This window comes from Pleurodeles waltl, chromosome 4_1 (genome assembly GCF_031143425.1).
Source record: "Pleurodeles waltl isolate 20211129_DDA chromosome 4_1, aPleWal1.hap1.20221129, whole genome shotgun sequence".
In the NCBI taxonomy this organism is placed as follows: Eukaryota; Metazoa; Chordata; class Amphibia; order Caudata; family Salamandridae; genus Pleurodeles; species Pleurodeles waltl.
Genome location: NC_090442.1, coordinates 768,773,574 through 768,917,752, shown reverse-complemented (window position 1 = coordinate 768,917,752; position 144,179 = coordinate 768,773,574). Strand labels below are relative to the sequence as shown.

Sequence of the window (144,179 nt, the reverse complement as noted above, 5' to 3'; positions counted from 1 at the left end):
CAGGTGGGTGGGCCCCAAGACACAACCCAAAACAAAGGGGGGTACCAGGGTAAGAACTGGGATGCCACTAAGGAATGGTGGCAAAACTGTAGACAGACAGGGCACCACACCAAGGACACTTCTTGTCCCAAAAACAAACCCCCTAGCAAAATCCCAGGGGTGACCAGTGTAGACATTGGGGATGACTCCTCAGATGAGGAGGTCTTCATAGCCTTCAACTGGAAAAAGGGCCCAACAGGTGAGTTGGAGATTCCAGAGGAAAGTAGACACTTCCACCACCTACTGGTGAATGGAATCCCAGCCACTGCCCTGAGAGACACTTGTGCCAGTCACACTATTGTGCATGACAGGCTAGTGTTCTCCAACCAGTAAATCCCAGGTGAGACTGCCAGAGTAAGAGTTAGCCCAGACAGGGTCACTGATAGGCCTGTGGCTTTTGTGCCCATAGAAGTGGGTGGGCCTTTTAGTTTGAGAAGGGTGGTAGTCAGTACAGACCTCCCCCTTGATTGTCTCCTTGGAAATGACTACCCAGAGGTTAGTCAGTGCCCAAGAGAGGAACTGGTCCAGTGCCAGTCCTCTCCCAAGGAATCTGGAGGTGCTACCCCTGCAGTAACTGCAAGTAGTCCCCAAAAGAAAAAGAAAGGAAAACAGAGTAGGAAAGGTGGACAACCTTTAGCCAAGGTTCCAGCAAGCCAAGGAGATTCTGCTCCAGTAGGGGAGAACTCCAAAAATAGCACTGGTAACGTCCAACCTGACCCACAAGAAGTCCTGGCTAGTCAGGCAACTGTTAAGCCCGAGTGGTGGGTGGCTCCTCAGCTAACAGAAGAAAGAGTGGAAGAAGGGTGTTTACTACAAGATGTGGTAGCCCCCCACTCTAATACAGCAGACAGGCACCCTGAACCCAAAGAAGCCTGTAACTTAGCCCCTTCCCTTGTAGGTGAAGAGCTAAAGGTGTGGTTCTGGGCACTGACAGCTGTCACTGGCCTCTGCTGGGTGTTAGCCTTTATGGCTGCACTATCCTTGGAATTGTGGTCTGACCCCATGCCAAATAGCAAGTTAGGCCCCCTGAACCTGTTGGTCATGGTGGGGTTACTCCAGCTCTGGGTAACCTCTTTGGGTAAGCTAGGGGTGACCCTGGCTAAGATAAGATTAGTAGAGGTGGATACCTCTAACCCCAAAATAGAGAGAATGGGTGAAGACAAGAGGCAATTCAGACTAGGTCCTATCACTGTGGAAGTGGGTCAGTTCCCCAGAAGGAATGACCTGAACAGGAGGATGTAAGGCAGAGTAGGCCCTCTACTCTTCCTCGCCTGACAGACTAGGCAGACTTTCCCAGCTTTGGCTGAGTCTCCTGGCCTGTGTGCTGGGGGGGGGCTTGTGTAAAGAAGTGGCTCCCTGTTGCAGTTACCCCCCACTTTTTGCCTGATACTGATGCTGACTTGACTGAGAAGTGTGCTGGGACCCTGCTAACCAGGCCCCAGCACCAGTGTTCTTTCACCTAAAATATACCATTGTCTCCACAATTGGCACAACCCTGGCACCCAGGTAAGTCCCTTGTAACTGGTACCCCTGGTACCAAGGGCCCTGATGCCAGGTAAGGTCTCTAAGGGCTGCAGCATGTCTTATGCCACCCTAGGGACCCCTCACTCAGCACAGACACACTGCTTGCCAACTTGTGTGTGCTGGTGGGGAGAAAATGACTAAGTCGACATGGCACTCCCCTCAGGGTGCCATGCCAACCTCACACTGCCTGTGGCATAGGTAAGTCACCCCTCTAGCAGGCCTTACAGCCCTAAGGCAGGGTGCACTATACCACAGGTGAGGGCATAGGTGCATGAGCACTATGCCCCTACAGTGTCTAAGCAAAACCTTAGACATTGTAAGTGCAGGGTAGCCATAAGAGTATATGGTCTGGGGAGTCTGTCAAAAACGAACTCCACAGCTCCATAATGGCTACACTGAATACTGGGAAGTTTGGTATCAAACTTCTCAGAATAATAAACCCACACTGTGCACACAGAGGGCAATCTTAGAGATGCCCCCTGTATTTTACCCAATTGTTCAGTGCAGGACTGACTGGTCTGTGCCAGCCTTCTGCTGAGAGATGAGTTTCTGACCCCATGTGGTGAGGGCCTTTGTGCTTTCTGAGGACAGAAACAAAAGCCTGCTCTGGGTGGAGGTGCTTCACACCTCCCCCCTGCAGGAACTGTAACACCTAGCAGTGAGCCTCAAAGGCTCATGCTTCGTGTTACAATGCCCCAGGGCACTCCAGCTAGTGAAGTTGCCTGCCCCCTGGACACTGCCCCCACTTTTGGCGGCAAGACCCGAGGAGATAATGAGAAAAACAAGGAGGAGTCACTGGCCAGTCAGGACAGCCCCTAAGGTGTCCTCAGCTGAGGTGACTCTGACTTTTAGAAATCCTCCATCTTGCAGATGGAGGATTCCCCCAATAGGATTAGGGATGTGCCCCCTCCCCTCAGGGAGGAGGCACAAAGAGGGTGTAGCCACCCTCAGGGCTAGTAGCCATTGGCTACTAACCCCCCAGACCTAAACACACCCCTAAAACTGAGTATTTAGGGGCTCCCAGAACACAGCAAGCTAGATTCCTGCAACCTAAGAAGAAGAGGACTGCTGAACTGAAAAACCTGCAGAGAAGGGGAGACACTAACTGCTTTGGCCCCAGCTCTACCGGCCTGTCTCCCCACTTCTAAAGACACTGCTCCAGCGATGCGTTCCCAGGGTCCAGCAACCTCTGAAGCCTCAGAGGACTACCCTGCATCTAGAAGGACCAAGAACTCCAGAGGACAGCGGCTCTGTTCCCCAAAGACTGCAACTTTGCAACAAAGAAGCAACTTTGAAACAACACACGTTTCCTACCGGAAGCGTGAGACTTTGCACTCTGCACCCGACGCCCCCGGCTCGACTTGTGGAGAACAAACACCACAGGGAGGACTCCCCGGCGACTACGAGACCGTGAGTAGCCAGAGTTGACCCCCCTGAGCCCCCACAGTGACGCCTGCAGAGGGAATCCCGAGGCTCCTCCTGACCGCGACTGCCTGCTTCAAAGACCTGATGCCTGGTAAAGACTCTGCACCCGCAGCCCCCAGGACCTGAAGGATCCGACCTCCAGTGCAGGAGCGACCCCCAGGTGGCCCTCTCCCTTGCCCAGGTGTTGGCTACCCCGAGGAGCCCCCCCCTTGCCTGCCTGCATCGCTGAAGAGACCCCTTGGTCTCCCATTGATTTCTATTGCAAACCTGACGCTTGTTTGCACACTGCACCCGGCCGCCCCCGTGCTGCTGAGGGTGTACTTTCTGTGTGGACTTGTGTCCCCCCCCGGTGCCCTACAAAACCCCCCTGGTCTGCCCTCCGAAGACGCGGGTACTTACCTGCTGGCAGACTGGAACCGGGGCACCCCCTTCTCCATTGAAGCCTATGCGTTTTGGGCACCACTTTGACCTCTGCACCTGACCGGCCCTGAGCTGCTGGTGTGGTAACTTTGGGGTTGCCCTGAACCCCCAACGGTGGGCTACCTTGGACCCAAACGTGTACCTGGTAGGTGGTTTACTTACCTGCAAAAACTAACAAACACTTACCTCCCCCATGGAACTGTTGAAAATTGCACTGTCTAGTTTTAAAATAGCTATATGTCATTTATGTCAAAACTGTATATGCTATTTTGCTAATTCAAAGTTGCTAAAGTCCCTACATGAAATACCTTTCATTTGAAGTCTTACTTGTAAATCTTGAACCTGTGGTTCTTAAAATAAACTAAGAAAATATATTTTTCTATACAAAAACCTATTGGCCTGGAATTGTCTCTGAGTGTGTGTTCCTCAGTTATTGCTTGTGTATGTACAACAAATGCTTAACACTACTCCTCTGATAAGCCTACTGCACGACCACACTACCACAAAATAGAGCATTAGAATTATCTCTTTTTGCCACTATCTTAACTCTAAGGGGAACCCTTGGACTCTGTGCATACTATTCCTTACTTTGAAATAGTGCATACAGAGCCAACTTTCTACAAGTATCCTTCACGGTAGGCTTACGCCACAACTGGGTGGGAAGCACCACAGCAAGACAATGAGGTTCCAGAGATAAAGGGAAATGAGAGAGAGAGAAAAAGAGACAACTAAACTGGAGTAAACAAATGTAGCTAAGCTGCATTTTGTAATGACCCTCTGTTGTACTCCGAAGGTTTGAGGCAGTTGTGGTCAGCTTGCCCCCTAAGATGTTTATGCAGTAGCCACCGTTTAGTTATGATAAGGTTGGTGTTTCCATTCAAAAGCCATTTTTTAATGTGCTGATAACCTTGGCACCGTCTACACAAAAAGAGTTGAATCAATTTGGGATCAGCATATCAAGTTTCTTGTCGGTCCGCCTAGACAGATTGAAAAATAAAGAAGTGATGGGTTAAGGGGCAAAAAAGCAGCATCTCTCATATAAATCTTTGCAGTATGGTACAACAAAAAAGCTCAATGATATTATACCAAACCTGGTATAAAATCCGGACTTTACTCGATAAACTCCCTTTGCTGGGTTTGGTGTAAATCCTTTTAGGAGTTTTTTAGATACTAGTACTACAAAAATGTGTCAGGGGGACCCTGAAAGATTCGAAGATAGTGATATGTTGTTAGTTAAAAACATGATTTTGGATTTGCATATAAGTCCAGTGTTTGACAAATTTCCAAAAATCTTTTTTTTAATATACATTCTTTATTTTCAGTTCAGGTATCGATATATACAAAAAAATAAACAGAAACTATACCAAAGTAGCATTAAGCAATAATGAACATTTCCACCTCCCCCCCACCCCCTTTTTGGCTGGAGACATCGCAATGTCCTCCTCTAATCCCTCCTTATTGGTGAATTGATTATATTAGTCCATAATATTTACTATGGTTGCCTTGATAATAGAATCAGCAAAGCATTAAAAAAAAAAACATCCCATAATCACTTCCCGATATATAAACACATCTGAGTTTCAATCTTTTTGTGTAATGTTAACACATTATTATCAAACATTTCTTGGTTATGCCTCCAGACTTCCCTTTTACTTGGTTTACTAATCCACTAAATGCTGCCATGTAGCTGTAAACCTTTTTATACTCCCAACGCATTTCTTGGTCCTTAACATTTTATTCCACCAGTTCTGGATTGTAGGAATCATTTGAGTCCGCCAAAACTGGAGTATCAATGATCAAGCTACTGCGAAAACTATCACTATAAAATATTGTGGATATTTAGCTAGCTGGCGCGTTTTCTCAGATACATCAAACAAAACTATACTCGGTTCTAGGTCAATCTGTACGTTAGATCTGTGATTTATTACCTTCTTTATTTCTAACCAAAAAATAGTTAACTTGGGACAATCTAGAAAAATATGGTGGCCATTCCCCTACCCCTCCTGATGGCAGTGAAAGCATTGATCAGGAATTGATGGGAACATTTTGTGTACTGCCTCAGGAGTGTAATAGGCCATCCATCTGGAAAGAAAAGATATTCTCTTATAGTTAGCTGCCCTCAACAATGTGTACCCAGCTTCCGAAATAATTCTCCAATGCTCATTAGATATTTCACATTGTGTTGTTCTGAAGATTTTATCCTAAAGTCAATAATTATTTCAGAGACGGATTTATCAGCTAGCAATCTGTACCAGTTCCCTGTACCTGGTAATTTACTCCTGATTAGAGCCCTGATTAGAACCCACCATACCGGGTGTTCTTGCCCGGGGTAAATTAGCACTAAGAAAGTGAGTGATCTGAAAAAAACTCCAAAAGAGTCTGGTTGCCATGTTCTCCAGCCTAGTTTCGACCTCGTCACAAATGATATATCTACCTGTTAGAAGAAAATCACCCATCTCTTTAAACCCTTTGCTATTCCATTGAGTTATCACCGTTTCTGGAAGGTATAGACCAAAGTATTTACACTCCTGTAATTGTAGATAAATATAGCCTGATGGTATTTGATGTGTTTTACTTAAAATCTCTGCTCTTTTACGAAGATCGCAAATATATTTGTATCGTTTTTTTTTTGTGGAAGTTTAGTGGTTTTGACAAATGCTGGGAGACTTATTGCTGATTCTATGATCATCCTATGACCAAGAATATTTCCAGGGTTTCTCTGTTGTCCAAGTATCATGCCAACATATCCTGCAATGTAGCCTGGTAATAAACTTGAAAATTAGGGAGTGCCATGCCCCCTTGGTTTTTATTGAGCTGTATGACTGACAGCCTCACCCTTGGGGCTTTTTTCCTTCAAATAAAACTTTGTATCATGGAATCCAGTTCATGAAAATAAGAGCCATTTATTCTTATTGGTACATTATTGAATAAAAAAAGATAAAGCAGAAGAACTGACATCTTAATTAGGGAGACTTTCCCTATCAGAGTCAACAGGAGAACCATCCATCTATCCAAAAGTGTTTCTACTTCTGCAAGCATCCTAGCATAGTTGAGGTTAAACAATTGCCCATAATGCTTTGTGACGTAGATTCCCAAATACCTAATGGGTTCAGATGAGTTATATTGCTGTTGGAAGACAAGAGGAAGATTTTCTATTCCTGCATTAAATAGGAGGACCTCTGTTTTGCTTTTGTTAATCTTGAAGCCCCCTATTTGCGTAAACTCGTTAATTTTATCGAGCACTCTTAGCATGCTGTCAATCTCTGGTTTAAATATAAAATGACGTCATCAGCGAAGAGCTTAATTTTTGGCATTGCTGCTAAAGGTGACATAATTTCGTTCATGCTACGCATTATATGGGCCAAAGGTTCAATAAAAAAGACATAGGGTATAGAAGAGAGAGGACACCCCTGTCTGGTGCCTCGTTTAATTTGAATTGTGCCCCTGACCTTTGAGTTGATAACAATTCTGGCATAAGCACCCTGATACAGCTGGCTTATCATTGACGTAAATTGCGGGGGTGGACAAATTTGGTAAGACTATATAACAAGGCTTCCCAGTTTACTAGATCGAAAGCTTTCTCTGTGTCTAGCAATATCATTACCGCAGGGATTATATTGACCGAAAAATACTGGATTGCCTGTATTAGGAAATTTGTATTGGATTACATCAGTCTGCTGGCTACAAAACCGCTTTGGTCTTTATGTATTAATTGTTGCCCGACTGGTGTGCTCCTAATGGTCCAGACCTTTTTATTTTATAATCTGCATTCAGCAGGCTGATTGGACGGTATGCATCTGGTTTCAGTGGATTTTTATATTTTTTCAGAAAACTGACTATGGTTGACTCTTTAAAAGTTAGCGGTATTTCTACACCCTCCAGTATTGCTTTATATAATTTAGTTAGAAACTGTACTAGCTCTTCGCAAAAGGTTTTGTGGAATTCTATTGGGAATCCATCCCTGCCACAAGCTTTTGCACTTGGCATTTTCTCGATAGCTCCTTTAATCTCAGAGGGCGTAATCTTTGCGCTATCTCGTTTTGAACATTTAACGGAACAGCATTTTTGGTAGCGTAATTGGCTTATAATACTGGTTAAACTGTGTACATGAATCTGCATAATCAATCTCATAAATTCTAGAGTAATATGACATAAATACCCGAGCAATATCCTTCTGATGATTAGCAATTGTAGTAGTCTCAGGGTCCTGAATTTGATGAATTGTCTGCTGTTCATGTTTTATGCGAGTGGCCCAAGCCAAGTATTTTCCTATTTGCTGACTTTCTTCATAAACCTGCTGCTGGTAGGCCCTCAAGCTAGTTAATTCCTCGAGAATAAAAACATCTTTTAACTTTGCTTTCGTTTGATTAAGATCGCACCTTGCCGCTTCCTGCCCCCCTGCTTTCATATAATTGTCTGTCGCCTTGTCTATTGCCATCTGAAGTTTTTTAATTTCAATTTCTCGCTGTCGATGCTTTAAAAGAGATAATTAGACCCCTAGTTGTAGCTTTAAAGGCCTCCCAGACATTGAACAGTGATGCAGAATTCAGATTGCGCTGAAAGAACTCCTGTATGAATTTTTGAATTTTCTCATATCTAAGACCCTCTGCTGACTACTAAGGAAAGATCTTTTGAATTCCCATCTGGGTTTCTCTTTGCTAGCTGCATCTAGTTCTATCGTCGCCGTGACCACTGAATGGTCAGGAAAAGCGTTAGCCTATATATGCGAACCAGCCCTCTTCAGTATACGAGATATTAGAAAAAAGTCTATCCGTGAGGTAGTTTTATAACGGTGTGAAAATATTAAGTAGCTGCTGGGTATTCTTCACGCTAAGGGTCCACTGCCTGAAGATCACTTTTTATTATATTCAAGATTCTCTTAGTTTTCGGTTTTATTTGTCTTTTCATCCGATTAGAGGTATCTAATCTAGTATCTTAAACATAATTGAAATCCCCTCCAATAATAAAGGGACCAGTGGCACTCATTGCTATGTTATAGAGTTGCACTACTGGCTCTACCTCATCCGTGGTTGGCCCATGGTAATTGACCAAATAGATTTGAACTTCTGATTTTTTAACTTTGAGCCAGATCCACCTCCCCTTGGGATCTCTAATGGCCTCGTTTATAGTCCAATCAACTCTGTTACTCAAGTATATTGCCACCCCTCCCACTGCCAACCCAGATGAAGTGAATAAAGCTACTGATTACTGTTTTGGGATATATATTTTGGGGGCTATTACTTTTTAGATGGGTTTCCTGAAGATAAATAACTTGGGGTTGAATGATATCAACCATTTTAACATTGCCTTATATTTCTGCCTATTTAAAAACCCTTTTGCATTGCAGGAAATAATCTTAGGTTTCACCATATCTTTTAATTAGATTGAAAGTACCACTTTGCCCCAGCTATACCTAGTGGTTGCTACTTTGTGGGAAAACCTGAATTTTCTCAACCTTTTAGTCCCCCTCACATGCAGCCCCTCACCCCAACCCTGCCATCCCATCCCTCCCTCCTTGGGTGCTCTGAGCTTGAGGCCCTCCCGTCTAGGGACTCTAAGGACTCTCAGGGTACTCCCCTACCCTGATCCCATCCAGTGATCTTGCCTTAACTCTACAAATCCGCTGTACTTCCCCATCCCTTTACCCCTACTTTGGTGCCTTGACATAGCACTGTTGACGCCAAAACATCCTGGAGTCATCTTAGTCTTTTACCTTTCGGACGCTTAGCAAGCTGCAAACATTTCTCAGACGGATTTCTCTTAGCCTCACAGTCCCATACTAGCAGGCAATATTTTTACAATCCCCTCCCCCCTGAATTCTATTGAATTCAGAAAGGTTTTTGACACTTCCACCATATGAAATATATTAGCCCGTCCTTTATATAAAACTTTCAGTTTTGATAGCTGGACTCGAATCTGAAGATCAGTTAATTCAGCTTGGTATCTGACGACTGATGCTTCCATCTGTGATCCACCATCCTCCAGGTCTGATACTCGTTGTTCGACTTCTTTAACACAAGTGCTCAATTGCTGTATGTTATTTTTTATGAGGCTGAGTTGAGTTTCCGACTTATGATTTGCCTTCTCTTGTGAAAGCTTTAAAGCCTTAAGTTCAATAAGGATCTGGAGAAGCGTAGACTCTGTAGCTGAAGAGCCGTCACCCACTTGTCCCCCTTCTGCCTTATTATGAAAAGTCTACCCAGCATGCCCAGAACCTGAATATGGCGAAGAGCTCGTATATTCAGCTATTTTGCCAACTTCCTGGTGCCCCCCATCTGAATTGAGTCTGTCGTCAGCAAATACTTTCTTAATGCAGGAGAGATGTAGGGATCTGAGTGACGCTGAGTACTGAATGAATTATAGGAGGATGGAGACTGATGAATAGGTACTGAGTTGTGTCTGGCCTGCCCCCCTCCTTAACCATTCTGCTGGAAGTGCTAGTTTAGATGGTTCTTTGAGCTCCTTGGGTCCAGCCATGGTAAATAGTGAATATGTCTGTAGTTGCCCATTGCTATTCTGTTGGGTGGTAATCTGACCTTGCTCTGTTTGTTCGAAGGGGTGCAGGTCTTGTGGCCATTTCTGGATATCGCTGGTGTTCTGCAGATAACCCTCTATCTGGCTATTAATTCCCCGTTCCTTTCCCTCAGCTTCCATAATTGCACCTTTTGCTTCGGAAATGATCTGGGAATCGAAAGAGGGTAGTGCTGCTTAGGAGGAGGGTTGTGGTACTGGAGAGGTTCCTCCTGGGCTAGAGGTTTTCTCCCATGAAGCAGGACATTTAGTTTTTAGATTTTGCGCTACCTTTATGTTTTTGATAGATGGGCGTGCCTTTGACTGTAGATCCAGAGTAAACCTTTACATAATGTCACATAGTTGTTTCTTTTGAGATATAGCAGGTCCTCGCCCCCTTTTACTTATTTGCACCAGCTTGGTTGCCACAAACCGCACCCACGCCTATGCAGGCCGCTTCCGTAGTGCACCAGTCTGGTGGCACCCCTATAAAGAAGGCCTAGTGCGACTCTCTGGGGGGAGGGGGGATTATATGCTCCTTTTGACAAGCCCAAGGCCCCCCTCTTCCATGCTGTTGTACCACTTTCTATTCTGTGTGCTCATACACTATACAATGGCCAATGTCTGTGTATGTGATATGTTTACGTTGCATTCCCTAATACATTCCCTAATGCCTTCTTCTGCCTCCGTCTGCCAGCAGAACGTTGTACTCCATAGCTAGAAGTAATAGTAGCAAGGCACTGAGGATAGATGGTAGAACCAATGAGAACAGAACGTTATATTAGTCAAGTTATTTAGTAGGCTGAGCTTCTTCTGGAGCAAGCTGATATAAGGTGATGTGCTGAATATTACCAATGCAAGCACAATTTATTTCACGTGCCTAATTATAGTCAAATGAAAATCCAATGCAGTCTTTGAAAGCCTTATTTATTAATTTGTCCAATTTCACTGATAGCTAGGCACCACAAAGTTGAGAAGTGAGAGCGAACGTTTTTACTTCATTTCAACCATAATCCTATGAGCTAATTTATCTCTGAGAAGAAACTTCCTTGTGTGTACTAGCTTCTAACCCACACACAATTGTTTTTTGGTGTATGTGCTTCAGTGCATCTGTGTCCCTTCTCAAACGTACATGCCACTAAATGGAATGCAGCAGGGGCCTTTTGGATTCCGACAGTCAACACACTCACTGGGATTGGTGTAAATGGCACAAGGTCTTTCACCGGACAGTGTCTTTGGTAGTGCCTCTCTAAAACAAGTTATTACTTTAGGCTTTGAATAGCCGTTCTGACCTCCCTTTTCCTTGTCCTGTTCCTGACTTGGAACCCAATTCCCTTTCTGCTTTTGTCCCTCTGTGTAACCTTGTGAAATGCTGTGGCCCTTGTCCTCTGGTAAGGTATTAGTCTGATGAGAGGTCCTCTCTCCCTTTGGCTTAGAGCCATGCTGCTCCAGCTAGTTGTCAAACCTGTTAGCTAACTATTTGTCAGGCAACACCACAGGTTACACTCAATCCTTTTCTGTATGATTTAACAGATACTACCTAAGTGATATAAAGCATTTCACTTTAAGTCCACCAGTCACCATTAACTGGTTAAAACATAGACAATTCTTGGTCTCCATCCCTGTCACCCACTCATTCCAAACATGCAACACACCATTTCTCCAGGTCTCACATGGAACACCATCTGCTCTCTTGCTATCCTTTAACCTTTGCAGGTACTGGGCTGACTGCTGCCTAAACTGTCTAACTAGAGCTTCCTTCATCCACTCAAAACTCATTTGTCAGGCACAGTCATCTTTCCAATGACTCCCATACCTTTCATGGGCAGGCAACTCATCTGAGTGGCTGCCTTACATTTTTTTTATTTTAAGTATGGGGTTCAGAATGCTGTAGCAGCACCTGCTTCTATACTCTATACTGTTTTATTAAAGTTAGCAAAGAAGCACGAGCAGTCAAAAAAAACAATAGAAAACAAGCAGAACAAGAAATAATTACTGGTAACAGGGAGGGGGAACACAGCCAAGATCTCGCGCCTGGTGGGATAATCCTCACCTCTGAGTCCCTAATCATATTGAAACTTTCCATTACGAAAGCTAGGACATTTTACGTTCTATGTCAGGACCAGCTTCTCACCACCAACTGAGCCACATCCACCACCACCTTAAAATAGAATCTCTTACAGGTAGAATGTGATGGCCAATCTACTTCATTCATAATGTCCTCTGAAATGGGCACCCAGACTGAACGCCTTTGAAGCCATCACTCCTCTTGCTGAGTGCACCCCAAACACAGTGTCTGTGCCAGCTTCCTGCATGACCCACCGCACCCAATGGGCTATTGTGGGTGAGGAAACTACTCTATGCTGCTTACGCAGCTCGATGAGGAGTTGCTCCTCACCCAGCGGATGCAAATCTTCAGTCATCTCCTCATAGGCCTTCAAGCACTGTACCCACACACAGCTTAAGGACATCAGTGAAAGCCGGATATGTGACAACCCTACTATTGGATGTATTCCATCTACTGACTGTAAAAGAGACCCCTTCTGGGGAAAAAACTCTACCTATAATATCAAGGGCTCTCACGTCCAAGACCCTCGTGCATGACATAAAAGCATGGCCAGGTTTGATGAGAGCTCTTTCGGTGACAAAAACCTGTTCGGCTGCCAGGACAGAACTAAGTTAAGGACTTGACTAACATCCCAAGGAGCTGAATAGCAAGGCTTCAAAGGAAAAGAAAGGTGAATTCCACACAGCAATCTATACTTCTATCGGGGCCTCGTAAATTGGGGCATGACCCGCAGATACAGCAGAATGGAAGGCGTCAATCAAACTGTAGGCTGGACTATCTGATGCCAGGCTGGACAAACAATTAAGCACCTGAACTAAATCAGCGACCACGGGATCTACATCCTGTCACACACACCAACCCATCTATCTTGTCCAGGCTGACTTATAACGTTTGACCGTGCTGTCTGCCCGTCTTAGACAGGAAAATCTCAGCCTGTCTTGAAAGTCCTGGGAATTTCCAGTGTTCCCTATAATCTGCCATGCAGTCAGGCGCAGGGATTCCTCCACCGCCATCCAGTGCGGAACATGATCCAGGTTCAGTAGAAGATTGTGGAATAGGGGAAGAAGGATTTGAGAATCCTAAGAAAGTTCCATCAGAACTGGAAACCAATCTTGAGACCTCCAAATGAGAGTTACAATGGCCATTTCTGCCTCCTTTCTCCTCACATGGGCTGATGCCCTCATGGTCATTGAGAACGGGGGCAATGCATAACCCCTTCTCTGATTCCAGTTCAGAAGCACTGCATCAGTCGCCACTGCCTGTGGGTCCAGACTCCAGCTGAAGAACCTGACCACCTAGTGGTCCAGACAGGAGACAAACAAGTCTACAGAGAATGGACCCCACCAGACTGAGACAATAGAGAAAACCTGAGGATGAAGCTTCCACAAGCTCAAATCCTAAAAGTGGCGAGAATGCCAGTCCGCCACTTGGTTCGCTTGACTGGGAAGATACTCTGCCATAACAGATATGTGATGGTCCAAACAGGACTACCAAAAGTTCTTTACCAGATTGGAAATGGCTTTGGACTTTATCTCTCCAAGGTGGTTGATCTTACGCACTGTGGACACATTGTCCATCTTGAGGAGGACACAGGATTGGATCCTATCTCTGGTCCAACATCGAACTGCAAAGGAGCTGGTGAGAAGTTCCAAACATGGAAGCATGGTGAATTTGAACGTCTGATGGTGCCAAACAAAATGGAGAAACTATTGGTGGGAGGAACGGGAAGGGATTAATATTGTTAGGTAAGTGTCTTTGAGGTCCAGACTTACCATGCAATCAAAGGTCGCAAGACATCCCAGAGGAGGTGAATACCCTTCATCTTAAAGTGGCGGTACACCAGACACTCTTTGAACTTCTGGAGATTGATTAGCAGGCGCTGTCTGCCATTGCTTTTGTACATAGGAACAGGTTGCTGATAAAACCATTGGGATGAGGGACGATCGGGCAGATGGCCCCTTTGACTAAGAGAGATGTAATCTCCATGTCTATGAGTCTAAAAGCCGGAAAAGAAAACTGAATGGGCGATGGTGGAGTTCCTGTTGGGGAGACCCATACAACTCAATTTGGAAGCCTCTGACTGTCTGTAGGATCCACGCATCTGTTGTGATGGATACCCATGTGTCGAGAAGATTTGCCAGCCAGCCACCTACTTTTTGTTGGGAAGAAGGCGAACAGCGAACACTCACTGTTGTTGTAGGAGTGGATGGTCTGTCCCTCAAAGCCTCCTCTGTCACAGACCTGCTGGCTTCTGGTGGGGTAAAACGTCCCGAAGCGAGACTGGTCTTGGCATTGGCCGCACTTGGAGCCTTGTCCCCTGGAGGGAAATTCAGAAAGGAAATGCCAGGCAACTGCCCCTGCCACAACCGGCCCTTTGGAAAACCTGAGCATTGGGGACCCTCTTAATGGACGTTTGGGCCTTATTTAGGGATGTGAACATCACCACACACTACCCAAAGACCTTAATGGTCACCAAAAAGACTGCCCTGGGCCACTGTCCATGCTTCGGAGGATGTGAGGTCTCCCAACTTCAGCGACACTTTGATAAGCAACGAGTGAGCACGGTCTGTGGATAGCATGCAGTTGGCATTCCCCAAAAAGATGACCGCCTGCCACGCCCAGCTGGAGAGAACCTCAGGAGAGGTTAAAGATCCAGACAACTTTGCTTCCTTAGTCATATCTAAAATTTTGATAAATGGAACTATAACTTCGAGTAGTTTGTCTTGGCAGGAGTGCCAAGATGTATTGATCCCCTTCTTGCTGTCTTTAATAACTTTTGCCAAGAAAGTGGCCATCCTGGGTTCGATCTCTGCAGTAAGGGCAACCTTTCCCTCCAAAGAAAGGCAAGGGCATTCTGCCCGGAGGTGGCTGCAAGCCTCCTTCTCCAGTGGCTTGCATAGGCGCTTTGCCACATATCTGGTAACCTTTGTGACGGTGCCCAATCAGAGGATGTAGGGTGTATGCTATCATCCGGGTCCAGCATATCTGCCACTGTGTTAGAGGACGACTGTCCCAGTGAAGGGACTAAGTCAGAGGATGGGAGCCAAGGCCAGAGGGATGTGGTGTCTATCTCCAGGCTACGAGATAAAGCTCAAACAGCTCCAGTGGCGTGCATCTCCAATCCTGATTCAGGGAAATTGAGAGATGCGTGTTGCAGAGCGCAAGAGCCACGCTGGTTGGGCCCTGCAGTACCACCTAGTGAGTGGGGGTCCTGCTGTATATCAAAGGGATTGTGGGATGCGTAAGGAGCTGCTGTAGAGTTTCCGCTGCCACCAACACAAAATGCAGTACAAGAAACCTTAAAATAAAGGCATGAAATAAACAACTGTTTCAGAACAAAATCAGGCAATACACAAGTAACGAGAGCAGAGAGCATGAGATTTATCTGTGGCTGCTGAGCAGCGAAGAAAGAGGGAGCTTCAACAGAGACAAAAGACTTTATATGGATTGTTTCTACGTAATTGGCTGTTGTTAGAAATGGGGTCTCTAGTTGGCAGGCAGTTTACACCCTGCCCAAGTAGGGACCCTCACTTTAGTCAGGGTAAGGGAGATACACAGCTCAGATAAACCCTGCTCACCTCCTTGATAGCTTGGCACAAGCAGTCAAGCTTATCTTGGAGGCAATATGTAAAGTATTTGTAGAACCAGACACAGTAACACAGTGAAAACTCAACAAAAGGACAGTTTAGAAAAATATCCAATATTTATCTGAACCAAACAAGACCGAAACAAAAAAAATCCAACATGTACAATACAGACATCAAATTTTAAAGTACAAAGAGTCTTAATCCATAACAATCAATTGATGCGTTGTTTTAGCACAAAGTACCTGGTATGTGTCAAAAATAAAGCTGCAGGGGCGAGCGTGCGTCAGAAAAGCAAGCATTGCTTTGAATCATTACTCGCAAGTGAGGCCATGCGTCTATTCTTTCTCTGCCAGGTAAGCACTGCGTCGATTCTTTCCTCACAGGGAAGGGATGCGTAGATTTCCAGATAAGCAGCCTTGGGTCTGTGTAGTGATGTTGAAGATCTGATGCCCAGGGACGATTCGTGGATAATCCGTATGCATGGCAATGATAAATCCGCGCTGAGACGATTTTTTTGCCGCTTGGCTCCGGTGCATTGATTTTCACTCCGGTTCTGCCAGCTTCTCTTTCAGGGGCCCAGGGACTGGATGTGGCACCGCTTGGCAAGTCAGGGGGTCTCAGCAAGAGAGCCTAGGCACTGGCAGAGGAAGTATTTGATGTCCCTGAGACTTCTTAACAGGAGGCAAGCTCAGTCCAAGCTCTTCGAGAAACTTCCCCAGCAGGATACACAGCAAAGTCCAGTCTTTGTCCTCTCTAAGGCAGAAGCAGCAACTGCAGGCCAACCCAGCAAAGGAGCAGTACTCCTTCTCACAGCTCTTCTCCTTGGCAGATGTTCCTCTTGATTTAGAAGTGTTCTAAAGTTGTGGGGTCTGCAGTCCAATACTTATATTCATTTCTGCCTTTGAAGTAGGCAAACTTTAAAGGAAAGTCTTTGTAGCGCACATGACTCTTCCTTGCCCTGCGCAAGCCACCCTCTAGGGGTTGGAAACTTTATAGTGAGTTGAGAGACGCAGCCCTTTAAAGTGCAGGTGGCAGCTCTCCCTTCCCACTCTAGCCCAGGAAGACTCATCAAGATATGCAGGACACACCTCAGCTCCCATTGTGTCACAGTCTAGAGTGAATTCACAAACAACCCAACAGTCAGACTGACACAAAGGTGGATTCCGCAGCCAAGCAGAGGCACAGAAGGGTTAAGCAAGAACATGCCCACTTTCTAAAAGTGGTGTTTTCAGACAATCTAAAAACCAACTTTACCAAAAGATGTAGTTTTAAATTGTGAGTTCAGAGACCCCGAACTCCAGATCACCATCTGCACCCAATGGGAAACTGTACTTAAAAGATATTTAAAGGCAATCCTCATGTTAACCTGTAGGAGAGATAGGCCTTGCAGGACATGCAAAACACACCAGTACATGTCTTACCTTTTAAATATACTGAACCCTGCCCATGGGCTACCTAGGGCCTACCTTGGGGTGACTTACATGTAGTAAAAGGGAAGATTTAAGCCTGGCAAGTCAGTACACTTGCCAGGTCGAATTGGCAGTTTAAAACTACACACACAGACACTGCAATTGGAGGTCTGAGACATGTTTACAGGGCTACACGTGTGGGTGGCACAATCAGTGCTGCAGGGCCAATAGTAGCATTTGATGTACAGGCTCGGGCACACATACTGCACTTTACTAGGGACTTACCAGTAAATCAAATATGCTAATCATGGATACTAATCAAAATCACAATTTACACAGGGTGCACTTGCACTTTAGCACTAGTCAGCAGTGGTAAAGTGCCCAGAGTACCAAATACCAGCAGAAATGAAATCCAGCGCACAATCAACAATACAGGAAACAGAGGCACAAAGAAAGAGGAAACCACACCAAGGATCCCAGGTCTAACAGCTGTTGATATTATTGTTGTTTCCCAAGTGTTTCTGGGAATGTTAGTTTTATTTGGTTTATCATAAATGGCTGCGGTTTGTGAGATGATGTAATAAAGCAAAGAAAATAAAGCATAATCGTTGCCTCCGGTCCTGACATAGAATTGGGAATATGTTCCTGTAATTTCTAAAATAACATTAATAGCTATAGGTAGTTGGGGCAAAATTAGAAAATCTGTATAAGATGCAATTTCAGATTCAAAGGACCCTACTCACAAAGGTATTTTGAGCCATACACATACTATTTACAGCTGGAAATACCTCAGTTTACATCTACTGAGAGCTCACAAAAGGATTCCTGGCAGACATAAGTAAAATGTTTTTACCTGTAACTATCAGTTTGCAGCTTGTTGTACAGCAAAGCATGCTTTGCACACTTCTGCCATTCATTTTTGGTTTTGAGGTGGTTTGTGATACCTCTCCCAAAACCTTCTACGCACCAGGCAAAGACTTCACCTTAGATTGTGTTTTTCCTGCATGGGTAAAAGTAAGTAAGTGAAGAGATGCAAAGCAGGAAGGCCTATATGTACTGGTGTACTGGTATGTAATTATGTGTTTAAAACATTATAGTATGTTAGAAACACTACTGGATGAGCTTGCAGTCAGGGAGGCGGGAGGGTGCAGGCAAATCAACAGCCCTACAAGCTTCACACAGATAGCTAAAGGTAAATAACGTTTTCCAGCTACAGCATAGGCTGTTGTAGACCCTGTGCTTTGCATAGAATGAAAAACAGTACCTTTCGTCCTGATGCAGGGGCTTGGAAGCAGGAGCCGAACACATTAGGAACAAAGTTGTAAGTACAGTTCCCCCAACCTCTACTTTTTTGTTGAGTAGGATTGTCCATGCTGGAATGTTTAGTGAAAGAATTTATTGTGAACCATGTTGCAGCTTTACATGTGTCTGCAAGTGGAATGCTGCTTTGGAAAGCTGCAGAGGCTCTCTTTTTGCACGTGTTATGGAATGTAGGCACAGAACATATTGAGCGTTTGGTTTTGGCATAGAATACATGAACATGTCTGTCAATCCATGTGGCGTGGCCAGCTTTGGAAATTGGTTTTGCAAGATGGGGCAGCCTAAAAACTACAAAAGCTACCTGATCCTCCTAAAGCTTTTTGTACGATCAGCGCAGTACAGAAAAGCTTTTTTTAAATCTAGATTTTATAAGACCCTTTCCGATACGCCTGGTAACACGTTCTTGTTCACCACTGGGCTGAACCTTGGACTCCCCCAACACTAAATCCTCCCACTGCCCAGTCTGTTGAGAAAAATATATTCCCATGTATGTACCTATAGATATGATACTTTAGTTCCAATTCCCGCCTCCATTATCTGAATCCCAGTAAGATATTTATTCTTTCCTCTTACCAAGACACTTGCGCCCATCATTCACTGGTTGACTCAGCTCATTCACATTCACTGCCCCATGACTTCCCTACTGACCTATCTGACACCTCTGTCAGCTGTGCAAACAAATTTCTCCAAACCACGTTGTTATGTTTAGCTCGGTCTCACACTTTAAGTTCAGCCAGTCAGCAACCCAGCCCCCTTTTCTTTAGGGAACACCTGTTGTCTGTTCACTTGTGCATGCTCACACTGCATTATGTATTTCTTTACTCTATGGACTTTAAGTTTTGTATATGCAGCATTTCCTTTGTATGTGCGTGCCCATGTTTGGACTATGTCCTCTTTTGGGGTTTTGCTGTGACAGCACTCATTGACATATATAAGTGCCTGACTTATATGCTTCAGGGCAGAAGATGCCAGCTTGTAAGAAGTAACATTGGGATGTGTGTCTGCCTTCTGCCTTGGCCTGCCAATAAACCTTGGTACCTCAAGACACAATTCATCTGTTCCAGAGTCTTGCCTGGTGTTTGTATTTTCTTTGCGTCTCTCTGAGGAGGGCTGAAAAGTAGTTTCCCAGTAAAGACATCAAATTTTTAAGTAAAAAGAGTCTTGGTCCATAACAATCAATTGATGCGTTGTTTTAGCACAAAGTACCTGGTATGTGTCAAAAATAAAGCTGCATGGACGAGCATGCATCAGAAAAGCAAGCAATGCATTGAATCATTACTTTCAAGTGAGGCCATGCGTCTATTCTTTCTCTGCCAGGTAAGCGATGTGTCAATTCTTTCCCCGCAGGGAAGGAATGCGTAGATTTCCAGATAAGTCCGTGAAGTGATTTTGAAGATCTGACGCCCAGGGACAATGCATGGCAATGATAAATCTGCGCTGAGACGATTTTTTTGCCTCTTGGCTCCGGTGCATGGATTTTCACTCCGGTTCTGCCAGCTTCTCTTTCCAGGGGCCCAGGGACTGGATGTGGCACCACTTGGCAAGTCAGGGGGTCTCCGAAAAAGAGCCTAGGTACTGGCAGAGGATGTATTTGATGTCCCTGAGACTTCCTAACAGGAGGCAAGCTCAGTCCAAGCACTTAGAGAAACTTCAACAGCAGGATACACAGCAAAGTCCAATCTTTGTCCTCTCTAAGGCAGAAGCAGCAACTACAGGCCAACCCAGCAATGGGGCAGTACTCCTTCTCACAGTTCTTCTCCTTGGCAGAGGTTCATCTTGATTTAGAAGTGTTCTAAGGTTGTGGGATCTGTAGTCCAATACTTATATTCATTTCTGCCTTTGAAGTAGGCAAACTTCAAAGGAAAGTCTTTGTAGGGCACATGACACATGACCCTGCCTCTTCCTTGCCCTGCCCCAGCCACCCTCTAGGGGGTTGGAGACTGTATTGTGAGGGGAGAGACGCAGCCCTTTCAAGTGCAGGTGGCAGCTCTTCCTTCCCACTCTAGCCCAGGAAGACTCATCAAGATATGCAGGATACACCTCAGCTCCCATTGTGTCATAGTCTAGAGTGAATTCACAAACAACCCAACTGTCAGTCTGACACAGACATGGATTCAGCAGCCAAGCAGGGGCACAGAAGGGTTAAGCAAGAAAATGCCCACTTTTTAAAAGTGGCGTTTTCAGACAATCTAAAAACCAACTTTACCAAAAGATGTAGTTTTAAATTGTGAGTTCAGAGACCCCAACCTCCATATCGCCATCTGCTCCCAATGGGAAACTGCACTTAAAAGATATTTAAAGGCAATCTTTATGTTACCCTGCAGGAGAGATAGGCCTTGAAGGACATGTAAAACACACCAGTACATGTCTTACCTTTTGAATATACTGCACCCTGCCCATGGGCTACCTAGGGCCTACCTTAGGGGTGACTTACATGTAGTAAAAAGGAAGGTTTGGGACTGGCAATTCAGTACACTTGCCAGGTCGAACTGGCAGTTTAAAACTGCACACACAAACTGCAATTGGAGGTCTGAGACAGGGCTACTCGTGGGTGGCACAATCAGTGCTGCAGGGTCACTAGTGGCATTTGATTTACAGGCTCAGGCACACATACTGCACTTTACTAAGGACTTACCAGTAAATCAAATATGCTAATCGTGGATACTAATCATAATCACAATTTACACAGGGTCCACTTGCACTTTAGCACTGGTCAGGAGTGGTAAAGTGCCCAGAGTACCAAAAACCAGCAGAAACTAAATCCAGCGCACAGTCAATAATACAGGGAACAGAGGCACAAAGACAGGGGAAACCACACCAAGGATCCCAGGTCTAACAGCTGTTGATATTATTGTTGTTTCCCAAGTGTTTCTGGGAATGTTAGTTTTATTTGGTTTATCATAAATGGCTGCGGTTTGTGAGATGATGTAATAAGGCAAAGATAATAAAGCATAATCCTTGCCTCCGGTTCTGACACAGAATTGGGAATATGTTCCTGTAATTTCTAAAATACCATTAATAGCTATAGGTAGTTGGGGCAAAATTAGAAAATCTGTATAAGATGCAAGTTCAGATTCAAAGTACCCTACTCACAAAGTATTTTGAGCCATACACATATTTACAGCTGAAAATACCTCAGTTTACATCTGCCGAGAGTTCACAAAAGGATTCCTGGCAGAAGTAAGTAAAATGTTTTTACCTGTAACAATCAGTTTACAGCTTGTGGTACAGTAAAGCATGCTTTGCACACTTCTGCCATTCATTTTTGGTTTTGAGGTGGTTTGTGATACCTCGCCCAAAACCTTCTACGCACCAGACAAAGACTCCACCTTAGATTGTGTTTTTCCTGCATGGGTGAAAGTAAGTAGGTAAAGAGATGCAAAGAAGGAAAGCCTATATGTACTGGTGTACTGGTATGTAATTATGTGTTTAAAACATTATAGTATGTTAGAAACACTACTGGATAAACTTGCAGTCAGGGAGGCCGAAGGGTGCAGGCAAATCAACAGCACTACAAGCTGCACGCAGATAGCTACAGGTAAATAACGTTTTCCAGCTACAGCATAGGCGGTTGTAGACCCCGTGCTTTGCATAGAAGGAAAAACAGTACCTTTCGTCCTGATGCAGGGGCTTGGAAGCAGGAGCCGAACACATTAGGAACTAAGTTGTAAGTACAGTTCCCCCAACTTCTGCTTTATGTTGGGTAGGATAGTCCATGCTGGAATGTTTGGTGAAAGAATTTATTGTGGACCATGTTGCAGATTTACATGTGTCTGCAAGTGGAATGCTGCTTTGGAAAGCTGCAGAGGCTCTCTTTTTGCATGTGTTATGGAATGTAGGAACAGAACATATTGAGCGTTTGGTTTTGGCATAGAAAACATGAACACGTCTGTCAATCCATGTGGCGTGGCCAGCTTCAGAAATTGGTTCAGCAAGATGGGGCAGCCTAAAAACTACAAAAAGTTACTTGATCCTCCTAAAGGTTTTTGTACGATCAGCGCAGTACAGAAGGGCTCTTTTAAAATCTAGATTTTATAAGACCCTTTCCGATCCGCCTAGTAACAAGTTCTTGTTCACCACTGGGCTGAAGCTTGGACTCACCCAACACTAAATCATTCCACTGCCCAGTCCCTTGTGACCTTTCTTGTAGACAGTACATGTACAGCCGTGCATCTGGTACTATCACAAGATGACATCATTCCCAACAGTTTCATTATCATTCTCAGTGTCAGAGGACACAATGTGTGATAAGAGAGAAGCATGCTTTGAAATGCCACCACACTCTCAATACTGGGGTAGGCATTGTCTGTCACTGTATTGAGTATGGCTCCCAAGAACTGTTGTGTTTGTTGTGGGCAAAGATAATATTTTATGGCATTGATTCTGAACCCCAATGTATGGAGGAGTTAGGTAGCTTGTTGAGTGTGAGTGATGCATTGCACTTGGTTGTTGCTGTTTATCAGACAGTTATCGAGGTATATCAAGGCATGATAACCTTTGTGGCAAAGATGCATTGCACCTACTGCCAAGCATTTGGTGAGCACCTGAGGGACTGCTGTGATCCCAAAGGGAAGTACTTTGAACTGATAATCCATTCCACTTACCACAAATGTTGGTAGTGTGCTGTGTGAATGGGCATGTGGCAGTAGGTATCTTTGAGACTGAAGGTTGCCCTATAGTCCTCAACACAGAACAGAATATTTTCCTGGAGAGTTGTCCTCATAAAGTGCTCTGATGTGATATACTGATTGAGCAGCTGGAGGTTGAGTATCTTATGCAACATCTCATCTTGCTTGTGGATGAGAAAGTAAATGAAATAAACTCCCTGTCCCCACTGATGTGGTGAGAAATTGTATAGTTCTCTGTTCAAGAAATACCTGCTTTTTTTCTTGTAGCAGCCTTTTGTGATCATGGCAGATGTGCTGGTATGGTGAATACTGACTGGGTGGCATGGTATGAAACTCCAGTGCAAAAGCATTAGGTGTCGAGTGATCAAGGGGAATGTATGGAAGGTCAGTGTTTGGAGATGGTGGGGTCCTTGCTTTGGGCGCTTCTTGCCTTACTGTGGGTGTTGCTTTGGAAGACATCTCTAGAGTATGCCTTGGATGATTGGCCCTCCAGAAAGTCTGTTGTGGTTGGTACAGTGGGCATTAGGAGGTGGCTCTTGACATGGCTCCAGCACGTGCTTGTTACCATGTAAACAGAGATTTTGTAGGCTGCGTTTGAAGTGCCTGCATGGCTTTCGCAACATTATATGTTTTTATCTTTTCCAACACGGAATCCACTTTAGGCTCAAAAAGGTGTTTCCCATCGAAAGGCACACAGAGAAGGACATCGGAAAATGCTGCTGTTGGTTTCTCTGGAGGCAATGTCAGCAACACCAAGGGTGTACCTTCTGTTTGCATTTGAGATGAGTTTGAGTATCGGAAAGGTGTTTCACTAACTTCATCAACACCTCCCAAACGTATGCCATACCAAAACAGCAACCCAGCAGAGTTATCGATAAATCATTGTGTGACAGCTATTCAGCTGCTCGCTGCAGTTCTGATTCACTTGGCTTTTTCAGGTGAAGAAATCTCCCACATACCCTGCGCAAAAGCCCTTTTGCATGCGATATGCACTACCAGCAAATCTGGTGGGACACGACCTCACATAACATGACCTCTCATACAGATGGGGCCTTGTGCCACCGTTTTATAATTCTCTTCAACCCTCAGCATGGCGACTCTAACTTGGACGGTGTCTTAGATGTTTTCTGTACAGCATTTGAGCATGGATTTTGAAACTGGACAGGCCACTCTGTCTTTTATAGGATCTGAATGAGGGAGTCATCTTCTTTCTACTACTTGAAGTTTGGCCTTTGGATTGTGTGCCACATGCTGGAATACCGCTTGCTATGCAGTGGTATTATCACAAGGTGATGGCCTGACAGAGTATAGCTCCAAAGACGGGTCAACTCGTGGATTACATGGTCATGACACTGGTAGTCTCCATCATCGTGGTTATGAGTCTGGTTGTTCTGCAGTCTAATCCTGATCTGAATTTGTGTGAGTCATCTGTACTGGGGATAAGTTCTGTGTAGGTAATGGGGCAGGTGGCGGTGTGGACTCCCTAGGCTTTGACAACTTGGGAATGGGAAACGCTATAAACTCTTCTTAGTTTGCACCGTAGAATGTGAGGCAACATTTGTGGTGTAAGGGTGAATAGTTGGAGGTGGTCGTGCTAGAATATGGTCAAACCCTGGGTCTATATAGGTCACCTTTGTCTCTTATTTACACCTTTAGCTTCTTCTGGTGTTGCTGGTTCACTTACCACCATGACCTGTACTGCGGGTTTGCTTCGCACCAAAACCTGTGATAGTCTCAAAGTCAACCATGACTTCAGATTCTACGTGGGTTCCAAGGTAGGCAATGCAGACTCTCAGGGCCGATGCAGGATTCATCAGAGCTGCGAAGTTGAGATGGCTCAGGAGCAGTGGCAGACACCTAGTGTCGAGGTGATTCGGGGATTAAGGCATGGACCTTTCAGGGCCATTTCCTCTGCTAGAGTCGAAGCTCAGTTCAAAGTCAAACAAAAGAGGGTGGATCCCATAAATGTTTTGGTTGGGAAACCAAAAGTATGGCCTTATTTTGGGTGTTTGTTTCATTAAAGGACATAAAGAAGGAGGCTCTTCATAATCAGTGGCTGAGTCATACTGGCTGGTCTTTGAAAAGTTAAAGCTGTATTTTTTCTATAGGTTCCAAGAAATGTCATGTTGTTGTTCTCATTCATTCCTTACCTCCAGACTGATATGTTAACACTGAAGCAGGACAGCTAGAGAAATTCAGACTGGAAAAACTCCAGGTTCAGGAGGAAAAACTGAGGGGAGAAAAAGTGCCAGAAAGTGCAGGCAAACAGACTAAGACAGACAACAGAAACAGCAGACATAGCAGGAACAAGAAGCACCAGTGGGATCTAGAGCGAGTAACCAAGATAAAGCAATGCTGTGACGCACTAAATCACATCTCAGAGTTAATTAAATAGGAAGAGACCTAAAGATGGCAATGGGAAGACATATCACAGGAATTAGTCATAGTCATGTTGAGTTGAGAAGGTTTCATTAAACTACTAAGCTGAAATGACTCTTACACAGCTGGTTAAACAGGACAAAGAATTTCAGGAATCAAACTCCCAAGATTGAGAGCCAGATCGTCAGTGTCCACTCAGAACTGCCAAACTAAGGCAAAGATGCTGCCATCCCATTGCTGTTATGTAAAAGCACACTTGTGGTCAGGTATTCACATAGGAACAAGCAGTGAGCACCTGAGGTGGGAAGGGAGCCCACGCAAACTGGACACTTACCGATAATACCTAGATACTGCCGTCAACTGTGGAACCAAACATCAGTTGACCATGGGGCCAGTTCAACTGCATCGGGTGTTGAACACATAGCTGCTCGGTGCATTGGCTGTCTGCCATCTTGATCCATCCACCACAGACAAGTGTGTGGTAAGCCAGAGAACTTTAAAATAGCGTGTGCTGAATAGCAACGTACCTAATATTTAACACCTATTCGGAACTCTGCTACCCTTCAATCCTCGCAGCACCGGAGGACCAATTCCTTTTACCATCTGAGTAAGTTTCCCTCAACATCTTCGAGGGTGCGTGCGGATGGCCAAACAGGTTGAACGCATCTATTCTTTGTCCCTTGGGAGAGAGAGGATGCTATTATTTTAAAGGTGTATTCTCTGTACCCCACAATCCACTTGCAATTTTCGTACGGCCTGTCTCCAAAGGTTCGGTTCAATAAGGTTTTTAAGCGGTCAAGGGTCGCACAATGACTTTGTTTGTTGGGGTTAGTAATTCTATGTCAGGACCGGAGGCTCCGATTATGCTTTCTCTTTCTTTTACTGTTCCAACAGCAGCCAATGAAATAACAGTAAACAAAAAAACTTGAATACCCAGGAGGCATAGCAGTAATCACATGGGCCAATCATATTCCATAACCTACCCCATAAAAGCCATGACCTCGACAGTCACTCCCTCTTTCTTTGCTGCTCCGCAGCAGATAAGTGCTCTTTTATTACTATTAAACTTTTAGGCTTTGTAAAGTGTGATCGCTTTTATTGGTGCTTGCAGTGCGCGATTATTCATTTTTTACTCGTGCCGCTTGGCCGAGTTTATGGTGCTTCGTGGAGCGGGAGTGGACTATGCTTGATTAGCATAGTCCTTATTCTATTTTTATCATCGCGTCATGCCGCATGCACGTTTTCGGCTTTCTCCTTTAGTTTTATTGAGAAAAGCTGGCGCGTTGTTGTGACACGACGCAGATTGATTGCCCCACGCGAATTGCCTTTCAATTTCTGTGCTCCCTAACGCCCTTAAGTCCTTCTTGGGGGTTGTACAAATTGAATAGGCACTGCCTAGAGTGCTTTTGCTTCAGGTCTGCTCCCTCCACTTTTTATGCACTCATTTCTTCGACCTGACAGAGGTTTTTGCACTCCCCCTTTACACTCCTGCATTCCTTTTACTCCTTTTTTATTGAAGTGTATTTACTTCATTAAGAAGCAGGAGCATGGCTCAGTGGCATGACGATGAATCAGGATATTATCCTGAGGAGAATTTTGGCCAGCTGGAAATGAATCTGGTGGAAGCCCTGGACTCCAGGGTACAGCAATCAGTTAATGACGCTCTGGTCAAAGCTTTGGGACCCTTCTCGGGTCAATTGATTGATTACACTCGTAATCAGGGGTGGATGCCAGGTCTTCCGGCTCCTAGTGAACCTACAAAGCCCATGGAGGCAGGAAAGTAGGGAAATCCTAATACCCCGTCTGACCAGGCTGCTGCCTTTGAAAAACTTTGACGAAAGCGGGCAGGTGAACATAATTACAGCAGTAATACTCCAGCTGATACACCTTCATCCTCCGATGACGACGATTCATCTGACTCAGATGACTCTGCGGTTCCAGGCCCTAGAAAAAACCCAAGAGACAAAAGTCCCCTCCGAAAGTCTTAGATTTTGATCCCACGGATATTATTCACCCTAGAGCGTCCAATTAGATTCCTCCGCCTGAGGTAGCTAATTTTGTTCAATCTCATTTACGCAGAGGGTTTGACAAAGAGGTACGTGCTCGTCTCCGAGCTGAATGTCCTAGACCTGGCTTGGAAGGGAAAGTAGCAGATACGCCTGAAGTAGATCCTACTATGGTAGTCTTTATGAAAAAAATCAAAAGACCCTAAGAAAGGTCTTGACAGAGCTTGGCGCTCTTGTCAGGATAAACTCCTAGACATGGCTGTACCCCTCACAAAAATTTTGGAGTTAGCGTTCCAATCTAAAGAATCTGGATTAGCGGGAGACACTGACATTTTAATTGGCTGGGCACAGAGGGCCATTTGCCAATTGGGCAACACTAACTGTGCGCTCTATACTGAACGCAGACATACTTTTTTGATGCGCATTGATACCAAGCTCAATGATTTGGCTTCTTCCGAAGCTGGCCTTGCCGTGGATGGCTTGTTGTTTGGCTCACCATTCGTGAAAGAACTGTCCAAATTTTGCTCTACTTTCTCATCACTGGACAAAGCCCAAATATCCCTTAAAAAAGTCTTCAAACGCAGCCTTTTTCTCAGGGCCGGTCGTTACGGAGGGCGCATGTCTGGCCAAGGATCCTTTTAAAGCCCTCAAGCCTATTACCCCAGGGGTAGGGGGAACTGGTATGGAGAATCTGCAGAGACCACCTTCTATCCCACCTGTTCTCGAGGCGGTCAGGGAAGATTTCGCAGAGGTCCCAGACGAGGACAGCAGTTCGCTATTCAAGACGCAGGATATTCCGGTAAGAATAATCCCCTTTTCACAAGTGACTTTGGGGGGCAGGGTCGATTCCTTCTTACACAATTGGAAACTGATTTCAAGGGATCCTTGGGTTCTTCAAACAGTGACAGATTTCAGACTAGAGTTCTACAGTACCCCGAGACAGACCCTGCATACCAATCCAATGTATTTTTCCCAATAAGAGCTCTCCATTATAGATCAAGAAGTACAAGCGCTTATAGACAAAGGAGCTGTAGTTTTTTCCTCTCCTCATCCAGAAGGGTTCATCAGCCCTATTTTCTTGTAGACAAGAAGGGCGGTGGTCACCGCCTTGTCTTGAACCTCAAAAAGTTCTGTGCCTGGACCTTGTACAGGCACTACAAAATGGAAGGTATTCATATGTGAAGGGACATCCTGTTGGAAGGCGACTGGATGGTCCGTTTGGATCTGAAGGACGCCTCCCTATATTTGCTCCACACAGATATTTCCTCCAATTCCTGTGGAGAGGTCGGTGTCTGGAGTTCAAAGCTCTCCCATTTGGCCTGTCCTCGGCCCCGTGGTGCTTCACAAAATTGCTGAGACCTGTAGTGGAGTCCCTGCGAGCCAAGGGTGTCCGTCTGATAATTTACCTGGACAATATTTTGCTGATGGCTCAGGACACTCAGACTCACCTGAGTCATTTAGAGTGGACTATCCAGCTATTACAGGATTTGGGATTCATCATCAATGCGCAGAAGTCTCTGTTGAATCCTTCCCAGGTCGTCGATTTTCTGGGTTTTCAGGTAGATCAGTGCAAGCCCTGCTCATTCTGCCTTCACCCAAAGTTCGCAATATCAAGAAGGAACTGAGATCAGCCTTGAGCAACCAGTCCATGTCATTGAGAGCCATTGCCAGGATAGTAAGTCTCCTATCCTCCTCCATTCAGGCAATTTTTCCAGCTCCACTCCATTATCGAGCCCTCCAATGGTTGAAAATTCAACATCTGCGCAAGGGTCTTTCCTACTCAGAACAGATTCCTCTAACCAAGGAAGTGAGGTCAGAAATTCGTTGGTGGCTAACTCATTTGGAAGCCTGGAACGGCAGAGCCATATTTGGTTCTCTCCCGGACGTGATAATAGAGTCGGACGCCAGCCAGTGGGGCTGGGGAGCTCGTTGTGGCTTGATTGCGATGGGAGGTCGTTGGGTTCAGACAGAGATGAATCTTCACATCAACTGTCTGGAACTGCTAGCGGGTTCATTTACCATCAAGAGTCTTTCTCCCCAGAAGGGGGACTGTTGTATCTTATTGAGGATGGACAATATCTCGGCAGTGAGATACATCAACAAAATGGGTGGGACTCAGTCCAGAATGTAGGCGGAGATAGCGAAGGAATTTTGGCATTATTGCCTCCTTCACCGTTTAAGTGTCACGGCAGTCTATCTACCGGGGGATCAGAACACCATAGCGGATTGGCACTCCAGGTACTTGAGGGATGCCAGCGACTGGAAATTGAGTCATCTTCTTTTTCAGCAGATCCTTCTGACTCTGGGCTCTTACGGCATAGATCTTTTTGCGTCTCGTCTCAATTGTCAAATTCCGGTATTTTTCAGTTGGTGTCCAGACCCGATGGCTCGGGCGACGGATGCATTTCTTCAGGATTGGAGTACGTTTCAGGGATATGCATTCCCACCATTTGTGATGATTCCCAGAGTTTTAGCGCAAGAGAGGAGGCAGAAAGTAGACATTGTGCTGATATCACCTCTGTGAAGGGCTCAACCATGGTTTCCGGTAGCACTGCAGTTGGCCTGCTCTCCTCCTCTTCTCATTCCTCCTCGTCGGAATCTTCTGATGAGTCCGGAAGGCCTTCAACATCCTTTGGTGCTGTCGAACCAGTTATGGTTGATGGCTTGGGAGGTTTCAGGCCGAATTGGAGTGCCCCAGGAATTTTGCAACAGGCTGCGGAGTTCATTAAACAATCCTGGTCATCAAGTACGCATAAGAGATATTCCTCAGCTTGGCGGAGATGGTCCAGTTGGTGTGATGGACAGAGTATCGATCCCATGGGGACGAGTGTTGACATGATTGTGAATTTTCTGGCCGAATTAGCCAGTTCGGGTCTGGCTTATCGTACAGTTAATAATTTCAGATCAGCTATTTCTGCGGGTCATGCACAGATAGAGGGTAAACCGATTGGTGAACACCCTTTAGTTTGTAAGGTAATGAAAGGAATTCATTTGGCAGTTCCTCCTCAACCTAAGTATTCTACCCTTTGGGATGTTGATGTAATGTTAACATTTTTAGTGAAATTGCCTTCTAACCGTTATCTCTCTAGGAAGCAACTATCAGCAAAATTGACTATGTTACTTTGTCTTATTTCTTGTAAACGTGTTTCAGATGTTAAGGCCTTAGATTTGGCAGGCAGGATTTACTCTCCAGAAGGAGTTACATTTAGCATCACCAGAAGAACTAAAACCAATACCAGGTTGGTAACTTATCCTAGTTTTACGGATAATCAACAATTGTGTGTAGTTCAATGTTTGAAAGATTAGGAAGCGGCTACTGCTGACATCAGACAAGATGATAAAGGTCAGCTTTTAATATCCTTACAAAAACCTTTTAAGCCAGTCTCTGCAGCTACTTTGGCTTGAAGGATGAGGTGGTTGATGAATGAGGCAGGTATTGACACCTCGAAATATGGAGCTCATTCTGCTAGAGGAGCTATGGCCTCCAAGACTTTTTCCCTTGGCTCTCGTCTGGAAGACATTATGAGAGCAGCTGATTGGTCTTCAGATTCCACATTTAAAATGTTTTATTATAAACCATTGGTTAATGTGACAACTATTGTGGTGGATCAGCTTTAAACGAGCATAATCGGAGCCTCCAGTCCTGACATAGAATAAAAAAAATTCTAGCTTACGCGTCAGGAATTTTCAATTCTATTAAGGACACGGAGGCGAGGATTATCCCACCCATATATTAAAATGCATATAGATGTTATTTAATTTAAATGATGTTATCACAGGATTTTGACAAATATTTTATTTCCCACTGGTTGTATTATGACAGTATGTAAAATGTTTTTGGATATTATCCATTAAAGATATTACTGGTAATCTTTTATCTATTTTAGGAGCGGATCAGAAAAATCTGTGATGTGTGCAGATGGTCCTTTGCTTGATCGTCAGGAGTTGAGTCCTTGATTTTCCCGGTTCTTGGAGGGTCAACTGAAGTCGCAATTCGTCTGGTTCATTGATGGTGTTGGAACCACATTGTTGGACTGTTCAGAGTTTTTCTGCATCTTCTCTTCTGTAAGGCGTTTCTTTTCCTTCAGTGTTCGATTCTTATCTGACTGTTACAAAGAAAGAGGGAGTGACTGTCGAGGTCATGGCTTTTATGGGGTAGGTTATGGGATATGATTGGCCCATGTGATTACTGCTATATCTCTTGGGTATTGAAGTTTTTTTGTTCACTGTTATTTCATTGGCTGCTGTTGGAACAGTAAAAGAAAGAGAAAGCATAATCCTCGCCTCCGTGTCCTTCATAGAATTGAAAATTCTTGACGTGTAAGCTAGAATTTTTTTTATTCCAGTGTCTCAATGTCGAAATTTCGCTTTTGTAGTGCGCCGGGCCTGGAGTGTGACAAAAAAAGATCCAGGGTGGACTCTATGTCCTGGTGCACTGTGGGATTTTGGGGGAGGTACTGAGTGTCACCTTGAAACCAAAATCTCGTTTCCGAAAGAAAACAACTTGCATATGATTTTAACAGCACACGCTTCAAACATAAATCTACTACTGCAGATTACTCCGCTGTGAGAAAACCACAGTAGTAATTTCCACTCGAAGACGTGTTCCCCTGGAAGTTCAGAAACACCCATAAACACGTACATTTATAGGCATTCCTAAACTCCTGTCCCTTTCCTCCCCTAGACGCGGCCAGCGATTGACTGGAGCTGAGATTAAAAGTGTCAAGCAACTTCCCTTCCAAGAAGGGAAGAGGAACAGCTCGCCCTCACATTTCGTGGCGGTGAATAGGAAGTGCTTTCTCCCCTGCAGAGAAAAAGAAAAAACTGTGCATCTACAAAGGGGTCCTCATGCTCGATTTACAGAAATCACACTGTGCAGGATTCCACACAAGGGGGACAGGAGGACCACGTGGGAAATGTTGCAAGACGTTCCCAGAAATATGCTGTCCAGCTTTCCAGCCATACTTCTGGCAATGTTTATGAATAGAAAAAAACAGTAAAAGTACATTTTGGTAAATGTAAATGCCTCCACGTAGTAAGGAAATAATAACACTGAATCTATCCGAGAGCGCCTGTCCTGGATTATAAATACGCAAGACATCATTAGAGTTTGCTTGGCTGGTTGCACTGGTGAAGTTGATATATTTTCGGCTGTTTGAGATGCAATGAGACAGGAAGGAGAATTCTGTCCATTTCTCTCTGGGATTTCTGGAGCAACAACAAAGAGGTGAAATTGAAGAACCGTGGTCTTCTGACAAACACAAATGTCGGAAAGCTACCATTCCAATGGCATGCAACACAAAATATGTTAGAGGCATAATACGTAATATAACTTTAGTCATGTTAAGTACATAGAACCCAATGCGATACATAAATGACAATTTCTTGAACGTACACATTACTTACTTCCTGTGTCACGCCTGTGATGTTGACATACCAACAATACTATACCATCCTTACCCAAAACATATTTGTTACTGATGCTCAGCAATCTCCAATATATAAGCACAGAACATTTTGCAACTACAAGTTCAGGCCTACCTACTCTTTCACATACAGAACCACTCACTTGATGTCAGGGTGTTTTCTCACTTCTGCCTGACTGTCCCTGATGAATGAACATTCTGTCAGAGCCTATCTACAGTAGCATCTATGCTGATTTGTCTGTGTCCCTAGAGAATAGGAACAGAAACACAGAATGACATGATGGCAATGAGTAGTGCGTGGCTTGCTGGATTTGGACATTTGGTTTGGGAGGAGAAGAAGTTGAGTCTGGTTGGGGGTGGGTTTCCCCTCTAAAGTATGTTTCATTGTCAAGGTGAATACATTAAGTGGAAAAGCGAGTAGATTGAGGCTCTTGCTTAGATCTCAAAATGTAGCACTATCAAGTAAAGGGACTTGGAGTGGCAACACGTATAACTCTTTCAAAGGGAAGTAATAGTGAATGGTGGTAGCAGATCAACAGAATATCCCGGCCCGAAGGGTGAATCTAGAGTACTGACTCAAACACAAAAGGGCCTATATAGAGAAACATTTCCACTCCGAGGGGCTCAACCTAGAGGAAAATGGAGAGGCTTCATGATAATGTGAGATTTCTGAAAAACAGATTGGGCTGGGGCATATTCAACACCATCTAGGCTTACAGGTAAACAGATAGGGGTTCAGAACACGATGAGGCTTCTGAATAGTTGGACTAGTCCTGGCTATTAATAACTGTTTATATAGCGCATCACACCACAATTCTGCTGTTTCTAAAGGGTGTAAGTAACCGTTCTGCATTTATGACACTTACATTTCTGGCTTGAAGGATGGAAGGCAGAGTGTGCCTTGTCAGAATCAGAACTTGTGACCTTCAGATCATAACAGTTGCAAGCAGTGAATGTTAAGGTCTCTGACATATTGGACCTCTGTTCTGACGGAGAACAACTTTTGCATAGCCGGCCATACTGCTTGTGATGCACCTAATCAAGCGTACTTGCTAGGATAATAGAGGTTCTGCAGCTGAGAGTACAACAAAGCATTGGCAGAGCTTGAGAAACGACAGAGCATACAAATAAAACATGTTGAGAGACAGGAAAAGAGTTTAAAAAAATCAAAACAGATATCTGAAAGGAGACCAGTGCTTAATTTGAGCCGGTGGTTTCCGGTGCGGGGCACCGACACTTTCTTTTTGAGGACCGGCACTTATTTTTCTGCCGCAAGCATTTACTGTGAGCAAAAGACATACAGGAAAGATGGAGGAAGAGAAAAACGAAAGAAAATTGTCACAAATGAAGTATACAGAAAACTGCAAAAGTAAGTTGAAGGGGCAGGGAGTGCCAGTAAATGGATTAAAGAAGCCCGAGATGGCTTCAACATTACGCTGCCTCAGAATTCCGTGCTCGCACATTTAATTGCAGCAGCCACATGTTTAAGAGGAGGGCTTTGGGCACCAGCACGTTTCTATTTACAAATTAAGCACTGGGGGAGACACAAAGAGAAAAGAGACATAAATATGGTGCAGGCCAGAAAAATAGTAAGAGGAAGACAGTAAAATGATAAGAAGGAGAGAGGACAAAGCTAAATAAGGGAAAGGAAATTAAAAGAAAAAAAGGGCGAAATAAATGGAGTTTGGCAATGAGGAAATGAGAATAAAATTGCAAGAGACATAAAGAAATGGCCACACGAGGGAGAGTGAACACATGTCATAAAGAACCATGGAGAGAGAGAGAGAGAGAGAAAAAGGTTACAGATAGGCAGACTAAAGAGGGGCAAGCCGAGGGAAACAGAGGAGAGAAGAGAGATAGACAATACTAAAAAAGAAAGAAAAAAAAATTTATACAGAAGATCGAGAAGTGGCAAGAGGAGACAACAGAAAAGAAAAAGAAAGAGTGAAGTGGTGAAGTGTAAGCTTGATATAACGGAATAAAATACGGGGTGACAAGACATGAAAAAAGAGCGATGGTGTGTCAGACCTGGTTCTGCGGTCCACAGGACAGGAGCAACTGGCCACAACTGTGGGGGGTTGGGGTCTTTTGCCTCCAGTGTCTGTCCTATTTTGTCACTGCAAATGGGGCAAAGTATACTCCTACTGAGCTTGACTCATGGTACTGAAGTCAAGCAGTCCAAGGTATCTCAAAAAGACTCCAAAGTCAAGCATTCAAACAATAGACGCAATAAAGGAGAGTCCAGCTCTGTCCTTTTTTTAAAGAAAATGTTAAGTACTTTTAGCGCATTACACATTTTTCAACAGTTTTGGCATTTTACTGGAACATACCCCATTTTTACTATTTTTTTGTGCGTTCAGCCCTGTAGGAAAATGGCTCCGTGTTGCAGTTACCCACCACTTTGCCTGATATTGATGCTGACTTGACTGAGAAGTGTGCTGGGACCCTGCTAACCAGGCCCCAGCACCAGTGTTATTTCACTTAAAATGTACCATTGTTTCCACAATTGGCACACCCCTGGCACACAGATAAGTCCCTTGTGAAAGGTACCAGTGGTACCAAGGGCCCTGTGACCAGGGAAGGTCCCTAAGGGCTGCAGCATATGTTGTGCCACCCTAAGGGACCCCTCACCTAACACATGCACACTGCCATTGTAGATTGTGTGTGTTGGTGAGGGGAAAACGGCAAAGTCGACATGGCATCCCCCTCCGGATGCCATGCCCACAAAATACTGCCTGTGGCTTAGGTAAGTCACCCCTCTAGCAGGCCTTACAGCCCTAAGGCAGGGTGCACTATACCACAGGTGAGGGCATAGCTGCATGAGCAATATGCCTCTACAGTGTCTAAGTATATTCTTAGACATTGTAAGTACAGTGTGGCCATATTAAGTATATGGTCTGGGAGTTTGTCAAAACGAACTCCACAGCTCCATAATGGCTACACTGAGTACTGGGAAGTTTTGGTATCAAACTTCTCAGAATAATAAACCCACACTGATGTGAGTGTTGGACTTATTAAAAAACGCACACAGAGGGCATCTTAGAGATGCCCCCTATATTTTACCCAATCCTTCAGGGCAAGACTGACTGGTCTGTGCCAGCCTGCTGCTGAGAGACAAGTTTCTGACCCCCTGGGGTGAGGGCCTTTGTGTCCTGTGAGGCCACAAACAAAGCCTGCTCTGGGTGGAGGTGCTTCACACCTCCCCCCCTGCAGGAACTGTAACACCTAGCAGTGAGCCTCAAAGGCTCAGGCTTCGTGTTACAATGCCCCAGGGCACTCCAGCTAGTGGAGATGCACGCCCCCTGGACACAGCCCCCACTTTTGGCGTCAAAGTCCAGGGGAGATAATGAGAAAAACAAGGAGGAGTCACCCACCAGTCACGACAGCCCCTAAGGTGTCCTGAGCTGAGGTGACCCCTGCCTTTAGAATCCTCCATCTAATTTTGGAGGATTCCCCCAATAGAAATAGGGATGTGGCACAAGGAGGGTGTAGCCACCCTCAAGGACAGTAGCCATTGGCTACTGTCTCCCAGACTTAAACACACCCCTAAATTTAGTATTTAGGGGTACCCCAAAACCCAGCAAATCAGATTCCTGCAACCTGAAGAAACAAGAAGGACTGCTGATCTACAAGCTTGCAAATAAGGAGGAAGACGGCAACTGCTTTGGCCCCAGCCCTATTGGCCTGTCTCCAACTTCGAAAACCTGCAACCAGCGACGCATCCGACAGGGACCAGCAACCTCTGAAGCCCCAGAGGACTGCCCTGGACTAAAGGACCAAGAAACTCCCATGAGCAGCATCCCTGCTCAAAACCAGCTACTTCTTTGCAACAAAGAAGCAACTTTCAAAGACTGCACGTTTCCCGCCGGAAGCGTGAGACTTCACACTCTGCACCCGACACCACAGGGAGGACTCCCCAGCAACTGCAAGCCTGTGAGTAGCCAGAGACGACCCCCCTGAACCCACACAGCGATGCCTGCAGAGAGAATCCAGAGGCTCCCCCTGACCGCGACTGCCTGTAACAAGGGACCCGCCGCCTGGAACCAGCACTGCACCCGCAGCCCCCAGGACCTGAAGGAACCGAACTTCAGCGCAGGAGTGACCCCCAGGTGGCCCTCTGCCTAGCTCAGGTGGTGTCTGTCCCGAGAAGCCCCCCCTGTGCCTGCCTGCACCGCTAGTGTGACCCCTGGGTCCCGCCATAGAAACCTATACAAAACCCAATGCCTGCTTTGCACACTGCACCCGGCCGTCCCTGTGCCTCTGAGGGTGTGTTTTGTGTGCCTACTTGTGTCCTTCTCCAGTGCTCTACAAAACCCCCCTGGTCTGCCCCCTGAGGACATGGGTACTTACCTGCTGGCAGACTGGAACCGGAGCACCCCTGTTCTCCATAGGTGCCTATGTGTTTTGGGCACCTTTTTGACCTCTGCACCTGACCGGCCCTGAGCTGCTGGTGTGGTAACTTTGGGGTTGCCTTAAACCCCCAATGGTGGGCTGCCTATGCCCCAGGACTGAGACTTGTAAGTGTTTTACTTACCTACTAATCTAATTTTTACCTACCTCCCACAGGAACTGTTGATTTTTGCACTGTGTCCACTTTGAAAATAACTTATTGCTATTTTTACAAAGACTGTATATGATGTTGCTTTTATTCAAAGTTCCTAAAGTATCTAAGTGAAGTACCTTGCATTTAAAGTGTTTACTGCAAATCTTGAACCCGTGGTTCTTAAAATAAACTAAGAAAACATATTTTTCTAAATAAAACCTATTGGCCTGGAGTAAGTCTTTGGGTGTGTGTTCCTCATTTATTGCCTGTGTGTGTACAACAAATGCTTAACACTACCTCTGATAAGCCTACTGCTCGACCACACTACCACAAAATAAAGCATTAGAATTATCTAATTTTGCCACTATCTTACCTCTAATGGGAACCCTTGGACTCTGTGCACACTATTTCTTACTTTGAAATAGTATATACAGAGCCAACTTCCTACAAGCCCCCTTCCAGTTAGTGACAGAAATGGGTGTGAAACCAATGGTGGATCCCGGACAGCTAAACATTTCTGTAAAGAAGACAAAATTCAGAATTCAGCAAGGTGTCATTTGTATAGATCCATCTAGGTTTTTCTACAGAAAGTAACAGTTGAAATAAAACAATATTGAAATCGAGTGGAAAAAATTCAATTTCTGCCTTTCTTCTGTAACTTTTTCCAGCTATGGCAGATTTTTTTAAAGCAATATAGAGTTACGTCTGCTGGACCCTCCTGGTTGCAGGGATATATAGGGCTTGTAGGTTTACCAAGAACTGTAGGAGGCTGGCCTGGCTTGTAGTGGGTACCAAGGGGTACTTACACTCTGTACCAGGACCAGTTATCCCTTATTAGTGGAGAAGAGGTGTTTCTAGTAGCGTAGGCTGATAGAAGGTAGCTATGGAGAGCCGCTTAGGCTGAACTAGGAGACATGCAAAGCTCCTACTATACCACTGGTGTCATATGCACAATATCATAAGAAAACACAATACACAGATATACTAAAAATAAAGGTACTTTATTTTTATGACAATATGCCAAAAGTATCTCAGTGAGTACCCTCAGTATGAGGATAGCAAATATACACAAGATATATGTACACAATACCAAAAATATGCAGTAATAGCAAAAGGAAGTAATGCAAGCAATGTACAGTCACAATAGATTGCAATGAGAGCACATAGGTATAGGGGCAACACAAACCATATACTCCAAAAGTGGAATGCGAACCACAAATGGACCCCAAACCTATGTGAGCTTGTAGAGGGTCGCTGGGACTGTAAGAAAACAGTGAGGGTTAGAAAAATAGCCCACCCCAAGACCCTGAAAAGTAGGTGTAAAGTGCACCTATATTCCCCAGAGAGCACAGAAGTCGTGATAGGGGAATTCTGCAAGGAAGACCAACACCAGCAATGCAACAAAGATGGATTTCCGGACGAGAGTACCTGTGGAACAAGGGGACCAAGTCCAAGAGTCGCGACAAAGTCGAGATTGGGCAGATGCCCAGGAAATGCCAGTTGAGGAGGCAAAGAAGCTGCCACTGGATGGTAGAAGCTGTGGATTCTGCAAGAACGAAGAGGATTAGGAACTTCCCCTTTGGAGGATGGATGTCCCACGTCGTGAAGAAGCTTGCAGAGGTGTTCCCACGCAGAAAGACTGCAAACAAGCCTTGCTAGCTGCAAGGGTTGCGTTTGGGGTTTTTGGATGCTGCTGTGGCCCAGGAGGGACCAGGATGCCGCCAATTGCGCGAGGAGACAGAGGGGGCGCCCAGCAAGATAGGGAACCCTCACAGAAGCAGGCAGCACCCGCAGAAGTGCCGGAACAGGCACTACGAAGAAGAGTGAACCGGAGCTCACCCGAAGTCACAAAAGGAGATCCCACGACGCCGGAGGACAACTCAGGAGGTTGTGCACTGCAGGTTAGAGTGTCAGGGACCCAGGCTTGGCTGTGCACAAAGGAAATCCTGGAAGAGCACAGGAGCCGGAGCAGCTGCAAATCACGCGGTACCCAGCAATGCCATCTAGCGTGGGGAGGCAAGGACTTACCTCCACCAAACTTGGACTGAAGAGTCACTGGACTGTGGGAGTCACTTGGACAGAGTTGCTGAGTTCTAGGGACCACGCTCGTCGTGCTGAGAGGGGACCCAAAGGACCGGTGATGCAGTTCTTTTGGTGCCTGCGGTTGCAGGGGGAGGATTCCGTCGTCCCACTGGAGATTTCTTCGGAGCTTCTAGTGCAGAGAGGAGGCAGACTACCCCCACAGCATGCACCACCAGGAAAACAGTCGAGAAGGCGGCAGGATCAGCGATACAAGGTTGCAGTAGTCATCGTTGCTACTTTGTTGCGGTTTTGCAGGCGTCCTGAGCAGTCAGCGGTCGATTCCTTGGCAGAAGGTGAAGAGAGAGATGCAGAGGAACTCTGATGAGCTCTTGCATTCGTTATCTAAAGAATTCCCCAAAGCAGAGACCCTAAATAGCCAGAAAAGGAGGTTTGGCTGCTTAGGAAGGAGGATAGGCTAGCAACACAAGTAAGAGCCTATGACTTCACCTGCTGGCACTGGCCACTCAGAGCAGTCCAGTGTGCCAGCAGCACCTCTGTTTCCAAGATGGCAGAGGTCTGGAGCACACTGGAGGAGCTCTGGGCACCTCCCCTGGGAGGTGCAGGTCAGGGGAGTGGTCACTCCCCTTTCCTTTGTCCAGTTTCGCGCCAGAGCAGGGCTGGGGGATCCCTGAACCAGTGTAGACTGGCTTATGCAGAGATGGGCACCATCTGTGCCCATCAAAGCATTTCCAGAGGCTGGGGGAGGCTACTCCTCCCCAGCCCTGACACCTTTTTCCAAAGGGAGAGAGTGTAACACCCTCTCTCTGAGGAAGTCCTTTGTTCTGCCTTCCTGGGCCAAACCTGGCTGGACCCCAGGAGGGCAGAAACCTGTCTGAGGGGTTGGCAGCAGCAGCAGCTGCAGTGAAACCCCGGGAAAGGTAGTTTGGCAGTACCCGGGTCTGTGCTAGAGACTCGGGGGATCATGGAATTGTCTCCCCAATGCCAGAATGGCATTGGGGTGACAATTCCATGATCTTAGACATGTTACATGGCCATGTTCGGAGTTACCATTGTGACGCTATATATAGGTAGTGACCTATGTATAGTGCACAAGTGTAATTGTGTCCCCGCACTCACAAAGTCCGGGGAATTTGCCCTGAACAATGTGGGGGCACTTTGGCTAGTGCCAGGGTGCCCACACACTAAGTAACTTAGCACCCAACCTTTACCAGGTAAAGGTTAGACATATAGGTGACTTATAAGTTACTTAAGTGCAGCGGTAAATGGCTGTGAAATAACGTGGACGTTATTTCACTCAGGCTGCAGTGGCAGGCCTGTGTAAGAATTGTCAGAGCTCCCTATGAGTGGCAAAAGAAATGCTGCAGTCCATACGGATCTCCTGGAACCCCAATACCCTGGGTACCTCAGTACCATATAATAGGGAATTATAAGGGTGTTCCAGTATGCCAATGTAAATTGGTGAAATTGGTCACTAGCCTGTTAGTGACAATTTGGAAAGCAAAGAGAGAGCATAACCACTGAGGTTCTGGTTAGCAGAGCCTCAGTGAGACAGTTAGTCATCACACAGGGAACACATACAGGGCACACTTATGAGCACTGGGGCCCTGGCTGGCAGGGTCCCAGTGACACATACAACTAAAACAACATATATACAGTGAAATATGGGGGTAACATGCCAGGCAAGATGGTACTTTCCTACAAGAACCCAAGGTACCTTGAGCCAATAAATGAGCCGCACCTTGCATGCAATGGGTTGTCATTGTATACCTGGTATACACCGATTCATTTGGCAAAATATAAAGAGTGAAAAATAGGTATCAAGGAAACCTAGGTATTTCCGAAATGGACACAAGACATACAGTTTAGAAGCAGTGGAGATTTGCACATTTCTGAATTTGGGGGTACCCATACTAGCAAGTGAATTACAGGGCATTTCTTAAAATGACTTCTTTCTTACATATGGTAGAGTAAGACAATGGCAAAAACACTTGTTCTTCTATTCTGTGTTTCCCCAAGTCTCCCGATAAAAATGGTACCTCACTTGCATGGGTAGGCATAGTCCCCGCAACAGGAAGCGGCCCAAAACACAATGTGGACACATCACATTTTTCCAATGAAAACTGGTGCATTTTTTGCAAAGAGCCTATCTGTGGATTTTGGGCTCTAGCTCAGCCTCCACTAAGGGAAGTCTACCAAACCCACACGTTTGAAAACTAGAAACCAAGGGAAATCCAGAATGGGTGAATTGTGGGGATCTAGCCAGGTTCTGTCACCCACAATCCTTTGCAAACCTCACAATTTGGCTAAAAAACAAATTTTCCTCACAAACGCCCCATAACACAACATGGATACATCCCATTTTTCCAATGAAAATAGACGTGTTTTTTGCAAAGTGCCTAGCTGCGGATTTAGGCCTCTAGATCAGCCGCACCTAGGGAAACCTAGCAAACCTATACATTTCTGAAAACTAGACACCTAGGGGAATCCAGAATGGGGTGAATTGTGGGGCTCTCACCCTGTTCTGTCACCCAGAAACCTTTGCAAACCTCAACTTTGTGTACAAAATCATTTTGTCTCCACACTTCAGCGATGCAATGTTCTGCAATCTGAGGGGAGCCACAAACTTCCTTCCATCCAGCATTCCCTCAAGTCTCCAGATAAAAATAGTACCTCCTTGGTGTCGGCCAATGGTCGTGGCCTGCACCAGGGAGGGTGTGCGTGTGCCAGCCATAAGCCGACACACACACACCAATGGGGTTAATGATCCCACAGTTTTATTAAGAATAGAGAAAAGAAATGATGGCATTGCACAGGTTCAATTACTCCCTCAATATGTGTGCATAACTTTTTAACACCCCCAACATTCTAAAAGGGAAGTGTAAGGAAATGCCTCTTTTTGTGTGTTCACGCCCAAGTTTTTGGACAAATGCTTCTGGTTTTTCGACTCTGAGAGTTCACTGAGGCCTGCTACCCACACCCCAGTGCATGTGCCTTTACCTTAAACTGGTGTATTACCCAATTGGCTAAACAAATTTACCTGTAAATCCCTAGTAAATGCTACCCAGGGCAGGTATGTTAGAGGGTCTCCCCAGGGATTGCAGCACTGGTTGTGACTCCCAGGATGTGACAAGAGTAAAGAGAGACACCTAGCCCATCTTTGCAGGCTGGATGAGCAGTTTTAACTGCTAGCCTGACTTTGCCATTTAAAGTAATAAAAAAGCCAGACTTCCCCCAGTATATGTGTAAGTCACCTCTAAGCCAGGCCTATTGATGCCCTAAGGCAGGGTGCATCAAATCCCAAGGGAAGAACATGCACTTTCATTTGTGCTGATAGTAAAAATGCAAAAGTGTCATTTTTACTGTGGAAAATCTTGGTTGCCCAATTGATGAGTACAGAGTTACACACTGAACCCTCAACTATGCTAACTCTGAAACAGTGCGACCAAGGTGAGTCACACAAGGTATCAAACACCTTCTTACATTAAGCCCAATTTGATTCTCAGGTCAAAATCCATATAACAAGTTGCAGTGTGCAACTTTAGCAAAGTTGCCACTTTGTGGCCTTTAGTCGCCTGTGCCCATACTGGTTGCACAATGAGTCCTGTCACTGAGACAGCTTTCTGCTTTCCTGGAGAAATGTGCTAACGACACCCAGGAAAGGATACAATAGGGTCCTGCTCTGGATGGAGGTGTCAATTCCCTCCTGCAAAAAGTCACACTGGTGTTTGCCCAAAAGGCGAGCTTCAAAGGAGAAGCCGCCTTTGAAGGAAAAATGGGTAACACTTGGGGGAGGGGCTGCTCCATTGTTCAGGCAGACAAGCTGGCACTTGGGACAGGAGAGGGGAAACCAGTTGCTAAACCAATTTTCCAGGGATGTGTAGCTCCCATGGTGGGCACACCGCCACACACTGGATAAGCTCCACACACTGGGAGAGGCGTCCTACCATATTGGAAGAGGCAGAATGGTGTAACCTTGGATGACAAAATGTCACACTTTGCAGGAAGTGGTCATCAGGTAGGGGAGAATCTGGTAGCCCATTAGCTACCAGTCGCATCTTGCCCTGAGGGCATTTTCAGAGCATAAGTAGGGCACCCATGTCACCCCTAACTCAGATCTCGACTGGACTGGAAGACGGAGGACTGCCCTGCGTGGATCCTGCAAAGTGAAGCTACACCGTCATGGACTGCACCTGCTGGTTAGCAAAGGAGAGGGACTGTGCTTGCCTTGTCCTGCTCAAGGATAAGCAGAAGTTGTATCCAAAGCCCAGCCCACACCAAGAGACTCCAAGGACCAGCTGACTGGTGTCCTGTTCGGAGCACAGGGACACCACTCCGAAGAAGCCTTCTAGGGCAAGTTGGTAGCCCAAAGTCTTCAACCCGCTGCCGTGCAGCACCAGGGACTAGGACAAGATGCACAAAGTTGCATCTGGGTTTGCTGAACCCAGGAATCTCGTCCGAGTGCAGCTGGGCCATCCAGAACACAAGTTACTGATCCAGGAAGAACTGGCCGGTGACCGCAAGTCAGGGCGACTGGTAGTTTGGTGGTGACTGGGCTTCTGCCAGCACTAGGACTGCGAGGGACGTCAACCCTGTGACAAGGATAGCTTCACCCCCTTCGTGGATGGGGAAGTAGTCACAGAAAGACCCCCGTTGACTGCATTGCATCCACAGCATCCTCTGAGCATCTTCAGCATCCTTCATCGCTTGTATCAATAGCACTTCTACAGGAAAGCCCTGGAAAGGATAAAAGTGCTTAGAACAGACTGAAGACTGCTTCACATGCTGAGGTAATTGTTTCTGAGGTCCTTTCCGGTCTCCCTGACTAGGGTGGGTCACCCAAAGTGACTATAAGTGACTTCATTACAGGTAGCCTAAACTTTTTGTTGAAAAAGTTTCTAAGTGCCAATACTTGATGAAATGCTTTGATTTGTTATATCTTGTAAATTCTATATCTCCAGAACCCTCCAGTGGATTTTTTTTGTTGTGGTGTCTAAAAATATGGCCTATTCTTATAAAGTGGTATCTGGTTCCTTTGGTGTTGTGTTGATTTCTTCTACACATGTTTTTGTGCTGTTTAAATGCTTTACACATGTTCCTTTGTGTAATCCTTGCTGCTCTGAGCTAAAACTATCCAGGGTTGAGCTGAAGGTTTGACAAACGAAACCTAATGGTCCTAAAGGGGTTGGTAAGTGTATTACATGGTGAGGTCGCACAACCACACCATATAATACACCGCATTTGCCCACAGGAAAAATAACATTAAATTGTAAAAGGGAGGAATAATATCCCATTCTAAAAGGGAGGAATACCATCAGGCAAAGAGAAGGAAGCAGTGGCAAATTATTCAAAAATCATCTCAGTGTCCTGACTGTCTTGGTGCCCCTTTCTCTGTTTCCAACTTAAACACTTGCATGTCCAGATGTCTTACATCTTGTTTGTTCTTCACAATGCAGCCTTTGAACTTTATCGCCTCCTGCATAGATGTAATTTTCACCTCCATTGGCTGGGAGAATTGCTGTAGGTCCGTCTTTACCACCATCCTCATTGTTTTCTCCTTTGGAAACACCTAATCAGCAGGTTCAGAAACTCTCTTGAACCCTTCCATGTGTCCCTATTTAATGTGTTTTATTAAGGTTAGACGTCGTGTTTTTCCCATTTCTCTGTATTTTCCTTCATCAACATATCTACAGCTCAGGGGATTTACCACTATCACGAAAAAGGAGAAAGGTCATCCTGAGCCCAAAGCTTGTTTCATTGCCGCCTCTGTATCACATGTTCTCAGTCAGTGGCTGTAGTTACTACAATTGTCTATTCACTTCTCCTTAGCTGCTGCTCTATCTCTCTTCCTTGTTACACTGGTTGGTGTTAAGGACAATGTCACTGTTTGGCACACAGTAGCTCACAGTCATAGCACCTCCATGTCGACAGCCTCTGTGTAGGATATGAGTGTAGTTGTCCAATTATTCAGATTCCATGCAGGCATCAGTGTAGCAAGGAGAGATCTTAGGTTGGGCTCCAAATCCCTCACCTGTGCTCCCAAGTGGCAGAACATCTCAAGCCCTTGAGAGGGAGCTGTGCTGGAGCAAAAAGAAAAAGCTGTCATCCCAATGTCCACATTTCTATGCTTGCCATGGGGTGTATGATGATTTTCGCTTTTAATTTACATAGGTCAATGTCATCTGAATTATTTTATTCAGTTGCATCCAATTGTGGCGAGCACACCCCCAAAGATATAAAAACAAACCCATAGTTGCCAAATAGCCTCATGTTATGTAACACTCGTGGCCAGTGGTGGATTTGTATTCAACCACACAATGCTTTTTGAGATTTGTACTTTCACTATTCAAATTTAAAATACAGGCTTGAGATCCCAGCATGAAAAGTGCATGCGGTTAGCCCTCCCCTGTTTGTCAGAAGGTGACTCACATGACATTTGACAGCTATGTAAATTATAGACTATTCGGGTATCAACTAACAAAATAGTTACGGTTAAACTGAAATCACAAGCAAAAAGAATGCATAAATATTGCACGTCAATAGAATGACATGCTGCAACTATGCCGCTAAAAACATCAAAATGTATTGCAAAATTTCTCTAAATGTTGCAGCATAATTGCTCAGTTTTAACCGCAATATTCAATATCAAGGGTAGTTTGTCTTGTGGAGTGGTTAAACAAAAAGGAAAAAAGTAGTACCTAAAAAAGTGAGCGGTTAAGGACACAGCTACGCATCCATGCTCTAGGGGATGAACAATCACAAGAAGTGGGAGGAAAGCCCACAAATTCTAAAGAATAAGAAGCAAATACATGAGAGTGACAATGAAGCCAACCACAGGTAAGCAACCGGTGGGCTCTAGGACCACTGTAACAAAAGTCTCACAATAGACAGCACAGGCACTGCCTAGAATGTTAGACCTAAAAATTAGAAGGAGTAGGCGAGGACGCCGACTACAGCACTTTGTGGGTGATACAAGCAGTTTTGCATTGGGCTCTCATCTCTACAGGAAGCCACTCAAAGATTAACAGGGTAGGAATAATGTAGGTGAATGTCCTGTGACCCACTACAAAATGCACTGCCACATGGAGGACTGCTCTGTGAAGGCCTAGATGACCTTTAAGATGCCTGCTAGGAGGAGGTGTGATCCCATAATCCAGTCTTTTGAGAACCAGGGCCTGAGCAACTGATTTTCAATCCTGTTCTGGGATCATCTGCCTGATTCCTTATAGCAGCCTAAGCTGACAACATGCGCTCTTGACCACAGCTGTGATGTGGCTCTGGAGGTTGAGATGGGTCTTAAGAATAAAGCCTAGTGACTTGCCATTCTGAACGATAGAGTGAGGCCCTCCACAGTTGGGAAGATAGCAAGCCATATTTGAATAGAAGGATTGGCTTTCTTCTGAGACATCATAAGAAATTCTGTGTTCCTTGGGTTACGTTTGATGTGGGGATTTGTTATCCAGGAATGAATTTATGTCAGGGGGCTGGATGTCGTCTGGGATGTTACTTTCAGGTAGATTTGCATGCTGTCGATGTACAAGTGAAAGAGGATTCTAGAGCTCTCAAAGATCAAACAGAGGAGTTCAAGGTAGAGGTTGAATAGGGATAGAGGATGGAGCCTTGAGAAACCCTTTGTTGCAGACCATTTAGCTTTGATACCGAGTTCCTGATTTTCAGTATTTGAGAGCAATTTGTTATGTTGGAGGAGAACCAGTTCAGGACTACGCCATCACATCCGACTCGCTGCTTCAGGATGTAAATCAGAGCCTGGTGATTCACAGTGTCAAAAGCAGTGGAGAGGTCGAGGAAAACAAAAAGGCATTTGTTTCCAGAATTTAGGATGTAGGGGCTATAGTCCACAATCTGAAGAATTGCAGATTCAGTGCTGTGGCCCTGACGGAAGCCTGGCTGGAGGGAATCCAAAAGGCTGTTTGCTTGTATTTGGGATGATAGTTTAGAAGAAATGCAGCTTTCAATCACCTTATCTAGGAATGGAAGGGTGGAGACTAAGCAGTAGTTGTTCAGGTTGTCGTGATCCAGGAATTTTTTTTTTTTTTTAAGTGTAGGAATTTGACCCAGTTTTATACGGTCTGGAAATAGGCCTTGTTGCAGGGAAAAGTTGATCAGGGTAGACCATACAGGGAGAAGTTGTTTGCAAGAGGTTTACTGAAGGAGCCCAGAACAGCATCATGGAGATGCTTTGATGGTTTCATCAGTAGGTCAGCTTCTGTGATTGGGGAGAAAGAGGACCACGTCTGTAGTACCTTGCAGGGTAGAATCTCCTTGACTTCGTTGGTGCATGTAGCCAGAAGAGAGGTGTTTATACCTCTGGCTTTTGTGTCGAAGAACTCCACAAAGTTCTACAGAGGGTTTGGGTGAGGGGGTTTGGAGATGTGTCGTCAGCCTGGTTGATTAGTAGTAGTTTGGGTCTATTCTTAGCATTGTTTAGGAGAGATCTGATGTGAGATGACTAGGTCCTAAAAATTAGGTCTTTATAATTTTTCCTTGTGGATCGTAGCTTAGTCAGACTAAGTAGTGAAAGAGCTTATCTCCATATTTCTTAATTGCTTCCTTTTCTCATAGAGATCCCTCGACTACCAAGGGAGGGTTTGGCTTTGTTGTATTTGCTATTGAGCAGAACGAAATCATCAATCAGGGATTGCATGCAAGAGTTAAATTTGTCTGTGGCCACTTTGATGTCATGTTGAGGCACCATCAAGTTGAGGCACCACTGAGACAAGGTTTGGGAGGGCCATGTTAGCCATGGGTTTGATATGAAGGTTACATGTGTCCCTGAAATGTTTGTCTTCTTAGGTTGACCGAAGAATTTTATGCTAGAGAAAGACACTGTAAAGGGGATATGAAGATGGCCGGACCAGTCTACCAGTACAGGGTTACTGGTCAAAAGGTGAGGCGGTCTGGATATGATCAGATCCAGAGTGGAGCCCTTGCAGTTTGTGGGATTCTGGCAATGTTGTTGCAAGTTTTTGTCATTGAGAAGGGAGACAAATGTGTCCAATGGTTTGTAGACTTGTGTGTGGGGTATGTGTGTTTATAAATGTATGTATATACAGGTGCACACACATTTGCAAGCCCGGCGTAAATATATGTAGGCACACATTTACGAGGCTACACAACGGGAGAGACCAGAAATATATGGCAGATTACAGGCTTTAGTCTTTCTTTTATGTCTGCCCTAGCCCGGTTTTGGCTTCCAAACCAGTAACCTACAGAAACCTGCGACTTCTACACCGCTTTTGTCCTGTATGGTTCCGTTCTGAGACAACACCCTGCTCTTCCGGAGTTTATTTTTTTCGTTATTTGATACCCGTCTTCCTATCCTGCCATAAGCCTGGAAATCTTCTAAATCACTGGATTTTTCCTCTTGCTTCTCTTTGCCTCGGTGGCGAAGACTCCCACGAAAACTACAGCGCATGCGTACTTCTACGCGCGTAGCCATGAGAGACCTTCGAGCTGCGCGTGCCCGTGCAGACGTGGCGCTTCCACCCAACGATGCCCCGCCCAAGGGATAGACGTATTTCTATTTTAACCAATCAGCGCCAGCCTAAGGCAGCATGTTATTTTTCTGTTGGCTAAATGTTGCGATGGGCGGGGTATGGAGTCAGCATGCCCGAGGGCGGCAGTTTCCGGCGGGGGGGGTGGGGCATTTGAGTGAAACGGTGGAGAGAATACGGATCGACAGGTAACGGGTTTCACTGTGTTACCGGGTGTGCTTGTAATTCTGCCGGCCCTTTAAATTATAGCGCCCATTATTTATATAAAAATGAGCGAGGCACGTCTATTTCTGCTAGTCCTTATCGTTTTTTACTGTACTTTTTTCCCCCTCAGATTTCCATTTGTCCCCGCATTGCTCCCACCGTTTGTTAACGTTGGCCGTATTTATTGCACGCTAGAGTGACCTGACGTCCTGTGATTTTTTTTCCAAAGATTATCTCGGTAGCCTCAACTAATTTAGAAACAGTTGCTTTTGTTTGGTGGGGGTGAGTGGGGGGCTGAGGCCAGGCGAATATGCGCATAAATTGAGGTGTTTTACTTGCTGACGTTGCCATCGACCATCCCATTACACCAAGGAAACAAGTCTATTTCTTTAAAGATTAGTTTGCTGCGAGCCTTGCCTTATCTACGCAGCGAATCAGTTTCAGAGGAACCGGCCAACGAATGCTTCGGATTGCTATCCTGCCCGATACTCCCTGTAGCACGGATGGGAAGTTGTCTTTCAGCATTTCACTTCCACAGACTTTTGCTCAATTCTTTATAATAGACTTCTGTAAAAATTAATTTAAAAAAAATCATACGTGTTCCTTTTGATCCATAGTGGAGTATGTATATAATCGCCTACGTTGTCCAGGCATAACTTCACCGCAACTTTTCCTTCGTAGAAATACATAGAAGCTTGTCTATTCTCTTTATTTTATTTCATTTGCCAGCGGCTCTTGTAATCTTGGCTGAGAATAGTACTGCAAGTCCCAGAGTGCAAAGAAAACGAAAGTAAATGAGCTACGCTTGTTTGACATACGATACAACTTGCCCTCTCCGTTCTTGTTTCTTCGCTGGTCATTTTGTCTTTAAATGGAACAAAGCGCATAACCTATGAAATACTGATATTTTTGCTCTTTTTTTAAGACGTATTTTTGTTGTCAGTTTGTTGACTATGACAGTGTGGCGGCTCTTTGACAATGTATGTGTAGCCTTTAAGCATCCTTGGTCAGTACCACCATTTAATACTGCTGTTGTTTTGTGGTGGTTGAGGTTTTTGATTCATGAAATCTGGTCATCCTGTCCCTAGTTGCCACTGTTCATAATAGTTTTTTAAAATACTTATTGCACCTTTGCAGTTTCATAGGACCGGAAATAAAAGTTGCTTACGATAATATAGTGAACAGGACTCTTAAAGCGGACCATGGAATGAACAGCTGTTTTGCAGACATTGTCCCTGATTGTAATCTGTCGGATCACAGATATTGCCAGCAAGTGCTTAATTCAGTGAGCCACCTTATGGGCTTGATGGTAGTTGCACACGTTCGATCTTGCCGTGTTTCAAAACTTCGATCCCATTTGGCATTTTGTGCCCCGTGTCCTGTCCTATTATTCCCTTCTAACCTCATTTTTTTTTTTGAAGATCACGTTGCATCTGCCCGTGTTGTGTCGGTGTGATTTCCCCATCCTTGCTGTTGGTTTTGATTGTGTCCCTACCTACAATGTGTTGTTTTCCACTCTACCATATTTAGTGTTTAACTCTGATCCCACGCGTTGCTCCCATTTATTCTTCTATTCCCTGGTTGTTTTCCATTGTCTACATAGTTTTGTTGGTTCCTAATGCACATTTATTGTGGTTGGTTTTAAAAGCTCTTCCCTCCTCTCAGTTGCAGATCCCATTACCACCGACATTGGAGCCTAAGGCTTTCATTTAACTCCCCTCTCTTATGATTATCTTTTAAAGTATCTTGTTTATTTTCTCGACCCTATTAGTTTGTTGCTGTTGTGCTAGCGCAATTATTATTTTTCATTTTTGCTACTGCATTCATTGATTACCCTTCCAAACCTTACTCACTGGTTTTCATTATGTTTTTCCCTTCTCTTTGGTTCCCTTACTATTGCAAACCCCTCTTGTTGCTTGGGTTCCTTTTGCACACTGCAGCTTCACTTATCGCCGACCCCACCTTTTAATTATTGAACCGCTTGCCCATTGCTTTCCATTGTGCTTATTTCTTCTCCGTTCCAATTATGCCCTCTTCTGTTTAGATCTGGGGTTGGGTGAATTTAAATTTGAACAGGCCTACTTATGTCCTGTTGTGCTCCTTTCTCCTTCATGATGAAGTTCGAGCTAACTTCTCTGGTTACCACCGGTAATGGAAACAGACTTTTGTAAGCTGCACTTGTTCATAACACTTTTTCCACTTTAAATGGAGTTCTACGCAAGTTGGCTTAAGAACACCTTTATCTGTTGTCCTTACTTGCCGTTCGATGTATTAGAAACTTAATAAGCGCAGAGCATTGTCCGAGTTTATGTACAGGAATGGGCAGCAGGTGGGGGTGGCCACTGGTCTAATCGATGGGACGTCTACTCTAGGAATTCAAAAGTTCTGAAGTGATTTTTTTTTTTTGTGTTCTGATATCTGCATTTGTATTGGGCAAACTACTATTGTGGCATCATAGCTCATTATCCTTGGATTGTAGGATTCTTTGTTTGATGATGTCTTTTGTTTAGTTTGAGTGTGATTAGTAAAAAGTTGTTGAACTATTTAGTGCTGAAGATGACATTCTCTGCTCTACCCATTGACAACCCCTGCGCTATCCATTGACATCCTCTGCGCTACCTCCGTATTCCGGAGAACGTTACTGAGTTAGCGTTATCAGCACTGAAAAATAAAATGCTTCTGTATTACTCATCACAAGAAGTTTTCTTTTTAAAAATCATAGTCCAGACTCGAGGGACTATCCACCCTACGTCCCAGGTTTGATTCTTATTATTATAATTATTATATTTATATATGTGCAACTCAGTGCTCTCTGAATGCTGACATCTCAGCAAAACAAAGTGAAAACAGATCACTAGTGGTGTGGCCTGCTTTCACTTTCAAATGGTGTGGGTTCAGGGGCATGACTTTGCCCCAGAGTGCATATCGCCTTGAGGGCGATCATGTGTCTTTCTTTCCTTGTCATTGGTCAGTGTCATCTTGCACATTGTGGCCTGGAATGCAACAGACTTTCTACACTGTGGGTAGAGTAGAAACTCCACTAGATAAGAGGGATGAAAAAGAGAATATAAAAAATAAAACGGTTGGGAGAGCCTGCCGAGGCATCAGGTCGTGCCCCCTTCACCCCCACCCAGAATGGGCGCAACCATACTACCTCCCCCTTTTTGTGAAGACTGTAAAGGATAACCGCAAATCTGCCGCAATTATATGGAGAGAGATATTACCCAGTGACACATGCCACTGGGTGGGTATAGTTAGGGCACATTTCCGTAAGAAGTGTGCTGTTTTTTTTTTTTTTTTTTTTTTTTTTTTTAATAACTTATAACTTTGGTGCCTTTTGACGAATCTTCATGAAAATTTCCCAAAAATACCAGTTTACCCCATATAGTTTTCAATATGAAAATTGAACAGCTATACCGCAAAGATGGCTGACTAGAACTGCGCCAAATTTGGCAGAAAGCTACATCTTGAACCGAAAAGCACACTTTTTGTGATTTGGTACAAATCTGTTCATTAGTTTTTGAGAAATTGAGATTCACAATTTAAGTGTATTTTGCTCCGTGGAAGATCTGCGGACCTGACATATCAAAAGGTAAGATCCGATTAGCTGCCACAACACCCACAAAGATGTTGTAGCAGCCAATTCAAGACTCATGATCTCTGTTTTCTGAAAAGAGTTAAAAAATATAGGGGCCAGGGTAGGGATTCCCTGACCTCCTTGACCTGGTGGTGTGGTATGAGCCCCCTCTGGTACCCAAAGGCGCACAAAATTGAAAAAACCCAGTGTAGGCTTACACCCTTTTCACATTTAATTCCTTTGGGTGCACTAGTGCCGGGGTGGTTGGTGCAATTATTTTAGGAGTGGAATGTGTGCCCCTCCACCCCCAGACCATCACATGGGCCTGGGGTCCCCATGCCCTTGGGCCGAATTGTGATCTAATGGGTAGTGGGTCATTTGCACCCCATAGCGTCGCTCTCCTCCTACTTAAGCCATTACTGGGAACCCCAGCCCCTAGCTTCTAAATAAATAAATTGCTGTGGGTGTCCGAATCCCATCTGGGGCAGCCACAGCAACCAGAGGTCTTAGGGCCATAAATAGATGACCAGGGGCCTCATGGCACACCTGCCTGCATCAACCCGGTTGCTGAAGGAGACAATTGCATTGGTTTGGTTTTGCCCAGTTGAAGCAACTTTTCTTTTTGCTGCTGCCAGGCAGAAGCAAACTTATTTTTCCTGCCTGGGAGAATGCAGGCAGGGAATTGGATTTCTGTCCACTATCCACACTCTCTGTCTATCTTTGGAGCACTCTAAGGTGGAGCATATGCTTTTCATCTGAACTGCGTGGACCCTATGTGGTTAGTCCTATGGCTGCATTTTGTGTTCTGATTGTTGAAAAGAAAGACAAGGTTGTTAAGAAGAAAAATGCTTTTCTATGTGACATGATTATTAGTACTCATTGCCATGTATATACATGAAAATACACTGGATTATATCTATTGATCAATAATTTTGTTGTTATTGACCAAGCCCGTAGATCAGTTTTATGTGTTGATGTGCTAACCCCCTGATGGATCCAAATAGGCTTTTTTTGTATTTTATATCATAACTGAAAAAAACAATGTTAAAGTGACGTTATAGTTAGGTGAAAATGTCAGTGACAACATAACATTTTATGGATCAAATCTGTTTATTGATTTTTCAATTATAAAACATTGCATATGCACCACATCACAATATTGCCATAGGCTCATAGCTAGCTTACTCCATGCGAAATAGTAGAAAGGAAAAAAGTTAAATACAAAACACAACTATGTTTCCCCACAACTGGCTGACAGTACATGAGTCAAACGATCTCAGGCTCCTTTACATTATAGTCCTGTTCCTATATGTACATCTCCTTAAAGGTTCGCTCCCCTCCACTCAATTCAAATTCAGAACCCTCAAATAAGTTGGACATGTCAGTTCTGAAAACTCCCCGGATAGAATACGTAAGTATGGTCGCCAGACTTCTTTAAAGTCCCCGCTCTGCTGCTGAGAAGTCAGGGTGAGCTTTTCCATAGCGAGGATAAACCAGAGCTTGTGTAGCCATGAAACTTGTCAGGATCTGTTCCGTCCCCCACACGGATAGCAACAGCTGTAGTGCAGCATTTAAAGCTAAGGCCATCTGCCGTCCCTTCAGTGATCTCAGGGGGAAAGTGAGAGAATTGGGAAGGCCCAACAAGATATACACAGGAAATCTAGGGATCTGAGTGTCAAAAGCCATGTCTACGGTGTCTATTATGGTCTTCCAGTACCGATGTAATTTGGGACAGTGCCATAGTAAATGCATAAGCGATCCCACACCCCCTCCAGCAAAGACTAGATTTATCGTGATCCCAATCATGGATCCTTGTTGGGGTGTAATACCAGGAGGAGGCCACTTTATAGGCTGTCTCTATACCTGCTGAATTGTAAGCTGTGTGGTGCGCCCTGTAAAAACACTCTCCCACTCGTCTTCCGATAGCTCTCTCTCTAGTTCCTTCTCCCATCTCAATTGACCCTTAGTCTTGGGTGGATGGGCCTCCCCGCAAGAGGGCATAGAGCTCAGAAACCACGCACTTATCGCCCTTTTTCATTAGAATCCATTTTTCAAACGGTGTTAACGGCCTGTCTATTAATATCCTATTGGCTGGAAGCAGGGCCCAGTGTCGTATTTGATAGTACATCATCCTGTCGGCCTCGTTTAGGCCATATATCTCCCTCACCCGGCCAAAGGGGATAACCCCCTGCTCATCGAATAAATATCCCATCCTTTTACAGCCCCCCTCATACCATCAACTCAATGCTTCAGACTGTAGGCCGGAGCAAAATCAGGGTTCGCACCCAAGGGAGTCATTGGGGACGGGAAGGTTGTCAAACCCACCCTGCCGGCCACCCGATCCCACCCCCTCATCGAAACCTCCGTGACCGGGGATACATACAACCCCGCGCTCTGTGACGGCGCTTAAGCCAGGGTTCCTTCCATATGTGCGAGCCAGCCACTGCCTGATCCATGAAGCACCAATGCTTCTCAGAAAACGGTCGGCTCCATTCCAAGAGGAAAAGCAGTTGTGCTGCTTGGAACTATTGAAGGAGGCAGGGGACTGCCAGTCCACCCTCCCTCTTAGGGCGATACAGCACCTGTTGCGGTAACCGCGCCGCCTTCCCTTCCCATATAGATCGTAGAACCACCGTTTGGAGGGTCGCTATCGTTCGCGACGGGGGCTCCAGTGGAAGTGCCTGAAACAGAGTATACGTGGTAGGGTGGTCATTTTCTCTGTCGACACCCTGCCCAACCAAGACAGTTTGAGTCTCCCCCATGTCTCTAAGTCGCGCTGCACCTCCCGGGTTAGTTTCGCATGGTTCAACGACGCCGTGCGGGCGACTGTGGAGCCCAGCTCGATCCCCAAGTACGGAAGCCCCGAGGAGGACCATATAAAGTGGAATCGGGTCCTCTGGTCCCTTTCATGCTCAGTACTGATAAACATAACATTTTAATCTCAAATAACACTGACGTTCACCAGTTACAGTTATCTCAGCTAACTATAACACGTGCCTTAAAGTAACTAACTTGCTCCATTGCAGTCTTGACATAAAACAGCAGAGCTTTTGTTGATGCATTTAAATTAAAAAAAAAAAAACATTTTAAGACGAAAAATGTAGTTTCTTGCACTGCACTTTTTTCTCTCCTTGAAATGAATGTTACATTTTGGCTGTTTGCTCACTTCCCTACGAGAGAATCCTCAAACCCTGGTTATCTTAAGAATCTCCATGGTTTGAGGGAAATAAGGTGCAGCTTTGCCTGGATATTTTTTGTGAAAAAAGTTATGAAAGTGTAAGCGCCCCAACGTAAAAATAAATAAATAAAAGCTTGGCACTGGGTGTTGCAAAATCTCAGCACCTAAGGGGTTACGATTTGAACTGGGTTTTATGCAGTAGTGTGAAAGAAAAGTGAGCTTGATCAAAGAATGCATTTGGTGTACTTTTATTTGCCTATATCAGAACGTCACTGTGCAATGTTTTGCTCTAGATTGAGGGGATCAGTGCCCTATACTCTTCCACAGTACTGTGTCTGCCATAGAATCATCGTGGTACCTCATGATGCATTGTTGTGCATCTGGTGTCCCAAGAAGCAGTCCTCTTGACTTACTTCTCAGGTTCATGTTGTGTAACGTGTGACAGTTTTTTTTTTTTGCCTGACAACTCAGGGGTGCAGAATTAATTAAAATATCTACTTGTCCAGGGGACAGGTTGCTTCTCAAATCTACTTGTCCTGTAAGAAGATCTACTTGTCCCTTTGGTGCCATGTAGTGTGGCGACAAATTATGGCAGCAATCTCATTATGTAAGAGCTCTGATAATAGCCTCTCTGATTATGCCAGGGCTACTACTATAGTAGGGCTTGAGTACTTGCAGTTTTAATACCTACTGTAGCAATTTCCTTATTTTGCCAACTTTCTGCAGATCTGCATACTGGGGCTGGAGGAAGCAGTAAGCAATAGTTCCAGGGCGGGAATGCCTTGGAGTCTGCAAACCTACTAACCTGCATGTTTTAAAGCTTTTCACCAGCTTCTCTCTAATATTTTCCCATAATAAGAAAGGTTGAAAATTTACTCCTGACAATGGCAGAATTAGAACTTCTTCCAGGGTTGGGAAGAAAGTGGCTGGAGGGAAAATGAACTTGCAAATGCTCAATAGATTTTCACATGAGCAAATCTACACATGCGTATTTACCCATGCTAAAATACAGTTCACAAATATTTTATTGGGGTACGATTTCTTGGTATACTTCTCTTGAAAGCCACTAATTCAAAGACATTAACCATTGGTGCACTTTTGTGACTTTCTTTAAGAAATTGGTGCCACATGTGGGTAGGTTTAGATTTGCGACTCGCAATTTGTAAGTCGCAAATCCGAATGTAGGATGGTGTCCCTGACACCATCTGCGATTCTCAAGGGGGTTGCAAATGCCCACCTCATGAATAATCATGAGTTGGGTTGCAATTTGCGACCCCCTTGCGAATGGCGGCCCTCACAGGGATGGTGGCCTGCTGGAGACAGCAGACCACCATGTCTGTGACTGCTTTTCAATAAAGCAGTTTTTTTTTTTTTGTAATGCAGCCCGTTTTCCTTAAAGGAAAACGAGATGCATTACAAAAATGAAATGTTTTCGTTTCATTTTTTCAGAGCAGGCAGTGGTCCACAGGGGTGCAAACTGCGATTGGTTTGCGCCCGCGGTCACAAAACAATCCTACATTGCACTGCGAGTCGCAATTAGGAAGGGAACACCCCTTCCTAATTGCGAGTCGCAAACCCGTTTTGCGATTCGGTAACCAGGTTACCGAATCGCAAAACTGGGTTTGTGCATTGCGATGTGCTTTTTGTACGTCGCAAATAAATAAATTTGCTGTTTGCGACATGCAAAAAGCTACCTACATGTGGGTCTTGGTCGCTAATTAGGTCTGGTGTTAACAAAGACATTTTTTTTTTATTAAACTTCTATTTCTCTCTCTATCGTCTGGCTTTACTGTGAGTGATCGCATTCTGCTCTTCCACAAGGAGCATATTGGCACACAAAGTAGTTTTGTTCAGTGTCAGGACCTACAGCGGCAATCAGTGACGTAACGAAACTGGAGGGTGCCCCTTTGCAAAGAACATGGAGGAGCCCCCCTCTTCAGACTCACTCAGGGCAGGTGCTGTGCTGAAGGGGCCACCTGGAGGGCAGCTGCGGGGCCTTTGTTATGCCACTGGTGGCAACGTGTGCTTTTAGAGTTCAAAAACTTTTGTTGTTTTTTTTTGCCAGTGTTTGTTACAATGTTGAGGGCCTGGTAGCTCCCAGAACAATAAAGTGTTACAAAAGCTATGTCAAAACAAGACACGCATTGATGAAACTAAAAGACTTATAAAAATATGTCGGATCAGTTGACTTTTTTCAGTGTTTGTTTATTTTCATGCTTCCCGTAATCGTGTTGAAAATGGTTACACTGATTTTCCATTAGAAATATTTTGGGGAAATACTAGCATGCATCAACACACTTTACTAAATGACACTTCAAAGAAATAGCACCTAAAATTTCATGGTAGCGAAACTTTCCCTACTTGCATTTTTTCTGAACATTTTATTTTAAAAGAAAAGACTCTTCTCTCTTGCTTACAAGCTTCTGCAAACATTTGCATCTAATCAGAGAGCATTCTGGGAGCATTATACTTGGCCTCATAGCCTAAACTTTTCAAACATGTTTGTACACTTTTTTTGTTTGTACTGGAACCAACGTCAGGAGTGAAGTGTGACCTTAAAACATTTACAGCACTCACCCTAATAATGAAGGCTTTCAAATAATGAACCATAAATACAAGTTCGAACAGCATTATCTTTTGGAAACACATTACCTCAACTGGAGAGAGTTCCACTGTCTGTAAACCAACAGCCAGGGTTTGTGCTACAGAGGGTTGGGCCTACTTGTCCCAAGGATAAAATAAACATGAAAACTTGTTGCCCTTGACCCCAAACGAGATGTTCCGGGCGTCGGGCGATAGGAATACCACATCCCTGCAACTATATGGCTTTGGTGAACTGCTAAGTGGATTATGGTGCGGGGTTTAGCTTGTGCTGTTTGAGAATGGCCATTTGTCAGTGAGATGAGAGCAATGGTGTTTTTTTGATATTGTCACCTGTGTTCTGCATAATTTTGGATTTGCTGCGTTTGCCACATAATCTATTGATAGCTCCACAGTCTGAATATGTACCAAAAAAAGCAGGAAAGGGCACATTTTTTGGTGTAATAAAGCACGTTTTGTGATAGTATTACTTCATTATTTTATAATTTTGACTTCATCTGGGCATTGGTTGCCCCTTATTAGTACCAGTTTAACACTGTTGTAGCAAATAAGCAACAGAAAGGTGACCATTCAAGCTTTGCAACAGGCCTTGCACTATGCAGCAACATATGTTGCTGCGTTTTTAGTAACATTTGAAAATGTGTGCGCTAGATTTTTTTGGTTTGCCTGTTTTTGTTAATTTGCAGATTTTATGCAGCATATAGCGGAATATATGGCAAATGCAGCAAATCTATAATTATGTAAAAAAAAAAAAGACTCTGCAGCCTCACAATTGCGTAATTCCAGTGGCCCAAGGTACGCTATAAAGCATACATGACGTTAGACCAATTTAGGTGAGAAACTAAAAAAGTTAGGCCAAAAATGGCTTTATTTTAGCTGTCTCCCACCTGAAATTGCCTCTGCCTCAATAGACGTCAATGGGTAAAATACATTCCCCCGATCTTTTTTTTGTTTTTAATTTTTTTTAAATGTACATTTTTTTTTTTCCTTCTTTCACGTTGTGCAATTGAGTCACTGGAGAGGTATCTGTTTTTCCTCTCATTTTACATCGAAAGCTAATGCTCAGTATTGTATTCTTGACAGATGAGGTTAGAGCTTGGGTGGCAGACAGAAGCCACATGAAGGTTCGTCTCTGATTCAAGATCAGACAGACATTTACCTCCCAAACATCCTTCACTGCGCAGCCGGCCCACAACACACCAACACAGTGGTAATACAGTGGACCCCCCATCCCAACACACTCAAAAACACTGGGGGCAGAATCTAAAGCATTCTCAAGGAATGATACAAGATCACCTCCAACAAATGTATAATCAACATTATAAAACAGGATATTGCATAGAACTTTAAAATCACAGAAAAGACGCCCAAACCAGGTGGCTACTTTGGGCCCATCCTGGATCTCAGATGCAAAGGTTTCACTGCAAGAGCTCATCCTCCTCAGAAAGTGGGACTACATGACAACAGTAGACTTTAAGGACGCGTACCTGCTCTTGCAAATAAACCCCCTAAAAAAAAACACATGAAGTTCCTGAGATTCATCATAGACTAGGTTCTCACAGTGCTACTCTTTGGGATAAAATCAGCACCTTGGGTGTTCACAAAATGTCTGGCCGCGGTGCAGTTATACCAATAGTGCAGCGGCATCACCAACAAGGGCATGTAAATGCTATGCAAACTTGGTTTCTTCATCAGCTTGGAAAAGTTGACCACTGTAGCACTACCAGAAAGGGAAAATTGGGAGTTGGGAAAAGTGGTCACAGGCAATTAAGAGTTGGGAAGATCTAAGGGTTCTAACAGAGGGTGCACAAGGAAATACAATGTTGGAACAGCAAGAATGTCACAGCTGGCAGACCTTGCAGACAACCAACTTCCACAGTCATCGTCACGACAAATGCATCCCACAGGGGGTGGGGAGCATACATAAACAGACTAGAAAACAGGGGCCTGTATAGCCCAGAGGACGTGGTGAAACACATAAAACATCCTAGAGTTCAAGATCTGAAAGGGCAGGTCATCCAAATGCAAACGGACAACAGCACAGCAATATTCTACCTCATCAAACGGGGAAAGGTGGGCACAAGATCACATGTGCTATCCACCCTAGCACAAGGGATATAGACCAGGGCACTAGTGGCAGTCCACCTACTGGGAGTGGAAAACACAGTAGCAAGCAGACTAAGAAGGCAAAACCGCACTGCCCACTAATGGATCTAAGCGCACAAGCACAATACCAGGTTTTCAGATGATGGTAAAGTCACGTGGACATGTTTGCAACAGCACACAATTCCAACACTTACCTAAACTACCGGTCACTGGCGATTGCCATATCAATAGAATGCTCAGGGAGATTTACAAACAGGCGACCATGACCATTATCTATCATCCTCAGTTGACTAAGATGGGCCACACAAGCATGGTTCTCGAACCTCGTGATGGTCTTGCGTGCCACTACCAACCCAACATGGCATTCTATCCATGCAGCAAGGCAGGGTGTTCCACATGGAACCCAAAACGCTCAGCTTGGCAGCATGGCTCGGGTTTGGACACCTCAAGCTGCCCAAAATAACCATGGTGGTTTTCAAAGAAATTAAAAGACTGGCAACACAGAGGTGTTATTCTAAAAAGTGACATAGATTTAGAAATTATTGTGAAAAACATGACGGAGGATTCCACAGTCTTAAAATTCCTCATACACTTACGGGACGAGTGGCTGTTCTACGCAAAGCTGAATGTACTCCCGGCAGCTCATGTACGTATACAAGAGATGTCATAGGAAGGCGTTTCTTCCAAACGCCGTATCTTAGGTTTCTTGGAAGGGTCCTTAAATTCCAAAAATGACTGTGGGGGTCCCTGGATTGCAATGATGATTCATTGATGGTCTCCCTATTCCAATAATGCTTACATTGTGGATCTCAGAAGTCAATCGATTAAGAACTACTGTAGTAGACAATAGGTTTTGAGCAGCTAAATTTGTCTATAGGTTTAGACCAAACAATTAATGGTAGGAGTCTAGTGTTGTGTTCATCCGAGCTGTCTTTTTAGGTCTCCCCGAGGCCGGGTCTTCGCTGCCTCTGCGAGGCATGCTGTATCTCATCTGTGGGCTTGGAGCATGCCTTACTCTAGTAATTCATTCCTTTTTGTGCCCTTTATAATTCCTTACTTTTCTGTGGACAATTGGATTTGTCCCTCCTTTTGGTGTGTTGCGCACGACCATGGTGACTCTCTCTGTTACTTGTAGGCTTTCACTTCTGGCCATTTGACCTAAGTTTGTCACTATTTTTTAAGATTTCATCTGCACATCACTTGCACTGTGCTTACAAAATCTTATGTTACTAAAAAAAAAAATGCCGACTTGGCACCAGCGAAGCACCATCTCCACATCAGCATCGCACCACCTCTGCATTGGTGCACCAGCGTGACCCCACCTCAGCAGCAATTCAGCACCAGCGCATCACCACCTCAGCATCACTCGGCACCTATCTCTCTGTGTGTGTGTGTGTGTGTGTGTGTGTGTGTGTGTGTGTGTGTGTGTATGTAGTGTTCTTTATATATGGTAACAAAAAAAGCTTAGAACACATTTTTATTATAACTTCTTAACATGCTGCATAGCAGCTAGAATGCTCTACAACATAGCTTAAAGACATTGGCAAAGCAAATAGATTTGGCTAAACACTTATAAGGTCCCAAAAGCGAGACCTATTGGCCATGCTAATGCCTGTTTCCCCAGCTGCTATTAATGAACACATAAACAGCCATTTAGGGACTACTGGCAGCATGGGATAACACTGACACCAAAAATGACTTTACAACCTTCCCCTCACCAGTAACACTTGTTATTGGCAAACCAAATTGTACTCCAGCACAGGCAGAATTGCTTTGAAAGACTAGATACAGGCTGCATGAGAAGGGAAAGGCCTAAAATCATTAGAACAAATTAAAGCTGAATTTGGAGTGGCGGAATAAGACATGCTCTGCTACTGCCAAATTAGGCAATGTATAACTCCTACATCTGAAAACCTTACACCATCAACCACCCAATGGTAGCTGATTACAAAAGAAAGGGACAAGCATTTACTGCCTGAGATATAGACGTTCTTGACAGTTGTTAACCCGCATATAGAAAAAACACGGCAGTGGAAATGAGAGGCTGAGTACGGGAAGATCACTCAAGAATGTCGTAAAATGTTTTATATAGCCTGTATGACTCCACAAGCGGAGAGAGATACTCTGGTGAAGTTTGGCACATACTGGTACTGCAATTCTTCAAAGATTCATGACAGAGATCCCACTAAATCATAAAGATGCAGGTAGCATTATGTGGGTACAGGGACCCTTTCTTAATGCTTTGGCAGGGTACCAAATTGTGGAACTTTTGGGAGGAAGTTTTATTAAGTTAGCTACTTAAGATACTACCTTGTTTCTAACAAAGTGTGAAAGCAAGGGGAAAATTGGATGTAGGAGTTTCATCTTTGTTACTGAAACTTCTGTGTCACTGTTGGATGCCTCGCCAGCTGATGGATGAAGGTCGGGCATGTGTGTATAACTAAGCACTTGGAAAAAACAGAATTGATCCATACACTATATTCAATTCACATTACATTTTAGAAAATATTCTACATTTTTATTTCTTGAAAGCAGGACAAATGTGAAATATTGCACAAGTGACTTGTGGTAATTAGTTACAAGTACAATGGCATTATCTTATTTTTGTTACAAGGTTAGTTTGTATTACGCAGATACTAAATAATACATTTATTTTTTCTGTCATTGTGTCTACTTGATATCGTCGTCTTTTTTTAGCCTTTGTTTTATTCAACTGTCCTTCATTGGGATGTTTGTGGTTTCAGTTGTTTTTGTGTGTCAATTGTCCCAGTGTTTCCGTGACTTGTACTCAATGAAAGTTGTCTTGATGTCTTAGGAAATGGACAGTGCTCCTAGATGTAGCAGGCCAGTTGTGTGCGCATTTCTTTTCCCTTTCTTTCAACGACTCTTCTAGTGGGAGAAGACAAACGTTTTAAGAGTAGCATTATATTTGATTTTGCGTGCAGAAATCTGTTATTTTTAGAAGATTGGAAGTGAAAGAGGTCTGAAATCAGAGCCTTAATCTACTGTCCACAGTTTTCTCTGACCATCTAAAATGGAGGGGATTTGTTGCCATTTGGCTGTCTGATGGTTCCAGCCAGTGGTTGTGGTTTATTAGCTAGCGATTCAGCAGTAGCCTGTTTACTAACTGGACCTCTTTCTTTTTCAAGATAACCCGCAGCCATGGATGTGCGCCACTTCCTCTTGTGCCTTTCATTCTGCACATTCTGTGCTTTGAGTAAGCCAACAGACAAGAAGGAGCGGGTTCACCACGACCCCCAACTTAGTGACAAGCTACATGATGATGAGCAGAACTTTGATTACGATCATGATGCTTTCTTGGGAGCCGACGATGCCAAAACATTTGACCAGTTAACACCAGAGGAGAGTAAGGAAAGACTTGGGTAAGATTATATATATATATATTTTTTAATATCCATGGGTTATAGATTTTTGTGAACTATTTTATATCAAATAGTGTGTGTGTGTGAGGCAATTTTATTTTTTTGTGTGGTTGTGCGACCTCACACTGCATTAAGTCTCAATTTCTTATTGGGTCTTGGCAGGGTTGTTTGTAAGACAGTAGCTCATTCCTACGTAGAAGTGACTCAGAGCAGCTTAATCAAAGGACAAATGTAAAGCATTTAAAAAATGCAACACAATATAAACGTAAACACTTTATTTAAAAAAATGTATTTTTATCTTTGAATAGACAACTCTGACAAAATCCACTTGAGGGTTCCAGAGATATGAATTTTTAAACAAATAATCAGATTTTCTCCTAGCGCAATAAATCATTGTAATCTTCTGTGACTTAGGGTTTAGGGCTAGCCACAAAAGGTAAATTAAAAATGGCTATAGGCACTTTTGTGAGTACCAATTCCGGCAGAGTGCTACTCACTGGGACTAACTAGGTCCAGTTGAACAGTTACCTCATAGTCAAAGCAGTTTCCAGTCCAGTCACAGGCTCTATGGTCAAACCTTCATAGACATCAATGGAATGGTCTTGATGCAAAAGATGCAGGATGCTGAGGGTGCTAGGCTAGTGTTGGGGGGGTTCTTTCTGGGGCCACCCCCTTAGCCCACAAACATGGGTGGGTGACTTTGGACTCAGGGGTTGATGTCCCTTGAAGTCCGGGTGAAGCCCAGTCTAAAAAACAGTTGCTATTGGTCTCTGATTACAGCGAAAACAGCGGTTCCCTTTAATGGCAGTAACATCCTTACCGGGTGACCAAACTGCACTCCAGCAACTCTCCCTAGTCTATCAAACTCGGTTGCAACTTTTGAGGGTCAGGACTCCGTCTCCTAGTCTGCACTTTGGCGATCAGGCGCTCTTGGCTACCAACTCTCCAAGGCAGGCTTCTTCAGCTTTTATGGTCCTTTGGCTGTAGCAGGAAGTCAGCCAACAGTCGAGTCACCTTCTCTGGGAGTTAAGGCTGACTCCAGCGAGACACCACAGGCACAGTCCTCTTTGCTAGCCCAAGGTGCAACATGTGCAGTCCAGTCTTTGGTGCACCCTGTCTTTGCTAGGTCCAGGGAACAGCACGGCAGTCCTTCGGTACAGTCTCCAGTACAGATGTTATCCGAGGTCTGTGTGCCACTTTTATGCCCATTATGAGCTCATGGGATGGGGCAGCATACTAGCCAATTGAGCACACCACAAGATGCCAGCCTGTTTGCTGATTACTTTCTAGAGTGAAAAACAACAGTGTGGGGTTTTTACTGTCTGGGCATGTTTAAAAAAAATTAAAAAAAATCTGCATGTAATATACAGCACCCTGCATTAGGGCACGTTAGACCTGCGAAAGGGGTTACTTATATATGCTAAAAATAGAAGGTTTGCCTTTGCCATTACTTTAAGTGGCACAATAAAGTTAGCATTTTAAAACTGGTCTGCTAGCCTGCAGTTGAAGTCTGGGTGTCATATTTTACCTTGTCACACTCGTGGTGGACAACAAGTGTTGCAGGGCACGAGGGACACTCCTAAATTACAGGCCTTGGGTACCCCTGGTACCATCTACCAGGGACGGAAGTTAATGTGTGCCAGTTGGGGATAAGCAGATTACAAATGCACATTCAAGGGTCAGATCACATGCAATTAGGTCAGCAGGGTCCAGTGCACAGCAGTCATTACACTAGAACCTAATGGGCAAAAAGGGGGTGGTGGTGATCATGCCATAGACCTACATCATCATGCTAAGCCATAGCAGCTCCAACATTTCCCCCAGATTTTAAAATGTTTAGGAGGGCAGCCTCTTCCAGTGTAAATGGGCTCCCCTTGTCTCGCACACCAGCCCATTGCTCCATTGCAGAAGAGCATGATGTTTCAAGATGAATCTTGCCCTGCAACGCTGCCAGGTGCAAACTCAAAAGTTAAGCAGTTCTCATGTGGCTCACGCTTATTTTAAAAGGGACGCTTATTGAAGTGTGTGAGCCTTCTAAATTTCAGCGCAAACCACATGCTATTTGGCGAATCCTCACTGTATGTAACTTTAGTGATTTTAGTACTCTCACTGAAAGTGTGCTTTCCTCTCTTTAGTATGTATGCTTTTGCATGTTCCATACCTTCCATCTACTTATATTTTGAGATCCTCTAAATTGCGCCACGTTGCTCAAATTGTTGCACTCCTTGATTCCACAAGTTCTGTATTTGGCCTTTTGCTGCCTGTTTGTTGCCCATTATGCGAACTGTCCTTTCAACTGTTGCTATGCCGGGTAAACCTTAAGTATAAACCGCCCAGAACGAAGAATAAATTAGACATCAGCCATCCCGATTCCAAAATATTCAATCACTGATACCAACAATATTATATTTCAACTATTTTTCAGTCATGCAAAATCTCGTACAACCTGTTTTACGTTTGTTTGGTATTTTTCTCCCAACACTTGTGTTGCCACTCATTCTATCCACCTCTGAACTGTGCTGTTCCTTGTTTTTGAAAGCACATTACCTAGCTGCAAAAATAGGTTTTCTGAAGCAATATATTTGCTTCCATAATCCGTTTCATATCATTTATATTTCGAGGATTACTCTTCCAATTGTAAAACAGACTCTTTGTTTATTCTGTTTAGGAATTTTTATGTTGTATTTCTATTACGGTTCATTTGTCCCTTGTAAGGTAGATATTTGTTCTTGCAGCTGTTTTGATTTTGCATCTTTAGACTGTTCATATTGTCTTCATCTTGTTTTAGGCAACCTTCTATAACTGGGCACAGTGCTCCACTTTTAACTATCTGAGCAGACCAGAGTACTGCTGAGGAGGAAGTACCATTGGGCACACCATCTCTTTTTAAGTATAACCTACAAACAGTTGTCCTGTTAGCATTATATAATCAAAAAATGCTTAAATTAACTTGTTGTTAATGACAGAAATCTAGCCGCCATGAATGATGCCAAACAGTGTTTACATTTTACAAGCTCATTGCAGATGCATACCTTAGCAAATTTAACGGTGGGAGACAAAATAGACCAAAACCCACATTCACCTATGTAAACAAGAGGGGGGGGGGGAGAAAATATTGCAGAAACTGAAATAATCAGGAATATGGTAAGGATGGAACCAAGCTTACACTATAAAATGTTTCTAATTTTTAAAACGCACAGAAGCGGTTGTGACTTCACCAAATGGACTTTTGCAGAATGATCATACATGTAGAAGGGGCTCAAAGTGAACAATTTAAACAAACTGAAATAATAAAGCCTGAACAGCAGAATCCACTACCTACATGTTCACCACAAGTCAGGCTAAAAAGGTGTCCAGAATATACATTTTCCACAACAAAAGCTCACTGATTAAACAAGATAATGGATGTACAGCCTTACAACGACACAGAGGAGCAACCCTCTAGGAAATACTAAAGGCTTCTTCATTAGACCTCACAAGCACATTAGGCAAAATAAAACTCCAGGGACCACAAATAGTCTAAGACTTGATAAAGAAGGACACCCGTATGAGTAGAATAGATAAAACAGATGCAAATGTAACATTTCTTTCAACCCGAGTACAAATCTCTTAGGAGAAATTACATTTAGAACTGAGACGATATGGTCAGGTTATTAATAGCATTCCCAAATTTACAACATTTAGAATCTAAAGACATCACAGCAACAGGGTTCAACCACCAAAGGCTAGTGAACAGAACAGATTGACTGAAGTAATGTTTGCAAGTAAAGACATTCTTTCATCTGGGAATACAAACAATCACCTCTGCAAAAGAGAATGAATAACATTGGGTTGCTGCTGTATAGAGCAGTAGAGACAAACAAGACAGAAGAAAAAACCCACCTCCAAAAAAACTCAACCAAGAGTTGTGGCTTAAATAAAGCAACACAATATTTTTTTCTGTAACAACATCTTTCTTTAAAGATGTATAAATCAATAAATTGTACTACAAAGAGTGAATAACTTTATACAACTGCTGTCACGACCCCCACCTCAAAAACCATATAGACTCACTGTACACTACCAGACGGCATTCCTACCAAGCATCAATGCACCCAAGGTTTAAAAAGTTAAAAAGGCATCTTGTAAGCATTACATAGCACCATCTGTTATTTTATATGGACACCCTTGGGAAATGGTAAATGTTGACTCGTATAGTCCGAGGTTGTAAAGGAGCATGTACAAGCACAATCCAGTCTATCAGATGTGTTCCTTCCTGACAGGACAAGAGTTCCTGTATACATATTATATATTTTTACATATTTGGTTTATATGTAAATACAGAATGGTGTATCACATTTGGTTCTGCAAAAAAAAAAAGCATTACCAAAGCCAATAGGTCTTGCCTATACATAGTATCGACTTGGCCAATTTTTATTGCTATGTTGTTCGTGTGCAGCATAGTTAGATGATTTTTTTTTTTAATGCGGGCAAAAGAGAGTGTAGAGGCAACACAGAAGCAGCGAGGAGTTGGGGGATGTATGTGTCCTAAAAGAGCTATGCCTACAAGGAGATTTGTATCCTGTACGACAGCAAGGGACAGGATGGTGATGAGTGTGCAGATAATAATGCGTATGCCTCCGAGTGTATTTGGGTGGAGTGTACAGCTGGCAGTCCATTTGTTGTGTGATCACCCGTGTCCTGGGCCAGTGTACTTAGGAGTGAGTTCAGAAGTAGTATGTGCAGCAGGGTTGTACCTGGGTGGCATACTCGGCATCATCATAACTTTATTGCATATTTACTTAAAATCATTGCAAAGACCTCGTACACGAGTAAAACAAAGATAAAAGTGGATGGAGTGTATATCAAGTCAACAAATTAAAGTGCCTACCATCATCTACTACCCATATGCAAAATAAAAGTAAAAGGCGTGACATAATTGCAAATCATCTACTAGCAAAGTATAAAATACACTACTGTCAAGAGTAGTTGTATTACAGTATGCTTAAAAAGAAATGTTAAAAACGAAATAAAAAATGTGATCCATATAGATAAAATCATCTGCTGTGCAACAGTCGTGTGTGTTAGCTGTATACCAGATAATTTAAGGCGCAGCTGAGAGACTTAAGTGCCATGTTCATGTCTTGATGAGTTTTAGACTTGAAGTAGAGTCAATAAACTACAAGTGTTATGCAGTTGATAATTTGAGCCCTGCTTTCAGGCGTCAGAGCCCCAAGTCGCTGACCCTTGCTTATCCCATGCCTCCTGGAGAGCACTGCTGGCTTCAGTGAAGAAATTTACAAAAGCAGGCAAGTTCCACAGGGACTACCGCTGTGAACATGTACTTCAAAGCCTTTTTACATGTTCTTAACCCGTGTTTCAGAAATAAAGGTTTTAGATATAAGTGCCTCTGTAAAGAAAGTCCGGGACAGCAACGTGCAAGATGGACTACTATTTCTGTGTTGTAATGGCACAGCCTGCATTGTTTGAGTGCTGTGTGAGGAATTCCAATGGCATCTATGCTCCCATGTGGTAAAAGTTAACCGCCGCATCTGCAGTATGCTTCGGAACGCACGGGCACCTAGGGTCGCCTTTAGATATGGTTGGCGGCGCAAGTCCACTTGTGACTCCACCAGACTATCTAGGTCTCTTGAATTTCCTGATATAAGCGGTGTCGCCTTTCCTTGAGACCGGCACCCCATGCTCTTGTAACATTTTCTTTCACAGGGTCATAGTTATAAGGGATCTTGCACGTAAGTTGGAACCAGGTCGAAGGATTCCTCTGCACTCTGTAAATACCTGGACCAGTTGCTTGAATTGTCTTTGAAAATTGCTTCTAGAGTCCCACGCAGGCTAGCTGTGTTAGCCCTTCACACTCAGTGGTGGAATTTGATTGTCCTTTTTACATTCTATATCCATCCTCACCATGTCAAATTCCAGACGAGCACTGTGTGCCTTGAAATTCTTGGGATACAAAATGTTTTCTTGTAGACTTTTAGATGGCAATTCTCGAGTAGTGTGGTGAGTCTGCCAGGGTATGCATGATGGCCGTATGTAATTGTTGGTAATAGTTTGGCTTTAATGAGTCTCCTAACTTCCTGTGCAGTGGGAGATTTAAGCCTATGGTGGAGTTTGGACAGGGCATAGGTAATTCTCTCCGCTTTCTCTACCAGCGATGCTGCCTGATATGTGTTTTTCTCAGTATCTGATATCCAGACTCCAAGGTAATTATATTTAGTTGCCATCTCTGTCTTTAGCGGGCAGAGGTTCTGTTCCATTAAATGTGTTTTTGGTTGTCGACCAACGATCAGGATCTTAGTTTTAGCCTCATTTGCCTGCAAAGCGTTCTTTAAGTCATACCATAACCATAGTGACCCACGGGTTTGCCACCCGACTTGTCCTCTTTTCAGACGTTAGAGAACCGCGAGCCAATTTCCATTGCACATACTTAGAGAAGCAGGCGGTACCCCATTTCACCCGTTTTATTAATGGATGTGGATTAGTAGATAACAGCTTTCCGCTAGCTGTATATGTCTGATGCCTCATTGTCCTGAGACAGATTTCAATTACCACAGGATTGTGATCGATTTCCAATCTGTGAATAACCTGATGGCTTAGACATCTAGCCCACAATCCTGTATTTACAAGGATGTAATCTAGTGTGGAGATGTTCCTTAAAGTTGTTAAAGGTGTACCAATTATGATTTTGTTTTGATTTGGTTTCTCTCAGGGCAAGCTTCTTAAGACATTTTTCGAAGGCCTTTCTTGCGGGGTCCACTGGTTGCCTGGCAGCTTGACCCAGATTGTGAAGATTAAAATCTGTGAACACACACTCATGATTCGGGTGCTCCTAGAGGAATTCCTTTATCAGAGATAAAATACGTTTAACATTTGCCTGTATTTTCTCCCTGTGGGGGTTGATACAGGGATTAATAATTGAAACCAGGTTATTTTATTGTTGAATGCCTGGCCATATATGCTCACCACGAGAACGTCCCAAGATGATTTGTCCCAGACCTCTACCTTAACCCGTAAATCTAATTTTACATATGTTGCAAGGCCTCCTATGTGTCTGTCAAAGAGATTTTTCTTTTGTGCTGGAGTCTGAGTTATTATGAAGCCAGGAATGGGTAGAGGCTCCGTCGACCAGGTTTCCTGAAGACACAGTATATCAGGGTTGTTTAGAAACTCCCTCATGGTAGAACTCACAATGAGGGAAGACAAGCCTGCCCCGTTCTAGCTTACTGGCTTGATCATGCTTCTTGTAGTTTTAAAATTTGCTCCTTAATGGCTACATATGCAGTCTTCCCTTGATAATCCAGGCTGCTGGAAGCAAATTCAAATTTCGCAGACCTTGGTCCACTGTTCTATTACCACATTTGTGCATCGTGAGCCACCTGTGTCCCCTAACAGTTGTATAGTAATTCTTTGGTCCATCATCAGAGGGCTTATCATGGGTGTTCCTCTCAAGTTGCTGATCTGTTCTTTATCTGAGTGTGATAATTGTTTTCCCATTGATAAGACAAAGCAGTATTTTTCTTTTTCCAGTTTACTGATTGATATGCCCAGGGTTTTCAATAGATCAGAATTTGTAAGGATCCTCTCAACAGTACTCTGGTCAGACCATGTTGTCAATGTAGATTCTCTCTGGCTAATCTAGACATACACATTGAAATCTACCGAAATCAGATGCCCTGAGGTAAGATAAGAAAGCAATAGAATGTTATGCAGCAGACACAGGACGTTGGACCTGTTAAAGATATCTCACGTCCCCTGCGTTTCAAATAGCGTGGTAGGAATTAAAGCAGGCGTTTCAATTTTCCTCAGGGGATTTGACCAGTTGCAAGGCTATCCTCTCTGCTTAATTTTTCATAGAGCGCTTGCGTTGGGGTCAAGCCCGTGTGTGCACAGGCGCTCTGAGATGTCTGAACGATCTGGTCGCCAATTAATTGAGGTCCTTGATCTTGCATGTAAATCATGCCCGGGGCCCCATTCTTGCTTGTATTCTGCCAACTTAATCTCCCTGGGGAGGATTACCTCCGCAAGATTCCATGTTCCTGTTGGCCCCGAATATGACCAGTCTGTGAAGACGTGGCAGATCTGGCAGGAATTGCCTTCTGTGTGACTCTTCGTTCTAAACAGGCCAGCTTCTTATACTCTTTGCTCAATTGTGTAGTAGTGGAATTTGTTGTGAAGCATCACCAGTGGTGCTTCACTGCTGCACCTTCTCTAGACCGGCAATGCTGCAATATTTGTGTGGGTACTTGACTGATGTGCCCCTGAGCTTATTGTTGTCGGGCCTAATACCGCCTCCGCACCACCCAACTGCAGGACTGGTGACTGCCTCATTTGCGAGAGACGCTCAATTTACCTCTCGCTTCCTTTAGCCTTGGGGTATACTGCCTGAGCATGCGTAGTTGTCTGAGCATTATGTGCCGAAGGTGATGTTGGCTGTCTGTCATGTCTACTTTCCCCATTGCTATCTTCTGGGGATTTTAAGCCATGGGAGCTCGCCTGCCCTTCTACTGCTTCAGCCACAGCAATTGATTGAGGGAGAGGACTGGGGACAGAACGTGGGGAAGTTTTCCTATGGATCTAAACCCGCTGAGAATGTGGAACCCCTGTTTGTCAGAGTAGTGCGGCCTGGCACTTACATTTTGCCCATTAAGATTGTTCTTTCTTTTGATATTTTTGAGTGATTTCTTTAGCTTTTTCTTCTAGTGTACTGCTAGCTGTCGGTTACTTTCTGGGACCTGCTGCCAGGCAAAAGGTTTGGAGACTTCTCTCACCAGCCCAATTATACCATCTTGTGCAACAACCTCGCCCAGAAGAACAGGTGACCTCAATTGACCTTTAGTGTGAGGCGAGATGCTTAACGCCAAACCCATTCCTTCTTCGCTGGTGTCTTTTTATGGTGACAGTTTCCCCATTTTCTATTGTTTCTGTGACCGTTGATTCCCCTAACTTCTTGTCGCCCACCAGGCAGCAGTATTTCCTGCTCATTTCTTGTGCGATTTTACAGTAACTAGTACAAAGTTAGTTAGTATCTATTATTGCGTCATTTGCACTTCTGGCTCCCCTGCTTCCTTCATTCCATTTGTTCACCCAATTGTCCAATTTCCCGATTAATGTGTCTAGTGTCCTGTCAATCATGCGCACGTTTGGTGCCAACATGTGTTTGTTCCAGGTGAATCTCTAATTTGTGCGACTGCCAGTTGAGGGCTTTAACTGCAGCTAAGAGGGAAGCGTTTATAGTATTTATAATACAGTCTGGGCTATCTCCTCCAGCCGCCTCCCTACAAGACGAATGTTTCCTTGTATTATCAGAGCCAGCTGCATCCCCCATCTCGTCTTCCCCACTGTAGAACTCATTTCTAGGCTCTCACGGTGGTGCAGTGATCATGTCCCAGAAGTCTGCTTCATAACTTTGTCTGTTAAATTGTCATTCACATATTTCTTCCTCCCACCACAGATTACAGTATGGGGTGGTGGGTCAGCTCACTTCAGCCATTGGCTTTCTTAGACTTTTCTTCATTGTGTGTACGTACACATTTGCCTTACAAGTAGTGGACTTTAGAGCCAAGACTGCTGGACTAGTGCTTTACTTTGCTAATGCTTGTAGCTTTCCGTTTCTTATTTTGTTATATTTTTTGTCATTCTTGTGTGCTTAACCCCTGTTTTCAGGTTTCTAGCAATTTAAAGCCAACCTTACCTTTGCTTAGCATAAATGAGAATCATAGTTTCTTAGCACAACCCCCTCCTATGAAGCACTTGCACTGTTCTATTAAAATTACACTAGAAAGTTCCTTTAAAAAAAATAAAACTTTTATCGCCAACATATGTCCACCATGTTTAGATGGTTCTTTGTTTTGTTTTCTTATTTAATTTTGTGACGTAGGGTTGCAACAAAAATGTAAATTAAAGTAACCATAAAGTGCCAATGTCAGACCTATTAGCTTTGCCATTGCTGTGCCCTCTTCCCCCAAACATTCCCCTTTTCTGACCCAGCCTTAGTCACAAGAACTTTTCATTTAAATGTGGTGCATGTCTCCATCTTGAGCATAGTGTGTGGCATCTGTGCATGGTCTGCACCACCAGCATCAGAGTGAAATTACTGAAGTTAAGGCATGGCTAGTCTTGCTTTGCTTTTGCTGCTTGGCTTTTGCATGTGCACTAGTCTTCCGTTTGGTCCTTTTTGTTTTCCAGTGATTCACCTGTACAGGGCTGAGGGGTCAGAGCAGGGAAATATTCCCATTGTTAGCTATAAATTGAGTAATGCAATATAATGAAAACAAAGTGCGAGGCAGATTTTTACAGATCATCTACACCCACATATGGTGCAGGTGCCTATTTAAGAATGTGGGATTTTTCGGTGCTGTACAGGTGAAGTAAGCAACTGTTTAAGCAGAGCATCTGTAACAGGAGGGCTGGTACATGCTCCCTTGCTCACACACACAAAGCCAGGCTGCTGATACAGGTTGTCAGCCATGTTAACCCAACGGGCGTATAGACATTTGTACTATAACCTTTTCTTGGCCTCCTAACCACACCAACCCACACGATGTAGGACTACTTCTACATATCACATAGCCAACCCATAGATCATTGGGCATTGCATTTCTCTCCCCCAATTACTCATCTGCCCGCTATTCCCCTGGAAAAGAAGTACCAGTAGTACATGGTCTTTGGCTTGAGCCTAGGGAAAATACACACAGAGAAGGACCACAAGTACATGCCTCTGCCCCACTAATCGAACTGCTGGTAAATTTTCCGCAAGCAGCAGTACCGTTAAACTCCCTATTGCCACTGGTAAATATCTCATCTGCTAAATCAGTAATGTTTGTGCACTTCGCCCACCCAAGCCAGTGTTTAAGGTTGTTCTTCTCTGATGGTACCACAGTCTTGCTAAGCATTCTAAGGCATCAGCAGTGATCACAACTCCTGAGCAATTGTTCTTTACATCAACTATGTGCCAGGTCTTTTGGCCATAAAGAAAAATAAAATGTTTTCCCATCTTAAACCCTCCTGTTTTTCTGATAAATGCCTTATAAAGCAGGAGAGGTACAAATATTGCTTTGAGTAAAGGTTTCATTTTTTAGATTCTTTAAACTAACTTCTTTCTGGTGGGCTATGTCCCTTCCCTTTTTTCCCGTACTTTTGTTAAGGGGTCCTGGCGACTGCTATTTTGAATTGTACAGTCACTTTTTTAACCAGGTGTCCTCTGGTCCTGCTTACCTCTTTTTGTGCAGCATTTACTAGCCTTCCTGTCTACGGATTAGAATTCCTTTGCTTGGAGGTCGATGTAGCGCGTTGCCTCTTTAATCTCTTGCTGGATTTTCTGCATTTCCCACAGAAAGATTGTAAGTAAAATAGATGAAGACAAGGACGGGTTTGTCAGCGTGGAGGAGCTGCGTGACTGGATAAAATATGCCCAAAAGCGTTGGATTTACGAGGACGTGGAGCGCCAGTGGAAGGGGCACGACCTCAATGAGGACGGCCTCGTCTCCTGGGAGGAGTATAGAAACGCCACATACGGCTACATACTCGGTAGGTTCTCCTCTCTCGCAGCCGGCTCCTTGAAACCTGCCTATTTTGTCTTTGTAGAATGATTGTAGATAAGATAGACGCTGATAAAGATGGGTTGGTGACCGAGGGGGAGCTGACTGCCTGGATTAAGAAGACGCAGCGAAAGTACGTGTATGACAATGTGGAGCGGCAGTGGCAGGAATTTGACATGGACCAGGACGGGTTCATCTCTTGGGATGAGTACCGCAACGTGACCTATGGCACCTACCTGGGTAAGGGGCTGGTGCTGCACTTACCCGCTTAAAAGCCTTACTACTATATGAAATGTTTTCTAGTAATGAGACCAAACCAGAGACTTTCACTCCCAGGTTTCACCAAATTGACTGCTTTTCTGGAGGTGTCTTTGTTTAAAGTTTGTATCACTTTTGCCTTTCCGTTTTAGACTGGGGGATATCATGCCTCTTTTAAGAGTCTGCAGATTATAAAAAGGGAATCGTGTACTAATTCAAATAGTTTGGCGGTATAATTTAGGAAAGCTTATAGAAACACTCCTTTGTTTACCCATTAGCTTAGTACCAATAATCCAGTGCTTGTGCCCAATGAAACCTGGTTCTTAAAGTACACATTAGAGGGTGGCCCACTCACCATCATTAGAGTCTGAGACCTAAAGGTGAGACCCAGAGATCCTGTCACATGTCCCTGACACTTGCAACCACCTTAAATAAATAAGTTATAGTAGCTGGAACGGTGACTGCATGTTCCGTTTCAGCCTGCTCTGGCCCGTAGCTCCAGTATCTTTTCTCACCGAGATGGGGATGAAAAACGCACTAGATTTGCTTGAAATCTATGGTTGCGGAAGTAAGGCATGTAAATGGAGACGTGGAAGGGTAAAGTCACTGTGAAGCTTACTGTGAATCAGTTGTACTAGCGCAGTTGGTGAAAGAAAATTCCAGCAGAACTTAACTTTGTGAAGGGTCTCTCTGCCGAACCTACATTAACCTTCTTCTTGCAGGCTTGGAGTGAATGTAATATGCCTGCATAGTTTACTGAATTGCAGTTTGTGAATGGGAGCTTCCAGTGGACCCTACAGTAGCAAGTCAGAGAGAGACACTATATGAGAGTGAGTTACTGTTCCGTAAGGAAGATGGGTGAGTTGTGGGGAGGTTTGAAGAAGCTCTATCAACAAATTAAAGTGATAAATTATAAATGCATGCAGTGCGTCTCACAGTAACATATTAAATAGGCTCGTGGGGACAAAGAAAAGGGCCTGGGGAAGGTGCATTGATCAATCTTCAAACTTCAGTGTTTAATTTTCTTTAATTTATTAGTAAAGCAAGTCTCTAACTGTCTGCTTAGATGATCCTGATCCTGATGATGGTTTTAACTACAAGCAGATGATGGTGCGGGACGAACGAAGGTTTAAAATGGCTGACCAGGATGGTGATCTGATTGCCTCGAAAGAAGAATTCACAGCCTTCTTGCATCCTGAGGAGTATGACTACATGAAGGACATTGTTGTACTGGTGGGTCACCCTAATGCTTGTCTCAAAACTCTTATTGAGTTTGTAGTAGAATACTTACATTTTAATGATATTCTATCCACACAAGTGGTGCTTTTAATTTGTCCTTGCATAAATATGTGTTCGATGGCATCTGTCGCTGTAGATACACATGGTATGCATGAGCTCGCCATCTGGTGTTGGGTCGGAGTGTTACAAGTTGTTTTTCTTCGAAGAAGTGTTTTCGAGTCACGGGACCGAGTGACTCCACCTTCTGTGCTCATTGCGCATGGGCGTCGACTCCATCTTCGATTGTTTTCTTTCCGCCATCGGGTTCGGACGTGTTCATGTCGCTCCGAGTTTCGGAACGGAAAGATAGCTGAAGACGGAAGATTTTCGACGGTATCGTTGCGATCCGGTTAGAGATAGACACATACGACGACGCGTTGAACATCGAAGCGCTTCGGTGCCCTTCGGGGTAGATTTCGGCACCCCGTCGGGGCCTAGTCGGCCCGACCGCGTGGAGGACAACGCCGATGGATCGGACCCCGTTTCGATTCTGCCCCGAATGCCACAACAAATATCCTTATACAGACCTACACTCGGTCTGTAATCTGTGCCTGTCACCCGAGCACAGTGAAGAATCCTGCGAGGCCTGTCGGGCGTTCCGGTCCCGAAAAACTCTGCGCGACCGTCGAGCGAGAAGACTGCAGATGGCGTCCACGCCAAAAGAGCGTCGACAGTTCGAGACAGAAGAAGAACAGGAGGAATCCTTTTCCATCCAGGATTCAGACTCCGACGAGCTACACTCTACAAGAACTGTGAGTAAGACGTCGAGATCAAACCTTAAAAAAGGAAAGAAGGCCCAGGGGACGCCACTGCCAACCGGCCATGGCTCCACCCAAATTCTCGGTGACCAACAATCGGCACCGAAAAAGGCCCATTCAGTGTCGAGATCGTCCGACTTCGGTCGAGACACCGACACGCAGCCTCCTCGGGACCGAGAGAGTGCTAAACAGAAGCATCGACACCGAGAGTTCGGTGTCGACACCGATCGACGCCGAGACAGTGGCGCCGAAGACCATAGAGGCCAAGAATTTTCGGCACAGAAAAAGAGGAAGGTTACCTCGGAGCCGAAAAAACAATCGACAGGGCTTTCGGAGCCGAAAAAAGCGACATCAGACCCTGTTTCTGGCTCCTATACCGAAGAGCATTCTATGTCTTCTCAAATGAAGAAACATAGATTTGAACAAGAACTGCAATCCACTGACGTGGATCACACGCAAAAGCGTATCTTTATTCAGCAGGGGACTGGGAAGATCAGTACCCTTCCACCTGTCAAACGAAAGAGAACGCTTCAGTTTACTCCTCAGCAACAAACAACACAAAAGGTAACACCTCCTCCCTCGCCTCCACCTGTAACTCCGGCTTCGCCAACTTACACCCCGTCACATTCGCCAGCTCACACCGCCATGAGCCACGACGACCAAGATCAGGATGCGTGGGACTTGTACGACGCACCAGTGTCTGATAACAGCCCAGACACATACCCAACTAGGCCATCACCACCGGAAGACAGCACAGCCTACTCACAAGTGGTGGCTAGAGCAGCTCTATTCCATAATGTGGAACTACACTCGGAACAAGTAGAGGATGATTTTTTATTTAACACCCTCTCCTCAACCCACAGCTCCTACCAAAGCCTGCCGATGCTCCCAGGCATGCTACGCCATGCAAAGGACATTTTCAAGGAGCCAGTTAAAAGTAGGGCAGTGACGCCTAGGGTGGACAAAAAGTATAAGGCGCCTCCTACGGACCCTGTCTTCATCACCTCTCAGCTGCCACCAGACTCTGTGGTGGTAGGGGCTGCCAGAAAACGGGCAAACTCACACACTTCTGGGGATGCACCTCCCCCAGATAAAGAAAGTAGGAAGTTCGATGCAGCCGGGAAGAGGGTTGCTGTCCAAGCAGCAAACCAGTGGCGCATCGCAAATTCACAAGCGCTGCTAGCGCGATACGACAGAGCCCACTGGGATGAGATGCAGCATCTCATTGAACATCTCCCAAAAGATCTGCAAAAAAGAGCAAAACAGGTTGTTGAGGAGGGTCAAAACATTTCCAACAATCAAATACGCTCCTCCATGGATGCAGCAGACACGGCCGCAAGAACCATTAATACGTCGGTTACCATCCGTAGGCACGCATGGCTCAGAACGTCTGGATTCAAGCCAGAAATCCAGCAGGCAGTGCTTAACATGCCAGTAAACGAGAAACTTCTGTTCGGTCCGGAGGTCGACACAGCTATAGAAAAGCTCAAGAAGGACACTGACACTGCCAAGGCCATGGGCGCACTCTACTCCCCGCAGAGCAGAGGATCTTATAACACCTTCCGCAAAACACCTTTTAGAGGAGGGTTTCGGGGTCAGGCCACACAAGCTAGCACCTCACAGTCCGCACCGCCCACCTACCAGGGACAGTACAGGGGAGGTTTTCGGGGCCAGTATAGAGGGGGGCAATTTCCTAGAAATAGAGGAAGATTTCAAAGCCCCAAAACCACTACCAACAAGCAGTGACTCACACGTCACTCACCCCTCCCACACAACACCAGTGGGGGGGAGGATACATCAATATTACGAAGCATGGGACAAAATAACTACAGATACATGGGTCCTAGCAATTATCCAACATGGTTATTGCATAGAATTCATGCAATTCCCTCCAGACATACCACCAAAATCACAAAATTTATCAAAATACCATTCACAACTTCTAGAGATAGAAGTTCAAGCACTACTGCAAAAAAATGCAATAGAATTAGTACCAAGCACACAAATAAACACAGGAGTTTATTCACTGTACTTCTTGATACCAAAAAAGGACGAAACACTGAGACCAATTCTAGACCTCAGGGTAGTAAACACATTCATCAAATCAGACCACTTTCACATGGTCACACTACAAGAAGTGTTACCATTGCTCAGAAAACACGACTACATGACAACCCTAGACCTCAAGGACGCATATTTCCATATACCAATCCATCAATCACACAGGAAATATCTAAGGTTTGTATTCAAAGGAATACATTACCAATTCAAGGTATTGCCTTTTGGTTTAACAACCGCTCCAAGAGTATTCACAAAGTGCCTAGCAGTAGTCGCTGCACACATCAGAAGGCAGCAAATACATGTGTTCCCGTATCTAGACGACTGGCTAATCAAAACCAGTTCGCTCACACAATGCTCAAACCACACAAATCAAGTCATACAAACCCTCTACAATCTAGGGTTCACCGTCAACTTTGCAAAATCAAACATTCTGCCAAGCAAAGTACAGCAATATCTAGGAGCCATAATAGACACGACAAAAGGAGTAGCAACGCCAACTCCACAAAGGATCCACAATTTCAACAGGGTCATTCAACACATGTCTCCAAACCAAACAATACAAGCAAGAACAATACTACAGCTCCTAGGCATGATGTCCTCATGCATAGCCATTGTCCCAAACGCAAGACTGCACATGAGGCCCTTACAACAGTGCCTAGCCTCACAGTGGTCTCAAGCACAGGGTCACCTTCTAGATCTGGTGTTGCTAGACCGCCAAACTTACCTATCGCTTCTATGGTGGAACAGTATAAATTTAAACATAGGGCGGCCTTTCCAAGACCCAGTGCCACAGTACGTAATAACAACAGATGCTTCCATGACAGGGTGGGGAGCACATCTCAATCAACACAACATAAGAGGACAATGGAACATACATCAAACAAAACTGCATATAAATCATCTAGAATTATTAGCAGTTTTTCAAGCACTAAAAGCTTTCCAACCAATCATAACCCACAAATACATCCTTGTCAAAACAGACAACATGACAACGATGTATTATCTAAACAAACAAGGAGGAACACATTCAACGCAGTTAAGCTTGTTAGCTCAAAAAATATGGAAGTGGGCAATCCACCATCAAATTGGTCTAATAGCACAGTTTATTCCGGGGATCCAGAATCAGCTGGCAGACAATCTCTCTCGAGATCACCAGCAAGTCCACGAATGGGAAATCCACCCACAAATTCTGAACACCTACTTCACACTATGGGGAACACCACAAATAGACTTATTTGCAACAAAAGAGAACGCAAAATGCCAAAACTTCGCGTCCAGATACCCACACAAGCAATCCCAAGGCAATGCCCTATGGATGAACTGGTCAGGAATATTTGCTTACGCTTTTCCTCCTCTCCCTCTCCTTCCTTACCTAGTAAACAAATTGAGTCAAAACAAACTCAAACTCATTTTAATAGCACCAACGTGGGCAAGACAACCCTGGTACACAACACTGCTAGATCTGTCTGTAGTACCACACATCAAACTGCCCAACAAACCAGATCTGTTAACGCAACACAACCAACAGATCAGACACCCGGACCCAGCATCGCTGAATCTAGCAATCTGGCTCCTGAAATCCTAGAATTCGGGCACTTACAACTTAGCCAAGAGTGTATGGAAGTCATAAAGCAGGCCAGAAGGCCATCCACTAGACACTGCTACGCAAGTAAGTGGAAAAGATTTGTTTGGTACTGCCATCATAATCAGATACAACCACTAGAGGCAACTCCAAAACATATAGTAAATTACTTGCTCCATTTACAAAAAGCAAAGCTAGCCTTCTCTTCTATTAAAATACACCTTGCAGCAATATCTGCATACCTGCAAACTACATATTCAACTTCCTTGTATAGGATACCAGTTATCAAAGCATTCATAGAAGGGCTTAAAAGAATTATACCACCAAGAACACAACCTGTTCCTTCATGGAACCTAAACGTGGTTCTAACAAGACTCATGGGCCCACCCTTCGAACCCATGCACTCTTGCGGAATACAATTCCTCACCTGGAAAGTTGCCTTTCTCATCGCCATTACATCTCTAAGAAGAGTAAGTGAAATTCAAGCGTTCACAACACAAGAGCCTTTTATACAAATACATAAAAATAAGGTCGTCCTACGACCTAATCCAAAATTTTTACCAAAAGTTATTTCTCCATTCCATCTAAATCAAACGGTAGAACTACCAGTATTCTTCCCACAGCCAGATTCTGTGGCTGAAAGAGCACTACATACATTAGATGTCAAAAGAGCATTAATGTACTACATTGACAGAACGAAGAACATCAGAAAAACTAAACAGCTATTTATTGCATTCCAAAAACCTCATGCAGGTAACCCAATATCAAAACAAGGTATAGCCAGATGGATAGTTAAATGCATCCAAATCTGCTACCTTAAAGCAAAAAGACAACTGCCCATTACTCCCAGGGCACATTCAACAAGGAAAAAAGGTGCTTCAATGGCCTTTTTAGGAAACATCCCAATGCAAGAAATATGTAAGGCAGCCACTTGGTCTACGCCTCACACATTCACCAAACACTACTGTATAGATGTGCTATCCGCACAACAAGCTACAGTAGGTCAAGCTGTATTAAGAACTCTATTTCAGACAACTTCTACTCCTACAGGCTAAACCACCGCTTATGGGGAACTAACTGCTTACTAGTCTATGCATACCATGTGTATCTACAGCGACAGATGCCATCGAACTGAAAATGTCACTTACCCAGTGTACATCTGTTCGTGGCATCAGTCGCTGAGATTCACATGGACCCACCCACCTCCCCGGAAGCCTGTAGCAGTTCAGAAGTTACCTTCAATTTTGTACATTTGTATATATATTACTTAATCCTTTAATAGGTACATACTTACATTTTTCATTGCGCGGGCACTATTACTATAGTACAACTCCTACCTCACCCTCTGCGGGGAAAACAATCGAAGATGGAGTCGACGCCCATGCGCAATGAGCACAGAAGGTGGAGTCACTCGGTCCCGTGACTCGAAAACACTTCTTCGAAGAAAAACAACTTGTAACACTCCGACCCAACACCAGATGGCGAGCTCATGCATACCATGTGAATCTCAGCGACTGATGCCACGAACAGATGTACACTGGGTAAGTGACATTTTCATTATAAATTGCAAGTAGATCTGCTTCATGGGGCAATTGTCAATGTGGTGCTTATTTCATAATTCCAATTTGAGAGTAGTGAATTCTGCACTCTTAACACACTGTCCACCAGTGAACTTGGAGTACATACTATGTACCACTTCAACCGTAGACCTCTATCCTGCTTGTGTCATGAGGAATGTCAGTTTTAAATGTATCTTTTATTGTTAGTGAAATGAACACCCTACTTTGAAACTACCAAATAATAATACATTTGTATCCCTTTTGAGGTCTGGGATCCTAGAAGTGTTATGTAGATTTGTAGAGCACACGATCACCCATGAGGACATCTTGCCGCTGAGCAGGTGTGAGTCTAGGCTCACCTAGAGTGTCTGCCTTGATGTATTCCGCTTCTTGCGGAATTCAAGAAGTGAGGTGGAGGCTCTTGAGTGAAGCAGAAGGTCGTTTCATGCTTTAGGAGCCATGTAACAGAAGGCTTGACCACCAGATCTGTTTTTCGTATGTGTGAAATTTGTGGAAGACACTTGTCATTGTTGGGGTATTCTGGACCAGAGCTATTTAGTGCTTGGAAAGTGTAGACCAGTAGTTTGAATTGTGCTAGTTTGTGAATGGGGAGCCAGAGGAGCTCCTTCAGGTGTGATATGATGGGAGTGAGGCGTGAGAGGTTGAGATTCTGGCCACCAATTTCTGAATGGTCTGCAGCCTTTTGGTGAGGTTTTATTTGTTGATCCCAGCATAGAGGGAGTTGCCATAGTACAGCTTACCAGGTTCGAGTCCCAAGGTGATTTCGGCCTTGTCAATATTCAGCTTTAGACAGTTGGTCTTCATCTAGTGGGTGATTTCAGTCATGTAGGCATTTAACTTAATCCGGGTACTGGATGTTTTGTCCGTGAAGAAGAGAATGAGTTGCCTGTCATCCGTGCAGGAGAGGACGTTGATATCATGAGAGTGGATGACGCTGGTGAAAAAAACATCTAAGTAGTGAAGAGGGTCGGGCTCGGGGAGGAACCTTGTAGAACTCTGCAGATGAGGTCGTGGACTTCCGAGGTGTATGGTTTCAGTCAGGAAGGAGTAGATCCATTAATGTGTGTGTGTCCTTGGATTCCGATGTCATGTAGGCATTGGATGAGTATGGGGTGGGGGATTGTCAACTACTGCAGGAGAGGTCCAGGAAGATGAAGGCTGCCGTTTCTCCTCTGTTCAGAGTCATGAAGATGTCACCTGTGACAGTGATGAGGGCAGTTTCCTGCATGGTTGGGTCTAAAACCAGACTGAGTGGTGATGAGCAGTTGGTGGTCTTTGAAGTATTCAGTGTGGTGTCTGTGAATGATTTTCTGTAAGACTGTGGCATGGAATGGTAGCAGGAAGATTAGTCTGTATTTAACAAGCGTTGAAGGGTCCATAAAGGGTTTCCTCAGCAATGGGAGGGCAGTTGCTTGTTTCCAAGCCTCTGTGAGGGTTGTGAAGGAAGAGGTGGAGGCATTCAAAATGGATGAGAGTATGGTGCTGATGGGTTGCAGTCCTTTGGAGTAGGCATAGTGGGGGCAGAAGTCCGATGGGTTTTCTGAGAGGGTGGACTTCATGATGTGGTGGTTTATTTTGGGGTGATGACAGGCCATGTGGTTAGCATTGTTTTTTTGGGTAAGATCGGGAGTGTTCTGTTCCTGTTGATGAAATTCTGGTTGGCCTATGACCATGCCCAGAGTACTGCCCAACCAAAGAGGTAAAGGGTCCTCTGATCCTACAGTATTTCTAGGAGCTATCCATTCCTACGTGTAAAAGGTTTTGCACCTTAGTACAATCCCGTTCAGTTAAAAACGTGAAAGTGGGCAAGCTTTAAACATGGATTGGTGCCTCTTAAAATTGAGATTTTGCAATCCTGTCTTAACATCTTCCAGAGTGCTGTGGAAGGAGAGATTTATGGAGATAATTTCCATAGAGTATCAAGATGGGTTTGGGTGGTTACAGAGTAAAGGCAAGCAGCAAAGTGGACTTCTCAAGTGGCACATTTAGCATTTCCCAAACTGGCTCTTAAACTATCGTCTGCTAGTTCCAGGATTCTGTGTTATGTGACACCCAAAAACTGTTAAAGGATGATTGAAAACACTCCTTATTTTAGTATTCTAGTATTGACGCCAATAATATGAGCTAATTTTTAACATTGCTAGAGTATAACTTTATGATGGAAAGTTTCTGTACGATGTCGCCATCTTCATATTTATTTTTTTCGCTGTTGGTTCAAGAAGCAAATCGAAGGTGCCTTGTCAAACTTCTTTCTTCAAATCATCGAAGACAGCAATGTTTTTTTTGTGTTTTTACCAATGAGAAACACAGAAAATCACTGGGAAGCACCGCGCTCAAGCTTTAGAGCAACAAAGACTTCTGGACCCACACATGAAACCCCGCTTGTGGGCACCACATGGTCAGAGAATTGAGAGACATGGAGAACACCCCCTTTAAATTTTGTCCCAACTGCCGTCACAAGTTCAAACAGATGGACCCGCACGAGGTATGCAACTTGGGCCTCTCGAAGAACCATGATGCCTAAGACCAGCACCGAGGATATTTGCAAAATGCCTAACAGCAGTAGCCGCACACCCGATCAGACGGGATATTCATGAATACTGTTACCTGGGCCACTGGCTGGTGAAGACAAGCTTAAGGCAAAAGTACTAACAGGACATACAAATGGTCATCTTCACGCTGGGGTTAATGATAAACCACAAGGAATCATCGACGAACCCGGAGCAGGCAAAGGCATTCCTGGAGGCATCACTGATTTCAAAGATGGAGCATGCATACCCTAGAGGTTAGAGGCAATAGTGGATCAAGCCTGCCTGCACTAGAAAGGTAATTCTCTGACTGTGAAGACTACTATGAAACTAATGGGCAAGATCGCACTGTGTATTCCACTCAATCCACATACGAGACTGCACATGCCCCTCTACGGGAATGGCTCTACAACAGATGGTCACACGCCACAAGGAGCTGGGAGGGATCTCGTGGTTGTTAACCCAAAGTTTCAGAAAGAAGATAAGTGGTGAAACAGGAAAAATGCAATTGTGGGGAGAGCTTTCAAACTACCCGCTCTCACAGTGACCATAATAACAGATGTATCCCACAAGGGTTGGGGGTGTACATGGGCAACCTAAAAGTCAGGGAGCTCTGTAGCCCAGCGGATGCAGTAAACACACACAAACCTACTGACTCAAGATGGTGTTGCCAGTTCTGAAAGCATTTCAGGCACATGTGAAGGGACAGACTGCTGGTTCAGACTGAAAACGTAATAACCATGTTGTTCCTACTATCAAAGTTAGCATAGGAGATATGGAAGTAGTCACTCCAACAAAATACAACTATGGTGGTGCTACACCTCCCGGGAGAGCAAAACATAGAACCAGACAGACTAAACAGACAAGCAAACTGGCAAACTTGTTGAGGTAATAGGGTACGCCAAACATTGATCTGTTTGCAAGCCCAGAATTTCACACTACCAGTTCAAAGGGAATGCCTGTTGATTAACTGGTCAGGGAGATACACATTGACCTTTCAACCGATTTCCCTCATCCCCAGAGTATTAGAAAACGTTAAACAATCAATGATGTCTTACCTGCTATTGATGTCCAGTGTACAGATCATACCCACAAGGGCATCGCAGTATCATGCAGAGCGGGAGGATATGACACCCGGAACCAGCCACACTCAAACTAGTAGCATGGCTCCTGAATACCTATCATTCAGACACCTACTCCCTCGCAGGACAGTGGAGATTTTTATGGACGCAAAGACATTGAGCAGACTGAAGTGCTACACAGCCAAGTGAACCAGATACATCCACTGGTGCAAGGACCATGGGAAGCTAAAGGCAAGAACATTGCACAGTGCTAACCTCCTCACCTGCCTACTGGCCAATGGCCTTACTGGCATATCAATAATGGTCGACTTGGCCGCAGTAGTTGCATACATCAGAGGCACAACGGATAACCATTTTATCACACTGCGTGTGGTGAAAGATTCTTTGAAGGGAAGAGGTAGTACCATGGAGGTCAGCGCTAATGCGGAGGCTGAACATATTTCTCACACAATGGATGACAACCATTTGAGCCTGTGCGCAGCAGAACCAAGGTTTTTAACACTCAAGACAGCCTTCTTCGTAGTGATCATGTTGCTTCGCAGGGTGAGTGAAGTGTAAGCGCTTCCCATCCTAGAACCATACCTTCAAATCGGCAAGGACAAGGTGAGTCTAAGTGTCCAAGAACAAACAGGCAGTTCCTGCCGAAGGTAGTACCAAAGTTCCATATCAACTAAAACATTCAAGTACCAGCCTTCTTCCAAGAATCCCAATCCTAGGCTGAAAGGGCGTTACACACCCTGGACGTACAGAGAGCCCGCATGAACTACCTGCAAGAGACTAAGTAAAGGGAACCAACTCTTCGCTTCCTTTACCAGGGAAAGCAAGGGGCCATTGCACACTGGACAGTAGAGACAATCGAGACCGGCTATACAAGGCGGGGAGAACTTTACCTACATGACCCAGGGTGCATGTCACACAAAAGAACATGGCTTCACAAAACCCTACTGCAATGCCGTCCAGGTTAACAAATAAGCACAGGTAGGACATAGTACTACAACACCTTTTTACAAACTCAGGCACATGTATGCAGGCCTCCCCTTCCTCCACCCAGGAGTGAACAAACGCTACTTAATCAATGCACAGCATGCGAGTCCAGAACAGGATTGAAGCTGCAAATCAAAATGGTTACTTACCAGTAAGAGTAGTTTTGTTGCTTTAAGTATTTTCTGGATTCATTTGCTACTCACTCACCTTCCCATACATTTGGGATTACAAAGGAAGGCCAGGCCAGACCAGACCAGAGAAGAGACAATTCCAAACCCAGATCTAGATGGTGGAACAGATGCACAGCATGTGAATCCAGAAATTCAGAAAACTGTTCAAGTTGCAAAACCATTTTGTTACGTTATGTTGAGGTAAAAACTAACTTCCTCACAGAAGTGCTACAGCCTGCACAGACCTCTAAACCACTACCGTTCAACGAAGCCCTAATTGACAACCTAGTGGCTAAGCCCTGTTCAGGTCCAACTGTTAACAGACAGGTGTCACGTTGCTACAGACCCACTCCAGGGTAACTGTCTTTCGCACGAAGCATCCTACCCTTAAGAGCCTCATAGTACAGGCCTCCAACAGCAGGGTTAACTCTAATTCTTTTCCAGCTACACACCTTTCCTCATGACACCCGCCATTCCCCCTTCCAAAAGTGTTAAAAAAGAATTGAGGAAGAGTATGTTTTCTTCTGCAAGCCTCACTGTCAGAGCGGTCAGTGCCAGCCGTTTTCTGGAATAGTACTCCCAGCGTTCTGAGATATGGTAAAAAAAGATCTTGTCAGCAGTTCCTGAATTACGCGAAAACTTGGCACACACCATTCTAGATGGTCAGGGTTGTCATAATGTCAGGCCTTGGCACGATTGATTGTTTAAGCAGGGCTGTTGGCACTAGTGTGGTGCTCCAGTGCCATGCATGGATGCGCTCGAGGGAGTGTTGCTCTTGGAAATGCCTTTGACGCACTTAACTCTTTTGCAGAGAAGGCAGACTCCTTTCGAATGTTTCAAAGAGAGCAGAGCCAATGTGCTCTCCCTCAGTCTTTCCACGCCCACACGGCAGTATCCCCAACAATTTTTTCTCTTTCGAGTCGTCATTGTAAGGGGCTTCACCTAGAGAGAGCATCAAGGCCCACCATCCAAACAGGTGGTACAGCCCTGTCAGAGTACGGGTAGAGGAACCATGGGGCAACATTCAAGCCAGCAGGGACAACGATTCTCCATGCTCTAGTAGTTGCCTCCACACTGCTTTAGTTTGCCCTTAGTGGCACATAACCGTATTGTGGGAGTTTGGCTCAGTCATTTTCTCCATGAGTAATAAGCCATAACACCTGACTGCTGGGTCCTGTTGGGAGTCATTCGGGGATATGCCCTTTCATTCCTTTCCTTCCCTGGTGAATGTTTAGGCCCTTTTATACAGGGGAGCCATAGCTACATGGATTATTTCATGATCGGCCATATAGTTAAGTGTGTGCATTACTTTTTAGGGCAAGTGCTGTGGCGTGTTATAATCTATCTGTGGACTTTTAACCCACCCACCGCACGCCCATCATTATCACTCGTTCATGGGTTTGCCTTTTAAAAATCCTTTGTTATCGTTGGTAAATACTTTACGTTTGTCCCTCCTTGGTGCAGTTTTGTTACCGCCTTAGCCATTGACCATGTTGCATGGATAATTGCACATTTGCCGATAAATGACTGAGAGGAAACTTCTTTTTCCTTTTGTGTCTCTCCTTTGTGCTCATGGCGGCCGTGGCACTGTGAATCGGCTCACTTATGTCAACTGTTTTACTTTTAATTTTCAATTTATGTGGTGAGGAAAGTCCGGTTAGGAATTTATAATGCTAATAACTGTAACTTCAGCAAATGCAAGACCCGTTGCATTGCAAATGCTTGTTACTTTTGTTTCTCCCCTCCGCACTGCATGGCGGCCATGGCGCTTTGAAGTTTCATATAGTGCATACTAGATCACTAGCATTGCACCACTGTGCATGAGTATCTGTCATGTCACACTGCTACCGAATCAGAGTCATTTAAAATGTTCTTTTGTCCCTCCCTTTTGTGCTCCATGGTGGCCATGGCAGTTTGATGCGCAAACTCGAACGGAGGAATTGGAGCGCTTTGCATAAGCAATAATTAAGTCACATTGTTACCAAATGAAAGTCATTTAAATTTGCAACCCCATTCCTGATTTCTTTCCAGGCTTAGCAGTTGAAAAATATACAAAAGAAAAAACACAGAAATCCTCAAAGCGACTCTCCTGCACAGCAGGAGAGCAGATACTACAATATTAATTGCACTTGGAAAACTTACCCCATAATACTTTGAGGGGCATTCCTTTTACAAAACATTTTTGCTCATAACAGCCTGTGGTGGCCCTAGGACAATGGGATCACCACCAAACCGTTCAGCATGGTGTGCTCTTTCTGTCTAGGTTATCTCTGGGTCCCCACACAAAATAATAACCCCTGCAACCATTCAGTGTCTTTATAAGCTTTCTCATGGTTGGAACTTTTGTTTTACAGCTTTGAGTAGTTTATGATTTAAGGGCCTAGTTTGTAATATTATTTAGTAGGCCTGGAAATATGTAATGCACTACGCACTCTAGGGGCTGTCCTGAGCATTACAGTCAAGATACTACAGTATTTGCTGCACTCAGAAACTAGTCCTGTGATGCTTTGTGGGTCATTCCTTTTCCAAAACATTTTTGCCTATAACTCACTGTGTGGTGGTCCTGAGACAATGGGACCATCGTCAAAATGTTCAACACGACATGATCTTTCTGTCTGGGTCCCACACTAAGTTGGGAGGGGTGCAAAATAACCTCTCCCACATTCAGTGGCTTTTTAAGCTCTCTCATGGCTGGAACTTTTGTTTTACAGTTAGGAGTAGCTTGTGTTTTAAGGGCCTTGTCTTAAGGCCTTGTTTATAATAATATTCTAGTAGGCCTAAAAATGTGTAAGGCACTACACAGTTTAGGGGCTACATATATGTTTACAGTGTATTAGTTTCTGCCGCTCTGTTTCCATGTTGTTATGCCCTCCAGGGGCTGACTATATGGTTACATGGCCATGTTTCTTCCAAATCCCATTTTTGTTGTGGGGGCTTTTCTCGAGCATTGCTTTCTAAGGCCAAAAGTTTATTTCTGATAATGGTTTTTATTGGGTTTTCATGATGATTGAATGTGTTGTATTAATCTCTCCTTATTGCATTTATGACCATGATTCAGTCCAACGTCACATCCTTATTGCACGATGACTGTTTGAACACTCTTGACATGTTTGGGTGACCCTTCTAGTTTATTTCTGTCGTTACTCCTCTGTGGCTGTCTTGGGTCTTTTTTTCTTTTTCTTTTCTTTGTGGGAATTGTATGAGCTAGCCACCAACTCTGAAGGTGGGATGGTGAAAGTGGTATTCTATTGCAATTAGCATGGCAGATTTAAATTAGGCCAAATCGCAACATTTTCATTTTTTGCTGCAGATAGGTCAATGGAAGTGCTTTAGTTATATGTTAGGGCCATTAGAATTATGTGTCAGCAAAGACGAAATTATGAGGCAAGGTTGACCAATTTATGTGGCAAGAAAAGTCCAGTTATGAATTTGCAATGCCCATATCTCTAACTCAAGTAAATGCGAAACCTATTGCATTGCAAATGCTTGTTTGCGTAGCCTTGTAAATGTGTGCCTACGTAGATACATGCTAGGATTGCAAATGTGTGTGCGGGCCTCTATATACATATATTTATATACACGTTTTGGAGCTACTGAGAATAAACTCTGCCCTGCTTGGAGGTGCTTAGCCTTTTTTGAGTGGGCAGTATTATGCATAGAAGTCACTGTTGAATGTGCATCATAAATGGTATATAGAGCAAGTTGCTGGAGCATCTAGCCAGGCGGGATAGCAGAGCAACTTACTGTCTGCACTATTAAACCACCATGTAGCATTTATAGAGTGGTATAACCAGTAGCAATAGAGGAGCAACCCATTATATACAGTGTTAATCTTGCAGTGAGTCTGTCCACGAGCTATGGAGTAGCAAGCCTTTTGAGGGTACTGGTAAACCAGCAAGGAGTGTTCTATGGAAGTTTACAGAGGAACAATCGGTTTAAGCCACTGTCAACAACTTTGCAGCCTTTATGACATCTATCTATATATATAAATAAATCTGATACATCGCTAAAAAGTAGACAATTCAGAATTCACGAAGAGGTCATTTGTGTAGGTTGCTCAAGAATTTCCCACCCAAACTGTTGAAATATAGTGATTCGGGGTGTTGCCTGGGCAGGAATGGACTAGGGGGTGCATGGTCTGCTCTCTTGTTCCCTGTGGGCCTCCCAGCGCCATCGACAGCACCGCGGATGTTACCGAAGGTAGTGGCAGATGGCAGAATACGGGTGAATCCCTCCTACAACTGTGTATGGGGAGGGTCATTTGACTCCCCGGCCTTAATACAGGGGAGGTCTGACATGGAGGACAGTGAACTCTGAAACCTTCTTACCCAGCTTGGATCACACCCTGCAGTAACTGAGGGGAGTCCAGCCATGCAGACATCATTTGTAAGTCCGTAATGCCCTAGGACCTGTGAGACCAACAGCTGGGGAGCAAGACCTCTGAATCTCCTGCACTCCGGGACAGAGAGAAGATGATTTCACAAGCCCAGTCTGGGTAGCCTATATCACCCTGCTGCCGACTCGCATGGGTACCCCCGGGCTTTAGAGGTGGAGTGAGGCACAGACGGAGGATTTGACCCTGAGGTGACTGGTAGGGATTCCTTTGAGGGCTCCTGCTATGAAGCATCTGGGTGCGGGGCTTCTGCTCGGGGGCTTCACGTCTCCCGGTGTGGCTAGAAGTGCTTGCTTGGTTCTGGTCCAGCAGTCTACTTTGACTGCATCCCTTCCTCCACAAGAAATTTGCTCCGACATCTGATCACTCAAGGCAGAATTTAAATGCAGTCTGCATGACATCTGAAGAGATTTCTCAGAGATAAGGGCACTTGTGGACGATCCTGAACATACCGTAGATGCCCGTTCTTGGCCTCAGGAGATGTTGTGGCGACGTGTGACAGCTCTTGAACAGCAAATCAAATTGCAAATCAAACAGGAGGAGTTGGAAAATAGGAATCACTGCAACAACATCCGTGTCAGAGGAGTGCCTTGGTGCATGGTGGGGCAGCGACATAATGACCTTTGCTGCGGAATGTCTTCAGGGGCTCCAAGGGGAGGACGACGCTTCCCCACCGGCTCTTGATTGAGCCCACGAGTGGCCTACGCCCGAGACACCCAGATGCGGTGCTTACTGACGAGTGCATTCTTCACGGAGAAGGAAGCTGCTCTAAGGTCAACTAGGGGCAAAGCTAATTTAGTATTGTGTGGTCATACCATCCAGCATTACTAGGATCTCTCCCCCATCTCTCTGCAAAGGCGGCAAGACTTTAAACTTGTCACTGACATGTTACGAAAGCTGAGAATATGCTACCAAGAAGGCCACCCCGTTGCTTTCTCGTTCATCTGGGAGGGCAGATGCCTTTCACTATGTTCACTAAATGAGGCGAAGCACTTGCTGAGACTCTCCGTCGACCCTCAAGAGTGAGAAGCATCTGCTTCTCAGCGGCCCCACAGAGAGCATTACGAACCTTCTGGAACAATGTGACCTTGTACCATCCTGACAGACATCAGACGGCGGCATCCACGCAAACTAAACGAGACATCGTCCACCACAACCTTAATCTTGGAAAAGACACCTCCCCTCCACCGCGGGCTCCTTATGACTGCAGGAACCACACTTCGCTCTGGTGTGCCTACCCGTGCTGGATGTAATTGTTCCATCTACCATTCCTCAAGCTGATGGCGGTGCTGGGCTGCGGGAGCTCTGGAAGCCTTCTATGTTAATCACAAACACCTGAAGCTGAACTCCAGCCAATGGCCAGTCCCCCCCGACTCGCACCCCAGGAGGGTGACTACTCTGGCAGGACTGTAGCATACTTGTACAGGTCTCTGCAAGACACAGCAGTCACTGCTAGTCCCAGTTGGTCCATTGATTTTGCTTCTTTTAACTTGTTTTATTTTTCAAAGTCATTCCAAATCAGTGTCTGGTGCAGCTGATCATCACCGGCAACATTCAGTAACCTGGGGGATGTGAGTGAGACCTCTGTGTCTCCCCCACCTCCTCCAACATTCCTTTGTCTTGCAGCACTGTGGGACCAACTCAGTGTCTCCTGCGACTGAAACTCCCTAGGGGTGAGGTGGTCCATAGGGGGCCTCCCTTTTGTTAACAAGCCTCAAATCCCTGCAGTGGCTGCTGTCTATATGTGACATAGCCAGTACTCGCCCCTCTTACACATGACACTACTGGGAGACATTAAATTGATATCTATGTATGTGCTGGCCTTAACTTCCCAAACAGACATAGGCAAGTATTCGATATATACAGCAGCACGATCCCAATGTAGTCCTCCTGCAGGAGACTCATCTGCTGGGGGTAGACCGGCACTGCATGTGTCACCCGAAATATCTGTCGCTGTACTGGGCATACACTGACACTATGACTATTGGGGTGAGTATCCTCCCCAAGTGGGTAAAGGTAATTTGTAACCAAGGTTTACGAGACAGGGAGGGTCAGTGTTTGACCTTACATCTATATATGAGCGGAAGCTTATACTTAACATTTTTGCTCCAAACACCTCCCAAGGTGCGTACCTCTGTCGCATTCTGCGAGAGCAATTTGATGGGGTGAAAGGTGATTTCATTGTGTGTGGAGACTTCAATATGGCGTGGGACCAAACCCTAGACTGAAGCGCGACTACCTTTCAAAGAACGGGGACCATGTCATCTCTCCTTAAGTGGGACATTGAGGAGTTGGGATAGACAGATGCTTGGTGCTACAAGCATCCTGAGCACAGGACTACTCATTTTGTTCTCACATACAAACATACTTAATAGTCGCCCACTCCCTCCGCAACCTTGACACAGTGGATATCTCTGACATCTCCATCTGACCAAGCCCTTATAGGGCTGTCCTGGTCTGGCGCTAAAGTGTCTCCTAGAGGCCTACTGCGCTGGCACCTACACCCACCCCTGTGGCCCCGTTATATGTAGCTGAGATCCGTAAAGGGATCCTTGACTTTCGCACTTAATGCTCTGCCAGAAACTCCACTCCATACACTGGGGTGGGTTCAAAGCCACTATCCGGGAAACAATTACCTCAATTGCCATAGCACAGGGAAGAGAAGCTAGACTGGTGGAATCCAATTTGAAGGCAGAAATTAAAGCGCTGGAATAGCAGGATATAGTAACCCCCTCTCACCGAAATAAAAGGAAGTTTGTCATGTTAAACAGACAAGTACAGGCACATAGGAAGAGCACGGCTGAACGCGCACTCCTAGCATTGCAACAACAGTACTATGAAGGGGACAACAGGGTGGGCACGCTTTTAGCCCACAGGCTTCGCAAGGCACAAACCAAAGCACACATTGCGAAGGAGAGAGGATGGGCAATTGCAGAGCAATTACTATCGAGCATGATATGCCTAGGAAATCTCTCCTGCCAAACTAATTAAAACCTACTTAGATGCTTGCGAATGGGAACCCTTTCACTCCCAACATGCGGACCTTCTTATTGAGTCGATCGTGATTGAGCTATATGCTGCGGTCCAAGTCCTGCCACTAGGCAAAATTCCGTGGCCTGATGACCTGCCTGTCAGCTTTTATAGACTTTTTGCCTCCGCTGCAGGAACATCGGCTGCAGTTCTTCAACTCATTTACGCAGTAAACTGGTCTCATTCCTTCTATGGCAGCAGCGGACATCTCTTTCATACCCAAACAGGGTAAAGATCCGACATGTTGCTCATCTTATCGTCCTATAGCTCTTCTCAATACAGATGCATAACTTTTACCCAAAATATTGCCCTCTAAGCTTGATCGCTGCCTCCCAGGCCTTATTGACTCGGATCAGGTGGGCTCTGTCTGCCACAGACAGGGAGTAGATAATGTTCGCCACATAGCACAATTGGGTAAAAAGTTGCACCATTACGATATCCCATCTTGTCTTGTATTGCTTGATGCCTGAAGGCCTTTGTTAGGGTCAACTGGTCTTTCCTCTAGGTGGTACTTGACAAAATCGGTTTGGGCCCTGGTATGATTTCCAAGGTTATGGCCTCATTTGTTGCACCCACGGCTACTGTTGATGTCAACAGGCAAACAAGAGGGCCTGCAACCGTCCTCAGGGGCATGCATCAGGGATGCCCACTGTCCCCTCTTTTATTCGCTCTAGCAGTAGAGTCCCTCACCATCACACGGAAACAAAGCATGTTGGCTGATGATCTTCTGATCATGCTCTTTCAGTCCGATGTCTCTCTTCTAGCTGTAGTTACTTGCTTACATGCCTACTAGATGGTATTGTATATTAATATGTCTTAATTGTCCGCACTCGATTTGACTATGCCTAAACAGGCCTTCGGAGCTCTGCAACCCCTAGCACACTTCCAGTGGTCGCAAAAGGCAGTGAAGTACCTGGGCCTCAACATTACTCCTATGCTCACATCTTGGACCTCCTGCACATCCGCCGCAGCATTCTGGCAGACCTCCGGCAGTAAAAGCATCTCCACATTTCCTGGCTGGGGCGCATGAACATTTATAAAAATAAATGTGCTTCCACAGGCTCTGTATCTTTTTCAAACTTTGCTCACACTGATCCTGCAACATAACATACTGCGCCTGCCACGTGACATCCATACCTTCATATGGATCTGAAAGTGATCTCAGATTTCTAACACCCTACTGGTGCAGCCACAGGACAGGCGTGGCTTAGCCTGCCCTAATCTTTTCGAATATTACTGGGTGGCCCACCTGCGCCTCATCTCCAAGAGTGTGGTCCAGGAAAGTGAGAAGCACTTGTTCCACATGGACCCAGCAGTAGCTTGTCCGCTCCTGTGGAACCTTGTTTGATTGCCCAAACATGCCCGACCACGCAGTGCATACCTTGCTACTCTCAGTAAGACAGTGCTTGACATAAGGGGGAAGGCTGGCACTGAAGAAAGGACTTACTACCTTTATTTTCCCACACACAACTATTGTTCGGCTCCCGGACTTTGCTCCGGCGCGGTCACCCATCTCCTTTGCAGCTGTAGTGCTAATGATTGTAGGATGCTTCGAGATATTTTCATGAGGAATGCCATGAAGCCCTTTGATCGATCAGTACAAAGCAGAAAACTAGCTCCCAGGAAAAAAAGCAAGGGTTCAGTATTGCCAATTGAAGCACTGGGCCAAACACCCCTCGGTCTAGCCTGAGGTTACCTGTCCTCACACTCCTTTTGAGAAACTCGTCCAGGCATATGGTGGCTCTTGAGATCCAACACTTATCATACTCTCCAACACTCCACACCTGTACGCATCCACACATTCCAGTTTACTTGGCTCTCCAACACCCAGGAAGATATTATGCCCAGACAATGAGACCATGTGGTGGGACATACCCAAAACCTATCGTAGTCTCTCAGGGAAACAGCATACAAGTTGATGTTTCAGTGGTCTTACACACTGACTCGCCTCTCCACCATCTGTCATCGTACCTCCCCTCTTTGTCGGCGATGCAGAGAGGCAGACAGAGGCTTTTGCCATACCTGGTGGTCCTGCAGCTTCATCACCAATTACTAGAAGGAGGTCCTGGGCCACATCAAAGCCATTGTGGGCTACCTTCTCCCCTCCTATTATCTCACAGTTATCATGGTTATTCGCCATTTGAGCAAAATAAATATAATAATTAATAGAAGGGGGTTGAGGGTGCAGGGGCTAAAGACAAATAGGTAGCAAGATTTTATCTCAAACGTTTTGCAGAAGACCGGTCATCAAAAATGACATATCCCAATACTTGAAAGACTCTTCCAGTCGCAGGGATGTGTAGAGTTCATAGTTAGTTTAAGAATCCACTATACCGAGAGCTAACGGTTGACAGCAGTTTACCTTTATTGTGTACCAGTTATTCATCACTTGATGATGACACACTTAATTGGGGTTGAATCCAAAGTTATACATTTTTAAAGGTACCCATGAATATGTATTTAGGGATTGGGGTCATTTGTGCAGAACATAGACAGGATTTTCCCTTAATGCAAAGTGATAATGAGTAAGATTTTTTTTTTTTTTTTAAGTGTTTTCTGAACATTCAGTAGGAATCCAAAAATATAAGGAAATGTAGTCCATAGCAGCCAGTGTGCTACGTTCTTGCATTCACACATTTTTCTTGATTAATCTAGTAACCAGGGCAGCTCCTTCGTTATGGCGAAGGAGTGTCACCCCACTGACTGAGTGAGAAGCAGAAAAATAAAACAATAGCTTACTCTTGTTTTATTTTTCTGTTTCTGGCTCAGCCAACAATGCTGGGAGGGGCGGGGCCACAGGAGAGGAAAGTGTACCTAAGTGCGCATGTGTGTTAGGCCGGCCATCTGAGGCCTGCCAAAGACACATGTGCACTTAGGTTTCTCCAGCCTGGCTGTGTTTCACAGCTGTGGTGGAGAAGCTGCACAGACCCCAGGGCTGTGTCTGAGCGGCAGTCGCTGCCACTCATAATAATCCTGACGCTGCTTTCATGCAAGGTTTTGCACGAAAGCAGCATCAGGATTACTGGGGTGCTTGTGTCCCAGCAGTGATTGCTGGAACACCAGAAGAAGAGCGTGATGCGGCAGGGATGGAGGCAAGTGTGTTTTTTTTTTTGTTTTTTTTTTTTTAAACCTCTAAACCCCTCACTCCCCTAGGGGGAGTTATGCGGCTGCTGCTGCTAGTAACCCACATGTGTTAGTGGACCAAACACAAGGAGAGGAAAGTGCACCCTATAGAACCTTGAAGAAATGAGGTTACAGTTTTGGTTATGGATACCCATGTTGTTCTGTGTTTAACCCTTGCTGCCAACTATGGAGATCTATCAGTCCCACCCATTTCTGAAAATCTGACATCCTAGGAAGTCTTGTGTGGTGAGGCTCTTCTAGATACCATGAATTTCCATTGCCAAGAATGCAGTCAAATTGTTAAACTTTGATTCCAACAACAGGTTTTTGTCTAATTTCTTTGATGGAAGGAGCAGGAGTTTGATTGGAACAAAAAAGGCCCCACTGTTCCACTGTGAGTACCTCACGTCTAGGAAATGTGTTGTTTATGTTTCTTCTAATTTTAACCCAAAATATATCCAAGAGCATATCGAACAAGACTAATACGCCATTGCAAAGAAGCATTCCAATTTCCCCTGCATCCACGAAGCCCCTCTGCCAGACAAATAAAAGCAAGAGGTTAGAGGCTGTCGGAAGAAAGATGGAGTGAGCAGGTGCCACACAGTGACCAATTGCAAACTCAAATGCCTTATTAAACCATCATGCCCTTCAACACACGTTTGAAATATAGGATATTTTGTCTTGGAAGCATACCCCAAAAGGGCATAGACTTTAATGAGAAGAGGGAAAAACAGTGCAAAATCTTCTCTCAAGTCCACTCTCAATGTTGCAGACAAAGCAAGGGGACAATTGGGGGCGATCGTGAAGAGACATGCATGGTTACCCGTCTCTGGTTTTAAGCCCGAGGTACAGTCCAATATCATAGACAGGCCATAACAGGTAAACTTCTGTCTGGGCCTTAAGTGTACCAAACTCTGGAGGGTTTGTAAAAAGGCAAATGAAACTGCAAAGGCCCTGGGAGCCCTCTAAGTGAACAGACCTTCACTCAAGAAAGGGATCTCTAGGCAGGAGAGGGATGTTTTTGGGGTACGGGGATACAAACCGCAATGGTCCAGTCCATTCTCAGATTTCACCCAGTGGCAACAGCAACATCCAAAATCCTTTTCTTCAGGTAGTGAGAAATCAAGATTTGGAAGCTTCAGAGTATCTGACTTTTGTTTCTCCTTGAGACTCTAATAGCTCACAGCTCACAACACCTGTTGAGGCGAGAATGATGGACTTCATAAGCAACTGGGAGTCCATGGACAAGCAAGTTGTAAATATTATGCACCATGGTTCCTGTATAACCTTTATACAAAAGCTGCAGCAATGCTTCCAAGGCACCGCACAAAAAAAGAACCACATTCAAGCCCTGGAAACAGAGGCGCAAGAACTGATGTTAAAAAATGCTGTTGAAAAGGTACCACATGAGGGGGAAAAAAACATCGGTTACTCGGTCTCCTTCTGGATCTCAAAGGAAGACCTTACCATGAAACCTATTTGAAATCTATGCTCTCTAAACAGATACATAAAAGCAAAAAGGCTTCAAATGACAACTTTGCCAGATTTTACACCCTTTACATCCTGCAACAACTGATGTTTAATTCCAGATTTCCATGCACACCACACACAAGTGGTGTCTAAGATTTGTAGTAAAGGGGGAACATTACCGGTTCAAAGCTCTACCATTTGGAATAAAGTCTGTGGCAAGAGTCTTTACAAAGGCGCTGGTGTGGCAGCACACCTCAGGAGGCAGGCCAAACATTGTTAACCTTTAATATTACAATTGGTCTGTAAAGGCATACACGTTCCAGCAGTGACGAAGGGATATGACGAGTGGTATCAGTAGTGCATACATCGGGATTCACAGTAAACTAGGGAAAACTATCTCAACTCCAGAAACAAAGAAAACTTTTCTAAGTGTGGACTTTGATACATAATTAGCAATGGCATACCCTACTGGCACAAGTTTGCTTCTACCAGACGTTACAATCTCGGATTGTGAGGATAGTGATGAAACTACTAAGTATGATGGCTTCTTGCATCCACCTTATTCTGAGCACAGGGCTACACCTGAGACAATGCAAAAGTGGTTAAACAATCATGATCCCAGGCCACACAGTTGCAAAACACTAGTGTTTAACACTACAATGCTTTACCTTAGCTAAACTAACAAGGAGAGATGGGGACAGTATCTAACCCATTCTCTGAATTGGCTTAAAACATCTGAAGATGACCCATCACCAAAGACATTTCACTTATAGCAAATCATATCCAGGGGTGGAAAAAACACACATCGAGCTACGCAGACAAACAAGTTGCACTCAGGACTGGGAAGTAAAACAAACTAGACACACTATTCCGACCCATCTGCCTCCCAACACAATCCTACACCTACCGTTAGACATTGAATGTTTATAAATTTGATATTGATGGCGTGCCAACATTGCAGGTAAGTTTTACTTTTAACATGCATAGAGATACTGTTGGCCCTGATTTCACACTTACAAAAATGTGTCAAAATGTTTTTATGATTGTACACTATACAAGTGACCTTGTGCCCTATTAGAGAGCCATCCATCCCTATAGGTGAAAGGTGTGCTAGTTTTTGCCATATGGGTTTCATACAGTCCTCACTGTTTCAATGTAATGAAGAGGGTCAACAGCAAGCATGTTTCCTTTGTTGACACATTTCTATTGTACATTTTTCATTTTGTTGTTAAAACGTATTTAGCTCCTACATATAAAACCTTACATGTGTTGGCAAATTGATTTTCATAACGTCTTTTGGTGTTCGCACATATGTAGGCACTTTTGGACGTCAGCACATTTTTCAAAGGCATTGCCTTTTGCAAAGAATATCGATATGGTACGGAAGTGTAGAATCTACATTAAAAACAATAAATAAACCTATTAATATACATTTTGTTTAGTAACCTACTGTTAGATGTTGGTAGATTGTCCTTAAATACAAACTGAAGCTGGAACTGCTGTTCTGATATAAAAGCGTGATGCTTGCTTTTATTTGTGACCACAGCAGTAGTGGAGGTGAGTTTGGCCTCTCCCTATTGGGACTTAAGAGTAGCATATAGCATGAGCCCTTTTCTAGGTGTCTGTCCCTAGATGAATGTCTTATTCTTCATTTAATTTTAGGAAACCATGGAAGACATTGACAAAAACGGGGACGGCGTCATTGATTTGGAGGAATACATTGGTGAGCACCTGTATTTTCATATGGCTGTCTTAGTATGGTTAATAATGTTGTAAGCTTTTGCATCAGATTTCTACTCTAAATTGCAGCACACCGTATTCTGTTGTCTATGTTTTGAGCCTGACATATCCTTCTTGCTGACTTACCTCAGTTGTTCCTACTGCTTTCCAAGCATCTGCGTTTGGGCATGAGTGCCCCATCAACTTTAATCTGACAAAAAGCAAGTTTGGTGCATCATCCTTAGATGTATGTCGTAAGTGCCTTCTGGACTAGTGATGTCCTTGGCATGTGGGATTTATGTTTATATCATGGTGATTTTTTTGATAAGAAGACTGACTGTAGAAACGGAAAACGTAGCCATGCAGACAATTTGTGTTTGTTGGTATGTGCCTATCATAAAATAAAGCCTTCAGAGTCTCTGAGTACATTGAAGGAGAACACCCTGGTGGTGCCTGGTGTGGTTTAGAATGTCACCTCAAGCTTTAATAATTGGATTAGCACCACGACTGACAAATTAGCTCTGGATCTACTGAAAAGATCAAGTAGAAGGGAGTAATCCAATAATCTTAAAGCGAGTAAAAGGCATTGTAAAATGTTAGAATGGAAATGGAGAAGAGAATATAATCCTCAGGATTGAGAGACATAGAAGTTTGCACTAAAACAATACCAATCTGCTATAAAAACAGCTAAACAAACCTCTTATAAGGTCTTGATTAGCTATTAGTTTTGGGGGCTACCTTTATTAATCCAACTACCAACATGATCCTCAATGCTTCCTTATCTTCTACTACGGTTCCTAGATAGCTGTTGGAAACAAGCAAAAATACTCCCTTTGGTGAAGAAATCGTTGGCAGACCCTAAAGGTCCTTCAAGTTACTGGCCTATTTCTCTTACCAGCCCTGTCTAAGATATATAAAAAAAACCTAGAAGATTTCTATTTGGAAGCGTACAACTTGTTACCCCCAGCCAGTTTGGTTTTAGGCCACATTATAGCACGACAACAGCTTTACTGGAGGTCTCAGAATACATTAAAGGCACTCTGGATTCTGGAGGCTGCGTAGTACTAACTGTTAGATTTCTGAGCAGCATTCAATACTGTCTACCATGACAAACTGCTGCTGGGCCTTCATGGTATTGGGATTACAGGATTAGCTCTCAGTAGTCTTGCGTCTTTTCTGACAAAGAGGACTCATCAAGTTTGGGCTCTAACTTGCGCTGCGAATCAATGGGAACTGGCGATGGGTGTCCCTCAGGGCTCGGCCTTAAGCCCTGCCTTGTTCAATATCTACCTCACCCCTTAGACTCATCTAGTGGAAGTCTTAGGAGCAAAAGTGGTATCCTATGCTGACACTGTATTGCTTTTCTCTTGGGGCAAGGGTGAGGAGCTGAATAGCATTCAGACTAAGATATCACGCTGCCTAAAATGTTCCATCAGACTTCTGGCAACGTTTTTAGACGGAATATGCCTCCCCTCCAGGCCCCTAGAAGGGTGTAGCAAAAAACCTAGGGTTCAAATTTGATAATCTTGTTTGATCCCCAGATTAAAGCGTTGATATGCTCCTGTTTTGGATCATGAAGCCTTTAAAGAAAGTACTCCAATCGAATCCCAAAAATTGGTGGTGCAGGCCTCAATTTATCTCTAGATTAAATTATGTTAACACTATATTTGGGACTATCAGAGCAATTTCTAGAGAGGCTCCAAGTGGTATAAAACGCAGCAGCCTGTCTCTTGTTAAACGTCACAGTCAGAACACGCATCTCCCAAAACCTGCGGATGCTACATTGGCTGCCAGTTAGGAAGAGAATCCAGTTTAAAGCACTTGTTTTGGTCCATGATGCCGTGTACAGAACGTTCATCTTATCTCAAAGCCAGATTTAAATTCTATAATTCCACATGAAACCTGATAGCCGCAAATAAATTGATGGCAGTTATTCCTCTAATTCAGCATGGTAGAGCACGTGGGAGATCTCTTATCTATCTGGGTTCAGCTGGAATCATCGACCTCTGGAGCGGAGAGAAGTGATGGGCACAACAATGTTCAGGAAAAACTCAAAACATGAATTTTTGTGCTGCAATAACCTTTGTCATTTCTTCTGTTGACCTCGCTGTTTAGCTTCTGAGACTAGCTGTGCACGCTATAAATGAAAAATTTCCTATTAATCATGAAGGAAGGTTTCAGTTTGATTAAGGACATGAAGGCAAGGATTATGCTCACTTCCTTTCTTTATTTACTTGCATCATATTTCAACATAACCAAGAAAAAAATTCTTTCCCATCAACCCACGGGAAAGAACTACACGAAACAACCAATAAGAGACCAGAATGCAATCAAATAGGGAAATTCAGAATCAGTCCTGCTTGCAAGCTGCGTCTTTGGAGGGCAGACCTTGGTGGGTTTAGGGGAACACAGGAGGGGGGCCACAGGTCAGCACCAAACACACACCGTCAGTGCATAGGGTGGCCGCGTGCAGGGTGCAAACACAGCGTCAGGCTCCCAGTGTTTTTCATTAGGGGGGCCCCGGGGTCAAAACGATGCTGCAGGCTGGATCTAGGGAGTCGGTTCTGGAAAACCACAGGCTGGACAAGGAGGAGGGTGGCCTGCTGAACGTTGCTGGACCAGTGGTCGGATTCCTCAAGGCCAGAGGCTGCGGGTGCAGGGGTACCTTTAGGCATCTGGAATCTTCGTCCGGTTCTCTCGCGAACGGGGATCCAGATTTGGGCTGCAGTTGGTGTTGTGTTGGCCAGGAGGGGTCAACCCAGGGTGGACACTAGGTCGGAATTGCCTGGGGACCTGCTTTGGACCGGTGGGCCACCTGGACACGGGCTGAGGGCGTCGGGTGCAAAGTGGGCAGGACTCCTGGATCCAGGGCAATTCTGGAGTCCTTTACTGGAGCTTCTTTCTGGACAGGGCTGCTGTCCACGGGAGATCTATCTGGTGTGCAGGCAGTCCTCTTGAGGCTTTTAAGAGGTTGCTGGTCCTGCAGGATGCATTGCCTTTTTGGAGCAGGGCTTCAGAAGTTGGAGACAGGCCAGTAGGGCTAGAGCCAAATCAATTGATGTCTTCTCTACGGGGGTTAAGCTTGGCAGTCCTTTGTCCTTCTTCTTGAGGTCACCAGGAATCTGATGAGCTAGGTGCACGGGAGCCCTTAAATCCTGGATTTAGGGGCATTACAGGGGTCAGAGGGATGTAGCCAAAGACAACTGTCCCTGAGGGTGACTACAGCCTTTCCGTCTCCACTCCATTTGGGCTGGGGGCACAGACCTAACCCTATTGGGCCCTGTCCTCCAAAACAATATGGTGGGTTTTGAAAGGAGTGGGTCACTTCAGCTCTGGACACCTTAACGGTAGTCCTAGCTGAAGTGGCACGCCTCCTTGTTTTTCCAATTTTTTCCGATGGACTTGCCTCCAAAAGTGGGGCTTTGTCCCGGGGCAGGCATCTCCAGTAGCTGGAGTGCCTTGGGACGCTGTAACAAGAGGCCTGAGTCTTTGAGACTCCCCGCCAGGTGTTACAGTTTCTGCAGGGAGGAGGTGTGAAGCACCTCCACCCAGAGCCACAGAGAGCACAGAAGCTCTCACCCCATGTGGTCAGAAACCTGGCTGGAAGTGGCTGGCTGGCACAGACCGGTCAGTCCTGCACTAGATGTTAAAATACAGGGGAGTATCTCCAAGATGCCCTCTGGCATCAGTGTGGGTTTATTGCGTTAAGAAGTTTGATACCAAACTTCCTAGACCCCAGTGAAGCCGTCGTGGTCTGTGGAGTTTGTAATGACAAACTCCCAGCCCATGTGCTCTATATGGCCATACTGCACTTTCAGTGCCTAAGAATGGACTTAGACACTGTAGGGGCATATTGCTCATGCCGCTGTGCCCTCACCTGTGGTATAGTGCACCCTGCCTTAGGGTTGTAGGGCCTGCTAGAGGGGTGACTTGTCTATATCACAGGCAGTGGTTGGTGGGCATGGCACCCTGAGAGGGGTGCCTTGTCAAGTTTGTCTTTTTCTCCCCGCCAGCACACACCAGCTGCAATGGCAGTGTGCATGTGTTTGGTGAGGGGGTCCCCCAGGGTGGCATAATACATGCCTCAGCCCTTGTGGACTTTCCCTGGCCACAGGGACCTTGGTACCATGGATAACGTTTACAAGGGACTTAACTGTGTGTCAGTGGTGTGCCAATTGTGGGGGGCACTGGTACAGTTTTTGGGAAACAGGTGCTCTGGCCTGGTTAGCAGGACCCTAGTGCACACTCAGTCAAGTCGGCATCGGTATCGGGCAAAAGATGAGCCAATAACCATGCCAAAAGGGGCGCTTTCCTACAAAATCCATCCAGCTCACTGCAAATACCTCAGCTTCATAATAGCGGTAACACAATACCAGTTCAAAAAGTCACTACCGCACCCCATGTATTAACTAGATGCCTAGTGGTAGTCGCAGCACATCCATGTCTCCCCCATATCTGGACCACTGTCTCATCTTCCATTTTCTCTACAACGCACTCACACCATTTAACATACACCTTCTCCATCAACTGGGGTTTACCACCAACATACAAAAATCACACCTTCAACCTTCACACGTTCATCCGTATCTAGGGGCTATCCTCAGCACACAACTGGGATTAGCCTACCCAAATGCAGCCAGGAGTCAGAACATTGCAGTGCTGCTACAACAGTTTCATCCCAATTAACAAATAACAGTCAGAACAGTTTAGTGACTCTTAGTCATGTTGGCATCTTGCATTGCAATAGTACCACATGCAAGACTACGTATGCGCCCACTGCAGGAATATTTAACGAGTCAGTGGTCTCAATCACAGGATCAGTTACAAGATCTAGTGTTGGTAGACAGCCACACTCAACACTATGCAGTAGTGGAACACTTAAATCAAAGTGTCAGCAGTTCCGCAACCCTGTTCCCCAGATCATTCACACAGCAGACGCATCCCTCACAGTATGGGGTGCTCATCTGCAGGATCTCATAGTAAGAGTCTCCAGGACACCAAAAACCAGGGTCTCCACATCAACTACCTCGAACTTCAAGCTGTTCAACTAGCTTTGAAAGCGTTCCTAGTTCATCTGATAGGCAATGGTGTTTTGATCCTCACAGACAACACTACAGACATGTTTTACCTACAAAAAAGAGGGGGGGAGCGGGGCTCACACTCCCTACAGTTATCACACACATCTCAGGAGATTTTGCTTTACTCAGTACGTAACAACATTCAGCTGCTAGCGGAACTCCTCTCAGGGATGGACAACAGCTTTGCTGACCTTAGCAGGAAGCGGCAAGTCCACGAGTGGGCACTCCACCCGGAGTCCTCCTCCCTTTCTTCCACAGGTAGGGGTTTCCGCAAATAGATCTGTTCGCAACTCCAGACCATGCAAAATGTCTATAGTTCACCTCCAGGCTCCCACACCCACTATCCAAGGGCAATGCACTATGTATGAACTGGGCAGGGATATTTGCCTACCCTTTACCACCTCTCCCTCTTCTTCAGTTTGTGGTTTGGCAGGTCAGGCAAACGTCTTGCACCCTTATTCTGCTCACTTGAGATCGACAACCATGGTTCACCACACTACTCAAGCTTTCTGTAGTGCTGCACACGAAAATTCCCCTCAACGCGTGCAGAACCATGGAAAAGTCAGCCATCCAAATCCAAAGAAACTCAACCTTGCGATTTGACTCCTGAGGTCATAGAATTCGGGTATTTGAATCTCCCAACCGATCATTCTCAGAGAGGCCCATATACCCACAACCAGAGTGTGTTGCACTGCTAAGTGGAAAGGATTTGTTTTCTACTGCAGCAGTAAACACATTGACCCATTTAATGCAGTTGTTCAAAACATTGCCTGCTATCTTCTCTGTTTTGCAGACCTTTGTCTAGCTTACACTTCAGGACGCCTGCATTTAGCTGCAGTAGCTGCCTACCTACAAAACAGACAACACTTAACCTTGTTCAAGGTACCAGTTATTAAGGCATTCATGGAAGGTCTTAAAAGAGTAATTCCACCTAGAGTTCCCCCTGCATGGAATCTCAACATTGTACTCACCAGAATTACGGGCCTCCATTCGAACTGTTGCATAAGTGCCTTGCCAATACTTCTCTTGGAAGGTTGCATTTTTGGTGGCCATCACTTCACTTAGACTTGTCAATCAGTTCCAGGCGTTACCTTGGAAGAAACTTTTTTCCCGCTATACAGGGACCGGGTATGCCTTCAAACTAACCCAAAATTCCTCCTAAAAGTGGTTTCCATTTTCCACCTTATCCAATCAATTGAATTACCTGTTTTCTTTCAGAAACCCGATTCAGTTGTAGAAAGGGCCCTTCATAACCTAGATGTGAAAAGAGCTTTAATGTACAATATTGATAGAACTAAAGAGTTTCATAAAACCAAGCAACTTTGTTGCCTTTTAGCCCCCTCACAAAGGAAAGCCCATATCTCAATCGGGCATCTCCAGAAGAATAATTAAATGTATTCAGACATGTTACGCCAAAGCTAAAATAACTTTGCCCACATGTCCTAGAGCAATCTCTGCCCTAAAGATAGGAGCTTCTATGGCTTTCCTGGACAAAATACAAATATCTGAAATATGTAAAGCAGATGCATGGTCTACTCCACACATTTTTACTAAACATTATTGTGTAGATGTGTTAGCACGCCAACAAACAAATGTAGGACAGGCAGTGCTAGGTACTCTTTTTCAAATAACTGCAACACCTACAGGTTAGCCACCACTTTCTGTGGGGGACACTTCTTTACAGTCTATGGAGAGCATGTGTGGTTACAGCCACACATGCCATTGAACAGATTATTTACCCTGTAAGCATCTGTTCGTGGCATGTGGTGCTGTAGATTCACACGCGCCTGCCCTCCTCCCCAGACACCTGTGGCCGTTGCAGTATCTTCTTATACTTTCCTATGCATGGGCATCTCCTTAATACCACTTACACTTCATTCTCACCCGACTGAGGGAAAACATTTGACTATATGCCCATGTGCATTATCACTGAGAGGAGGAATTACTTTGCCTCATGACTCGAGAGACTTCTTCGAAGAGAAACAGCTTCCACACATGCGGACCTAACACCAAATGGCAGGAGTAGACAGAGCATGCGACTGTACAGCACCACATGCCATGAACAGATGCTTACAGGGTAACCTAATCCTTTTTCCGATACAAAACTGTAGGAAAGTACCCTCTTTCTTGGCATGGTTACCCCCCTTTTCTGCCTGTTGTCAGTATGTTTTACTGTGTCTACTGGGTTCCTGCTAACCAGGACTCCAGTAGTTTTGCTCTCTCCTCTAAATTGTACCTTTTTCTTCCCACAGTTGGCATACAAGTCCCCCCAAATCCCCCCCACACCACCACCACCAATGTAAGTCCATAGTATACGGTACGTAGGGCATTGAGGTTCCTGGGGATCCCTATGGGCTGCAGCAGTTATTCTGCCTCCTATTGGGAGCCCTGCAAAGGGTTCTGCAGGCCTGCCATTGCAGCCTGCGTGAAACGGGTTCATGCACCCGTTTTCACTACAGGTCACTACACCACGTCACTATAAGTCACCCCTATGGTAGGCTCTCTCAGCCCAGACGGCAGGGTGCAGGTATGTTTGTGTGAGGGCACCCCTGCACTAGAAGAGGTGCCCCCACAAACTCCAGATCCATTTTCCTGGACTTTGTGTGTGCGGGGTGCCAATTGCGTGTACTGGACATGTGGGCCCGTGTACAGCTACATGATGGTAACTCCGAACTGGGGCATGTTTGGTATCAAACATGTTGGAATCCTATCCCAATACTGTTGCAAGTATTGGAAGTATGATTCCATGCACTCTGGGGACTCCTTAGAGGTCCCCCAGCATTGCTACCACCAGTCTTACAGGGTTTTACAGGCATCCCAGCTGCCAACCCTCAGACAGGTTTCTGCCCTCCTGCTGATCAATCTGATGAAGCACAGGAAGGCAGAACAAAGGATTTCTTTTGGGAGAGGGGGGTAACACCCTATCCCTTTGGAAATAGGTATAACTGGCTTGGAAGTGTTAGCCTCCCCAAGCCACTGATTTGCTTTGTAGGGCACATTTGGTGCCCTCTGTGCATAAAACAGTCCACACCGGTTCAGGGACCCCTATTCCCTGTTCTGGCGTGAAACTGGACAATAGAAAGGGGAGTGACCACTCCCCTGTCCATCATCACCCCAGGGGTGGTGCCCAGAGCTCCTCCAGAGGGTCCCTGGGTTCTGCCATCTTGTTTCTAATGTTGGCAGGGAACTCTGGGAGCATCTGATTGGCCAGGCAGGTGACGTCCGAGCCCCCTGCTGATAGTTGCTTACCTGGATAGGTGACCAATCCCCATTTCAGGGCTATTTAGGGTCTCTCTCTTGGGTGGGTCCTCAGATTCAACTTGCAAGATTCCCAGCAGGACTCCTCTGCAACCTCTGCTTTGACTTCTGGCCTCCGGAACTGCGACTGGAACCTCCAGGACCCAACAAGCTGCTTCCAAGAAGAAAGAACTCTTCAGCAACATTCTTTCCAGGGCTCCTGTCAGCTTTGCAACATCTCCCTCGCCGTGCATCCTCAGAAGACTGCAACTCTTTAGCCTGCACAAGAATAAGAAGGAATCTCCCTTGGAGTGAAGGAGTCACTCCCTGAAACCACAGGCACCTACAACAAGCGACAACCGGCTGCGTGGATCCCCTCTCCTGCTGAGCTGCGTGGATCCTGCATCCCGGGTTGTGGTCCGGAGTAGTCCTCTTGTTCCTCTCTGCCAGCTGTCCAACTTCGGTGGAGATTAAGCCTTTGCCTTCCCACGCAACGCAACACAGGACAGTACCCCCGTGCACCGCATCTCTTGCAGCTGCCAAGGCTTGTTTGCATCTCTTCCAAGGGATCTTCAGGCGACGTGTAGCTCCAGCACTCCATCCTGCAAAGCATGGCCTCCTGCGTGGTCCTCCTGCTGCGTGGGCTTCTTCTGCGACGCCTGTGTCCCCATCCTGTGGGACTCCTGTGGTTGCTGCCTCTGCTCCTGTGGACTATCTGTGATGCTCAGGGTGCCCTGGGATTCCCCCTCCTGGGTTAAATCCTTCTGGGCCTTTGCTGGTCCCCGGCAGCACCTCTTTTCCACTGACAGTGAGTTTGCCTTTGCCATGGCTTGTTTGTGGAAATCCTTCACCAACACCTGTCTGCAATCTTCCTTCCGTCATGGGACATCTTCGGCATCCATTAGGACCTGTTGTCCGGCTGCAGTGCTGATCTGATCTTCATTACCGTCGATCAACTCCTGCATCCACAGCTGGGTGGGTAGTAGCTCCTACTCCTCCTGGACTCCACTGTGACTCTTGGACTTGGTCCCTCGCTCTCCACAGGTCCTCTTTCTTTGGGAATCCACCACTGGTTTTCTAGCAGTCCTCTCTGGGTGTCTTTTTTCTTATTTTCCTCCATTTGGGTGGTTTGGGGAAAATCCAGTGTTTTACTCCTGCTTTCCTGGTCGCTAGGAGGTACTGTGTTACTTACCTTTGTGGTTTTCTAGTACTCCCAGATCCCCTCTACACATTCAACTTACCTAGTTGGCGGGTACCTTGTTCGCGTTCCATTTTTTTTAGTATATGGTTTGTGCTCCCCCTAGGTCACTATTGTTTCTTGCTATTTACACAGTCTCTTAACCTTTTCTATGCCTGTGTCTGATTACTAGTTTATATATTTAGTGTATTACTTACCTTCTAAGGGAGGTAAGTATTTTGTGGTGATTTGTTCCAAAAATAAAGTACCTGTTTTTTGTACAACTGAGTGTTTTCTTTCATGTGTGTAAGTGCTGCGTGACTACAGTGCTATTGCACGAGCTTTGCATGTCTCCTAGTTAAGCCTTGGCTGCTCATCCACAGCTACCTCTAGTGAGCCTGGCTTCTAGACACTGCCTATACTTCACTAAGAGGGGATACTTGGACCTGGTATAAGGTTTAAGTACCATAGGTACCCACCACATACCAGGCCATTCCCACAAACGCTAGTAAATTAAACTCAAAATTTCAGTAGATACTTGTGTCACCTTTAACAAATTTCCCAGGAGTGCAGCTCAGTACAGCCAATACTTACCATTTGCATGCATGTGTTTTCCTTGCCACACTGAGATACACATTCCACAGTTACTCTATCATGCTCTCTTTGATTTCATTAGAACTCTGGCTACAAGTCGGACCCAGAACACACTTCCATATGATATTTTCATTTCTGATAATGATCTGTTCTCAACAAAATGGTTCTGTTACCCATGCCTTGGATGAGAGGAAATGTGAAGCTCTAGTGTTAATATCAACATTCCTTGTCAGCCGTTTGTGAGAGGAAAGGAACTCGCGACCAATTAACTCTTCAGTGAAAAGAAGCGCTCCATTACAAAACCATATGTCTATGAATTGGGGCACATCATCTCATTTTATTTGTGCAAGAAGTCCTTCATATACTGGAGCAATTGTGGATGACAGTACTGACGTGTAGTTTTTGAAGACAAAAATATCAATTTTAGAAGTTTAAATAATGGTTATATGTAATTTGTGCACACCAGTGTATTTTCTCAGATATCGATATGTGTATATGTATTTATGCAGGTGATATGTACAACCAAGATGGAGATGGTGAAGAACCAGAGTGGGTGAAAACTGAGCGTGAGCAGTTTGTCGAGTTTAGAGACAAGAACCGTGATGGGAAAATGGACAAGGAGGAGACCAAAGATTGGATTCTCCCATCGGACTACGATCATGCTGAGGCTGAAGCTCGCCACCTCGTATATGAGTCAGACCAAAACAAAGTAGGAGAGCTGTGCCAGTCTTGCCCTTACACGTTCTTAAAGAAATGCAGAGAAAGGAGTTGTTTATTATGAAAAGTTACAAGAATTAGCTTGCATTCTAATCTAAATGTATTGGCCTATTAAATTAAGTAGTGCTTGGTGCACATGGTGTATTCTAAAAAGCAGTGATATGAAGGTGACAGTGCTAGATGTGACATCGAAGAATGGCATGAACAGTAGAGGTCCTGGAGAAGTCTATTGTGGTGGTAACTTGGTTAGAGGTGGTCCATCTTTTAAGAATGCATACTATCAAAGACTTAAGTGGGCTTTGCTTGGAAAAACTGAAAAATCGGTGCTTTTTCCCCAACTTTCACTGTGATATTATAAAGGCAACTAGCCAAGAAATGTGCGAGTAGGGTAGGTCACACCACATTCCTTTCATCCCCAGATGTGAAACTGGCAGTGGCAAAAGGGATTGAGGAGTTGCCTGTGTTTTCTCATCACCTCTCTAGCAGAGCTTTGAGTGTTTCTGATAATGATTTTGAACATGGAAATAATATGGCCAGTTGGTGAGGAGTCTTGAGCACCTGGCCTGCAATTGAGTTGTAGCCTCGCACTTTGATTTTGAGAGTGCTCAGCTAACTCGGCCATAATTGTTTAGGTTTAGATGAAAAGCTCATCTTTGTTAGGAGGTGCTGCATAGATAAAATCAAGGTCTCCAAGTACTACTTCATGGAAAAATGTTTGTCATTTTCCATGTTTACTATGTATTAGTACAATAATTACCTACAACGGGGTGATTCCTTGGTCATTCTATTGAAGCAGGCGTCTTTTTGTCACATACATTTCACAGAAAACTCAATTGGAAGTTCCCCGAATGAGGATAGGACTTTGTCCCTTTACATTTTTTAGAGTGTCGTTTGCTCTATTCCAATGCTTGACAACTAGGAATTAATTTAAGTGTCAGGCCAGGATCTCTAGAGCAGCCACTTGTGTTGGTGAAGTCTCTATCATGTGATTGTCTTCGCTATTCATGCAGAGTAAAATGCTAAATTTAGTTCTATAGTTAGTACATGTCATCCGCGCTAAGATTAATATGATTACTAGGGATTGATATTTTGACAGCATATGTCAGTCAGTTAAGAATGTATCACTTCAAGGATGCGATACTAAATCTGCCAGCAACATGGCAGATTTAAGACAGAATTTTTGACTCGTGTTGTAACAAGTGTTGTTGATCAGTAACATGTTCTTACATTTCTTGTAGATATTGCCTTGTTTTGGATATTTTAATAACCTTTGCGTTTCCTGTTTTTCCACAGGATGGACGGCTAACCAAAGAAGAAATTGTTGACAAATATGACCTCTTTGTGGGCAGTCAGGCGACGGATTTTGGTGAAGCCTTAGTAAGGCATGACGAATTTTAGGATCCTTCCAGCAGCTGCACCCAGCCTGCGTCCTGAAAATAAGTTATTTATTAGGGAAGCAGGGGCACAAAAACACATTAGCTGTTGTTGAGGTCCCTGAAGAGGAGTATGAAGCCCAGTCCAGCCCCCACGAGAAGTGAATATACTGCGCCCTAATCATGGAGCGAGGACAGCGTTGTGCTTATTCTTTCGTTATTATTTGTTCCCCTATTGTACATTTTTGAGGGAGGGTTTGAGTATGGGCAGTGTGATTTGAAGATCGTCATATATTTTTACACTTTACCCATACTACTATTGTCTGGTTTTGCAAATAGAGTGTAGGACTTCTGAATAATAATTTTGTACTCATGGTGAGGAGCAGCTTCACCGTTACACCAACACATTCTTACAACCCTTCCTCCATCTCCTTTATGCCCAACGATGTTTATTAGAGGTATTCTGTGTCTCCCATTTTACTTGTCTGGGCTCCTGCTTTGCATTGCGTGCCCAGTTAGTCAGTGTCTTGTTTGGATGTATCAATGTTCCCTGTTGTGTGACACTTGGTGCATGATCCTCCTTGCAATGTACTCTGCATTATCCCTCTCTGGATTTTCAGAAGCTGCCTGCAACCTTTGGTTGAAACTAGGCTCAGCGTGAAGTTTTCAGTTAGACTGGAATCTTTACTAAAGCCGTCCTACAGTTATTTAAGCTTTTTCAGAAAGAAATGGATGCTTGAGATACAGGGCCGCATTAGTCTCAAACGAATATGTCACTCGTTGGGCTCAATCACGGAAGCAATCTATACTGTGTTATTCCTTAGTTATTACATTTTGTGATGAGCTGTATGTTAAAATAACTTGTTAGTCACTTCCCCAGTGCAGAGTTGTTAGTGTGCTAGTGCTATGCCATTGCATGTACAAGCACATCACTGTTTGGTGGTAAATGCTGAAGTCATAAAGCAATACAAATTAATTTTTGAAACATTGAAAGATCAAAAACGTAATAGAGATGGATAAAGAAAAAAAAAAGGCATTCTTCGAATGTTTGTCAGAGCTGTTAAAACAATGAAGCGCCACAGTGCTGCTTCAATAGCTATAAATGTTCATGGATTGCATAGGCCCAAGGCTACAAGTGGTGCAGATGCTGTCACATGTAAATGCTAGACACTGGTAGATGAAGGCAAGAAGCTACATGCAGAACTAGGGGCATCCGGAGGTAACCAGGGCGGTGCCTTTCTTTTGCTTAGATGTTATACCGAATGACCGAACACTGCCGCTCCTCTACTGTGTTACAGGCGGAAGGCCTCTGCTATGATTGTATTTAAAGCAGCCTCCGAAAAAGGGTCTCATCACAAAATCCCTCTTCTGTTTGTTTGTATAGAACCATCATTAATCACATATTTAAATACACTTATTATTAGCTCTTCAAGCGCTGCCACCTACCTGCTCAAAGTGAAACCTACATTTTCAAACCGTGTGACGAGTGCTTTCTGAAGTCCTATGTTCACTGTGTGTAGTTTGCTCAGATAATGTAAAAGAATACGAAGTGGTCGGCGATTGAATAGTGTCAATATTAACACTTTAGTCTTGGTAGATTAAATTGGTAAAGTTATAATGTACTAAAGCAATGCCAAACTTGACAGGAGCTCTGCATTGGATTTATTTGGGTGTTCTTTTTGGACAACAGGGCAACGACATCACTCTTTGGTCTGCACTGATTCACTTGATTTGTTTTCTGAGGCTTTTTAGTACTTTTTTTTATTATAAAAGTGCCTTTTCGTAGAAACACGTTGGTAACGTGCAGAAGGGTGCTTTCAGATAAAGCACTCCCATGGAGACTTGCCCTTTTACGTTTATGGTCATTTGGTAGTGTAGGGTTTTCCAGATCCAGAACTGTTCCTCCATGTCTCTGGGAAAGGTGTGTCCGGTCGGTCACTGGCAGAAGACCAGTGCTTTGAGCATGTCTGGCTGCTAAAGCATCCTTTCAGATCTTAAGAGAAGTGATTTGTTTATGTTTCCTAGTTGATTGCACAATTGAATAAACAAGTTCGGTAACAAAGTCCCTATCATAAGCCTTGGTGTTGTTCAGGTGCCTAATTCGCCTCAAAATAATCCTGCCAAAGACTGACTTGCCAGAGAATGATGTTTTTAATTAACACCAGATAAAGACAGTGTGTAAAAATTACAAAATGTATCTTTGTTGGAGTGTGAACAGGGGACTTGAGTCTTGCTTTCCTGAAAAACGTGGTTTACTTTGCCAGTTACTACAGAATTTCCAAATTCAATTTTTTTTCTGTGGATTTTCATTGATGTTTATTGGTTTGATAGTGATGTAGCAAAGTTGTAGCTTGAGACATTGCTTTGTTTATTTACCACACTTGGGTAATAGCTTCCAATGTAATCTTAAATGTATCTAGATTAACTAGAAATCTATTGCAGTATGAAAGCTGTGTATCTGGTCTTAGTGAGTGTTTGTGTGACTGATCAACCTGAAGACATTGATGTCTTTGAAATGTGATAAGCACCAGTGTTTGCATCATTTCTAGACGACAACGGGGATCTTTGTGATCTGTAGTGTTGTCAGGATTTTCATTCATGAGCCCCCGCACCTTTAGGAAACCAAAACTCTCATCAGCCAAACACTGACCGTGCTATGAGTGATTTCAGCATAGCACATTCAACCCTGATGTATTCTTCTTTGATATTCAAAAACCTCTTCATTCCTGCATTGTCCTGTGCAGATCATCAGTAATAGTGCACTCTTTTCAGTGATACTTTACATTTAAGTCCCCTTTTCTAATGCTTTCCCTGCCCTAATTTTGGCCTGATGACACTCCGCATTTTTGGATGAAAAATCAATACACACATTGGAAGGAACTCTGTAAGACCTATTTTTTGTAACCTTGAGTTTCTTATTTCTTTGTGCCCAGTTTTTAATTTTGCGCTTTTTAGACCATTTTTAATTCTTTTAAAATGTGAAGCTGGCAGGTTTGCTAACTCTGAGCTTAACTGGATGGTCTCCCACACAAAGCGGGTAGATAATATTTCACCTGAAACAAGATAATTTTCCTTAAAGTAAGAAAAGCCTGTTTAGCAGGGTAGTCCTGACGCACTCTACAGATAATATTCTATCTGATATTATTCAACTCAAAACCCCCTTTTTTTCCTAAAAGAATGTTTGCTCAGCATTCAGAATGACTCAACTAGAGGACAGGACAGTGAGCCCACCTAAATGGGAGAAGGGGAAGGTGGAGGAGAGAAAACGTTCACACTGATGAACAGGTTGTTAGTGAAGAGTGGTGGGATGTGGAACGTAAATTCTATACTTTTCGAATTTCCTAAAGTTGTGAAGTACCTCACTGTGTGTCAAGAGTTAGAAGTGTTGGGAAGCGCTTCCCCTTAAATGTGTGACTGCTATTTCTCATTTGGAAACAATATGTTTGAATAAGTTCAACAAATACCTTGAGAATGCTCTCATAGAATCTTGGTCAGACAGAGAGGTCTTGCCATTCAAGAAAAAATAAAGGTTAATGTAAAGAAAATAGCATTTTGAAGCACATTCGTTTGGCTTTTCCTTACTGTTCTGTCATCAAACATGGTGATCTTGGAAGCAGTGTTCACTGTGTATGACCCTTCCAATTTGGCACAGTCATGTGTGAAAGTGTTGGGTTTGCAGTGGATTGCTGCTGTAACTGCTTTGGCGAAACTAATAACGAATGGTGATAAGAAAAAAAAACTCAATTGTTGCCAACGTGTGTGCGACTAAAAGACAGAGCCCCACAATACTAAATTTAGTATCTAAATGACTGACCACATTCTGTGGAGCAGGTTTTCACATAAGTGTATTTATACCCATCTTCTTTCTGACTAAGCTTTTGTTCTTGAAATATTTAACATTCTGCACTTTTGTAGTACAATGTGACTTGTATGTTTTTTCTACTTTTATGTTGAACAGCATTGCTTTTAAACATTAACACAAAATACATTTTTGTAAGTAGTTGTGAAAGTTTTGCATCTGATAAGTTTGAAGATTTTTCACTGTGCTTCAGGTGGTCAAATTATATTTTTTGTAACTGTAGAAATGTTGACACCCTACTGTGCTGTGTTTGGAGAAGTGTAGTGGCGAGAGGGTAGAGGGTTAACCTACTTTGCCAGCCCTACTTGCCTTTTGTGGGTTTTCTTATTTTTTCCCCTCCTGGTGGAATTTGCAGTGTTAAGAATATTGGATGAATGTGGACCCTCCAAAGCCGGTATTGGTGGGCTTCCAGAAGACTAGCACCTCCGAATGACCGGCAGGGCTGAGCATTCACTGGCACCTAAGGTCCTCATTCTAAATTGATCAGTTTTTTCTGACCCCTGTGCAAACCCGTTGTTGCATAGGGTTGGAATCACGAGTTGGGTGGTATATACCACACCTAGTAATTACCAAGTGTGTTAAATACCTCAATCTTCTGTGAATGCTGGCAGATCAAAGCTGCCATAATTTAACACTGAGAAACAATACAGTGTTTACTATGATGACTTTGGTGCAACAAGCACCAAAATACACGTTATTCTTCAAAAACATTTAATATGTGTTCAGATCTCTGGAGAGTCGGATTTTGTTGATATGGTGAAAACACAGACCATGTTGACCTACCCACATTTATGGCATAACACAAGTTCTTTGTGTAGTTTTCAGTCCTAGCCCTTAAGATTCATTTGAGAAAAACACTGACTATAAGCCAGTTCTCTGGATGCCAGTGTTTTTTTTTTATTTTTTTTATGTTAAACCACCTTCCAGGCCACACATTAACACAGTTTTAACACACTAGGACTACGGTCACTAGTTGTACTAGTTGTACATATAGTGTAGAAGGCTGCCAGGGAATGAAATCTAGAAACTCATTTTCACACATTTGCTTCTCACACAGCTATGCTCTGTTCGTGTGAGATTGTGACTCCTCTTTAAAGAGAAGTATGTTGCTACACGTTTCATTTGCTGCATTTCGTTAATTTGAAGGCAACATTTCTTTGTGCCCTCTATATTCACCTAAACGCCATCTACGAAGATGGAAACCATGGAGATAATAATGTTGATCTTATAGCAACAGCGGCTACATTAATTTGATGCCCCATTGGGAAGGCTTGCCATTTTCTCATACTTTTTAACCACACCCCTGCTGGACACCAAATCAACATGGAGCGAGAAGCATAAAGGTGGCTTCCAAGCATGCAGTACTGATTATAAGCCACTGCTATAACACTTGGTCACATTCTTAAAGTGTTGTTGATCCACTGAACAGCCAGAACCTCAAGACTCTTGATCCTTATAGGCGGAAGTATCTACCACCACAAACCTCACCTCTGGAGCTTTCACTTTTCCATGAGTGTAACATTTTATATTGTGTTATTACAAACCACAAATTGTTTTTTTTTTCCTCAATAAAATTGTTTACATTTGCTTAGGAGTTGATCTTGTGTTTTGTTATTAGGTGGTTGTATGTGTTTCCTTAAAGGCATTAAGGTGTTCGATGATTGTGTCTCTGTGTAGCTGATGCCTCCATGCTAGGAATTCTGGGTCTGTCCCCCTTCACTTTCATCACAAACCAGCCTGCAAGCCAACATCTGAAAGAGACTTCTAGCTGCAGATTCCATATGGTATGTGGTATGGTTTATGGTATTTGTGTGACTTCACCACTGAAGAAAACGTTGACAGTCTCTCGGGGTGAACAGTGTTGACAATAAGATCCTGTACGAATAGGTCCACACACTGACCCTCAGTCCACTCTGGGACCCCCACTATTCTGAAATCTCGCTCTGCACTCCTGATTGTCTGGTTCCGCTGCCCTGGCTGTGGCCTCCTGCATGAGGGACTGTAACTAGGGCTGCCAATGTCTTAGTGGTAGACTGAAGGTGCGCAATTTGCGTTTCTGCTGTTGTCACTTTAACTTCTGAACATCAGCTCCAAGTACGGCTACATCGATTGTCACTGTGTCCAACTTAGAGTACCTTTGAGGTCTTGGATCACTGCCATGATTGCCCCCAATGAGGGCTCCCCATTGGCACAGACTCTGCTCCTCTCTTTCCGTGTGCCCCTGTGGGACCATGTAATTGTCCATTTTGTTAGCCACTAGCCTGACCCTTCTGTACCCCTCCTATTTGCTGTCCGGGTCTCACATGGGTCGTCCGTTGACAAGGGGCCCCAAATTGCTGGGAGTCCCAGTTACAGTCCCTCACGCAGCAGGCCACAGACATGGTGGAGCAACTTGAAGATCAGGAGGGCAGAGTGAAACTCCTGGATGGTGGGGTGCTGAGGGCCAGTGGGTGGACCTATTACTAGAAGATCTTACTGTCTACACTGTTCACCACAGTGGAGAGAGCGCACAGAGCACCCATGCCAACCCCTCCCTAAGAACAATCATAACCTGCATTTTCGACTACCGGGACAAGAACGTGATACTCCAGGTGGCACGCGCTCATGGCAACCTTGTATAATGAGTGATCGGGAAGGCAAGACATGGCACTTTTCATCGCTAGAAGAGGGCTGGCGTACTTGTGGGCGACGGAATGGCAAGGGAGCCAAGGCGAATAGGACACCCCGCAAAAGATGCTGGCGACGCAGCAGATACCGGGGTTGTGGAACAAAGGACACATGAACCATCACTTTCTTTGCAACTAACAGATCCACAGTCCTGGACATGGGTGGGGAGTTTGGAAAGTCTCCTCCTTAATCAGGGTGAACTGTGTATGGTGACCCTGGGGTTGACCCTGATAGCGTGGGCTCCTCTGGAGGCTTTCCCTCTCAGCGGTAGGTGAAATTTTTTGAATTTACTAAAAAGCCTCAGGTACTGTATGCTGCTTATTATGGACAATGGGGTGCTCTAATGTGGTCTAGAGGAGAATCCGTTGGTTATTTGTGCTCAAACACCTGCGTAGAAACGCCCTAGACTTGATTTGTAGGAAACACACCTTAAAGGGAACAACTGCAGGCCTTGGACATGCCAGCGAAACCACCTACTAAGGGAGAGGACATTCTCTGAAGAAGGAAAAAAAAAAAAAAGGTCATCTGTATCCCTGCCCAGGTGCGAACGGACCCCCTTGATAGATATGTAGCGCTGACGGAGTTGGGAATGACCTCACTCTGAACAACTCTCTCTATATACTCCCCAGACTGCATGCAAAAACACTTGCGAAATTGGGGGTGCCAAACTCCTTGAACTCCAGACTGGTCTGCTGGTCCTGGTGGGGGAGACACAAACGATGTATCTGGTAGACTTAAAGCTGCAGATTCTGTACCTTTAAATTTCCACAGGCATCGGACTGGATCTGGAAACTTGGTTGACCAATACCCTGCACACGCCATCCGGTGACCCAGTTCAGTTCCGTGTAGTGTCATCGCACCAGATGTGACATCGCGGTCACCTCTATAGGCGCACCCAGGTGCACGGATGTTATTTCTTTCTGAACAAGTTAGCGCAGATCCGGAGAGCACTACCCTCCTGTTGTTTTTTTGACAGACATTTTCTCAACGTTTTTTTGGAGTATTTTTGTAAATTGTGTTTAGATGACATCTTGAAAGGTAGGATTCAAGCCTTGTGGTGGCCTGCCACCGCGCCATATTGGTTACGGACCCTCACCTTGTCTCCCTGAGGTGTCTCGAGTGCGACCATGGCTCGAAGTCGTGCTCGGACTGCCTGACACCTAAGGTTTTGAGGGAGCGGTCCCTAAAGCTGCTTGAGGCCTGGAAGTTTGCGCCATTTGGTGTGACTCCTTTGAGGTCCCAGTCGAGAAGAAGGTCGTGGGACTGCTTCAGGAGACCCAGATCCCCTTCTTCCCAACTTAGGTCCTTGCAGCACTTGGGAAAGAGGCACAGAAAGAAGTAGTCTAAACGGACTTCGCCTTATCCATCAGTGATGCAATGAGTTTAGAACATTGGCGTACCAGACATGGTTCAGTGGAATCAAAACCAGTTCTGAGACTGCTCCTCCCTCCATTCCCGGGAGCTGGAAGAGTTTTCCGAGGCCATGTGCTGCATATTCAAAATGACTGACAATTAGGAGCACCTTCGGGCCCTGTGGGTTGGGAGGAGACCCCATCAGGTTCTGCTGCTTCGACCTCTGCTCCGATGGGGTCTCATGGATCCCGACTGGCACCAGTTGTACCCACGCATGCTTCTCTGGCGCAGGCAGCCCCACATGTGCCAGATCGTTGCCTGAGCATTATTTTTTAGCAGCCAGGCATGGAAGACGATTATAAGGCGTCACTGGACCCTTTATAACACCAGTTAGAGAGATATGTGGACTGGTATGAAGAACTAGGAGAGGCCAGTGGACTGGATGCCTCCTCAGATTCTGGCTTGCTCCAAACTCCCCCTTCCCCCCAATGTGGCTACAGAAGAGGGACTTTCTTTTGCAATGGTGGTGGGCAGCAGAGGTTCTTGACCTTGAACTGCTCTCAGTGTACAAACCTCTTGTTTAAAGTGCTTCAGCCTGGGACTTCCACTTCCGAATCCCTCTTGCCCTTTAATGAGGCATTTACTGACGTCCTGCTCAGAACTTGGTCCAAGCCCTGCACAGGGGCTCCTGTAAATAGGACGATTGCTCACAACCATCACTCTGCCCCGGGCGGCCTCTAGTATCCTCAGCAGTCACCCAACCCCTGAAAGCTTGGTAGTCCAAGCCTCAACTTCCCACAGTGCATTCCCTTCCGCTCCCCTGGACAGGGAATCCAAGAGGCTGGACCAGCTTGGGAAGAAGATGATTTATTCCACCAGCTTGGCATTAAGGTTGGTGGCCACCTCTTGCTTTTTGGGCCATTTCTCACTGATGTTATGAGATAAGTTTGCGCAAGTGCTGCCGCAGGTTCCTGAGGAAGCCCAGACCATCCTCTCCTCTGCTCAGAGGGGAGAGATGCGGTAAAGTTCACCATTAGGTGCGGCTTGGATACAACTGACTTGCTGTGCAGAGTGTTCTCTTCGATTGCGGCCTTACCCCGCCACACCTGACTGAGAACATCTGGCTTTTCAGGGGATATCCAGGCAAACCATGTAGACTTGCCCTTCGACGGGACTCGCTTGTTTGGTGAAAAAGTAGAGTCTGTGCTAGAGCGCTCTGAGAACTCCCGGGATATGGCCAAGTCCTTGGGCTTCTGTGCGACCTTGTCTAGCGTCTGCCTTTCGTGGCCACAGAAAGAGCATACTAACGCACCAACCCTATGCCTGCCGCCGCAAGCTTCCCAAGCTATGGAAGGTCGTGGGTGAAGTGTCTTCTGAACTAGAGAGTCTGAAAGCCAGAAGTCATCAGCCACCCAGCCCCCGGCAACTGCAGCCTCCAAGCCCTTCTAGTTTGTTTCTGCAGGACTGCCTTTCCAATGCCTCCCCTTCCCCAATACAGCCGACATTCGAATGGCTGACAGGATCATTTTTTTCTGCCCCAAGAGGAAGTTATGGCTCTCTTGACCAACTGAGCAATAGAAATGGTTCTGATATCAGAAGTAGGCAGTGGCTGTTATTCCTGCTACTTTCAGATATCCAAAAAAACCAAGGGTTTTTGCCCTATTTTAGACCTATTGATTGTTAGTCTCATCCTTCAGGAGAAGTTCAGGATGCTCATGTTGATCTCGGGTCGTGTCTGCCCTTGGCCAGGAAGACTGGTAGGTAGCACTAGACTTACAGGGTGCATATTTTCACATTCCCACCCTGCCTGCCCAAAGTCCTTACCTGCAGTTCAAGGTAGGCTACAAGTGCTTTCACTTTACCATGCTCCCATTTGGCCTTACCAGCACCCCCCGGGTGTTCACCAAGGTGATGGGCGTGGTCTGCGCAGGTTAGGGGTTTCAGACTTCCCCTACCTGGACGACTGGCTGTTGAAGGCAGGCTCGCCCCAGGCTGTTGTCTCCCACCTCCAGACTAGGGTGAACTATAAATGTGCCGAAGTCACACCTAACTTCCTCTCAGACGCTCCTTTTCATGGGAGCTGTTTGGGACACAGTGCAGTTTCGGGCTTATCCTCCCGAGCAGCGAGTCTAGGATATTCAGGTTATGATACTGATGTTTCAGCCCCTATCCTGAGTTTTGGTGAGATTGACGGAGGCTGCTTGGCCTCATGGCCTCCTGCAGATAAATCATGCCAGATGACATATGTGGGCTCTGCAGTGAGACCCCAAGTCCCAGTGGGCACAGCATCAATGAAGTCTCTCTGACATGGTCCAGATCTCAGAAAGAGCTGCAAAAGACCTGCAGTGGTGGATTAGGAACCGCTTGGGTCAAAGGCAGATTCCTCTCCCTTCCCCACCCAGATCTCACAGTAGTGACAGCTGTCACTTCTGGGATGGGGGTGGTCATCTGAGAGAGGTGGAGATCAGAGGTCTCTGGCGGAATCTGAACTCCACATCAATCTGCTGGAGTTCCGTGCGATCAGGCTGGCATTGAAAGCATTTCTTCTCTCTGTCAAGGGGAAGTTAGTGCAGTTGTTCACAGACAACACCACTGCCATGTGGTACTGCAACAAGCTGGGTGGGGCCCCGTGGACCCTTTGTCAAGATGCCCTGCGTCTCTGGACATGGCTGGAACAGCAGAGCATAACCCTGGTGGTGGTTCAACACCTGGCATGTTCTCTGATCGCAGGGTGGACGAACTCTGCTATCGATGCCTAGCAGATCACAAGTGATGTCTCCACCCGAAGGTGGCACAAGAACTCTTTCAGCAGTGGGGCGAGCCTTTGTTAGATCTGTTCGCCACCAAAGAGAGCATGCAATGTCACCAGTATTGCACTTTGGCGTTTCCAAGGCAGCAATCGCTCAGCAAAGCTTTTCATTGAAAGTGGAGCTCAGGTCTGCTGCACGCCTTTCCACCCAAACCACTCCTGCCAAGATTTCTCAAGATCAAGAAGGACCAGGTCCAAGTAATCCCTGTGGCTCCGGATTGGGCACGGAAAGTAAGGTTATCATGAGCGTCTGAAAATGAGTATCGATCAGGCTGTCCCTTTGGGAGGATCTTTTGTTGCAGCAGTAGGGGACCAGGGGAGTCAACTCCGCACCATCATGCGTTGAGATTGAGCGGTGACAGTTGACAGCCTTCGACCTTCCTCCGGAAGTCTGTAATGTTATTTTAGCAGCCAGGCATTCCTTCACAAAAACAGTATACGTCTGCCATTGGCAAAGATTTGTAAAATATTGTACAGAGAAATCTTTTAATTCTGTCCCTTGCACAGCAGGGCTCTGGACTGGGCACTCTTAAGGCTTATGTATCTGCTTTTCTAGGGATGCTTGATCAACCCTCTTTAAGTCCTTTATTGTAAATAGGTTTCTAAAATGGCTTGTACACAAGTTTCCCCCCTTCATTATGCCTCAGTGGGACCTGAATCTGGTTCTCGCGTACCTCGAGTGCTCCATTTGAGCCAGTTCAAAACTGTCCCCCTCAGGCTGCCCACCATTAAAACAGCCTTTCTTTTGGCCATAATATCTGCCTGGAGGGTGAGTGAGCTGCGAGCCTCTTTATCCAAGCCTCTGTATCTCACAGTGGTTCCTGATTAAGTGGTGCTTCGCACCTGTGCCTCTTCTCTTAAAGGTGATGACCTCATTTAATTTGGGACAGACTCGCCATGCCCACCTTCTTTTCTCCCTTGCATCCCTCTAAGGAAGAGAAGCAACTCCGCCTGCTAGACCCAAAAAGAGTGTTGTTGATCTACCTTGACCACACAAAAGAATTCTGGATGGACAAGCAAATCATTGTGGAATATGTGGGAGCAAAGAAAGGCTGGCAGTACAGAAGGGAACCATTTTGCTTTGGGTCTTTCTCTGTATAAAAATCTGCTTCGCACTTCTGAAAAAGCAGCCTCCTGAGGACCCATTCCACCAGGGCTAAAAATTTGCAACCATGGTGTTGGCACACTCTGTTTGAGTCCTCGATATTTGTCTGGCAGCAACATGGGCATCACTATAAATGTTTGAGAAACACTACGGCCTGGACATTCAGGTCTGCAGATGGGCATTTTGTCCATTCAGTTCTGCAGGACTTCCTAGTGTAGGAAATTTGTCTGCAGCTGACCGCCAGGAGGATATGGCTTGGGTATCTATTCAAAGTTAAGGAATCCGCAGCTAGAAGTCTCTATCAGATGAGCAAGTTTACTTACCTTCGGTAAAGCATTATGTGGCAGAGACTATTTCTAGCTGCAGATTCCTTACACCCACCAATGCTTCCCCAATCTGCAGACTCATTTGCTAGGGTCAGGGTGATCCCTTTCCTTGGCCCTAAATTGGACACACAATCGTCAAGTTCATTTCATGGCTTTGCACTCCCAGCGTGGAATGTTGTGAACAAAGTAACTGACAGCCGTGTGCCTGGGTGGTGCCTATATCAGTGACGGCGATGTCTCATCCGGCGCCAACGATAATGCCACGCAGGTCCAAACAGAGCCACTTGACAGCATGCGCAGGGGTATTGCTGAAGCAAAAGTTTCCTGATCCAGTCTGAAGCCTGGGGAAATTCAAAGGTAAGGAATCTGCAGTTAGATATAGTCCCTACCAGATAATGTGTTATTGAAGGTAAGTAACTTGTTTGTTAGACCCAGACAAAGACTAGTCTGGCCTAGACTAGTCAGACTGGTCTAGAGCATTGACAAACGAGAACTGCAGGTACGGTGCAGGATTTTGTAATAGCTATGGGACTGACACAACCCTATGGGGCAAAAATATACACACCTATCTGCAACATATGGTAGTCTGGGGGTGGCTGGACAACCTCTTCCCCCAAACAATGCATGTTAGCCACTTCAGTGCCGCAACATTGAAAGCATGGGGGAATCTGGCACTCCCTTGTGGAGTGGAGGTGGTACTTACTAGCCCTCAGCAGAAATTATGGGACACACACTCACAACACACACACACACACGCTCTCTCGCTCTCTCTCTCTCTCTCTCTCGCTCTCTCTCACTCTCTCTCACTCTCTCTCACTCTCTCTCACTCTCTCTCACTCTCTCTCACTCTCTCTCACTCTCTCTCTAACTCTCTCTAACTCTCTCACTCTCACACTCCACACTCTCTCTCACACTCTCTCTTCTTCCACCCCCCCCCCCCTTCCTTTGAAGGACAGGACATTCAGGGACAAAATACGCTAGAGTCTGCCTGTGTGTTGTGGGAAGCTTTTAAGGAGGTCATAAGTGGTCCTGTCCAAGTCTTAATTGAGGGCCTACGAAAGAAGCGGAGGTTGAAATGCAAGGCCCTGGAGTTTGACTGTTCCTCTCTGGTGGCCAGAGAATTGGACTCTCCTCTGCTTCATTACTGATTGAGTGTGAAGCAGCATGAACTTAAGGATTGGGCAGAGGATAAAGCCCATGCCCATGCTCTGGCAATCCAGCGCCATCTGTACAACTTTGGAGATAAAGCTAGTAAGCTTCTTGCTTGGCTGGAGAGGCGAGATGAAGGCCGTAACAGCTGCAGGCATGGTGTATGGTGCAGCTAGCAACCAACAGCTTTAATATTTGGGCATCCATGTTACCAGGGAACTAGAAGAATTCTTGGATAGGAAGTTACTCCCACAACTGGAGCAATTTTGCTGGGATGCTCCTCATTGGCAGGCACTCCTGCTACCTCTAATGGGACGCGCAGCCCTTTTCAAAATGATGACCCTTTCGCGGTTTGTCTGCATCTTGCAAAATACACCTTATAGAAATCCTTCAGATTTCTTCCACAAAGTTGAGCAGGAACTATGCCATTTCCTCTGGGATGGTGGTACCTCACGTACAGCTTTGCAAAAACTGCAAAGGGGAGTATACGAGGCAGGATTACCAGTCTGAAACATAATACAGTATTATTGGGCCACCCAATTGGTGGTGATTAATGACTGGGCCTCTGCTGGTAGGACATAACCTGCCTACCGGTTAGATAGAACGGCCTTGCGATCTGGCGGCTATCTTGCCTGTCCTATATCAGAAGGGACGGGAATGGACCTTGCCTCTGCATATCCAGGCATGATAAGGGCGTGGAGAGAGGCCACCAGGCATTTGGGCTTGGAGAGCAGACTATCGAAACTCGCCCCGCTATTGGACTGCGATATATTGAGAGGGGGTAACCTTCTGGGCATTATGCAATGGGCTCTGATTGGTCTCGAACACTTGGGTGATGTATGGAGGGACAAGGAATATATAATATTCAAGACACTGCAGACGTAGTTTGAAATGAGAAATTCCGAGAGGTTCCGACATTTGGAATTTTGGCGCATGCGCTGAGGTGCCACATTGCAGAGGGGGAGCAGCTGCCTCCGGTAGCCTCGGAGGATTACATGTTAGCAGATCCCCTGACAAACAAAGCTGTCTCCCTTATTTATAGGAAATTTGTGTGTTACTCTCCGGACCCATTGGTGAACTTGAGGGTAGCGTGTGAACAGGACATAGGAACACTTGAAGATAAGGACTGGAGTGAGTCAGTACAGAGCCCTAGTGAATTTGCCATATGAACCCGCTTCCAGTTTGTCCAATTAAACATTCTACACAGAACATATTACTCCCAAGCAAAGCTATATCATATAGTTAGAGCAGTTACCCCACTGTGTCTCGGAGTATGAGCAAGAAGGGACTTTCTTTTATATACTGCGGGGGTGTCCTAAAATCCAGCAATACTGGGAAGGAGTGGTATGCATCATGATCCATGTAGGCTAAATGGATCCTCCTCAACATTGCTGATGAGGTGTGGTGGCCCAGATACCAGAGGATCTCGCTGATACTAGCAGCAGTTGTGGAGAAGCATAATGTAGCATAGGTATGGGAGTTCCACTTTCTGTCACATGTGAATGATTGGAAAACCGACCTTGATTGATGTTAAAGGGCTGAACATGCAGTATACCTCAGCAGAGTCTATCCACACAAATGGGAAAAGGGCTGGAGAAGACTGAACAGCTACTGAGACATGTAAATAGAGCAGAAGCTGGGAATGTCCGAAAGTGTTATACATGTGTCTAGGGGTCCTATGGAGGAAACTGTGTACCGGGGAACACACTGTACCATGCTTTGTAGTTTACAATGAAAAACCTTGATGTGTTCCATACCGCTCCACCGGATGGAGAATCCGAGCTGGAGACTCTTGGGAAGAAGATTTTCTCTTCTGCCAGTCTGGCATTGCAGTCTGTGAACTTCGCTTGCTTCTTGGGCTGCTATTCCCAACTTATGTGGGATACAGTTGCCCAAGTGCTGCTGTGGGCCCGGAGGAGGTCCAGGCTGTGCAGTGGCAGAAGGGAGATCCAAAAAGTTCACAATCTAATGTGGCTGGGATATGACAGACTCACTGGTGGTTTTGTCGACAGTGGCCCCATAGGTGCCACGCCTGGCTGCGCACTACTGGCTTTTGGGGGGATGCCATGTCTTTGTTGATGGACATGCCCTTTGATGGCTTCCGTCTCTTCGGAGACAAACCAGACTCTGCGCTCGAGAGATACAGTCAGGTATGGCCCACTCCTTGGGGGTTTATATATTGCCCCATGCCACCCTCCGTCTGCTTTTCATGACTCAAAAGGGGCTGCCATCTGTGCCAGTTCCTTCCAAGCCACCATGCCACGTATGCTTCCCAGCCAGAACCACATGGATCAGGCAGACAGAGGTCAGGGCAGTTCACCACCCCTCCTGCAGCCTCCAAGCCCTCCTAACCTGCCCTTATACCATCATTGGCACCAGTTGGTGGCAGAATCCATCATCACCTGCCACACTGGCAGTCCATAACATCAGAGAGATGAGTTTTGCAGTTGATCTGAAAGGGCTACTCCCTCCCCTTCCTGACTTCTCCCCATGTCACCATCTCAAAACAGGCTGACAGAGGATCATCTTTCTCTTCCATGCAAGGAAGTTGTGGCTTTCTTGGCTAAGGGACATATAGAGGGTCCAAATGCCAGACGTAGGTTTTGGTTGCTATTTGTTTTGGTACTTTCAGGTGCTGAAAACGGATGGAGACCTTCCTCCTATCCTAGAGCTGTGCCACCTTGTTAGAAATGAGGTCTCTAGTTGGTAGTCGGTTTGCACCCTGTCCAAGTAGGGACCCTCACTCTAGTCAGGATAAGGGAGATACCCGCTCAGATAACCCCTGCTCACCCCCTTGGTAGCTTGGCACGAGCAGTCAGGCTTATCTCAGAAGCAATGTGTAAAGCATTTGCACATAACACACAGTAATAAGTGAAAACACTACAAAAGGACACCACACCAGTTTTAGGAAAATAGCCACCATTGATCTATATAAAACAAGACAAATACGATAAAAAAATCCAACATATAGTAATAAAAATATGAATGCTGCGAGATGTACTTAACAATACAGTTCCTTGAAGTCGATAACTCCACCTGGGGCTATCACGGCGTCGTAAACAACAAAACCAAAAGTTCAGGCTGGCCTCAGCGTTGTGGGCCAGCTGCGGTGTCGGGAAGACAACAGTATCTTGGATTCGCAAGGCGTCGTGATCCTCGCGGTGAGCTCCGGAGCGCGCCGTCGCTGGTGTCAGTGCAGGAGTCATCGGCCCCTTGAAGTCACGAACCTCGGGGATCGAACTCCGGGCTGATGAAATCAGGTGTGCTGGCAGGGATGGTGTCAGGGCTGCGGTGCAAAGCGGGACTATGCGACGTGCGGTGCCCAGAGGTCACGGTGCAGGTAACGGCTCGGTGACGGCGTCCATCCACGTCGGTGAGACCAAGGCTGCGGTGTGAAGCGGGCGGTGCAATGTGCGGTGTCCACAGGTCATGGTGCAGGCAGCGGTGTCATAGTTGCGGAAGCGCTGTGGTCTGTAGGCCCAAGCCAGCGGTGCGGGACGGGACGGTGCTTCGTGACCCTCACGAGCGGTGTCCACAGGCCACGGTGCAGGCAAGGATACCTGGTGATGACACTGGAGCTGATGGTGCTGGCGTTGGTGGACCGGGGCTGCGGTGCGGGACGGGACGGTGCTTTGTGCTCCTCACAAGCGGTGTCCACAAGCCACGGTGCAGGCAGCGGCACCGGTGTCAGCAGGAGCGACGTCATCGGGGATGCCCAGGCTGCGGTGTGAGTAGGTAGCGCCGGAGTGCGGGGCCCACAGGTCACGGTGCGAGCAGCGGCTCGGTGAAGTCGTCAGATGACGGCGTCGGTGAGACCAGGGTTGTGGTGCAAAGCGGGGCAATGTGACTTTGTGCGGCGTCTGCAGGTCACGGTGCAGGCCAGCGGCGTGGTTGCAGTGGTTTCTCCTCTTGGACAGCACAAAACACACAGTTCCCAGTGCTGCAGGTCGAGGAAACTGAAGTCTTCGGTGTCCCTGAGACTTCCAACAGGAGGCAAGCTCTACTCCAAGCCCTTGGAGAATTTTCTCAAGCAGGACACACAGCAAAGTTCACCCTTTGCACTCTTTTCAGGCAGAAGCAGCAACTGCAGGCAAGTCCAGCAAAGCAACACAGCAAAGGGACAGTACTCCTCCTTCAGCTCTTCTCCTGGGCAGAGGTTCCTCTTGATTCCCGAAAGATTCTAAAAGTCTGTGGTTTTGGATCTGCTTTTTTGCCTTTGAAGTTTGCAGACTTCAAAGCAAAGTCTCAAGTGTTTGCAAGATCCTTCCTTGTCCAGGCCAGGCCCCAGACACTCCCCAGGGGGTCAGAGACGGCATTGTGTGAGGGCAGGCACAGTCCTTTCAGGTGTGAGTGACCACTCCTCCCCTCCAGCACAGATGGCTAATCAAGATATGCAGGCTACACCCCAGCCCCTTCCCAGCCCCCTTTGTGTCACTGTCTAGAGGAGAGGTGTGAACAGCCCAACTGTCAAACTGACCCAGACAGGGAATCTACAAACAGGCAGAGTCACAGAATGGGTTAAGCAAGAAAATGCCTACTTTCTAAAAGTGGCATTTTCAAACGTACAATCTTAAAATCAACTTTACTAAAAGATGTATTTTTAAATTGTGAGCTCAGAGACCCCAAACTCCACATGTCCATCCGCTCCCAAAGGGAATCTACACTTTAATCAGATTTAAAGGTAACCCCCATGTTAACCTATGAGCCTTGCAACAGTGAAAAACGAATTTAGCAATATTTCACTGTCAGGACATATAAAACACATTACTATATGTCCTACCTTAACCATACACTGCACCCTGCCCTTGGGGCTACCTAGGGCCTACCTTAGGGGTGCCTTACATGTATGAAAAGGGAAGGTTTAGGCCTGGCAAGTGGGTACACTTGCCAAGTCGAAGTTACAGTCAAAACTGCACACACAGACACTGCAGTGGCAGATCTGAGACATGATTACAGAGCTACTTATGTGGGTGGCACAACCAGTGCTGCAGGCTCACTAGTAGCATTTGATTTACAGGCCCTGGGCACCTCTAGTGCACTTTACTAGGGACATACCAGTAAATCAAATATGCCAATCATGGATAAATCAATCAACAGTACGATTTCTATAGGGAGCAGTTGCACTTTAGCACTGATTAGCAGTGGTAAAGTGCGCAGAGACAATAAACAAGCGAAAACAGACCTGAAAAATAGGAGGGAGAAGGCAAAAAGTTTGGGGATAACCCTGAAAAAAGGGCCAACACACCTCAACTGCTTCCTCAAGAAGGAGAAGTTCAAAATGCTCACCTTGACTCAGGTTCTGTCTGTTCTGGACACAGGAGACAGGATGATAGTGTTGGACCTGCAGGATGCACGTTTTCATATCCACATGCTGCCTGCTAGACACCTGTGGTTCAAGGTCAGCCACAAGCATTTTCCACTTGCTGTGCTCCCTTTTGGCCTGACCAGGGCCCTTCGGATCCTCGCCAAGGAGATGGCTGTGGTTGCAGCTCATCTGCGGGGATCAGGGTCAACCGTCCCCTATCCCTACAACTGGCTGTTCAAGGTGGGTTAGCCCCAGGCTGTCATCTCCCACCTCCACACTACAGCGAACCTCCTGCATTCACTGATGTGCCAATAAACGTGCAAAAGTCAATGCTGGCCCCTTTTCAACACGCTCACTTTTATCAGCGCTGTTCCCGACAGTGCAGTTTTGGGTTTATCCTCCCGATTGAAGAGACAAGAATATTTAGGTTAGGATTCTGATGTTTCAGCCTCTATCCTGGATTTTGGTGAGACTGACTCTGAGGCAGCTGGGCCCCATGGCCTCATGCATGTAATGCCATGCAGGCATATGCGGGCTCTGCAGTGGGACCTGAAGTTTCAATGGGCACAGCATCAGGGGACTCTCTCTGACGTGGTCCAGGGACCTGCAGAAGATCTAGTGGTGGCTGACAAACCGCGATTGGATCAGTGGCAGACCCCACTCCTTTCCCCAACCAGATCTCGCAGTAGTGACAGATGCGCACTTCTAGGATGGGGTGGCCATCTGGGAGAGGTAGAGATCAACGGACTTTGGTCTCCGGCGGAATTCTGAACTCCACATTAACTTGCTGGAGTTACAGTCCATCTGACAGGCATTGAAGGCCTTCCTACCTTCCATCAAAAGGAGACTGGTGCAGGTGTTCACGGACAACAGAACCGCCATGTGGTACTGCAACAAAGTGCGGGTGGAGTCGTGGACAGCATGTCAAGAGACCCTGCATCTATGGATTTTTTTTTTTTTTTAAATATATTTTATTATCTCAACCAACAAACCATGCGAAAAAGAAATACAAACAGTTGCGATTGCCATTGTGCTCCGGAGTGGGGGGGTAATACAAATTTCTTTGTTTGCTACATTTGTTATTCCCCTGCGGTGTCCACACCCCCAATGCACGCTTGGCTACAAGAGAGCCCACGCGCCCACAAGGAGCGGGGATGGAGGGGATGGGGGGGGGGGGGTGATGTACTGTTGGAGCACAAGATTAGCAAGACATGCAATAAACAGAACATCAAAAGAAAAACAAAAATGGGAAAGAAAAAAAAAAAAAGATGTAAAAGGAAGAGTGATATCCAATTAACTAAGAAAGTGTGAATAGAGAGGAAGGGGGCCAAAGTAGGATGAGGGTCAGACCGAGCGCGCGTGCGAGGGGGGTAAAGCCGGGGAGGCCTAGGGAAGGAAAGGGGGGAAGGGGAGGGGCAGAGGGGCGAAGCGAGCCACTCCTGAGCCTATGCACCTGCCTCTACACCCAGTCCGAGCGGTCCCGAACCCCAGCACAGGAACGAGTCGGGGTGAGCCCAAGGAATCAACCCCCAGGGGGAGGGGATCTGAGGGAAGGGTGGACATGTAGCGGGGGAGAGGGCCACGGGGGTGGGCCCGGACGAGGCGAACAGTGTGTCAGCGTGCGGTCCCTCTTGAGTTAGCCATACACCAGCAACCCCCTAGATTTTGTGCAGAGTAAATGGGTACCCTCTAGTGGCCATGTCTCAATCATTTATGTTGGTTTATAACTTATTATGTTTGTCAGGTTATCCGAAGGTGAAGGTGTGCTACACGCAGCTTTATAAGCGCCTGGAATGGACCGGTAGGCGCTATATTCAGGGAGGTCGCTTGTCATCTTTATTTTCTAAGGCCAACACGAAGGAGTCCCAAGTATCCAAGCCCTTGACCGGAATCACTTTTTCAGAAAGGAGCTGCAACGCCTGCACCTCAGCCCTGACCCAGCGCAGCACTTCAACTCCCCATTGGTCTACACTCGGGGCACCAGGAGCTTTCCAGTGCACCGCTATGACGCGTCTATACAACACCAGTGCTAGGGCTATACATCTGTTAGTTTGTTTTCATTTTTTGGGGTTCGCGCCAATTCCCAGTAAGCATAATTCGGGTTTGGGGGTCAATGAGAGATCTGTCCATTCGGCTAGTGTGTTTATTACTTTGTTCCAAGCATGACGGATTGGGAAGCAGTCCCATGTCATGTGGAAGAAGGTGGCCTCTATGGTACCGCATCTAGGGCACGACTGGGGTGGGTGGGGAAACATACGTGCTATGCGGTGAGGTGATAGGTATGTTTGGTGTAAGTAATTGAACTGGGTGTAGCGGAAGCGAGGGTTATGTGATACTGCGTGGATCATTTCCATGGCCTGGGTCCATGCGCTTTGCGTAAGTGGTTCCGATAGCACATTATCCCATCTGCTTTTAGCATGTTCCTGTCTGTGTTCAACGTGAGAGGCTAGGATTCTGTATGTTCTTGATACTTTTACTGGGGCGCTTATATTATCTAACAGGTCGTGGAGTATGGGGGACACCGTGGGTTCAGATTTCCCGCATTTCCAGTGAGAACGCATCACATGACTTACTGCTCCATAAGCTATGAAACTACCTAGTCCCAGGTTATATTTGTCGGCAAGTAATTCATATGTTAGGAGCTGTCCTTCGTTATATATGTCGCCGACTACATGTATGCCTTTATTGAGCCATGCATATAGGCCAACCTTGGTTGCTATTTTAGCGAGTTTCGGTATGGCCAAAAGTGGGATCTTTGGGGAATACTGCAGGTTTTTGTCGCCCGCTAGTGCGTATCGACCCCAAGCGCTGTGTTCAACAGAATATTCTGTGAGTTTTTAGGGCAATCGCGAATCATGAGGTAGTGTAGTACCTCGGTATTGCCGAGGTCCGAGAGAATTGACAGTGTTTCAGCTCTGGTGGGGCTTCAGAGCCAGTTAGATATCCAATGCAGTTGGGCAGCTGCATAATATAATTCGAATCTGGGAGCACCTAGTCCACCCAGTGTAAGTGGTTGTTGAATTTTGGCTAAAGCGACGCGCCGCCGACCGCTGCCCCAAATTAGGTCTGTTAGTAAGCTGTTCAGGGGGCACCAGGAGCCTAAGAAAAAGGAGGCGGGTAGTACCAGTGGAAGGGCCAAAAAGAAGTACAGGAGGCGTGGTAGTATTATCATCTTTGCTATGGCTACTCTGCCCATGGGCGAGAGTGAAAGGGAGCACCAAAAGGGCAGAGAGCCCCTGATGGATCTGATCACTTGACCAAGGTTTCCATCCCTGAGATCCCGGGCGTCGTGATACACATTTATTCCCAGGTATTTAAAAGTGGTGTGACACCATTTCAGATCGTCCGGGTAAGATGGCAACCGGAGTGCTTCCGGGACCGGGCGCATAGGGAATATGCATGATTTTGACCAGTTCACCTTAAGCCCGGCTACCGAGCCGAATCGATGCAGCAACCTCAGCAGGTCGGGCAGGGACTCTGTCTGATTATGAAGAAAGATTAGTGCATCGTCCGTGTACAGGGACACTATCCGGTGTGTGAGACCATCGCGGACACCCCATAATGGGGCCAAGGTCCAGAGTCGAGTGGCTAACGGTTCAATAGCTAGGGCGAATAATAGGGGTGATAATGGGCAACCCTGCCTGGTACCTCTTTCTATGTTGAATGGATCAGAAATTGTGTCGCCTGTCTTGACCCTAGCCGTTGGGCTAGCGTAGAGTACCTTTATCCAGTCAATATATGTGCGTCCAAAGCCCATACGGCGGAGTGTTTCTGTCAGGAATGGCCACCCTAGAGTGTCGAACGCTTTTTCTATGCCGAGTGAGATGGCCATCTGGAGATAGTCGCCCTCTGGGGAGCTTGCCATTAGGCGGAACAAATTCCGTATATTACTGAAGGTGTTGCGGCCAGGTATAAAGCCGGCCTGGTCTTGGTGGATCAGATCCGAGATCCATGGGAGCAAGCGGTTGGCTAATATTTTACCTAGTAATTTACAGTCTGTATTCAATAGCGATAACGGTCTGTACGAGCGTACATCTAATGGTTCACGACCCTTTTTAGGCAGTACTGCTATCAGCACCTCGCGGCAGGTGTCGGGTAATTGACCACGGTTTAGGGCCTCGGTTAGCATTGTTAGGTATGGGGTTAAGATTTGAGCCGAGAATGTTCTGTAATATTCAATGGGTATGCCGTCACTCCCAAGTGCTTTACTGTGTGTCAATTGTTGCAAAGCCCGTTGAGTTTCAGCTAAATCTATCGGTCTATCTAGTTTCACCACCTGTGTGATAGTTAGGCGGTTTAAGTTAATGCCATTGAAAAACTTGCATAGTTGGTCTGCGGGGGGGAGCCTTGTATAATGTGCAGTAATATTCTCTGAAGGCCCTGTTTATTTCTACTTGAGTGTTTACTATTAACCCTGTGTCAAGGTGGATGGCTCCTATGGGGGAATTCCAGTGTTCGTTACTTAATAGCCATGCCAGCAGTTTACCTGATCTGCCCCCTTCCGCATGTGTACGGGCCAAGTAATGGCGATAATCGAATAGCCTGAGCCGTCTATCTGCTTCATCCCATTGTGAGCGTACCCTGGAGAGCTCCTCGTGTGTCATTGAGTCCTGTGCAAATTTGCACTCTAGGGTGTGGACTTCTTGTTCCAATTTGCAAAGGTCACATGTCAGTGTTTGTCGTACTCCCACTGTCGTTGATATGCATATCCCCCTTATGACTACCTTATGAGCATCCCATTTGTTTGCCCTGGAGCTCGATGTCCCAGTGTTCTGGGTGAAGTAAGAGGAGATGTGCGTAGGGGGGTCCCGCAATAATTGGGTTTGAAGGCGCCAGGTTGGGATGCTTGCTCGCGGTCTGCCCCATCTGATGTGAACAATGAGTGGGCAGTGGTCCGAAATTACCCTGGCAATGTATTTCGTGTCCGTGATTCTGTGTTAGGTCTTGTGAGGTGAATATTAGGTCAATCCGGGTGTGCAGTAAATGTACCGGGGAGTGATAGGAATATTCCCTGGCGTGAGGGTGTAAGAGCCTCCATATATCTACAAGGTGGCGGTCTGACATCCATGCTTGCAGCATCAGTGAATTTTTCATTACTGGGGCGGTCACCATAGGTGGGTGTGATCTATCCAAATCTATTTGTGGGACGCAGTTCATGTCCCCGCCCGAGATGCTGGGTATATTTAGGTCATTTGATAGTTGTGAGATCGTTTTTTGCAGGAAATCGCTCTGTCTGACATTCGGGACGTATAGTCCATTAATCCCTAGCATTTCCCTGTCGAGCAGGCCGACTAATTGTATGAACCTGCCCTCGCTGTCTGTTGTGTTGCGATGTACTGTTTAGGGGACCCCTGGTGCTATCCAAATCAATACCCCTCTAGCAAAAGATGAAATACCAGAGCTATAGACCCGTCCTGCCCATCTCCTCTCCAAAAGTGTCATATCTTCTGGGGTAATGTGTGTTTCTTGTAGAATAGCTATGTGAATGTGGTGGCGATTTAGGAAAGCGTATATCCTGTTGCGTTTGGTTATTCCAGCCATACCTTTCACATTCCAGGTTATTATGTTGTATATCTGTTCTTTGTGTGTCGTATTAGGTAATGTAATTGAACTACCAATAATTCGAACCAAGAAATCGTGCTCCAGTTACGAATGCCACCCTCCACCAACCGCCCCACGCCCGCCCCTCCAGGCCCACCCGAGCGCCCCGATTCCCATGGTGAGGCCGCCGCGACCCCGAAAGAGGGGGATAGACCCCAGGTTAGAGAAGAAAGGAAAGGGAGAAAAACTAATAAAAAAGGATATTTCGGGAAGGGCCCGATTTCAAACAGGGTGGCACAACCAGTGCCTAAGATGGAGTCCAGGTTGATCAGTTCCATACGGGTGCCATTCAGGTGGTGGGGGGGCGTAGATTGATTGAGGCGCAGCACCCATTTGGCCCACCTCCAGAATGTTTCTTTCCCAGCGTGATCCTGTGATTGGATGTGCTACTCCGCAGCAGAGAACTGGAGACCTCCGAAACAACGGCTGAGCGATCCACGTCGCAAGGCAATCGGAGTCGGAGGTGTGCGTCTATTGAAGGGAGGGACCCCAGCCTCCAGTGCAGCAGCCTCCAGGAGTTCGCGAGGGGCGCCCGCCCCGGATGCTCAGAGTTCGTCTACTAGTCGTGGGGTGAGCTCGGGGCCCAACAAAAGGGGGAGGTGGGTAGGCTGGTCACGCTTCCTGGTGAGCAGACGTCATCAAGGTCTGCTTCGCTCCTGGTGTCTGTTAATGATCTGGTGAATGTGCTAGTCACTCTTAGGATTTGTGCTTGATCCACTGCCATTTGTGATTTGGTTAGGTGTGTCGTTGTTTTTGATTTTTTCTTCTTTCTGGAGCTAGAGGTGGTCCATTCCTCGTTTGTTGCGTCTACTTTAGCTGAGTCGACTAGACCCTTGGCATGTATCCATGTCCATGTGTCCTCGGGTGTTGGAAAGAATAGAGTTTTTTTGTCGCTGATTATACAGAGGGGGGGGCTGGAAACATGAGTGAATAGGTGATACTGTGTTCACGGAACAATTTTTGATCTTGAGGTATGATGCTCTTTTACGTTGCACCTCCATCGTGTAATCTGGATAGGCTGTTACATTGCTGTTTTCCCTGGTGATTGGGTCTGAGGTTCTGAAGTGTTGGAGGACTGAGTCTCTGTCTCTGTAGTTTAGGAACCGCACTATCAAGGGGCGAGGTGGAGCTCCAGGGCGCGGGGGTCTGCCAGGGATTCTGTGGGCTCTCTCTATCACTAGAGCTTTGGTGGTGTATTGTGTTTTCATTATGTCCTTCAGCCAGTTCTCTAGGAATTCCTCGGCTTTAGGTGACTGTGCGTTCAGGGATGTCGAGGAATCTGATGTTGTTACGTCTTGAGCGACCCTCCGCTTCCTCAGCTCTGCGTTGCAATTGTGCTAGCTCCGACTCCATTTGTAGGATTTTAGTCTTCATCCTTGCTACTTTGGGTTCGACAATTTTCAATGTCGATTCAGCGTTGTGTACCCTGTCTGTGAGTTTGCGGTGGTCAGCGTGGAGCAATGAGACTTGGAGAGCCGCAGCATCAATTTTGCCTTCTAGTGAGGATTTGGTGACCATTATTGCTTGCGTGATTTTGTCGAACTGTAAAGAGTGTGTACGCAGTGTTTCGCTCAGTTGGAGTAGTGCTGTTGCTTGTGGTTCAGGGTGACTTACGGGTGAGGAGCAAACGCCATCCATGTGGGTCCCCGGATTGGGGTCTTTCGGTTTGACCATGGTGTAGCCCAATTATGGCCCCTTCCGGTCTGCGCACCGAGCTTGGTTTGGGTGAGGCTGTCTGAAGACACAGTCAGGTTGGCCGAGGGACCCAAGTCCGGACGGGAGGAAATATAGAGGTAATAGGGGGCCAGAGAGTACTGCAGGGATTGTGCTCGCTGGGAGGCTGTCAAGGTCCTGTTTAATGTGAAGACAAACGAGTCACTTGGCAGATGAACAGGGGAAAGTCTTGTTCTGCTGTCGGGCGTATCTACGTTAGCTGAACGACTTGTATTGGTTTCTCCCCCCTGGGGCTCGTTACCTATAGCACGTCCTATGCATGCCAGCTCATCTTGCCCGGCTCGCCTTGTTACTTGTTGGCCTTCTACAGCTTATCTTGGGTCTTTATGCGATTATGTGCGTTTCGTCTCTTTTCAGGTCACTTCTTCCTGTGTTCAGCTGGTGCCCGCGCCGGTTTCCTGCTGTATGCAATCGTTTTTCTTGTTTAATTTATTGGGTTGTCTAATGCCTTTTATTGTCTCTTTTGGGGTTTCTCCTTTTTTTTTTTTTTTTTTAACTTCCTCCTTTGTCTTCTTTTCTGTATTTTCACCTTCTGAGTTGTGATTGCACTTCTGTTGAGGAGGCGCGGGTCCCAGCCCGCAGTGCCGCAGCCTCCGTGTCCCAGATGCGGAACTCGGCCCAGCCGAAACCGCCTGGGGCCTCCACGCACGAGGCCGCGCTCACGGCCCCGGCCCCAGCGCAGGAGGCGCCCGACCAGAGGAGGCCGGGCACGAGCTCACCTGGCAGGGCGAGCCGCACCCTTGAAGGAGCTGCCCCCGCAGAGGATCCGAGGGGGCAGCTCCAAGTTGTCAATCCCTCTGCAACCTCGCTCCAGCCCCCGACCCGGAGCCGAGGCCCACCAGCTGGGGCACGGCCGGGCCGGGGGACGGCACCCGCGGGGCACCTCAGCGACTGCCGCAAGGTGGTGCGGGCGTCTCACAGCCGCGGCCAGAGGGATCCCGGGGGGGATCCCGGCAATCCGATCAGGCAGCGCCCGGAGGCCGCGTGACCCCCGATCCGGGCAGCAGGACCCGACGGCAGTGGGCTCCAGTCGCGCCGCCGCTCCTGTGCCCCCGGCGGCTCCTCCGGGGAACGGACTCCGGGCACGTAGGTTTGTGCAGAGTGCCCCCGCACGGAGGGGAGGCCCTCCTGCGAAGCCACGAACAACAAAGGCCACGGTAGGGGACAGGATTCTTGCCGTTCGGGCAGTGAGCAGAGCTCCTGATTCAGGTGTCCGCTCCGGTAGCCATCTTGGCCACGCCCCCCCCTGCATCTATGGATATGGCAGAATGTTAGGGCATTTCCTTGGTGGTTGAACATCTGACTGGCTCTCTGTATGCCAGGGCAGACAAACTCAGCTGCAGATGACTAGCAGATCACGAATGGCGTTTCCATCCGGAGGTGGTGCAAGGTCTTTCAGCAGTGGAGAGAGCTTTGGTTAGACCTGTTTGCCTCTGCCCAAACAGTGCAATGTCAGCAGCTATGCGTGCTGGAGTTTTCAAGGCAGCTCGGTCGGAGACGCTTTTCGCCTTGAGTGGAGCTCAAGCCTCCTTTACGCCATTCTGCCCATACCACCCCTGCCCAGAGTTCTCAAGAAGATCAAATACGACCAAGCCGATGTGTTCCTTGTGGCACCAGACTGGGCACAGAGAGTCTGGTATCCCGAGCTCCTCAATCCTCCAGTCACCCTCCCCCTTTGGGAGAATCTTCTTTCACAGCAGCAGGGGAAAGTTCTCTACCCAAACCTATCCAGTCTCCTCTTCTTGCGTGGAGATTGAGTGGTGGCAGATGACAGCCTTTGACCTTCCTCCATCTGTGATGTTACCTTGGCTGCTAGATGTTCCTCCACCAAGGAAGACATTTGTGGCCTTGTGTTTTGTACATAAGTACCCTCTTTTTGGCATGATTATTCCCATGTTTTGCCTACTATCAGTGTGCTTGGACTGTTTTCACTGGGATCCTACTAACCAGGACCCCAGTAACTGTACTCTCTCCCTCTAAATTTGACTTCCTAGGACCTTTGTGCACTCCACAATTGGCATACTGGTGTTCCCTTATAAGTCCAAAGTATATGGCACTTAGGTACCCAGGGCATTTGGACACTAGGGGTCCCCCATGGGCTGCAGCATGTATTGTGCCACCCATGGGAGCTCATGCAAAATGTGCCAGTGCTGCCTGCATGAAAAGGTGCATGCAACGTTTTAACCACAGGTCACTGCACTAGGTCACTAAGTCACCCATATGGTAGGCCCTACTAGCCCAGATGGCAGAGTGCAGGTTCCCATGCATAAGCAGCGGTGCCCCTATGAACTCCAGAACTGGACTTAGTAAGTGCGGGGAAGCCATTTTACCTGTTTACACGACACCTGTGTCCAGCTACATAATGGTAACTCTGAACCTGGACATGTTTGGTATCAAACATGTCAGAATCATACCCCAGTACTGTTGCCAGTGTGGGTTGTATGATTCCATGCACACTGGGGACTCCTTAGAGGACCACCCAATATTGCTCCTACCAGTCTTCTAGGGTTTTCCGGGCAGCCTGCACTGGTACCACCCCACAGACAGGTTTCTGCCCTCATGCTGCTTGACCAACTCAGTCAAGGGAAGGCAGAACAAAAAAATTCCAGTGGGAGAGGGAGGCAACACCTTCTCCCTTGAAAAGAGGTGTTACAAGGCTTGTGAGGGGTAGCCTCCCCAAGCCACTGGTTTGCTCTGAAAGGCACATTTGGTGCCCTCCTTGCATAAACGTGTTTGTACTAGTCCAGGGACACCCAGTCCCTGCTCTGGTGCGAAACTGGACAAAGGAAATGGGAGTGACCACTGCCCGGATCATTACCACCCAAGGGGTGGTGCCCAGAGCTCCTCCAGGTGGTCGCTCGATTCTGCCATCTTGACACCAAGATGTGCATAGGCCCCTCAGAGCATCTGAGTGGCCTGGTGAGGCAGAAGATGTCAGAGACCCCTCCTGGTATGTGGTCATCTTGCAAGGTGACCAAACTCCCTTTTAGGACTATTTAAGGACTCCCTTACAGGTGGGTCCCCAGATTCGACGTGCAAGACTCTACCTGGACTCCTCTGCATCATTTACATCTATTTCTGGCCACTGGAACCGCAACTGGACTCTTCGGAAACCGACAAGTCTGCAACTTCTGCGACAGCCTCGCTTTGCAACTTTGTTTCTCTGGCTCCTTCCAGGACCTGCAACATTTCCCCTGCTGTGCATCCTCTGGGGTTGGTGAGATTTCAGCCTACAGCAAGAAGAATTCTCATTTGGAGTGGAGGAGTCACTCCCCTGCATCTGCAGGCACCCACAGCAACGACATCTGGCTGCGTGGATCTGCTGTCCTCTGGAACTGCGTGGATCCGGCATCACAGGTGGTGGTCTGGAGTGGTTCCCTTGGTCCTCTCTGCCAGCTGTCCAACTTAGGAGACAGTGAGCCCTTGCCTTTCCTTGCAGGACAGTACCCCTAAGAATCGTGACTCTTGTAGCTACCAAGGCTTGTTTTCTCCTACTCCAAGGGATCTTCAGGCTTTGAGTAGCCCTGGCCCCCAGCACTTCTTTCTGCAAGCACAGTCTCCTCTCTACTGCTCCAGTGACGTGGGACTTCTTTCCAGGTGTGCTAATTGGGTGCTGTGACTGCCTCGGTTGGCTCTTCTGACTGCTGAGGGTCAGCCTGAACTCCCCTCCAAGGGTCGAGTCCCGTGGACCTTGCTGGTCCTCTTCAGCACAGTAACTCTTCTTTTCCTCCTCTTGCATTTGCCAAGGCTTGTTGGTGGTTCTGCAACACCACTGACCATCTGCGACCCGATGACCAATGTGGGACACCATCTGCACCACTCCAAGGACTCCTCTGCAGCTCCTGGGCTCCAAAGCTAGTCCTCTTCTTTCCCCATTGACCCGGATCTTCATCCACATAAGGGTGGGTAGTAGCTCCTGCCCCCACTGGACACTCCATCGTGGACTGGACTCTGTCCCCTTCTTTTGCAGGTCCTCTTCTACCAGAATCCATCTTTGGTTTCTTCTAGTCCGGTCCTCTTCTTGGACAATCCTTTTTCAAAGTCCTCTTGTTAGTCCTTGGAAGTCAAGGTACTTAACTCTGCTGTCCTGGCTGATGGGGGCACTTAGGTACTCACCTCTTGGGGTTCCTAGTCCTTCCAGCGCCCCTCTAACAGCTACATATCCTTGGGTGGGGGACTTCACTTTGCATGCCACTTTCTTAGTATATGATTTGGCTCTCCTCTAGGGCCCTCACTATTTTCTATAGGGTGACCACGTGTCCGTAATTTTCACAGACTGCCCGTAATTTCACACTGCTCCCCCGTTGTCCGTGATGAAAGGCTTAACGGACGACATTTGTCCATAATTTTAGCCTTTCACCTAAAGGGCAAAATGTAATTAGGACAGATACATTTTCCCAGGTGGATGGAAAGGCAGGTAGTCTCCTGTGCTCTGAGAAAAGGCCTTCTTGCCATGGTGTCTCCTTCCCTAAAGAAATGCAAATGTGCACAACGGGTAAATCTGCAAATGCAAAGGGGCCTGGAAACTTGCATTGATCCATCAAAGGAGTTACTTGAAGCTTTCTGATGCCAAAGATATTTTCTTTTAGAGAGGTACTGTAAGGGTGTTTCAAGGTGAGCTGTGGAGTGTGCGGTTTTATTGGACTGTTTTAAT

The 144,179-nt window shown here is 45.6% G+C and overlaps 1 protein-coding gene across 2 annotated transcripts; it reads left to right on the top strand.

Moving 5' to 3' along the window:
• Positions 1–48,938: 48,938 nt before the first annotated feature.
• Positions 48,939–119,063, top strand: CALU (calumenin). Of its 2 annotated transcripts, none has more exons than XM_069229408.1 (7): positions 48,939–49,027; positions 63,655–63,888; positions 75,472–75,665; positions 76,750–76,916; positions 101,385–101,445; positions 112,037–112,236; positions 113,538–119,063. In XM_069229408.1, the coding sequence occupies exons 2-7, from the start codon at positions 63,668–63,670 to the stop codon at positions 113,640–113,642; spliced, it is 948 nt and encodes a 315-aa protein (XP_069085509.1). In that variant the 5' UTR covers positions 48,939–49,027; positions 63,655–63,667; the 3' UTR covers positions 113,643–119,063. The 2 variants fall into 2 exon arrangements, with proteins under 2 accessions (XP_069085509.1, XP_069085510.1); XM_069229409.1 differs by lacking the exon at positions 75,472–75,665 and adding an exon at positions 75,221–75,414.
• The last annotated feature ends 25,116 nt before the right edge of the window (positions 119,064–144,179 follow it).

Coding starts and splice junctions, on each gene's coding strand:
- CALU (XM_069229408.1), top strand. CDS start 63,668: ATGGATGTGCGCCACTTCCTCTTGTGCCTTTCATTCTGCACATTCTGT. Junction 63,889..75,471: donor GAGAGTAAGGAAAGACTTGG/GTAAGATTATAT, acceptor TTGTCTTTGTAG/AATGATTGTAGATAAGATAG. Junction 101,446..112,036: donor TGATTTGGAGGAATACATTG/GTGAGCACCTGT, acceptor GTATTTATGCAG/GTGATATGTACAACCAAGAT.